Source organism: Apodemus sylvaticus, chromosome 5 (genome assembly GCF_947179515.1).
Source record: "Apodemus sylvaticus chromosome 5, mApoSyl1.1, whole genome shotgun sequence".
Taxonomy (NCBI): Eukaryota; Metazoa; Chordata; class Mammalia; order Rodentia; family Muridae; genus Apodemus; species Apodemus sylvaticus.
Window position 1 is genome coordinate 24,928,155 of NC_067476.1, and position 144,179 is coordinate 25,072,333.

General features: G+C 39.5%; 2 long non-coding RNA genes and 1 pseudogene across 18 annotated transcripts; all 3 read left to right on the top strand.

Annotated features, from left to right (window-relative positions):
• The first annotated feature begins 5,006 nt into the window (after positions 1-5,006).
• Positions 5,007-30,975, top strand: LOC127685339 (uncharacterized). 3 transcript variants are annotated; one of them, XR_007977824.1, is made up of 6 exons: positions 5,007-6,042; positions 15,896-15,995; positions 20,002-20,057; positions 23,708-23,860; positions 24,079-24,328; positions 26,574-30,975. It is a non-coding gene; the product is annotated as an uncharacterized LOC127685339 (long non-coding RNA). The 3 variants fall into 3 exon arrangements; XR_007977823.1 differs by lacking the exon at positions 24,079-24,328 and having other exon boundaries at positions 5,013-6,042; XR_007977825.1 differs by lacking the exons at positions 5,007-6,042; positions 24,079-24,328 and adding an exon at positions 6,891-7,131.
• Positions 11,451-11,550, top strand: LOC127686482 (uncharacterized; annotated as a pseudogene).
• Positions 30,976-49,348: 18,373 nt separating the features above from the next.
• LOC127685340 (uncharacterized) lies at positions 49,349-103,966 on the top strand. Of its 15 annotated transcripts, none has more exons than XR_007977828.1 (11): positions 49,349-49,908; positions 54,641-54,911; positions 90,573-90,722; positions 90,832-90,968; positions 92,486-92,765; positions 93,513-93,628; positions 93,750-93,886; positions 95,750-95,852; positions 96,652-96,775; positions 101,270-101,545; positions 101,816-103,966. It is a non-coding gene; the product is annotated as an uncharacterized LOC127685340 (long non-coding RNA). The 15 variants fall into 15 exon arrangements; XR_007977833.1 differs by lacking the exon at positions 95,750-95,852 and having other exon boundaries at positions 49,351-49,908; positions 101,270-101,328; positions 101,440-101,545; XR_007977836.1 differs by lacking the exon at positions 95,750-95,852 and having other exon boundaries at positions 90,810-90,968.
• Positions 103,967-144,179: the final 40,213 nt, after the last annotated feature.

The following is a 144,179-nucleotide window of genomic DNA, read 5'->3' on the forward strand; positions in this document are numbered from 1 at the left end:
TGCTATCTCATCAATGCCCTCACATGATAAAGCCATCCAGAGGATGGCAAAAGTAATGATTTATTAGATTGCTGGCATTCTTGCTATTATGTAAATGTCTGTCTGCTACAAGGTAGCCAGAGCGAAACCAGCTTCCAAGCCTCTGTGGCAGTATTCAAAACTGAAACCACTTTGAAGGCGAGGAGGAATTCGTCTGGTTCTCAGCACCACAAACATCTGGAAAAGGAAGCCTTTCAGAGGCAAGCTTGGCAGAATGTCTCCAGCTGCTCTCCATCTAGCACCGGGCTTTGAGGCTGTGCCCCGCAACTCACCATACCTAGTGACCAGCCCTGTATTTTGTCCTAACAGCAAGAACTCTCGGAGAAGAGCATTTCAGTGTTTGTTGTCATTTGGAATAATACGAAAGGCTAAGTACTAGAGAGTAAAATGTGTAAATCATAATGGGTCAAGGCTCTGTCTAGGTCCAAGGTTCTGCTAGAGCAGCACAGACAATGTGAGACCTCGAAGGTGTCTCTCAGCAGATGAGTCTTCCAAGGTTTTCCCTGTGACTGGTGTGAGTTTGCCTGGGTAGATAATCTATCTCCTTTTATTGTTTTGTGTTATATTTATCATCACCTGTAGTCACTGCATGCCGAACGGTTTTCCATGAAGTGATTTATTCTAATAATTAAAAGAAGACAATGTTCTTTTGGTGAATGGCTGTTTTGTCTGAGTTATTAAATATGATTTGCTTTTTTTGTACCATCGCTGCATAAAAGATTTATCTTTAATTAGTCTGAGGTGTATTGTAACTTACCTTTGTCTCTAAGTAAAAGATCTTTCTTCTTCAAAAATAAGTGAATTCTGAGTTGATAAGTCAAAAGGGGGAAAAAACCTGCTATAAGAGTAAAATTGCTAAAAATTTTCCATTACGAAGTCCCTCCTATTTTGCTATAACTGAGTATTTTAAGTATTGACCATCTATTAAAAAATACTTATTTGCATTATGTTCAATGTAAATGAGGTGGTTCACTTTTTCCATCTCTTTCTCTGTGTTTATTTTTAATCCCGTTCTAAGGCACGGACTAAGTCCAAATGAAATTAGAGCATTGTTCTAACCTGACCCGACTAAAATTCTTCAAAGAGCTGAGCATGAGTTACAGATTGCCCTCTTCTATTTGTAATTAAATAACAACATCAAAGGATTCTAGACGTTTATACTGAGTATTACCTAACAGCTAATGATGAAATCAATATTGTTCAGCAGTGTCCTCAGATATTTTAATATTTGATATTAAAAGTTATCTATACCAAAGTAGAGTAATTACAAACTGCCATTTTTTCCCTCTTATTTTTTCTGCGGTGGAAGGGGTTTTCAGTTTTGGTGGAAAATGTGCTCGATAACATATTAGCATATAGTGCTTCTGCTGTACGTACACATTTCTTCTGTACGTACCACTTCTTGGTGGTAGCTGCTGCTGCTAACAGGAGGTTCTGCTTCATTGAGAAGCACTTTCAAGAAAATCTAGGAAGTGCAGATAAATAAACTGGTAAAAAGTTGAGATCACATACTATTGTTAGCGTTTTACTGCAGATCCTTCTAAGCATTTCATCCATGTAAAATAATGTAAATCCCACTAATTTCTAAGTCTTCGCTTTCAACTAAGAATATCTACTGAATAGATTTCAGTGCCCCCAGATATCCCTCCGCAAGTCTTTCCTCTTGGCTGCACTGTGATTTACTTAATCAATTCCTCTATTGTGGAGCATAAGGTTGTTTCCAAGCTCTTCAAGAATATAAATAGGGTTGGCATGAATGCTCCATGTAACCAAACATATGTTCACATTCTTGACTACTTTCTTAGAACACATTTCTAGAAAAGGCATTGCTGAGTGAAAAATGTATATGAACTGTAAAATTTAAGTTACAGCACCTAGCCACTCTTACCACTTTCCTTAGAAAGAGTCTGCTATTTGAAAGTTAACTTGGTTGTAGCTTCTTAGTTTGCCTCACCGCTATTCCTCTGTGTCTTCCCAACACACTGACTTATGTGGGCTTCTAAGTTGGCCATCAGTAGTTCTCCAATAATTGGCTAGACTCTACGGTGCTGACTACTTCAGATTTATCAATTTGGCATAATTCTTTTCCTTCTTTGCTATTGCCTGCTTATGTTGGGATCTGTCAGATGCTTTACTATTTTTCTGCAAAACGTCTCTAAGAAATTGAAGACAACGACTCTACTAGAGTATATCAACACCTAATCCAACGTCAGGATCCATTAACCATGGGCTACAGCAAGAGGCGAGACTTGTGTTGCGATTAGCCAGGAAAAGATGCGAAAGGGCTTTGCAACACAGGATGGACCCTGTTCACCCATCACACGCGTATGTTTGCTCTCTACCGTTTCTGGCAAAGTTGCCCATGCTTGCCCAAGTGGCTATTAAGTGACATCCAGGGAAAATGCCATTCTTTTGCCTCTTCAGATGGTTTTCTTCCTCTACAAATTTTCCTGAGGTTTGGTTGATATACATCATTTACATTTTTAGATTTCAAATTACGTGAAAAAGTCACTGATATAGCTTGACACTTTGAGTAACATCCCCGAATGCCTTTCTAAAGCCCATAGAAGTTCTGTGAAGCAGGTAGGTGCAGAGACCATTAACTAATGCATCAGTGTGCAACCAACCAGCTCTCCCCGCCCCCAACTTTTACTATGAAAAAGAGTTCCTAGTCACAAAAGGGAACTTAGTTCTCGGCAACCTTAGCGTAAAATGCTTCTTCAGCTTTTCTTAGCTCGACTGTCTCAAAATGCAAGTGCAAGTCAAAATTAGCTCCTTAGATTAACTCTGTGTGTGTGTGTGTGTGTGTGTGTGAGAGAGAGAGAGAGAGAGAGAGAGAGAGAGAGACTTCACTTACACCTCTAAAAACTAAACTGGTTCACTTCTTTGTGAAAAAACAAATTTCTTAAAGTTAGGGTTCCATTTTCCATGATTATCCCTGAAATGCCTAATCTTTAATAAGCATTTTGGTGAATGACTAAACATGTCCTTCGTTTTCACAAAAGCAAGCTGTCACCATTGCTAGCAGCATGCTGCGGTGGAGTCACTTAGGTGGGCTTGGGTCCAAATGCCTGGCTGCTTCTTCTTCTTCTTCTTCCTGCAGGACTGGCTACTGGCTGCTGGGCCTCTTTCTAAATCTTTCTGATCTTTGGTGTTCATGGTTATAAAATGATAATACAACTAAAATTTCTCCTTAGAGAAGAGGTTGTTCTTGAGATCAAAGGAAATGCAATAATAAGCTATTCGGTAAACTGGTCAGAGCCTTCAAATAAAATTATTGTAATGCTATTATTACTATTTTGGAGGCATGTGTTACTGTTTTTACTCTTGTTGTGAGTCTGTCTCTCTGTGTTGTGGTTGGAAGGAGAACCTAGCTACGGCTGGCGCCATTGTAGGAAGTACTTGACGTTCCTTAACCTTAGTATCTTAGAGTTCTTTGTAGAATTAATAATCACAGTCACACATATATTTTTACTGTGTTGACTCTTTCCTTTTTCTGTCTTGAAATCAGAGTCTGGAGCATGTGTCTGTCTGCCTACTGAGCTGTAACCTCAGTCTTCCTTTCTTAGCTGAGAAGCAAAATAACTGTAAACGGAGCCCCTGGGCATGTGCCGAGGACCCTAACCGACAGGGGTCAGCATGGTGGACAGCCCCTGGGCATGCACTCCTCCCTTCCTCCTTAACCTTTACCCTCTTGGTTTTTTCCTTGGCGTTTTTACACGTCTTTTTCTTTCTTTTCTTTTCTTTTTTCTTTCTTTCTTTTTCTTCTGCCAGGATCTTACTGTGTAGCTCCATCTGGCGAGCAGGGTCCTACCTTCCAATATTATCACTTAGTTCATCATGTTATGGGCCCAAAGTACAGCGGACTTGGATTCGGTTCTGCTATTTAACAATGAGAGGGTTGTCAGGGCTGTGGCTTGGTCAGGTAGAATACTTACCTAGCATGCCAAAGCCCTGTGTTGAACTCCAACACTGCATAAAAATTAAGACGAGTGGCTGCATCACACCCATGATCCTGGCATTTTGGAGGAGGAGGGGGAGGCACGAAGATCAGAATTTCAAGGTCGTTCTTATCTACATGGGGAGTTCAAGACCACCCTGGACTACCTGAGACCCTGTCTTCATAAAAGAAATGAAGAAATGAATAAATAAATAAATAAATAAATAAACAAACAAACAATAAGCTCGTGACCAGGCATGGTGGCTTATGGTTCATGGGTACTATCCTAGTAGTCGGAAGGCTGAGTCAGGAGAATTGCTATGAGCTGGCTGGGCTACCTAGTGAGTTGGAGGCTGCACTGGGCTCCTGGATTACAGAATAAAACTTTTTCCCTCAGAAGGAAAAAAAAATTCAACCAAAATAATTTGTTTTTCATTTCCTTGTCTAATGAGTTGTCTATAGAGTTCTTTATGTGGCAGTCACAACATCATCTATGCTCTGTCAGCGGTGACCCTGAAGTTTTTTTTTTCCCAAAGAGAGGGGGTCAGTCTGCTTGAATTTTGACCATGAATATTGACAATTTCAGATTTTCAGGGGCTCAGGATGAGGGTCTTCAAGAGAGGACTGATAACCCTCAGAGAAAGCAGCGGGGCATGGGGGGGGGGTCCCACCTCACTCGCAAGGCTGCAGGGATCTCCTCTAAACTCTTCAGATGCTTTGCTGACCTATCAGGTCTTGGAGTTGATACCTAAGATGTAGTGAATCTAGACTTCTGCGTTTAGCAGTGAATGTCTCAGCAGGCCAGCAATGGAGGTGACAGGGGTAACTGAAGTCTACTTTGGCCTTACTGATACAGCATCAAGAAGGAAACTACTGTTTTGTGACTTCTTTCTCAGAAGTGAACGCGATGAGGAAGAAGAAGGTAGGATAACTTCCTCCTAAATTCGGAACAGTAAGCATGGCCATCCCCTCCGGTCTTGTGACACATTCTCTGTCACAGTTGAGTGTTCTGTAGTTCTCAGAGTCTCGTCACTACAAGAGATATATTTTAATGGGTCTATGACCTCTGAATGATTTCTTCTAATTAATTCTAACTCGATTGAGAAGAACGATTGACAAGTTACTTTCCCAAGGGCCTGGGATCCCTAGATCTAATGCTCCAGATGAAAAAGGACACAGATCTCCAGGAACTGAGTGCTTCCTATTCCAGGCCTGAAACAGGACCCGCGTTTCAATCCCTGGCGCCAAGTAATCTCTTCTTTTGAGATGCTTTGTGTGGTCAGGAACAGCCAGATCCTTTCCTTGAGAAACCCTTGCTAAAACCACATGGCCTGAAGAACTAAGGAGAACTTAGCTATTCATAGCATGGGGACCTGAAGAAAGCATTCAGTTCATGGGTCATCGCTGGACAGGACGGTGGCTTTGGGAACCACAGTCTCCCCAAGTCCGTGGAAGAAAAGGCGCATCCCTGTGCTGCCGAGAGAGAAAGCTGCAGTTCACTGCAGAGAGCGTTTTCTCTTCTTCACTTCAGTTACACCGCTACCCAGTGTTTCCCTGGCTCCTCCAATGTCCAACAAGAGGCCCAAACCTTAGATATAAACACTGGGCAAGTAGTTGGGGACTAAAAATAAGTTTCAGATTCAAAACTCTTGTGCTTCTATGATGGCAACTCTTTCTCTGAGTGCGTGGGCGTCGCTGCCGTCCTGGTCGTAGGTTGTTGCCTTTCGTCTCCTGGCAGAGGAGTTTTCTAGGGTATTTTTCAAACTTTCCAGCTTAGCAAAGCACCCAGCTAAAATTAAAAGGAGAACTAGGCGTCGGTCGGAGGCAGTGTTGCTCTTGGTGGGGGCAGGGGGGGAAGAGAAGGGAGATTGCTGACACAGCGAAAATAAGACAAAACGTTTGAAACTTTAGGCCTGTACTTCTCAAATGCCTCTTTTAGAAATCGCTTAAGTCGTTATTAACATCCACCACCCACCTTCCCTTTTCGGTCCTGACACAGGGTAATAATAGATAATGTTGACTTATGTTCCCCGCTGGTCAGAAATACTATACTTCTGTGAAAGGTAACATTTTCAAGCTATGACAAAATGTATTTTACTTGGACAGAGCATTAGTTATTGGACTAATGTCAGAATGTGGGCTGTGGGGTAAAACTTTTAACATTTTAGTTGTGGGAGAAAGTTTGCTGGGAGAGTGCGGCATGAGCACGGACCTGTTTTTCTTTCACCAGTTCTGAAGGTACTGGCTTAGAGTCAAGCACTTACGTCCTCAGGAATGTAAAGGAAACATTCCCAGTATGTATGAAGAACAGCTGTCCACGGACACAGCAATTTTTAAAAGTGATTATACCCAGCCCTACTGTAGTATGGAGCATGGAATCAAAACTATTTTTTCACTGTGTACCCAAGAATTCTGTTTATGGGCCAGTTCTGCGCGAGACATATGCTGTGGATCTGTTGTTCTCCACGTGATGTTCTCTAAAATATGTTTTAAAAAGAAAGATGGGAGAAGGGGGGAGGGGAGGGAGGCGGGGAGGGGGGAGGGGAGACGGACTTCTGATGAACTGTGGTCTGTGGAAACTACTACTTTTGAAAGTAATTTAGAAGAAGAGTTAGGAAATGCCCCAGCTGGCTTCCAACCTCTGAAGTCTGAGCGGCCCTATGCAAAACTGGAAAATTGATTTTGTTTTGAAGGCTCACGCAGACTGAAGTGTTGTGGAAGTTGGACAGAGTTTTTATTGAATCTGGTCCTTTGTGTTTTACGACAGTCTGAATGGGTGTTAAGATTTCACGAATAAATCTCCTGCCGTTTCCGAAATCTCTGATTATAAACAGGAGCTCCGTCAATGTGTGCTCTGCACAAATGTCTCTCAGAATGTTAACAAACATGATGCGCGGATGGGCGGGTTGGCCCATGGGAAAGCAGTCTGCCTTGCTTGGTAGGGCGTTCTGGTTCGCTTTTCCTTTTGTTTCTCACTGTTGTGGTTACTGAGAAGTGGGGCTGTTACAGTTGGATTCTGCAATGGTCTCCGTCTGCCCATGGCTTTGAACACCTGGCCCCTAGCTACTAGCGCTTATTGAGAAGGTTGAAGAACCTCTGAGACCTGAAGCCTGGTTTGCAGGGGTATATCATGAAGGATTGGCTCCTAAAAGGTATTTCCTGCCAGGTTCTTCCCTGCTTCCGTTTCCTGTCCTCTATCACATGAGGAGTCTGCTGTAAGGTTCCACCCAGGTTCCTTCACCGTGATAAATGGATGGAATATTTAAATAAGTCTTTCCTCTCATAGCTTATTCTCTTTAGGATTATGGTCACCATGATATAAAAGAAAAATGTGGAAAACAAGTACAGATGATCTGGTGGTGGCGAAAGCAAAGTCTTTGGAGTAGGGAAGACTCATTGGAGACTGATTGTAGAAGAAGTACGAACAGCTTTCCATTGAAAGTTTGCCTAAGTTTCTACAACGAAGTCATCAGATTGGCTCCCAGGAAACATTCTAGCCATTTTCTTCAGGCTTCGGGTGAATTGCAGGAGGAGCACAGATAGCAAAGATGGGAACATAGTTTTTATATGTTGTTTTCCTATAGTTTGCATGCATTTGTGATGTTTTAGGATACTTTAAACTCAAATGCTAAGTTGATAGTAATCTAAAATTAGCTTCCAACTGAATAGTGTACTTTAAAGTCAGCAAGCCAAAGAAGGGAAATGTCTCTCCATTTTTACGATAAAAATTAGGTCATGTGTAAACGAGGTATTTTTGATGGAAAGTCATGGTAGAATTTCAAGAGTCTTATGCTACACAATTCATGGTGATAAAACCTTGTATATTGAGTATTTGGAAGTTTTGTAACGTATACCTTCCTTACAGTTATTATTCTGAATTGAACATTGGTTTCTCAGTTTGAAGCATGAGCCTAAATTTCAGTGACTTACATCTTATCCTTCACGTATTTAAAGCTGTGGTGGCAAAAATTAATTATGTGATTAAAATGCCGGCAGCTTCCAGTTCTTTGCCCGCTTTCACAGAATTGCTTGTAGAAGGTGGTTTTCTGCCATATAGAGCCTACCTAGGCACAACTCCCCCATACATGGCTTTTCCTGCAGTCTGGTTAGCGAATATGGCAGTGATTTTGGTTGAATTTACATTCATGATGAAATTGATGTCCTAATGGGGGAAGTTTCATGGGAAATTCTAATGTGCTTTTTATTGGCATTATAAGTTGGGCCAGTTACTTGATGTGCTTCTTGTTGAGGCCAAGTTTAGCCCTCAGTTTCTTCCTCAAGGTTTTCGCTGAAGTGGTAATTGCCAAGTAGAAGAATACCAATAATGTTCTGCAAAATTTTGTTCTAAATTGCTATCATATAATTCCCAATGAAGTTAATTATGTCTCAGTAAGACTTGGTGATACAATATCTTAAAGGCTCTGGAACTCTGTGATTTGCCTTCCAAGACACTAGGCCAACAGTGCTTTTAAAGAGGGGAATAGAATCTCCTGAAGGTACGATAAGGCTCTGCCAGCAGCTATGTATGTAATGGGGCTTGAATAGTAGCATTTAACATCTCTGAAGTAAAGAAGTTTGATCTTTTTGTAGTTTCTGTCTTTGAGAGAGACTGATTTATATAAGCCTAAATCTGAGTTGGTGTGTTAAGAGTACATTGGTATGAGTTACCTCCCATCTCCTTCTCTGAGCACCCGTTGACTGCAATAACATGTAATTTTTATTTCCATTAATTGTAGAGCATTTGCTTAAGTCACCACTGCTTAGCTATTATTTCGTGGAGCTAAACTATTATCTTCCTTAAATACACATGTTTATATTTTACATAATATAATTTCTATCATAAGAATTCATTATAACTTTCAAAATACTTTGGCTCACATTTAGTATATGTCTTAGTTTAGACTTAAAAAAAATGGATTTAAAGGTCCCATGACCTATTGTATAACAATATAGTATGTGTCACTAAATAGGCGTCTATTAGAATTTGGTCACTGTACAACTAAAGTTTCAGGGAAGAGTCAGGCTCTTGCTATAGCCTGGTGTGAGTAGAACATTCTATAATTAGTATCATCGGCTGCAATGTCTGAGGATAAGACTATCTCTGCTCTTAAAAGTCAGTATGTGGGTCTTTCCAGACTTCATGATATTCTGGCAATACCTGAAAACCCTGGTGGCCTAGTATTATTATGTTGTATTCCTCTTCAATTAAACATTAAAAAAAATGGTAAGCTCTAAAATTAGCATTGACGAGTGACAAAGTTTTGGTTTACCTAGCATACTCTTCTGCCTTCAGTTTATGCTTTCAATGAAAAGAAAATGAGTTCAATTCTTTCCTTAGCTTTTGGATGTGCCTTTAATGAGCACATGGTGGGTCTGTTTGATCTTCTAGCAGGAGAGAACTATTGATTGAGTTTTGGCTTTCAGAGAGAATTTGTAGGAATAGGTGATGCTTAATTAATTCACAAAAACTTAATTTATGTAGGTCATACTAGAGTTGGAGGAGTGCCATAGCAAGGTCTATGGAAGAAAATAAAACTTTGTGAGTTATATGTATTTTCGGCAGGTAAAGTTCTCTGTACAAATAAGCCCATGGTATGGTAGTATGGTGCTTAGAATAAGGTTTCGTGAAATTAGGCCTTATTATGATATCTTGAAGAGTGTGCACACTATCTGAAATAAATGAGTAAACATTAAGGATTTTTGAGTAAAAGACCAGTAAATGCATATTTTAGAACAGCAGTTGGACTCAGCAGTTAAAAACAATGAATTCATGAAATATTTAGGCAAATGGTTGGAACTGGAAAATATCATCCTAAGTGAGGTAAGTCATTCACGAAAGAACACACATGGAATGCAGTCACTGATAAGTGGATATTAGCCCAGAAGCTCTGAATACCCAAGACACAACTCACATATCAAATCATTCCCAAGAAGAAGGAAGAAGAGGGCCCTAGTCCTGTAAAGGCTTGTAGGGGATTGCCAGGACAGAGAAGTGGGAGGGGGTTGATTGGGGAACAGGTAGAGGGAAGAGGGCTTATGAGACTTATGGGGAGGAGGGAACTGGGAAAGGGAAAATCATTTGGAATGTAAACAAAGAATATAGAAAAAAAGAACAGCAGTTGGGCATTCTTAGGAAGAGGCTTGGAGACAGCATTGAAAATAAAGGTAATAATAGAAGCCAGGCAGTGTGGTACATGCCTTTAATACCAATACTCTGGAGGCAGAGTCAGGCAAGTCTCTGCGAGTTCAAGGCTAGTCTGGTCTACAGAGAGAGTTCCAGGACAGCCAGGGCTATAGAGAGAAACTCTGTCTCAAAACAACAACAACAACAACAACAACAACACCCCAACAGACAAACAAACCCCAAGCTAAAAAACAAAAGAAAACCAAGAAACCAGCAATAAACAAAACAGAAAAGAAAGAAAGAAAGAAAGAAAGAAAGAAAGAAAGAAAGAAAGAAAGAAAAGTATAGGTAACAGGTTAGTCAAGAAGCTACTACAACATTCTCAGCAGGTCAGAAAGTGATTAAGAAGATGATGACAAGCTTGAATACCAGGACATATTAAAATTTAAATATGGAGTGAAGTGTTGACTTGAAGAATGACATTGGTATTATTGGTTTTTGTGTGTATTCATGTGGTTTATATTTTATATTTATCTATTTTTTTGTAAAAGTATTTCATTCATTGAAATTTGAAAATTAGGTGAAGAAACATACCCAACATAGAAGGACATCCTCATCTACCCAGATTAGACGTGATGATTTTCTGAGATAGCAAGAAGAAAGCTTTGTTGAAGTAGCCTAAAAGAAATACATATTCTGGAGCTAGAAAACTGTAGCTAAAGGGGAATTGTTGTTTCCTTCCTCTCTTCCTTTTTTTTTTTCATTTTTCTTTATTTCCTGTGTGTGAAATATTAAAGGATTTGTACATTATTTCTGTCATTTGTCTTATTCATTCATATCTGACCAATTTGCTCAACATTTCCAAACAGCTACTTATATATATATATATATATATATATATATATATATATATATATATGTGTGTGTGTGTGTGTGTGTGTGTGTGTGTGTGTGTGTGAGTCATGTTGAATCTCTGCTGATTTCAGAATTGTCTTTTTCTACTGTCAACATCACGTTTACACTGAACTAAGCTTGTCTTTTCATTTATGTGGCAATGATTCACCATGGTCCATGTCTTCTACTCTCAGGTAATTACAGAAGACCTCTTAGGTTGCTTGCCTTCTCTGGCCTAGACGTAAAGACCATGTGGAGGTAGAAGTTAGGAGGTTTGTAGGTGACCTAGGTGCTTTCTTTATATTCTAGTATCGTATAGTTTGTATAATCTCTACATTCTGACTCTAACCATTTTATTGACATCAGAAATAAGAGCTAGAGTGCAGGGTGATAGTCCTATTCTTGGATGAGTCCAGAACTGCATACAGTGGTTAAGAATATATGTGCTCATGCTTGCTTCAGCAGCACATATACTAAAATTGGAACAAAAGAGAGATTAGCATGACCCCTGCGCAAGGATGACATGCAAATTTGTGAAGCATTCCATATTTTTTTCAATATAGTACTTGAAATTCTAGCTAGAGCAATTAGACAACATAAGGAGGTCAAAGGGATACAAATTGGAAAAGAAGAAGTCAAACTATCACTATTTGCAGATGATATGATAGTCTACTTAAGTGACCCAAAGAACTCCACCAGAGAACTCCTACAGCTGATAAACAACTTCAGCAAAGTGGTTGGTTATAAAATCAACTCAAGCAAACCAGTAGCCTTCCTATACTCAAAGGATAAGCAGGCTGAGAAAGAAGTTAGGGAAATGACACCCTTCATAATAGCCACAAACAGCAAAAAGTATCTTGGTGTGACTCTAACCAAACAAGTGAAAGATCTGTATGACAAGAACTTTAGGTCTCTGAAGAAGGAAATTGAAGAAGACCTCAGAAAATGGAAAATCTTCCATGCTCGTGGATTGGCAGGATTAATATAGTTAAAATGGCCATCTTGCCAAAAGCAATATACAGATTCAATGCAATCCCCATCAAAATCCCAACTCAGTTCTTCATAGAGTTAGAAAAAGCAATTCTCAAATTCATCTGGAATAACAAAAAACCCAGGATAGTTAAAACTATTCTCAACAACAAAAGAAATTCTGGGGGAATCAGTATCCCTGACTTCAAGCAATATTACAGAGCAATAGTGTTAAAAACTACATGGTATTGGTACAGTGACAGGCAAGTGGACCAATGGAATAGGATTGAAGACCCAGAAATGAACCCACACACCTATGGTCACTTGATCTTCAACAAAGGAGCGGAAAACATCCAATGGAAAAAAGATAGCCTTTTCAACAAATGGTGCTGGTTCAACTGGAGGTCAGCATGCAGAAGAATGTGAATTGATCCATTCTTATTTCCTTGTACTAAGCTCAACTCCAAGTGGATCAAGGACCTCCACATAAAACCAGACAAACTGAAACTAATAGAAAAGAAACTGGGGAAGACTCTTGAGAACATGGGCATGGGGAAAAGTTCCTGAACAGAACACCAATAGCGTATGCTCTAAGAGCAAGAACTGACAAATGAGACCTCATAAAATTACAAAGCTTCTGTAAGGCAAAGGATGCCATCAAAAGGACAAATATAGGCAACCAACAAACTGGGAAAAGATCTTTACCAACCCTACATCTGACAGAGGGCTAATATCCAATATATACAAAGAACTCAAGAAGTTAGACCGCAGGGAACCAAACAACCCTATTATAAATGGGGTACAGAGCTAAACAAAGAATTTTCACCTGAAGAACTTCCGAATGGCTGAGAAGTACATTAAGAAATGTTCAACATCATTAGTCATTAGGGAAATGCAAATCAAAACAACCCTGAGATTTCACCTCACACCAGTCAGAATGGCTAAGATTAAAAACTCAGGAGACAGCAGGTGTTGGTGAGGATGTGGAGAAAGAGGAACACTCCTCCACTGCTGGTGGGATTGCAAGATGGTACAACCACTCTGGAAATCAGTCTGGCAGTTCCTCAGAAAACTGGGCATGATACTTCCAGAGGAGCCAGCCATACCTCTCCTGGGCATATACCCAGAGGATTCCCCAGCATGCAATAAGGACACATGCTCCACTATGTTCATAGCAGCCTTATTTATATTAGCCAGAACCTGGAAAGAACCCAGATGTCCCTCAATGGAGGAATGGATACAGAAAATGTGGTATATTTATACAGTGGAATACTACTCAGCAATTAAAAACAATGAGTTCATGCAATTCTTAGGCAAATGGTTGGAACTGGAAAATATCATCCTGAGTGAGGTAACCCAATCACAAAAGAATACACATGGAATGCAATCACTGACAAATGGATATTAATTAGCCCAGAACCTCTGAATACTCAAGACACAATTAGCATAGCAAATGATTCCCATGAAGAAGGAAGGAGAGGGCCTGACCCTGGAAAGGCTTGATCCAGCTTTGTAGGTGAGTACCAGGACAGAGAAAAGGGAGGGGGGTGATTGGAGAATGGGTGGAGAGAAAAAGGCTTATGGGACATATGGGGATGGGGGAACAAAGGGGAAAGCATTTGGAATGTAAACAAAGAATATAGAAAAAAAAGAATATATGTGCTTCTTGCCATCAGTCCAGGTCAGCGACCCCGTTCTAAAAGGTAGCAGCTGTGGGTGGAAAAACCCTGCAATAGCATTTATTTCTACATAGATAGGGATGATCATAATACTCACCTTATCATTTGTAGAGGTAAAATGTAATCGAACATGAAGCCGTGTTCAAATAAATCTCTGACCTAGCATGCAATGAAATTAGCTGGTTTTAGGTTTTTGGATGGATTTCAGGAAATTTGTGAACACCTAGTCGAACATACTATCTTGTGAGAATTCTAAGAACATAGGGAAGGAAGGATATATTACTCTTTCTCTGGGAGACACTATAATCATGTGCAATTTAACAATGAGGATGTATTCCGAGAAGCTCATTAGGCCACGTCCTCGTTTGACTATCACAGAGAAAACTCCTTCATAGATCTAGAGGTTACCCATTTAGCCTGGCCTCCCCTTTTAATCTAAATGGTCTCCTATTTTTGGCCTCATCTCCTTAGTTTTTTTATCAATTTTTTTTATGATTTAAAAAAGTGTGTGTCAGTGTCCACTGCTATTAGACACTTTGGATCCTCTGGACTTGGAGTTGCAGACAGTTGCGAACCACCCAATGCAGCTGCTGGGGAAAAGGCTCATGTCCTTTGCAAGAGTGGCCTGTGCTCAGCTGCTGAGCCATGCACCTGCTCCTGCCCCTCATTTCTTGATGTTTTCAGATATATTTCATTTCCATAATGATTAGTGTAGGAAGCAATCTCAATTCCAAAGATCTTTGTGAAAGGTGGTACTAACTTTCTATGGTATATGGACTGCTGATAGTTGTGACAAACACCAACTTATAAAAAAGAGTGAGGGAAATGACTTCAATGTCAGAAATAGCAAATTTTGCTCACTTTTTTTCCAGAGGTTTCAGGCCGTAGCTAGATGGCTCCATTGTTTGTGGGCTGTGATGACAAAACCCCCAAGGCGGAAGGGGTTTAGCTCCCAGTTCATGGCAGCTAAGCTGTTGATGACTTGTGATAAACAAAGGTTAGGTTGTTCCTAATGTAACAGAGGGTGCAATGTTATAGCACATTTTAATGTTTTCTAAGTAAAAGGACTATATCCCCAAATAGAGAAAAAGAAGTGAACACAGATCCCAGTTGCATAAACTTTTCCTTTGGATATATATTATACATCATACATAGCAAAAATGCTCTTTGTAGTGTCACCAGAAACAGATCCGACATGCATTATGCTATGGTGTAATAATGGCTATGACCGCTGAGTGATAGATCATTCTTAGTTTCCCTATAGTATTTTGGAGCCACTGATATGATGTCTGTTGCATACCAAAAGATCACTTTTGGTAAATTATTCTATACCACTGAAATCTCAAAGAGCTAGATCAGCTAAGGACAGAATGCAACGGTTGTGAAGACTGTCCCAGACATCTTAAATAGTTGCTTTAAAACATAGATAAGATGTTTTAGCACAGTTTTATGACTGTAGCAAAATTAATGCAAGTGCAGAGAGTTCCCATGAACCTTGTCCCTTCTGTACACTCACAGATTTCCTTATTATCCACTTCCCAAGACAGAGTGATTCATTTGCCGTAATGTATGTATCTACATTGGCGCCTTATTGTACCCCTATTTTCACACTTTATTTTAGGGTTCCTTCTGGCTGAGGGAGTGCACCCCATGGCCCGTGGCAAATACATCATGACCTGTAACTCACTATAGCGTGTTATCTAGTCTTTCCCCCAACCACTCTCATCCCTTAACTCCTAGTCTCTTCATTACCTTCAGTATTGACACTTGCCTTTCCAGAACTCCCAGTGCTGGGAATTCTACAGTCGCTAGCTTCTCCATATGGCTTCTTTCAGTTAGCAATATGCACTTAAATTTCTTTCATGGCTTTTCACGGCTTTATAGCTTACGCATTTTTAATGATGAACACGATTCCTCTGTGTAGATGTATTCACTTATCTTACTTTTAAACTTTGCCGTTAAGACTGCATTTGTGTGAGCTTTCTTGTGCACATGCTCTTCCGACTCTGGGTAAACCCCAGAGTCATGTCCTAGGACAGACTTTCTAAAGTCTTCAGTACAAGCGTCCTTTCCTCTGAGAACACCCCCACGGACAGGTCCATTTCTTACCATTCTTGTTCTTTCCCCTCCCCTCCCACGCAGGTCTTAGGGTCCCACCACCATCTTTAGCCATCCCAGGTCTGAACTAGTGGGTGTCTAAGTCTCCTAAGACTCTACATTGAGTATTTTTTTATCCCTTCTTCTCCACAGTCACTTTCAGCCCTGGGCCCTAGTCTGTGTGGGTGCTGATCATTGTGAGGAAACAGAAATAAACCTGTCCTACTGAGCTGCTGGCTGCCATTCCTCCAAGGTATGATATTTACATTTTAATGGGAGCAGTGCTCCACACTAGGCTGGGCAGTTTGGAGTGGAGCTTTCAAGCCACCTGGCTGATTAGTTATTTGGGGTCTGGCGGCTTTATGAACTGCCGAAATGCTAGTCTGTGATTGACTGTTTCCTCTCTCTTGAATAAAAGCCACACCTGTGAGTTTTCAGTCACCTAGAAGGAGGAGAACTCGGGAAAGCCTCACAAAAGCCATAAATTTACCTCAGTTATTCTTTTAGCAAAATGGGAATGTCCCAGCCTCGGCTCCCTGACAACCAAATGTAGATGGAAGCCTTTGTTTTCTGTCTTGTCTAAGGCACCTGGAAGACAGAGTGTGAAGAGCGGTGAATTTAAGTTTAAGATTTCAAATATATACTATGTCTATATTAATAGCAAAATCAGATTTTTTTTTCAGGAAATCCTTTTGGGGAAGTCTAAACTTTCATTTATTTGACCTAAGTAATATTTATTTGGCTCCTTAACATTATTCTGTAACATGCACCTCAGCACAAACGAAACGCTTTCTTCTTTAAGAAGCGCTTCATAGGAGTGACCTCATCTTGGTAACGTTACGTTTTGTGTGGCATGTGAAAAGAAAATCCTGGAAACACATGTTTATTTTTTTCCAGTTCCTGACCACTGTGTTTGGAAAAAGTGCCAAGGGTGACTTAAAACTTGCAAATGCAGTAACTTGCTTTGAAATTTGGGCCCATAACATCTTTTCACTGTTATTTGTAGAAAAGGAATTGTTATGTTAACTTTGATTTCTGAGCACTCTGCTGTTGAGAAATCAGTTGCATGCAGATTAACAGTGATTCCAATGAATGGGTACACTAAATAGATCTGACAGTCCTTAATACACAAATACTGAACGGGGGGGACATTATCAATTTTCCAAGAAGTACTCTTTATGCATTTTTACAGGCACGCCAGAGCAGACTTAAAGGAAGGACCCTGAAACCTTGGCAGCCTTTCTCTGTGTCTGCAGAGTCCACATCAAGGAGGGTGGTGAATAGCACAGGGTATGGGAAAGAGGAAAGCATTCGCATTGTTTTCTTTTAAAGATGAAAAGAGAGTCCCAGGGAAAAGACCCACATTCTTTGAAATATGTGCGTGCTGTTTAATCTGTTTAAACAAATGACTGCTGCAGATTTATTATTCTGTAGAACTAGACAAAATAAGTTGTTATCTACTATCTGCCATATTTTTAAAAAGGTAACTGCTTGTTTTATTGAAGGCAAATTTTATTTCTGTTTTCCCTAAGTTGCTACTTATAGGTAGACTGGGACAGATGTTAGTTTTGAATTTTCAAAATTAAGAAAGGATGTAACATATACACACACAAACACACAAACACACACACACACACACACTTGCACTTGAGCTCTGAGTATACATACATCTGGGTTTGTTTTTCAAAATACAGTAGTCAGTCATTAAACTTTTCTTTCTCAGCTCTGCATTTTATCTCAAAGACACTTGTCTGTTAAGCATTAACCTATTAAATATTTTTGTGTATTTGGTGGACAGACATCACTGTTCAATATTTTTGACTGGCACAATAATATGAAAATATTTGTAAAATTCTCTGTGATCCAGCAGTAGCAGTCAGTATGCTAATGTTCTGAAGCTTGAGGTGGTGGCTGACTTAACAGTTGTTGTCTATGCAAGCAGAATTAGCTTATAAATAAACAAACAAACAAACAAACAAACCCACAATAGTTTAGTAGTTTAACAGTAGCACCTACAACTGATACTATTGGTTTCTTCCTAGAGCAGATGAAAGAAGACAAATTCAGGATGTAAATAGTGATAAGTGATGTCTCTCTCTCTCTCTCTCTCTCTCTCTCTCTCCCTCCCTCCCCTCCCCCTCTTCCCCAGTCTGCCATCCCCAAAGATCCTGCTGCTTTTAGCAATTAAAAAGCAAATAAGCAAACAGATTTGTAATTTTAAGTCTTTAACTTCATCCTCTGTTAGGAGATAGGAATTACTGGACTTCATGACATCTTCATGTCATTGGTACCTAATGATGAGAAGGCACAGGGGTTTGACTGTTTAGTTGCTGTTTCTGACACCCATTGGAGCACATTCTGTGGTACAGTTGATATGACAAAGTTTAATTTACATATGTTCAAACAACAACTTTTCAACCTCCTCCTCCCCTCCCCTTCCTTCTCCCCCTCCCCCCTCCTCCCCCTCTTCCTCCTCCCCCTTCCTCCCCCCTTCTCCTCCCCTTCTTCCCCCCTCCTCCCCCTTCTCCTCCCCCTTCTCCTTCTCCCCCCTCCTCCCCCTTTCTTTTCCCTCTCCTCCTCCTCCCCCATCCTCCCCCTTCTCTTCTCCCCCTCCTCCTTTCCCCTCCTCCCTCCCTCCTTCCCCCTCCTTCCCCCTCTTCCTTCCCCCTCCTCCCCCTTCCTCCTTCCCCCCTCCTCCTTCTTTACTATGTAGCCTTGGCTGGGCTAGAACTCACTATTAAGACCAACATGGCCTCAAACTCACAGAGATTTATCGACCCCTGCTTCCCCACTTTCTGGCTTTTTATTGTTTTTTCTTCTCCTTCCTTCCTTCCCTCCTTTCTTTTTATCTTCCTTTTCTTCCTGTCTGTTTTTTAACTTATAAAAATTATTTATTTATTGCTTTGTATTTTATGTTCATTGGTGTTTTGCCTGTATGCATGTCTGCATGAGGGTCTTGGATCTGCTGGGACTAGAATTACAGAGGCACCATGAAGGTTCTGGGAATTGAACCGGGGTAACTCTGGAAGGGCAGACAGTGCTCTTAACTGGTGAGCCATCTCTCCATCCTGGCTTGTTTAAAGATGGAAACATTAAAATGACAGTGGGTCTGTTAAGGACATTAGGACAATGCTAATTCTGGTTCAGTACTTTATTTAGTAGACCAAAAGTTCAGATCCCTAAGATCTGAACTTCCAGGGGCTGTGCTGCTGACACGTGTACAGCACATTGCTCAGGGAGGCACTTGTGTGCCCTGCCTCCCTTTCTCAGGTTTTCCCTCTGGACATATGTTTTGTTCTGCATGTTTTTTCTTTCCTTTGGTAAGGTCCATCCTTTCCTAGACTTTTCAGCCTGTGCTAAGGCGATGAGCTGACTTAAGAAATCAAGAACAGGTGAGAAGCAGTATTTCTTTGGAGTGAGCAGAAGACATACTTTCCAAGTACTTTAACAGGAAGACAGGAACACCATCACCTGGCTTCTTCTGACCATATTTCCTCTCCCTCCATTGGGTCAGCAGGGAAGAGAAAGGAGTTCAAACTACCAATTCATCCCTCAAGATTCTGCTTCCTTGCCTTTGAGTAGTTTGCACTCTAGAGGAGGGAGACGGATGATGAACATATAAATAAAATACGTGGCATATCAAGTTGGTGGCTCAGTGCTTTTTGAGGTGGATAAGGGTGAATGTCACTACATGGAGCAGATAAAGGTTATGACCAGTTGACTTGATTAGCCTGGTAAAGGGTGGGTGCTGAAAAGATGTTCATTCCTTTTCTGTCTCTGCAGCATACCTTCAAGGTCTGGTCTCTACAGGTTCTGTTTCTCTTCTGTTTGGATGGCCCCTGATCATTGTGTCTCTTTGGTTGTAGCTCAGAAGTTCAGTGACATTTAGAAATGTTCCACTGGGGTCTTACCAGGTGTGGTCTTTACTTTGCTGTATGACATACAAACTCTCCATCCTCAGTAACACATGACAATCACCTTGAAGAAATTCACTCTGCCTGGAGAAAATTGAGCAGAAAATTAAATAAAGGATTATAATATATTTTATTTTAATTTATTAAATAAATTAATAAATATACTGCTGAAGAAGAAGTCAGGAAGGGCTTCTAGTTTCTTCACAGATCAATGTTCCCTGGGGCTCCTTAGGTTCTTCAAGGTGGCAGAATGAGTTCTGGAGGTTTGGGGACAATTGTTTTTTGATGTGGATTGCACAGTACCTGGCAAGTACTCAAACACTGCTATTTTATTTTCTTTTTTAGCAAATAAGAGAACTAATGAAATCTTAATCTGACATCGTGTCCTGAACAAAAGCCACGTAAGCATCCTTTCTCATTGTGGAGAATTCACGGCACTGCAGGCAAGTAGGATTGTGGTTTAAGTGAGTGGTATGCTGCTATGTTCCTCACTATCAGTGTGGCTCTATTAGTATGTATACCTTGGTCTTAAGGGGAGACTCTATTCCAGTGTTCTGTAATTGTGCAGTAAATTAGACTTGTCGCACTTAGATGGGGTTTTCACAGAGTCATCAGCGAGTCACCAAAGAACTTATTCTGAAATCCACTGTAATAGCTATTTGTTTTAGGATTGACTCTTTGCTATTTGAATATGTCTATCCTTTTGTTTTCATTATAAATGTATTACACACATTTCTGGGTCAAGATTAAAATCATGTCCAACTAACTGAGCTGATTTGGCCCTGTGACACACGCTATTCTAATGTGACTGTGCTCCCAGACTCTTGCCCAGGGATCTAAAATGGCCAGCTGAAAGTCTCTTGACTTTGTGATTTCTTCATCTGCCAACTGGGCAGCATGGTTCAGTCCTACAGAGAAGGCTGTGGCCATCAATTAGGTATTTGTTTAAAAGGCTGTGATAGCTTGAAAGAATGACCTTTTATAAAAACAGGGTGCATTGTATTTATCCTTTGCAGTATTTTTTTGATTCTAATTATAACTAACTTTTTTCTAACTCAAAGAAGGAGAACGGAAGAAGGAAAATCTGAGCACAGAACATGGTTCTTATCTCCATCACAAAAAGATTTCGCAGAGGTGTGGGAGAATGCCACACTACTGCCTAGACTGATCCTGGGTGGGTCTAGTATTAACTTACTGTGTAAACATGAGATAGTAGGTTCCTTCAGAACCTCTTTAACAACAGGGGAAAATGAAGAGTTGGTATATTCTATGTATGTAAACTTAAAACATAAGCACTGTCACGACAAGGAGGCTCTTTGTAGACTTTGTACTTTAATTTTATCCTGTGTAAGGAGATGGAGATTTTGGGTTATGTGTCACTCTCCAAACTGTAACTATTGTTCCAATCCCATTACACTGATTAGCACTTTACATCTGGCATGATTGCACGATGCTAAAATCACCACTTCCAAAACCATTAATATAATTAAAATAAATAATTAAAATAAAATTAAAATAAATACTGAGATTTTGACATCCCTTTTAGTATGGCGAGGAAATAAAATTTATTAGATGTAAGCTCCCTTCCATCGGTGGAATTAGGGTCCTTGTATCTCTTAGTGTTCTGGGGTTTAGAAATGGACAGTGGCCAACTTAAATGTAAATGAACAGAAACACATACCTAAGGTTATTGGAAAGGCATAAGGTAACAACAAGGATGAGACAAATAGGTAGATTCAGAAAGTTACAGAGCAGCAGAACTCAGGGTGATCCACCCAACAGAGTCAAAGCCGGCTACTTATAATCTCAGGGTAGACAGAGCATCTAGCGCCTGCATCTTGTCATCTCGAGAGAAGCTTCCAATTTCAGAGCCAGAGGATCTGACCAGGCTGTCCCGAGAGGTAGGCCTCAACCTACGTCCAATGAAGTAGCATGGATAGGGAAATGAGTGGAATATTTTGACAGATAGAGTGCTAAGATCACCCAAGATGCCTATGGACGAAAACAATTGCTTATCCAAGATTAAAACAAACCAACAAACAAACCTAAAAAAAGCCAACAAGAAGAAAGCAAAACACAGGGAAAAAAGAGCCCAGTTGCCAAAAGAGGGGCCAGAACAGATGCAGGTGTGTCCTGAAAGAGCTTTGTGTCTACAGCTTTCCCCCTGGAAAGGGACAGAGAATCAGGCTGGCTGTTGGCAGGCAGGTCTAGTGGATACTTTTTGCTACTTTGGTTATCCCGTTGTATTTAGATTTTCATACCTCATTCAAATCAGCGAGAAATACCACAATCGTAACAATGGCAATAATGGTTTTGTTCAGTTTGTTTACACAGATCCCTTGATTCATTGATTCTCTTTGTCATATGGCCATGAACTTTCCAAAGGGAAACCAGAGATTTACATGTTAGGACATACATTACCTGTCGGATGGAACTGTGGCTCCCTAGGAGCCTGATCAGAAGGTGGACTGGAAATCCAACTCCTCCGTGTCTCTTCCTTTTCTTACCAGACTCTCACCTTATCCTTTCCAACTGTATCGGCCAGAAGGGCCTCCTCCTAAATGTCTGAGCAAGAATGAGATTGGAGAAGAATTAGGCTGGAGACAGTGGGCTAGCTCTTTCACAATTAGCTTCCTTGTTTGGCTTACTGGAGCATCATCCTGGTCATAGGTTTAAAATATAGGGAACATAGCTACTTAGACATAGGCTCTTGATTTTGAAAACAAGCATTGTGGACAAATCTGTGCTAAATAAATATGAACACTCACTGTGGGAAAGAATAAATGTAAATATGTATAGCTAGCTTAACTTAGTTGGAGGGTTTTTTTTTTTTTTAATGTATGACATTATAAAAACTGAAAACCTGATTGCACTCGGCCAAACTTGACATACATTGAATCCTGTCAAGTTGTTGAGCTAAGGGAACCAGAAGAGAGTTGGTATGTGATCTACACAGGCCATACAGCCCTTCTAGGAATGGTGTCTTCTGTCTGAGTTTAAACTTCTGTAAGCATGAAAATCAGGAAGACCTTTTATGTTAGGAGTAATTTCTGCATCTTCAAATTATCTAAATTTCTAAGATTCTTTCTGGGGAACTTTTGGGAAATTATAAAAAAAACTATTTATAATAATATTCACATATATAGTTTTACTTTTCTAGAATTTGGAATTGGTAAGTCTGAAAGGAAAAGAACAGAATTTTTTTGTGTATAGACAGTATAGGTGTTTGTTGAACTCACAATAAAAGTATAAAACTAATGAATACCAAAAATTCGACAGACTTTATATGCCCGACTGTGGATTCTGTTCATTGTTTTGCCTGCAGATTTTGATGTTATGATTTTCTATTGCATTCATATTTGAAAGGCTTATATTCTCCTCCATTTAAAAAAAAAAATCTTAAAGCCAGCTTCCAGGGAGTTCCCACTTAGTGAACCAACTCAGTTCAGCAAGAACTTCAGAAGTGAGGACAGCTACATCTTTCTGTCATTGATGCGGTCATGTTTTGAGCTACGTCAATAGTCATAAGTATTTCAGTGGGCAAATGACGTAACTCATCATAGACGCTGTGTGCCTGGGAGGCCAATACTTTACAAGGGCGCTCAGGGGGCAAACATAATTTCTTAGCCAAAGAATGTTATCTTTTAACAAAATGGTAGGTTAAAGAGCAGCCCCCCCCCCCACATACATACATGCATGCACACACACTGCACGCACGTGGACACACACATGTATGTATGTATGTATGTATGTATGTATGTATGTATGTATGTATATATTTAAAGAATGTTCAATGCACAACTTCTAACCAGGTAGGTTACTTTAAACAGACTAGTGAAATGCTTTAATGATTCCTGGGCTGGTTCTCCATAACACTTGGCCCTGAAGATAATAGCCTACTGAGCATCTCAAAGTGGTGCTTCTATTCTTCTGAGTTAGCAGATAACTCATTTTGATGTGACATGAGTTCTTCCTAGAAAATTGTATATTTTGTTTTTTTTCCATGTCAAATACAGTTTCTGAAACTATCCTTTTATCTTTCATATTTTAGACTTTTCCCAAGGAAATCCTTTTGATCTAGAAGTTTTTTCCAGGTAATATGAAACGACGCATCCTAGGCGACCCGCCCACGCGTGTTTAGCTAAGCTTGCTTAGCTTCCTTGGCTCGGTGGTTCTATAATCTTCACACTTGGTTGCCTGTGAGGTGAGTGTGGATAAAACCAGATTGGGCCGGTCAATCAGTAAACTCAGTGTTCCACCTGGATTCCAGGAAGAGCTGACACGGCTGGCCCCAAGTTTTCATTCAGAGGTGGAGTATACAAAGGTGCCAGATTTTTCCTCACAGCCCTCCGTGTGTGAATCTAAGTCTCCTTCTTCATTCATTAGCAGACTAATTCTAATCTTCTGGTTTCTCATTTCCAGTCAGTATTTACATCATGGAAATCAGATATTTTTACCAGCTGTAATTGAAGATTGAAATACTTCAGGGACAGGCAATGGACACACTACCAATAGTTAGAAGATAGTCTCCAGGGCTGCGATGTAGCCTAGCATGTGTAAGATCCTAGGTTTGATTCTCAGCATCATACATGTGCATAGCTACCTGCACATGACTGACCATTAGAAGTGCTGCCCACGGCTTCTTAAACTGTGAGTCACCATCCTATATCAGGTGAGTGACTGAATTTGGGGTTCAGGAAATTTTAGAAACAGTGTAAGATTTCTGAAGGTATCAACTTAATACTAATTTAAAATTGTGTGCATAATCATCTATGGTGTTACCAGAAACATTACCCCATTCTGTGTGACTGGACTTTAGGCTTCATTCTTGGACACTTCCTCCTCCTGTGTACACAACAGCTTACCAAGGACTGCATCCTGAAACACCAGGCTTATATTTTAAACTACTATGTATTATCATTTGTAACACCTTTACTATATACACAAAGCTTTCTGCTTTCGTAAAAGAAAATGATTTAATTATCTTTAATATTTTCCTGTGTATCTTCAGATTGTATTATTAGACTGATGTAAAAGATGACTGCTTGAGTGACTGACAAGTAAAAAAAAAATTATTAAAATGAACTTCAGTTTGGGCTTAGGACAAAAATTTCACAATTTCTGAAATGGCCCTAAAAAGATCGCTGTCATTTTTATATATTTCTGAGAAGTGCCATCCTTAGCATCATTATGTGTAAAATTAAATTATCAAACTTTGAAAATTCTGAAGATGTTGTACGCCCTGCATTATCAAATATTTAGCCAAGATTTAGTTATTTATGCAAATTAAAGTAAACACATCTATCTCATAAATATGCAAAATCTTTCATATTTAATTTTATTATATTTCAAAATAAAATTCTTTATGATTGGTTACAAGTAAATTCTCACTTTGTGTACCTTTTATATATACTGATGTACCTCAGAGTTTTGTGGACAAATGCTATAACAATGGACAGAGAATCTCTTGGCTATATTATCTCACTCAAATGATCCTTTGACAAGAAGTAATTCATGGCTTGTTCATGCTGGATCCTGCTCAACTGTTTTTAGTGGAACATTGTGTTTAAAAGCACTGAAGATAGAAAATTCTGGATCAAACCTTCCAGCCATGAACTATGAAATAGTTATGTCACCAGTTTCCTTATCTGTAACATATTATAATGATGACTACTTCATAAAGACATTACAGTGTTTAGTATATTTCGCTTGGTGAAAATGAGAGTCCATTTTCTGGTATTTTTCTTGTGAAAACACTAAATTTGTTTTGTTTGTTGATAAATGTATTTACCCACTTAAAAATTACTTCTTACAAAAATCCTTAGACTGCGTTTTTGATATCAGTTAAGAACATGACAGACACTGGTGACTGTTTTAAAATATTAGGGATCATTCATAAAATAATGCATACATTCTAGTCAGAAATGATTATCAGAACACATTTGCAAATTTCATTCAGACTTTTAATAAATAGGCTATGCATTTATTCTAAATGTATGACTTACAATGGATATCCAGTTTTTAGTCTCTAAAACCAAAAAAATTCAGATGACAAAGTAATTTTCTATTTTTCAGAAGAGAAAGAATGTAAGTGACTTATTATTTTATTTTTGGATATTTAGCTTCTTTGTAATATTTTTTATTATGAAAAACATCATTGCCACAAACATTTTTCTGCAAGTGTATTTAAAAGTATAATTAATATTGTATTCAATATATGAATATTTTAAAAGGAATTTAACCTAAGTGCTTTTCTGAAAACTTGTAACAATTTATCTGCACTTCAGTATTTTCTAATAGATTTGTCATCTTCAAACCACAACTTTTAAAAGTTTTGACATATTCTGAAGGGGATAGTTGGAGACCCTGCTTTTCTTGCCCAGTTCTCAGGCTGAGTAAAGCCTGAAAAGAGGAAGGAGTTCTTGAACCCCAGACTGATGGGAAGCTCAGCTCATAAGGCTGTGTTACATATGTGCATATGTTGTGCCCTGGCTGGGATTTCACCAGTAATAGCAAAATTTACTCAGTAGTCCATTAAATAATACATTTTGTTCAATCACACACACACACACACACACACACACACACACACACACACACACACAGTTTTGACCAGTTAACAACAAAATACAAATGGACAAATTCTATGGCACATCTTGAATCTAATAAATATTTTACTTCTGAATAAATTTTAAGTGTTATCAGAACAAGGAGGAGACTAAGAAAAGAATGATACACTAGACTTTTAAAAGTATAGAAAGTCCAAAATGGATAATAGAATAGGAGAGTCCTTCAGGTTTCTGTCCCCATTCTAAATGTGAGAGACCACCTGGAAGACGAAATGGATCATATCATTTGCACATCTACACTCTGTCTCCTTTACAATGAATTGTATTTTCTTTGTTCAATATTCACAGATACCTTTTCAGCAAGTATATGATCACTGGACACAGTGGACATTTGACCTATGGAGCATATTATGCATGCACTTTGACTTCAGGATTCAGCCATTGGTTCTACAAATATTTTTATTCACGTCCCAAATGGCTGTTGGGCCTCATCCTGGACACATCACTGAGAAAAAGAAGTTACATATTGGTGGAGGAAGATAGCAAAGCAGAAGATGAACTCATTTCCTCATATATTTGGAAGTAATCAATGATACAGAACGTATAGTAAAAAATTAGAGTTAGGATATGACTTGTACACTTGTTTTCAGAAACATAAATTTGAAGGATATAAAAATTTTTGTGTATGTCCAGGGCAAATGTTTTCTAGGGTGTCTACTTCTGGGAGTTCAGGCATATCTGTCTAACTGGTGTATTGCAAAAAGACTGTGACTTAGATTTAAAAACTCTGAGAAAGATAGGACTGAAGATATAGCTCAGTAGTAGATTTCTTTTTTGCCTAACAGAAACAAGACCATGACTTCTATTCCTAACAACAAACAAAACAGAATAAACTAAGCTGCTCGAGATCTGAGATCTTTTACAAGAAACAACAACCTGTCACAGGCCACATGAGACTCTAAAGGGGGGGTATACAGGTTGGACTTTGTTTAAATCTGGTTCTATTCAGCAACATTTAATTACCATAAGGTATATCACAGTGGAGAAGACTCACACTTTGCTCATAAAACTCAGGACAAATGGACAGTGTCCTTTAGGGTAGACAGAAAAGTCATAGTGGCCACTCAATCCCAAGAGTCCAGGAAGCTCAGCTCTTAGCACCTGGCATTTTCTACTTGCCACAAGCTTCAAACTACTAAGAATGTCTTCTGGCTGGCCATCTTGCTTTATCGTACTCGTGACTTGTGTGCATGAATTATGAATTTCCAATGTGTGTCAGCTATAATCACTGTAGCTGAACAGTTGTAAAGAGTATCTCCTCATTCATTTTTTTCTTCACTCTGTCTCATTCTCTGCAGGACTGAGGATGTTTGGTCTTTGATGAAAAGTTCTTGCCTTTTTGGGTAGCCAGTGTGCTGGGACAGAGTCTGATGGGCAGAAGGGATTCCTGAAAGGTTTTTGGCTATGATGCCAAATCATAAACTATAAATCCACTAAGTCCTGTTTTCCTATTGGATAGGCAGTGAAGTGGTATTATTTGCATCTGCAATGTAAAGGGAATTGACACATGTTGCTTCTTTAATGAATGTCTTCTCTCAGCCTCTGCTGTTGCCCCCTTCAACATCTTACGTCAGCATGATAAACAAAACAAAGCAAAACAAAACACAACAACAACATTTAAAAAAGAGTAGGATAATCTTGGATCTTTAGAGAGTGGTTTCTCACAACACTCTGTGTGTACATTTTTAAGCCAGTTTATTTGTTATTCTGTCTAAAAAGGGATATGTAATCAAGGCTGAGTAAAGAGAGTAAAAGTTTCCTCTAAACAAAGCATCAGTGGACAAAGGCTTATTCTATCACCTGCTAGGGTTTCTGAAACTGTAGTTAGTGGAGAGGATATTAAAGCCACATTTCTGCTTTCAACTTTACACAAATTATAAGTGGGACCTTAAGTCACTTAATGGCTTCGATGTTAACATTAGTATCTTAAGTACGAAGAATACATTTTGTTTTGTACGTAGCTTTATGGTGATTATTAACATTAAAATGTATCATGTTTGTCTGCAGGTGCTATGGTGATTATTAACATTAAAATGTATCACATTTACATGCAGGTGCTTTGGCAGCCAAGTCAGGAAAATTGAACTATTATTGTGGTAGGACTTAACCATCGTGGGTCCTTCTGTTAATAGTAACATCGAGGGACAAGTTGACGGTTTTCACAATATTACCTTTAGAAACACAGGGGACATAGTATCTGAACCATAATAATCAAAATTTATAGAAAAATGAACAGTGTCCTAGAATATTTTAGTAGATGCTAAGTAGCAGCTGTGCGGGAGTCTGCTTGTTCTTCCTACAGTGCTTCTCTTAGCTGTACAGTCCCCAGAGAGAAGCAAGAGAGATGATGAGGTGGGTAGCTCACATTTCCCGGAATGTTCTTTGCATGTTCTTCGTCTCAACGTATGAATCCCTCAGGTTCTGATTCTAATCAGAGTACTGCTGTCTTTCTTTCTTTTTAAAGCTTAATAGAAACCAGCAAAAATACTACATAGTTCATAGAAAAAGGCCTTGATTCTTCATATGCAACTGACCCTCAAAGCAACTTTCAATGTTTTTTATTCTACATTTGAAGATAAAAAGTGAATCTACAGAAACTATTTGTATTTGAGCATGCAGCACGGAAATGGCAGATATAGTTACTGTTTTGTTCTTTGTTAACTTGCTCACCGTTGACTAATATAAGTGATCATTTTGAAACTAGCTATAGATGGTACAAAGATATTTCTAGGTCCGCAACTGAAGGCACATGGACACCATAGCTGTATAGCTATGAATACCATATCTATCTGAGTTGAAGACAAGTGGAGGTTGCTAAAGTCTGTTCACTGAACAACTGGTTAAAGACACATCATTGTTTGATTATGACAGTACACTTGGAATTTCTCTGAGCAATTAAATGGTGCTGTGTACAAGTGCTAGGTATGAGGGCCAGTATAACTCAGGTGCCAGTTCTTTTTCAATATACCAAGACCCAGAGAGAGGGTCTTAGATCTGAGGCACATCATGGGAGTAACACAAGACATAAAAGGAAGCTGAATGATGTATTAAAACATGTCCTGTTTCCTAGACAAATTTAGCTCAAAGTCCTTGAGTCCACATGCGATGCTGACTAGCCCAGCTTAGGCACGTCCAGTGATGTTTTGGACATTTGCCTAAGTATTCCCGAGGTCCTCAACTTTTCTAGGTGTCATTATCATGGTAGATGTGACTCGTCTGGAGTTCTTAGGGTTACAGCGCATCAGATTCATCTATAGAGTTTCAAAGCACAGGTTCCTTGGTCTTCTCCAGAGTTTCTGTTCAGGCTAGGGCTAACAAACAACACGCTCCAGGTGATACACATAGTAGAGGTGCAATAGGTGCACGATATCTTGTGGCCTTCCGGAGCCAGCTTATCTCCACGTATCCATTTTATGAGTAACCCAGTCTAACTGGGTATGCCAATAATCGTGAATGAACTGCCCAGTCTCCTCTCTTACCCCATACAACAATTAATGAATTAGTAGTATAGGAGAACTTATTTTAATATCAGAGTTTGTAGTGGTCAAGCTAGAGTCTAAGTCAAGATTTGCCAACCACAATGCTCTTTGCAAAATGATGTTGCTTTTCATGGAGAAAGAAGAAAAAATAGAAATGGTGTTCACAAAATTCTGAGTGATTACCAGTTGTAATACATGTATTTCTTACTGTATTAATACCGTTGAGCTACCTCTTGAGTTTAGATTCTAACATTGGGGCCCAAGGGCGAATTCTAGTCAGTGAAAATTACCTTAGACATTGCTGTATCACTCATATGTATCCCTAAGGACATGCCCATGCCAGGAGAGCCACTTAGAGACAAAGACAAGCTGAAGCAATGTGAGACTTGTTTCTACTCTTAGTCAGGGAAACACGCTCATGGAGGGGCACATCTGGAAGGCTGTCATTATTACTGTTTGCTGTGTATAGATGGTCTAGTGTAAATCTAGTTTCAGTTAACATCAGTTAACATTTACCCTGTATACTTAATATGATAGGGCCATTATTTGTTTAGTTTTTAGTTCTCAGACTAACTGTCAGAGAGAGGTATTTCCTCCACCACCCTTGGGGTTCACAGAAAGACCATGTTGTAGAACTTAGAGCACAGGACTACTAAACTGGAGAATTGCTTCCCTGATCCCAGTCGACTTGCGTGCCTGTCATGATGTGCATGGCTTGCAATCTCTGCACTGGCTAAATAGTGCCTTGATGCTGGTGAGGTCACCAGCTTCCTTAACCTCCAGTCTGTCCTCCCACCCCAGCCTCACGCCCACTCTCATGTCCATCTCCCATTTTCCCTCTTTCCTTCAAGGCTCCCTACCGCCCACTTTTCCCCCCTGAGCTCCTGCTTGAGCTCATCAGCATCTAGGGATCATCTAGAGAATTTGCATAATTAAGTCTGTAAGTAAGAAACAAACTCTTACTGTGGAGAGCATTTAGGACCACGTGACTGTTTTAGTGTAAACACGATAAACACATCTTTGTTAAAGTAAAAATTAGTTCTTTGGCTTTTAAAGTTGTCAGAGCAACTGTTAAAAGTTTTAAAGCTTGAAGGCTGAGGCTATGATTCAGGGATTGGTCCCTAGCTGTGGAGAGGAGGGAGCTGGATAAAAAGAGTATTTGTAAATATCCATTTAAAGAAAGGCTCAAGATGACTGCTTAGTTCACAGCATATATAATTGATATTTTTATTTGTATAATCCCCCTTTCAAATTTTTTTGCAACTGTCTCTCATGCCCCACCCTGATTCTAATGACTGGGGTCGTGCTTGCCCTTGAACTGGGTGATGGCATCTGCTTGCTTGGACGATTCAAGACTGAAGTTTGGCTGTGGACTCCCTTTAAATGTTAATTCTTCTCTGGAAAGTGTCCCGAGCTTTGAAGACAACCATTATCACCCAGCTGTTTCTCCTGGTGGAAATGAGCAGCCTGCGATGTTCCCCAGCTACTGGGCAGGAACAGGGGAGGACTCCAGAGAGCCTCTGATGAGGAATAACACCAGAAGCCACGCTGCATCCGCACACTCTCCTGTGTGGGAAGCTAAAAGAGGGCAGGGGTGAGAATTAATTAAATAATTAATTAATTAATATGTCCCTCTCAACTAATAAATTTGGTTGCAAAAAAAAAATGAAAATGAAGACATTGTTTTAGACCGTATAGGCAAAGGAATATTCTAGCAATAAATAACACCCAAAGTATCAATGGCTAACCCACATTATATTTTGAGTTCTATAAACTTGCTGGTCAGGGCCTGTCTGTGGGGACGCACCATTCCCTGTCTTTTCTTGCTTATTACACTCCTCAGGGCTTGGGATTTAGAGTTTGTCCACCAATCAGAAGGGAGAGACGATTATGAATTGGCTTTTAAATGGTTCCTTCTCAGAAGGACTGTTTATCCCAAACCCTTTTTTCAGTCCCACTCAACTTCAGAAAACTAGGAGTGTCTAAGAAAGCCAGAAAACCAGGGTAGCATTCAAAATATTTATGACAGGCACCATAGCGAAATGAGTATTTTGCTCCAAGTCCTTGCCTGGGACACATAGGTATGGCTAAAGATAGGTGGTTAAGCAGTGGGATAATATATTTTAAAGATGACTTCTAATATTTTTACCCATAAACTTGCATGATAAACTTTCAAGAATTTTCTCATTACCATGTTGGCACAGAGACCACTCAAGGAAAACAGACTAATCCCCTTATAGCCCAGAGTAAATAAATACTTTTTTTTATGAGATGTTTTATAAGGTAGTCAAGGACTTTGCATTACAGGCCCAGATTTGGATCCTACTAGGTATAAAATAGTCAAGTGCAAATTTATATGTTTCTAATTTTGTTTTGTTCAAGGCTTAGTGTAGAAATTAAAAAAATGAAATCAGAGTTCAGGCAACAAGGATAAATCAGAAAGGGTATGTGGGGAGCTGGACATGTGTTACAAAGGGTAAACTATAAATTGTCAAAAGACAGGAGCAGGTCTTTCATTTAACATATCTCTGTGCATTATCCTGGCAGCAAGGCTGATACCACTCTTTCCTTCTATGTCTGTGTACGGTCTTGCCGCTACATCTTCAAGGTAGCAGAAAGTAGTGTAATTGTGGGGATAATTAAAAACACCCAAAGTACAAGTCTAAAACTTGTACTTTTATGACTGCTATGCAGGCTATCAAAATGACAGGGTGTCTGGAGGGGGACCCTTGCACGCACCCAGATTAAATGAGTCCATTAGTTGATTGTTTCTGGTATGAAGATAAGTAGAGAAAAGTATAATAATGCTGGCGTTTAAGTGGACCTAATTAGGCTTGAAGTTTAACACTCCATTAAGATGAATGGGAAAGGGTCACCCCTGTTCAGGCTGTGGCATTGTCTTAGTGTGTCTGGATATTGCCTCTGAAGACAACAGTCTGTCAGCATACGTTCTCACAGTCACCCCTGGAAAGCAGACTGGAAATTTAATTCTTTTAAAATTAAATCTCAGGTTCTGGAGGCCTCAGTGAAATCCACAGGGAGACCTTAAATCCTCAAGTTCTGCAGCTGTATTAGTCATAAACAACAACAATAGTAATGATAATTCTTTCCCACGTCTGCAGAAACTTGCAGTGTTTCTCCCCGAATATGATCTGGTGAAACGGACAACCTCCAGTTTACCCCTGAAGGACCTTGGCTGTAGAAAGGGTGAGTGACTTGGCTCGAACCACAGCGCATGTCATTGCACAGCCAGAAATAACATTGCAGGGCTACGTAGCTCTGTGGTCATAGTTTGTCATCTTTCACAAAAGGCAATAAGGCATAATGAATTCATGTGAGCCTTGGAAAAGCCTGAGAATTGAAGCGCAGCAGAGCATGAGGGTCAGGTTTTTGGGGAATTGATGGTGTGAATCCTGCTCCCAGCCATGTGGAAATTTGGCTCAGTCGTGTGCGAGTAGGAGAAAAACTTTGGCCATAGGGTTAAGGTAGGGTACATGGGCATAGCCTTGAATGTGGAACTCTGGGACCAGTTTTCTATTTGTCACCTAAACAGTTTGTCTTATGACTTTTGGTGAGTGGCTTCAGAAACTGTTACCCGGAGACTGAAAAAATAAACGTGTCTTGAGAAGAATGTCGGGGTGATGACCCTTGGACAGTCAAAGTCTGTGCGCCACATCCTTGCTTGTGGTATGATTCCAAGTTTGGTACTTCACAATACTGCTGTGCTGTAGACTTGGGATATAGTCCTGGATAAATGCTTCTATCTTGCTGATAAGTATTCAGCAGCTCAGTTTCAGAATCAGTAGGCAGATAGATATGCTCTGCCTATCAAAGTTCTGCATTTTCTGGCTTTGCAAGATTGGAGGAGCTGTGTCTTGCTGTAGAATTGGGGCCACGTAGACCCAGTGCACGTCGAAATCAGCCCTAATTGGCTATACTTGTGGAAATGCAAATTGTGGACCTGTTTATACAGATCTGATTCTAATTTTGAAAATGCTATTTTTTTTAATAGAAAATAAACTGTGTGTGTGTGATCATTCATCTTAGGAATTTGGATTGTATTTAAAAATAAGCCAGTCTGCCAGATATGGTGGTTCACGCCTTTAATTGCAGTACTCAGGAAGCAGAGGCAGGAGGATCTCTGAGTTCGAGGCCAGTCCTGTTAGTTCCAGGACAGCCAGGGCTGCACAGAGAAACCCTGTTTCAAAACAGAGAAAGCAGTTCTGGATCTGGATAGTAGCACACTCTCAGGACCCAGAGACTGGCAGAGCACTGAGGTAGGGGCTAGCCTGATCTACAGAGCAAGTTCCACCCAGCTATAGATACATAAAGAAACCTTGTCTCTGAAAAACAAAGGGTCAAACAACAAACAGTCTCAGAACAGCTTTCTGCCTCACGCTGGGATTCTTACTTTTGATCCCTCCTGTATGATATGTGTGTGTGGGGGGTATCCTGGCCATTTCTAATCAGAGGTACTCGAAGACGACGGGGCATCTTCCTCAGCAGGCATTTTCTTGCGTGGTTACTTCTTTCTATTCTGTCTTGCAGGGTTCTCTTCCAGTTCCTCTTAAATGTGGACGTTGAATAAACAGTATCTATTTTGCTTTGCTCTTTGACAGCATCCAGATACTTTAAGCAAATGCTCATGTTAATCCTTTGGTTTTCTTGTTGTCGTACACACCAGGGCATAAGGAAGTCTTCAGAAATATCATAGCTTCGACGCTTTTCCTTAAGTTTTAGAATTACATGACTTTAACTAGACTTTACACAGGTCCAATATTATTGCCTCATGACTCTCTGATAATTCCTATTATTTAAACATAAATATTTGTATCATAAATGTATCCTTTCTTAAAGCGTATTTTATCTTTTAAATTATTTTAGTTTTTGGAGAATATAAATTTAATTTGGGCTTATTCTAGTTAATTTTGAAAACTATTTATAGTTTGTTTTACTCTTGAATTGATCCTTCAATACCAGTTTCCATAATACACTGATAAAACAAAAATATGGAAATATTAAAGGGAAATAAAATGAAGAAAAATAAGAGATTAAGCTTTGTAAAGCTTACTATATGAAATACATTAATGAGGTATCTATACCATTATCATCATATGCGTATATGATAGCTATATATACATACATACCTCACCTTATTTTTTATTTGCACTAATGTATAACTTTCTGTGTTAGTCTGGCATCTATCTGTAAACAAATATTGAATAAACATTTATAAAAATAAGATGTTTGGAAAAGACCATTGCTACACAATTTATTTACAACTTTCCAACTTTTGCTGGAATGTTCTTGTCCCATTCCCCATCCAAGCTTAGTGGTGCACATCCTTAATCCTAGCACTTGGGAGGCAGAGGCAGGCAGATCTTTGTGAGTTCGAGGCCAGCCTGGAGTACATAGTACATTGTCCCAGGACAGGTAGCGCTATATAATGAGATCCTGTCTCAAAAGAACAGCAAAAAAATGAGAACCAAAACCAACACCAAACATAAAAAAGAAAGTACTTGTCCCCGAACAACTATAAAGGGACATTTAACACCTAATTAGTTGTGTTACAGAGCACTTACTATATCTGCTTGTGAATTCCACCATGCGGTGGTGTTCTTGTTTGCCTTTTTAGTAGTCTGTTTCTTGGAACACATACTTGTGATTTCAAGCTTCATCTTCAACCATCTTGAAGAAATCAGATAAACCAAGGGTTCCCCAAATCTGAAGAAGGGAATGAAAAATGAGCCGAGAAGAAAAAACTGTGTTCTGAGTGTAATAGGCACGGCAGCTACTCAAATGGCTGCAACATCAGTTCCAGTGTCCCGAGTCCTAGCTTTCCTTCCTCCCTCATCCTCCAGGCCATCAAAGGTTATGGCAAGAAAGCAGCACCGGTGCCTCTCACGCCCATCACAAACTGTGGACCGAAGGAAGGCTCCCAAAGAGAGGGAATAATGCGCTCTGTGCTACTTTGGGAAAAAAATCCATAATATCTTCTTTATTCCATAATGTGTTTGAAAGACATTTGCTTCCTATAAACAATGAAGGGCAAGAAGAAAACCCATAAGAAATTAAACAAAAACAAAACCACGATAAGTCGTCCGGTGGGCCTCGGGTGGGCCCCGGGAACGTGGAGTGCTTCACTGTGCTTGCCCTGCAATGCTTCCCCAGTCTAGGCTCATCTCTGCAGCCGCCCTCAGAAATGTAAGAGCTCACATTCACAAGGCTGCCCTGCGCTTGTAACATTCACAGGCTCTCCCCCCTCCCACCCCCAAATTTGAGCAGAAGTACTCCTCCTTTCTAAAGAGCAGCATCTGGCCTCTTCGGGCTCATTTGCATGCCAATACTGGATTGCTCTCCCAGCGCACAGCTATTTAATAGTGGTGCTGGTGTCCGAGCTCTGGGAACAAACCAAATGGTTTGGGTGTGCTTTTGTGTGCACTGCAGGTCGTTGCTACAGTGTGTTTATTAAGAATAGTACACATTCATTATAACAAGATTGCTCTTTTGCTTAGGGGCCATCATGGCACATTCTGTAAATGAATTAACAGTAGCATGCATTTGTGTATTATGGGCCCAGAAGATGCATTTGTTTATTAAATAAATCTGTAACACGGAAAGTATAGTTGAAGGAAATCTAAGAAATAATGATTGCAAGAGTGCGCATGTATAGTAGCTGTGAGTGTGTGTATGTGTGTGTGTGTGAGTGTGTGTGAGTGTGTGTGTGTGTGTGTGTGTGTGTGTTTGAAACATTAACATCTTGGCGAGTTTACCTCCTTTGTTTCTTTTCAAATCACAAGAGATCAGGGGGCCAAACTGTGGACTCACAGGCTGCAAAAACTGATGCAAAAAATAGAAAAGGAATTTAAATTACAGAAGTGTAAAACATTTCCAGAAGTGGGATTGAAAATTATTACCTGCCTTTAGAATGATTTCATATCAGATCCTTTTGTTGTTCTTAAAATGCCCTTTCCCCCAAAATTATTATAACCAGTTTTGTTTTTTGGCTAAAATATAGCTAATAATGCATAAATAACTTTTCTCATTGAACTTTATTTTCTTTTGATACACAAACTGGGCTTTTGGAATAGAAATTCAGTGAATATTGATCCTCTCTTATTCTAATATTTTGGCCCAGGTGTGACTAACATAAGTACATTTATTAATATGAATTAGTCTGTTGGATTTTATTGCGATTAATAATGACTTTTCGAAAGCCTGATGGCATTTCACAGTAGCACTTAGGATTCGGAATATGTTTCTAGATGTGGCTACTCTTCATTTGCCTCAGTCTATACTTGCTGTTTTTAATGTGCAATGGGACATGTTGACTACTTAAAAAGTAACAGAAAAGAGCAAGATCTTTAAAAATATTAAATGCTAGAAGACTCTAAGCCTCAACAAGGCCCCAAGGAGACCCATTAGGAACAGCCAAGGAAATCAGGGGGGAAAACAGGGCCATATTCCCAAAATTTGAAAATTCTTATCTTATTAAAAATAAATTTTTTAAAACAATATACACTGAGTTAGTACTTAACTTTTAAAAAAATCTTTCTAAAAGATTCAGTGTAGTGACTGGATCATGCCAAAATATATTAAAAAAAGGAAACTCTGGTTGAATGAGTAGATTAGGATCTCATAGCAAAGGATCTGTAACACTATTTAGAAATACCCACCTAATTAGCACACAGGCAGCACAGCGAAGTGGGTTTTGTAGAGAACGTGGCAGGGTTTAAAGCTATCCCACTTGGAGAGAACGCACTGAGCTGCTTGAAGCAGGCCAGCTCCCTTTCCCCATGGCGTTGTGGACACCCAGTGTTCTGTCCTTACAGAAGGTATATTCAGCCCTGTGGATTATTGAAATGAAAAAAAAAAGGAAAGAAAAGGAAAGGAAAAAAAAAAGAAAACCCAACTATTTTAACAATTGATTTAATAATTATGAAAGGGAGAAGAAATTACTTGAAACCCAGTTTCTTTCCTTTCATCCTTTTTTTAAAGCTCTATTTTTTTCCGGGGCATTTTATTTATTCTGGTGCTTTTAGAGACGCCAGCCAATCAGAACGCCTGCGCGGGCCTGGGCCCAGGCTCAGTGCTGAGCTCCAAATGCGATTCGAGCCCTGACAGGGGGATTATAGGAAACAGATGACTTACGCTTCTAATTTGTGGCCTTAAATTGCAAACAGAATTTCAGGAGTCGAGCAAAGTAATAAATGGCAATAGAAAAAGCCACACACAGCCAAATCAGTATGTGGTGGTTGTAGGTTAAACTAAATGGGAAGAGACAGGTTATGATGGTTCAGTGTATTACAGAGAAGAAAGTCTTAAATTACTAGTGCTGAGAGGTATTGCTCCACGGCAGACAGTATTGCATTGTGTAGTCTACAGATATCACAAGCAGAACAATAAAAACGCAGCTTTACCCTAGAACCTGTTGCTGGAGGAATCCTGGGCTTCTCCTCTCAGAAATGGAAGCCGTGTTTTATGCTTGTTTTGACCTCTGTTGTATACTTGGCCCCTTAACATCTGTTTTCTACCGTTGCTGTTTTTCACACCAAATTAAATGTCGAGGAGTCAGATAGAATAAGTTCAAAATGTGTCCAAATTATTTTTGTTGACTTCCAGCAAATGTCTCAGTAACTCTTTCCACACGGAATGACACCATTTAAATGCCAGCATTGGAAATTATTTTCCTTTCAACACTTTATGAGCCAGAAGAAAGGAATTTTGAGGTGTACTTAAACTCAGAAAATACTACGTTGGCCTTTTTGGTAACTTGTACGCCTGTTTCAGACTTGCTTGAAGGCAATTTCTCATGTAAAATTATGTGCATTTGTTGGATAAAAGTTCCAGGAACATTGCTTAATAATAGCTTATAAAGAGCCGTTATTCAGAGCTGTTTTGAGCTATGATACCAGGCAGTATGAGAAAGAGTTCACCGTGTAACGTGTGTCAAATAATTGGTACTGTTTACTTTAATAGTCTGTGAATTTATATGTTTATATAAACACAATATAGGATGATGACTTCGTTGCCAGAGCCTAATCATGAATCAATGATGTGAAAATAAGAGAAAGGCACTGAGTTTTCAATTTCTCATCATATATATATATATATATATATATATATATATATATATATATGTACACACATATATGTACATACATGTTCATTTTTCTTTAAGAATGCCATCTTCTTTTATGTTTAATATATCCATCAGGGACTGACAACTACTCCATGGAAAAGATTTGTAAAAATAATTTCTCCATTCCCTGTCATATATAGTGCCACTCTATAAAAAGTAGCGTTCAAATGAATGATTAGAAAAGGGCAGACTGTAGCCCACAAGGAAGTGCTAGCTATGGGGATTGATAGCTTAAAAATGTTTTCCTTAGATGAGCTTCATTGCATCTAAATTTCAACTTGAACCTTTTGTGTGCTAAAGAAAAGTCTACTCGTTAATGTATGCTGGGGAAGGGGAACTATAAGACTTGATAAGATGTGATACTAATCAAGTTTGTTGTTAACACTGAAGATGATTGGCAAATAGATTTTGATTAATCACCTGCAGAGATTATGCCTCAAAGGCCAGTTATAGTCTGTGCTATGGCAGTGTCAAATAGCTAAAGGGATAGCTATTTCTTTGTATATACTGTTGGTTGTATTTTTAAATAACCTGGCAGAAAAAGAAAATGAATCTTAGCTGGGCTGTTTGATTCTAAGAGAGATACCTCTTTTTTTTTTCCTTCTAAAAATGCCCAATTATTATTTGTATTGCAGTGAGGTGACTAGGTCTTTGTGGGGCCTGAAGCATTTCAAGGAGCAATGGCTTTTGTATTTGTACCCCATCAACGCCGATCACCTAATTAAATCTGATATCTCTGAAGCAAATGATTTGTAATAGTTTTTTGGAGTATTCTCAATTAGTTTTGATGCCTTTTGCAAGGCAACTGTGGGGATATTCTAAAAAAATGGGGCAGAAACAAGAGATGTTACGTTGAGTCTTGTGAGTGGTGGGGAGAGGTGACCGGGAGGGTGACCCAGTAAGACCAACCCATAAAGCGAGGTGTAGTTCCAAAGGAAAAGGCTCACAGATGAGTCATTCATTAGCTGGGGCCATCAAGCAGGCCTACACCGGGGAAAGGCTTTCTGTCAAATATGGGCCTGAATGTCTGTCAGGCCCCAGATTCCACACCTTGATCAGCCTAAGCCTCTGACAGACACAGACACCGTTTTCATTAACAAACAGCAACAATCTCTTTTCTTTCCTTCACTCTAACATTTCTCAAGGGTTGGATGCCTCTCTTCTGCTGCTCTTCGGAGAGTAAAGGGAGCTTGTTAAGTTCGCTTAGATATTTTGACTGTGGATGCTCTTTGGCCACCTGCCTGTGGCAACAGAGTCAAAGCGTAACTTGGTTTAATTGCTGTGTGGCAGGCAGAAGAGTGTTCTGTCTTTATGTTCAAGCTACTGAACAAAAAGGAAGTGTCATTTGGAAAATCCTGTGAATTATTCTCAAAGTTCAGGAAAAATTTATTGCATGTCATACCTGTTAGGACTTTTATTCCTTACCTGTAAAATGATAGGAATTTAGCTAAGTCAATTACGAGATGTTAAATTGTATGTTTTTTTTTTTTTTTGTGGTGAGATCGAGTAACGATAAAACAAGATTAATCTTAAAAGTGAAAGCAGAACTGAGGCCTTAGTAATTCAAAAAGTAACTTAGAAAGCATTAAAAATGTTAATTAACCATTGAGTCACAGTTTATATATTATATGAAGTACAAATGACAATTTTGATAGACGTCTGTGTAACAGAGACATGCATAATTTACATCCATTAGTAACACCCATTTTGCATGTGGAAATTAAGATTATAAAATCTTATAAAACTTTAAAAGTGTACAGCCATCCAAACCGTGCTTATTATAAAATGTACTTTTGAAACCATGATGCTGTGTGTATTCTGTGAAATGTGATTTTTGCTCTCCTCCCATCAGGCAATATAAAATTTGGGGCACATGGCAATGAGTGATAGAAAACCACAGACTTCCCTCTAGCTACTTTCATGTGAGATGCATGTATGTACAACTTCATGGATGAGTCTTAGAGAGGGTGTGCCTTCTACACATTACATCAGACCGGTTTGCACAGGGCTGCCAAGCACTGGCATTCTGTAGTCTGAGAAAAATGATCTTTCCAGTTAAGTACACTCTCCCTATGCCTCACAAACTGAACAAACTGCATGCTGCTGGCAGGTAATGACTTGTAATTAGCATGGTAGGCAGGTAATGACTGGAAATCACCTGCCAATTGTTTCTGAGGTTTGCTCTCTTTCAAGACTCTGGATGAGTGGAAAGTCATGGGGGGCTGTAAGGAGGTAGAAGGAGGATAGGGGAGTGACACCACCCAGGGGCCTCTTTCTGCTTTGAGCATCTCCCTGTTTGTTTCCTATTTTACCCCCAGGCTTTCTTTGAGCCACTCCAAAGAGGCACGGAGAATTGGCAGGTTCCTTTACCTGCCTGCTGCTCCTACGGGGAGAGATGGTGCCTGTTGAGAAAGTCTAAGCTGTTCTGGAAGCAAACCAACCCTCTCAGACTCAGCCTGTGTGCTAGAAAATTGGGATCGAGAGACTACGGCGGCGGTTCAGTTTGTTTGAAAAAGAACCACGAATTACTGAAAGCTAGATTTCACTTCCCTGTTACGACCCACTTCTTTTTCTTTTCGTGAGTTTTTCCCAACTTCATGGAGAGCTGTTGATGTTGAAGCAAGAAAAATTGGGCAAGGATCTTGGACAAAATAGAGGCTAGACCAGTTGTCTAAGAATTCTGTAAAAACATGCGCGCGCTTGTGCGCGGGCACACACACACACACACACAAGCACATGTACACACACACACACACACTCTCTCTCTCACATATGGATGCACACACATTCTCTCTCTCTCACACACACACACAGAAGCGCATGTACACACACTTTCTCACACACACATGCACATATACATTCTCTCTCTCTCTCTCCACACACGCACACACACACACACACACACACACACACACACACACTCTTTATAAATCGAGTTAGTAACTTAGTTGAGTACATAATGGGGTAGGCAGGGAAGAGGGGCAAACTGGATAATATGTGGCCTCTAAAACTGAGGGACATATATCCTCCTCCAGCCAATTGCCATGCCACATATAGATACAGAACAGCCAGACTGCTTGCATTTTTAATAGGAGACTCTGGATCTGAAATGTTGCAATACACCCATATCCTGGAACAAAATGCTTAAAAGTGAAAACATTCTACAAGAGAACAAATCAGCGGCCTGACTGTAGTGTGTAGGCTACTTGGCCATATCTGTTTCCAAGTATATTATCCCCTCTTATCTGTTACCTTTATGCTTTTTTCTAATCCCAGTAGAATATTAAAGGGGAAAACCAGAAGCAGACTTACATGTGGAGTGGATGTTGCTTGTTTTACAAAAGTTCCTCATGACTACTATGTCCCAATGCTTAAGAAATGGGTCTTTTAGGGAGTTTCCCCCCAGTCAGGTCGGCTTGGTTATGAGTTTTCTCTAAATGCTGAGGATTCATTTCGGCAACACTGCAGGCTCTTTCTAAGGTCTTTCAGAAGTCTTTTAAGACTGAGCTGTGAATAGACATTGTGAAGTGAACATGCTAAGTCAGTCTTCTATCAGGCCGGCAGTGCACAGGTTCCCAGAAGTCCATGCTAGGAACTGTCTGGTACTGCTGCACCCTCCACAGAGACACTCCATCCTATAGAAACTCTTGATAAGAGCTGGGTCACACACTCTACTAAACCTTCAAACATACCTATGACACTGGAAAAAATGTTTTCATTACTGGAATCAATATTCAAACACATTTTCTATTTAGTAGACATGAGTTTAAGCCCCTTAATGCCATTCCTGAATATTTAAAGAGAAATTAGAAGTTGTCTTTTCATTTTCATTTTGAATATCACCAAATACAGTGTTTTTGTATACAGTATACTAGCACAATTAAATGATGAGTTTTTTTTCCAAGCAAGGTCAATCTCAAAAATGTTACTGTAGATTTTTAAGGTAAAACATTAAAGAAGAATTTGCTATGTTTTAGGGCTTAGCCCTGTCTAGAATTATGAAAGTGATTTCACTTAAGCCAGGTTATTTTTCTTCTATACATGTATAAGAACATGTATACACATCTAGCAATGAAGATTAGTAACTATTAGTCATACTTACATAGAGTGTATTGGTTTGCATGGGCGTGACAGCAGCAAGAAGATATAGTTGTTTTGAATGTGCCATGGATTGCAGAAAAGCATGAGCCCCAGAGAGAGGAACAAATTCAGAGGAGCCCTCAGCAATCCTAAAATCATTGTGCTAACAATTTCATTTTTTTCTATGTAGCTACTGCAATCTTAGCAGATTTCTATGCATATCAGTCACAAAATTATCTGCTTATATATTAGTGGCTGATTTTGTTTTTCCCTCCAGAGCAAGAAGATAACTTCAGTATTAGAACTTTATTGACAGCTGAGAAAATTGGTCAGTATAAAGGTAAGGCTGCAGCTGGGTGTGATGTTCTTTAATTCAGCCGTCAGGAGACAGAAGCAGGAGGAGCCAACCTGGTCTACAGAACAAATTTCAGGGCTGTCTCAAAAACAAAACAAAAGCAAAACAAAACAAAAATAAAGAAAACAAAACAGTTAGACAAAAAACAGGTAAAGTTGTAACTGACCAAATTTTTCTTCCCAAATGTGTTTTGCTACGGGTTGGAGAGCAGTTTGCATGCAACTCTGTCCCCTTTCTAGTTGTCACCAATTTTGTGTAAGTGCCCTTTTCAAAGAAAGGCAATAAATTCAGTCTCATAGTTAGTTACTAGCTTCTAGTTCTTAGAGTTTTTTTTCCTTTTCTTTTTCTCAAATGCATGGTAATTAAGATCAAGTTCTATGGGAAGTCTTGAAATTTTTCTTCTTGTGGTAAGATGCACTCAGTATTTAAACTCTTGGAAGATCCAGTTTGACATATTGTCAAATCAAACTGTAGGCACAGAGATGGAGAACTGTCCTAGGTAAATGGTTGAAGGACTTGTGAAGTCACGGTGTGTATTCTAGAGCTGTGTCAATTTTCTGACATCCACGACTGTCCCTGCAGTTATTGACAGTTATGTCTTCTTAGAGTCCGACAGCCACTGTTGCTGAAGTCTGACTCCTTTTTCTCACCTGTCTGCTCTTATATGAGCTAATACTAACACTGAATAGAATCCCATGTGGCAGATTTGAGTTTTCCGTAAGGTGGGGCTCAGAGAGAATTCAAACAGAAGCACGCATTATCAGCAACTGAATGTAAAAACTGCAATTTTTATGCAGCTCACCAAGCAGGGCCTGCCACACGGCAGTGATTAGCAACCAGGTCTGTGCGATGTTAAGAGATGGCCCTGGTGAGGTCACGTTAGTCTGTTAAGTAACCAGAATTTTCTATTGGGATTTGTAACCAGGAACTGAAATTATATCATGATTTAAAAATCCTTAAAACATCATTTATCCCCAGGTTTATGAGTCCTTGTAAGGATTCACGGATTTTCTCCAATTAAATTATTATTTTCGTCAAAGGCGAGCTTGGCGGGATTAGGGTCGGAGGAAGAGGAGCAGGCATAAATTGTCTTCATTTCTGAGAAGTGTGGGCCTGGCAATCACTTAAGACAATATCGTTGATAGAGCTGTCAGGGCAGCCTATTTCCAAGAGAGTGTTTTTATAGAATATCATTGTGCCACTTTGTTCAGATGGATGTCTTTAGTAGTATTTGATTAATGTAATGCAATAAAAGAGATGCTCCCCAAAGTGTCTGTACATGTCTTGTTAAGTATGCTTGATTCATTATATGTGGCTCCCCCTTCTTTCCTCTTTCCTCAGTTCATTTTTTATCATTTCAATAATATATCTATAAATATGAGGAAGTTGGCACTTTCAAAGTATTTGACATATATAGCCATTAATTCATAACTCTAAAAAATTGTATCTTTCAACTTGTCATTTTAGAGCTTGCAGAGTTTATTACTGTAAGTAACCTGTGTTAGAAATTAGATTTTGAACTTTACAGAAAAGATAAATAAGCTCATGAAACTCAGAAGTTATGGAGAAATACCTAGACACAGTTCTATGCTAGAACTGCAGGAAAAGATCTCTTGTTAATGGCTGTAATCTCTTGTATACAAGACATTGTGGTTGATGCTGGTTACTAGTTTCAACCTATTTTGTTTTCTCTCTAGGTACCAAATGTAGAGAAGCCTTATTCTCAACAGAGCTACCCTTATACAGTTTAGACACATTGTTGCAGTATATCGTGAAGGAGTAAATTTCACTGTTTGTACATCAATGATGTAGATAATTTTACCCAAAGTTATTCTGAAGGCAAAATAAAAGTAGTGTTGGCTTCGGTACACTTTTTGCTTACTGCTATTTTAGCAACAGTAAACTGTCTATGGGATATGTGGAAAGGCTAAGGCAAGGGTAGCATGGGCCGGATCCATTAGGAGTAGAATGGAACTTAAAACTCAGTATTCTGGAACTGGAATCTTTGATTTCTCTCTTCACTCACTGGTGGTACTGTGTATACTTTCCTGCGTGGGTGATGGGATGGCCTCTTCACGCCCATGTTCCTTTGGTTCAGTTCGGCCAGTCATCTGGGGAGTAAGTCTGAGTGCTGAGGAAGTGAACTCTGGCTCATGAATGATTCGGGGGATTTGGGTGCCAAGCTAGACATCAAAGGTGAATAAGCTTGTGGCAGGGTTTGAGGGCGAGGCCTGAGGACTTGGTTTGGGTTGGAGCCTCACTGTGTTCTGCCTGACTCATCTGGACTCAGCAGCGCAGCCACGAACCATCTGCACACGCCCAGGACCAGCTTCATTCGGGGGCCTTAACCCCTCGGCCCTTGCAGCTCTTACTGTCAAAGACACAGGGCTGATTTGTGCCTTTTCCCTGGGAGATCATGGAGGAGAATTAAAGAACAGATGGCCCCAATACTCAGCTTCCCTCTTCCTGGGAAGATGGTTACAAAACGTCTGTTTTTTTACGGACACCGGATGGTTCTCTCCTTTCTCCTGTCCTACAGGAAATGGGTGGGTTTTGGGGGTCGGCTAAGCCCTATAGCTCTCAGTAATTCACTTACCAACTCTAAGATTGTGGGCACCCCACTTATTATTCTTGGACCCGATACGTGGTAGAAAGCTATAAAACGTAGAGAACGAGATGGGAGCAGTTTTAAGCAGTTACGGCAGGTCAACACAGGAACCTTAGCACTATCTTCAGCAGTCACTTCGCCAGTTCCTCCTGCTTATAGATGGCAGACGCCATAGTCCCAATTAAGAATGATAATTTTATTAACTTTTATATCTACTTAGTGTCAAGTAGGAGGGAAAGAGGTCCTCCAATGTGTGCTAACAAGTTTTTTCCAAACAAGACTTTTAAAAGCTATGAGTAAAATCTCAAGGACTGTCAGGCTGGATCTAAAGGAAGTCTGGAAGAAGAGACTGTCAAACAAGGTAGGGACAGAGCACACCCATCGTTGTCAGGATAGGAGAAATCCTGAGAACATGGTGTTTTCTTCTTTTTACACTGAACCACCTGCTCCGGTTGTCCCCCAGACCTTTCTAGTATCTTGAGTTTTGCTCCTGCCATGACCTGAGATTTTTCATTGAAATGCTGTCTTGCTGGGTAGGTCTAGAGGAGGTAGCATTAAGGGATAGGACTGTGGTGCTTAGGTATGTATGGTACTGAGGACACATGGAAGAGACTGAAAGATAAAACCATAGCTCTGAGGACATGCTGGTTTTTGGAGAGGAAAATGTAACGGGATGTAATCTTAGGGGATGCAGGTCTATCCCTTCGGCTCAGGATGTTTGGCAAGTTGGGGTGCCTAACCTATCTGATAAATAAGGGACCTGACCCCAGTGGCCTCTGGGGCCTCATTTAGGTTTGCATGCCCTGGGCTTGGCTTTTCTAAGTAAACAGTAAATAAACCCACGGTTGCGAAGCAGAAGAGTGCCCTTGCTCGTCACTGCAAATGTCCACAATGTCAAAATGCAGGGTGGCAAAAAGCGAAGTTGAAAAATGAGGAAGGGGTGTGCCAGGGCGTAATCTAAGCCATTCTGAAGGGTGTGCACTTTTTAGTCTGCTCAAGTTCAGAGCTGGAAAACATGTTCTCTGCGAGCTTACTTCAGCACCGGCTCAGCAACATTTGGTTTGATACACGAGACGCACGCACAGCTTGCGTGGCTCAAGTTATCTCAGTTTCCTGATAGAGAACAACCTTGGAGGGTTGTTTTTCTAGTGCAGGTTCGAGAAAGAAAGAATCCCTGACCAAAGGGCCAAGAGTCTACAGAGGAGGAGGAAGAGACAGACCAGTGAATTTAAGTTTTGTAGTTATCTTAGTAATAGTAATAGATTCTATTAAATTCATTATTGAAGCTTATAAATGTAGTGAATTATATATAATCAATCTCTCACGTCTCACCATCAAAAGTGAACTATGAATACGTGGACCACTTCTGCCTCATCCTTACATTCAATCAATCTGGTGTGACTATGATCCCTGTGGAGGTAAAAATAAATACCCCCCCACAACTCTGTCTGCGAATGCTTCCAAGTGCATCTCTGAAATTAAGAACGATTTAAAGTGGAAGAGAAGGAGCAACAGGCCTAACCCTTCCTCCAGATCCCTTCAAGCCGTACAGCAGAAGGTCAAGGCTTAGCTTTCTTGACTTAACACACGTATCTCACACAATTTGTTTCAATCTCGATCCTAATAAGGCCCACAGATAACTTGGCGACTGTGTGTCTCAAATCTCCTTTAATCTCTAAGTTTCCTTCTATATTTCTTTCCTTAACAGCTATTTGGTGAAGAAAGTGGGTCATTTTTTTTCCTGTGAATTTTCTGATTCTAATGATGAAATTTCTGTGCTGTCTTCCAGTTGCTTTTATTTCTTGTAAATTGATACCTAAAGGCATGGTTTGATTCAAGTCAAAAGATTTTCTTTATGATATATAATAATCATTATATTAACAATATATAATTTTATGCTTTATAAATGCAAAATGTACCTCTATCAGGAGGCAAACAATGGCAAATTGTCTCTCTTTTTGTGATATTTGTAGCTGTTTTTAATCATTGTCCAGATCTCTTAATTCATTAGAGTTTGTAATATATTAATTCTATTAATATAATCCCTTTTTAACCTAGTAGCTGGAATATTTCTATTATGAGAAACTTCTAGTGTTTGAGTACCCAGAGGGAATTTATGCTCATTACTATTTGTATAAGAAACTGCAGAAAAGTACTGGCTTTAACTATTTATTTACTAGCTTTCAACCAGTAAATTGTGTGTGCCTTTTAAAATGATACCACTTTGAACTTCTGGGTTTAGAAATATGTGAAATATCATATGAACTCACAGAGACAGCCTGCACAGGGCCTGCACAAGTCTGTACCCAATGGGTTCTCTGAGCTGAAAAGAGAGGTAGACAGAAGTCCTCATCCCTAACCCAGAAACTATCTATTTCTAACAGAGCCATTTGCAAATGGAATCAGTTTTTTATCCTAGGAGTCTCACTAGGTCTTAAAGGTAGGCCCCATGCCTAGCAGTAGACGGCTAACACACACACACACAAACTCAATGACACGTTTGGAGGTTCTTTTTCTCATAACCTTAAGTCAGGGATTTTTGTTAGGTTGGTTTTACCTTACAGGTCCTTTGTGTGTATATTATGACTTCTGGTTTTGTGTTTTTTTGGATTCTTGTGTGTGTGAATATGTGTGTTTCTGGCTCTATATGCATTTCTTGTACCTTTTCTTTGGTCTTTTTCTTGTTTATCCTATTCTGATGTTTTTAAAAACCTTACTTGGTTTTATTATTATTCCATAGATGCCTGTTCACTTTCTAATGAGAGACAGAAAGGGTGTGGATCCAGGTGGGAGAAGAAGCCATAATCAGAATATATTGCATGAAAAAAATCTATTTTTAATAACAAAAGACATGTGGCATGTGAAGGTTCCAGTCAGAGTGATGTATAAGTTTGAGTCTAGACTCTGTCCTGTTACACAGAGCATGTCTTCCTTCTCTCCCAAGACTAAATCTCTGCCCCTTTTGGCTCTTTTGCAGGCATGTGTTCTGACTCTTTCTGGCTAGGGCAGATTAATCTCCACGTATTCAGTTTTCTTATGTATAAACCAGAATCTGTCTCACTGAGGCTCTGGCATCACATGAGGATTAAATGAGATGATAGGTGCTGGAACACTTGATTGTAGACATCTGACTTTTCTGCTATCCTCACTTTGAATCTGAGGATGCACAGATGATGCACACAACTACCCAGGCTTAACCAACTAACTCCTGTACATTAGTTGCTTTGCTAATACCTTCTATCTTGAAATTATTTCCTAAAACAAAAATGAGAAGGTTGTTTTTTGCTTCTCCTGATGACGATGCTAACTCTGATGCTAAATTAGCAACTTTTACAGAGGTCTAGTATGTTCTGGAAGGTAGAAGAGGAAGTCTCCAGTCACAGTGTGCTGGAGGGGAAACAAGGAAATAATCCAAAATGACAAAAATAGGTGCAAAGGATTCTGTGAAAATTTCAGTGGGGTAAGAGGACCACCTAAAAGCCCGGGATGGGCCGACCCTCCCGAGAAGGAAGGCTACCCATGGGAGAGATCTAAGAGTTCTCGGGGAATCCTGAAGTTAGGGTCACTCTCGCCCCAGAAAAGGAAGCTGTTGTTTGGGGATGGTGACTAAAAGTCCTCACAATACACACGGAACTAAAAATATCTCTCTCCTTGGCACTGGGTCCTAACACGATCCGCAGAGCCTGGCTTCAGCGTCCATACACCACACAGGGTCCTACTGCGAGGGCTGGCCTCGGGCTCCAGCCCAGTCCTTTTTGTCTCCCCCCTGATCATTCCCACTTGTTTTATACCAGGACAGGAGTCATGTCTCTAGCGTGTCTTTCTTGGCTTTTCCACCAACCATTCTATGGAAATTAGGCCTTCGGCTAAGTTCTACTGTTACTGTCTGTACGACTTTAGCAGGGTTGACTCTACTGGCTCTGACAGGCTCCCTCCACTGAATTCTGATCACCGCCATGGTAAGGATTCTCTTATTCATCTCTGGCATACAGTCATACAGTCTAGTACATACTTACTGATTAAGAAAGTATAAATGGGTGATTAAAATCTTACCCGGTCATTTATAAGTTTAAATTTGGACACGCCATTTAGTAACCTAGACGTGGCCGGTGATGTGGGTGTGATAATACTCAAGTTAGCCTGTCTGACTTTTGCTAGAAGCAGGAGCCCAACAGTGCTGAAGTGACCTGGTGCAGCAAGCCAACTGGGAGGGTAAATAGATGCCTGTCAGACAGGCCTGGCTGAGTTGGAGAGAAGCCAGGGGAGGGGACTTCATAGTTTGTACTGTTATGTTCTTATAGCTCCTGTGCGGAAAAAATGGGAGTTTTCTATTTCCCTTCACTACATTATGGGAACTGAGCAGAAGGGAGTCGCGTAGGGGCAAAGTGGGGAGGCGGGTGATAGCCGGAGAGATTTAAAAACATGTACTTGTGATTAGATTGCCGCAGTAAACCGTCATACAGGAGCAATATATTGGACAGTGGCACAGAGAACTTGCCCATGTGTCAAGGTTCTTCCAACAGTTATCTGCGTAAGCCATTGTTCTGACATAAACAACTGTCTACCTGGTGTTCGAGTTTCTCAACAGATAAGACACACTTGTGCTCAGGAAGGAACTTGTGCAGGCAGATAGCCCAGCCAGCGTCGCTTGTTAATATGGGAAGAAAGGCATGCCGCAGAAAAACAGGAAAACCCACTCTGGTGTCTGCACCTGAGCTGGGGGGCGGGGGGTGTGCCAGGGCGGTGGAGGGTGCAGTTTCTTCCAGGCACACTGACAGCAAGAACCGCTGTGTTCTTGAAGCAAGGAATGTTCTAGATTTGATTCCTTGCTGGAACCTTTAACAGTGTGTGGTGTTTAAATAAAATAAAACCCAATATCATTTCGGACAGTGGTAGAAGTGAAAAATAACATCTTTACCCTGGGATCTGATTTATCTGTTATATTTTGTGGGTGGGGCTCAGCAGATGTCTGTGAATACTTATTCAATCAAATGTCCCCTTCCGTAGCCTGTTTCTTCCCTTGATGGACACATGAGGGGGAGAGAATTTAGCTGCTTCTTCTGTCATGCTTAAATATTCACAGTTATACAGACCAATATTTTCTAACTTCTCTCTACCTATTGGTCAAGTCTTTTTTACAAATACAAGGATTCTTAAGTGTCATTTGGACATCTGATTTATGTGGAATCTCTAGAAACTTTAAAGTACACTATTAGGACTTCTGATAATTTTTCTGAGAAGAAAAAAAAGTCTTAATTAATTTTCTATATGCTGTGTTTGGCCATACCTTTCTCTTGCAGCTGGGAGATTTCCGAAAATAAAAATTTGAAAGTTTTTATAGTTTAAAATTTTTTTTTCTATACGTGGATGCAGACGGAAATCCTGCAAACGTCGCCCCTTGCTTCTTATCACTTGCTTTTAAATTTCTCATTCTTTACTTCTCCTATTTCCTTTCATTTTTAAAGTATATTAAACAGTTTAATCAAATGAGTATTAATAATGCTAGTGAAGTCTTTTTAAGTTATTCTCTGCAGCAGTTCTTTCTTAAGGACCAGTAAGAAGCGGTCAACATAATTCAACGCAACTCGGAAAGAAGCCTCAGGGAGTGGGCAGACGAGTGGGCAGTTTCAGTGGGGCCGGCTGGGGCTAAGACTGGGGTGCCGGCTGGGGCTAAGACTGGGGTGCCGGCTGGGGCTAAGACTGGGGTGCCGGCTGGGGCTAAGACTGGGGTGCCGGCTGGGGCTAAGACTGGGGTGCCGGCTGGGGCTAAGACTGGGGTGCCGGCTGGGGCTAAGACTGGGGTGCCGGCTGGGGCTAAGACTGGGGTGCCGGCTGGGGCTAAGACTGGGGTGCCGGCTGGGGCTAAGACTGGGGTGCCCTGCTCGTACGTGACAGCTTTCAGTGCTTTGTATTATTTGAGTGTTGTTGGCTGCTTCCTTCTTTTTTTCTTTCTAATGTATATCCTTCCCCTGAGAACTTCAGATGGAATATATGAGGGAGGAGTGTTTTCAGAGAGTCTGGTGGTAGCGTTGGAAACGAGTCTAAGGTCATAACACGGCCTTGAGTCTTCTAACTGGAGGAAGCAGGTACGAGGTGGTGGCAGAAAGGAAAAGATACCGAGGTGTTTGTGACAGGAGCACAGGGATATGTGGGAACTTTACAGCGTCACCGAAGTTCTCCTCCAGAATGCCATGGCCCTGTGTAATTTGAGGCTTTATATAGCCCCTAGAAAAGAGCGATTTCTGTGATTTTTTTTTTTTTTATGAACTTGCACTTTGGAAAGGTTGACAGACTAGTAGACAAGACATAAATGAACACAGAATATACAAAGCCCCAACTGTGGCTTTGATTTAGCTAGATGGGACACCACAGTTACCAATACATGGGTGTGATTTGTTTAAAAACAATGCCAAAACATTTGCACAGATAACCAAGTACTGCATGTTGAAATAGGAAGCAAACTTTTTCCCTTATGGTTTAAGAACAGATAATTGTGTTACAAACCCAAATCCAAAATCAAATCACCCCCAAAACTAAATTTTGACTTGAAGCTGAAATGACTTCATGTTATATAGCCTAACTTATTAGAGACAGACACACCTTCAGTCTCAAAACTCCATATTGTTAAATGTCACTCTTAGCAACCCCCTCCTCAGCCTTATCCAAAATTTATTGTTAATATTATTTTATGGAATCCGAGGAACTAGTTTCTCCCTTCTCCTTTCTCCCAGTAGTTGAAGTTGAAGTGTGTGTTTGTGTGTGTGTGTGTGTGTGTGTGTGTGTGTGCATCCGGGAAGTTACTAGTTGTAACCGTGAAATGATTTGTGAAATTATAGTCAGAATTGTGTGCACTCATTAAATATTCAGGAAATGATACTTGACAGAAAAAGAGAACACAGATATTTGTTCCTACATAAATTATTTTTTATTAATATAAGTCATGTTAGAACTTGATTGTAAAATAGTGATGAAATTGTGAGTATGGTTAATTAGGAAAGATGAAATTTTACGTTACTTCTGTAGGTAGTTGCTATTGAGGATAGGTTTTGTTGGCTGCTGAACGAAGATGGCTTAAGTAATGCTGTAACGTGAGAGGCACACAGGACATCGTATCCAAAGAGGGCATAGTTTCAGCAACACTTGGAAAGGACAAATGGTCCCATATAGGCAGAGCCCACATTAGCAATATATTATTGTTCTGACACCGAGCAATGGTGTGTGCTTTACTTTGTAGAGTTTGACTAAGGAACTCTTCCCCTCTTCATCATGCACTAAGATCTCATTCTGTGAGCATTTTATAATTCGTAATTGTTCTCTTAGCTCAAGAGTCCTTAACTCCCCTAAGATCATGCTGAAGAGGAGAAAACTGTGGTCTTACACAGATCCTATCATTAACACGGCAACCTGAGTCTTGGAGAGACAGTGGAAGGCTCCATCACGGGCAGTAGGTGTCTGATTACTTCAAAATGTCATTCATTCACGGGCCATTTTAGTTTTCTCATTATTTTTAAAGTCAAGTCTTCCATTTTGAAAACAAAGACTGCACTCTGAAGTTGGAAGGGGTGGTCAGTAAGCTGTTAATATTGTGAAGTCTGGGCACCTTCTTGCTTACATATATACCCAGCCTTGCTTCTGTGTCTACCTGACTTCTTAAATATGTCATGAACAGAAGAAGATATTGCAAAGCATGAGGTAAGAGCCAAAGCTGGCGTTGGTAAGCAACTTGACGGGAAGAAAAGTCGACAGGAAGTTGGGCTAAGATAAAGAAAATGGATTCTGCATCAGTAAGAATTAGCTCAACACTTCAACTGGAAATTTCCAGGTTTCCTTGTCTTTGACTCATAGGAATAGAGAAGAGGGTAAGAAAGAAACTCAGAGAGGGGTGGGGGGGAGGTCAGAGAGTAAACTGAAGATTTCCATGGAAATAAGCTGTTTCTCTGACGACTTTTAAAAAGCCACTTTTAAGCTATTGCTTTCGGTTTACTTCAATGCAGTCACTGAAGTGGCTTAGAAAGAAATCTTTGATATGCCAGATCAACCAAAAGTTTTAAAATATCCTTTTGTGTCTCCATTTATAATGCAAATAGTAAGTTGGCATTTTGGGTTCGTTTCACCCCAGTCTCTGAAGTGGGATAACATATACAGGATGAGGAGGTGACGGCAGTCCCGAGGAGAGTACATCTTTGATAGTTCAATAATAACAAAAAAAATGTATTTAGGTCTTTTCTAAATAATTTCCACCTCCAAAGGGGAAAAAGAAAATGGAGAGGAGGATGTCTAAGAAGAATAAATTGTGTTTGCCCTCCGTGTTCACTGAGAGGCGGAAGATATTGTTCTATGAATTACCCACTACTTAACTATTCCTTAAGTCTAGCCTTTATGAGCTCATAAAAAAAAAAGACTCTGCTTATGTGTCTAGGAAAGCCCATATCTTTATATGCTGTCAGAATTGAATTCAACATACTGTTTCAATATACAGTTAAAAACCAACAGATATTTTGTTATAGAAAGCAAGCTGGGCAATCGCCTTAAACCCACGTTTACATTTCACTTTTATCAGACATAAACATGCGCTAGTTGAAGTAGTTTTAGAAAGTGGGTAACTTACACTTCTTGAGAGGGACCGGGAAGGGACTGAAACTCTACTTAAAATAGTATTGCCACTGTAAAGTTTTACATGACAATCTCCAGTCTTTTTTTCAGATATACTAAAAAAGCCAAAATCAATTAGTGTCAGAAACACGAACAAAGGCTGCCAATGAGCACAGGATCGTGGTGGGACGAGGGAGGCCGAGCCGTGGGCCCAGACTTGACATCCCCATCAGAGCTCTCCTAACGAAACTTCACACGTGTTTTGAAGCTTCAGAGTTTCTACGAGGCCAAGCAAGTGAAAATACACTTCTGACGAAGAAGACCACCTCAGTCTTCCCTTCCAGGAAGCTAACAGCCACAGGGCAAAAAGGTAGATATTTTACCATCTTCTGTTTCATGATGGAACTTTTCAAATGTAAATAATTTATAAGGGCAAGAGCGGGGGCGGGGGGGGGGCAGTCAGATCTGAGGTACAGAGAAGCTGGATGGGAAAATGGTGAGGCTCTGTCAGCGGACAGAGTTCGAGGACCCCGCCTGGCATAAACTGTTTACACGTATTCCTGTCTTCATTGTTCCTCTCAGGCGATGAGTATCTCTTCCTTCCTTCCTCCCGTGCTCTTGGCCATGATTTAGCTTCTTTGGCCTTTGCTTCTCTCAAGAATCTTCCCATTTCCCTGAGCTCCTCCCTGGCACGCCCCTCTGTCTTCTCAGGGGCTTTTTGAGGAACCATGGTTTCTGGGTGGCTTCTATGTCTCAGCCTTGCTCAGGGACCGACTTCATACATTTATTAATGATCGTATTTAGGAGCGACTCCTCCACTGTTCCCGTTCTTTTTGATCTGATTTAAATTCAGTTTCAAAACCCTGAGTGGAGACAGTTTACTTTTTCCACACAGCCGCTCTTTCTGCTGTCTCATTTAACACAGCTGGTGTATAAACCACCGAGTACTAAGAACTTAGCATATCAAGATCCATTTGCAAAAATAATTATACCAAAGAGAGGGAACGGGAAAAAATACGGCACAAAATACACACCCTTTAGTAGGTGTTGCCTAAGCCCCTTAGGGACTGGTATTTAGATTTAAGTCCAGTGGCTGCTTTGGGCTTGGTAGGACACATTTAGAAGTCAGCCAGTGCTTGACAGGGAAATGGGTAGGCAGCAGCGTACAGAAGTCCAGTGATTTTGCCTGAAGTACATTTAATATGGGGTATGATCTTGTGGTCTAGGGCTTACCGGCGGACTCTAGCTTGCTCTTGGTCAGTTTTCTCCCCTCCCTGCTTCCTTCTTCTTTTGAGAAGAGTCTTTTAATAGATCATCTCAACAAGAATTCTTATCTCTGGGTCTATTTCTGGGAAGCTCGCCAAGGTATACCTTTAAAATAATGAATGAGATAATCTTAGAATTATTTGACCACATCTTCAATATACACTAAATGGTCAATTTTGAGGTGGGCATCAACAGAAGAATGCATTAGAGTTAGGGGAAAAAACATTAAAAAATTACAGTGGCAAAAATTAAGTTGTGTGTATGTGTGTGTGTGTGTGTGTGTGTGTGTGTGAGAGATGTCTTATAAAAAGAGGAAGTAGGTTTTAAGGAGTTGCAAATATATAAAATGCTACTGGCCTGGAGAAATTCCAGTAAGTGAGATCTGCTTGTCCGTAGTACTTATCTTGGGAATTTCTTACATTGTCCAAAGTAGTTTCTGTCACACGTTCAAAGCTAATCTCAGGACAGTTCAGACAAACAAGAATAATTATAAGCTCCATTTTCTACATATAAAGACTGTTATTTTCTACCAAAAGACTGTTTTAGATGCATTAAACAACTTGCTCTCTGGGAGCAGAGACCTGGCCTAAAAGCGTCTTTCAAACCCAGGTCTCTATGAAAAATACAAGGTGAGCAAAATACAAGGTAACTAATTTCAGATACATCTATACTTTTTCCATAGGTCGGTCTTCAGATTCAATCCTGTTTAGCATTACCTTGGAAATTAATTGGAGTTAATCTCAGTCCAAGTTGTTTTTATATTACATGTACATATTCATCATGCCCTATTGTGTAAGGAAATTATTCTGGAATCTAGCAGTTGGAACTGACAAACCTTTATTGTCCCAGAGTTTGTGCGGCTAAAGACTGAATGGTGACGGAGGTGCTTCTGTTTCAGGGACTTGCAAAGTTGGAGTAGAAGTGTTATGCACAGCTGCAGTGTCCTTTGCAAGCTCAGCAGAGCGAGGGCTTGCTTCTACCTCCGCCAAGGTAGCTCAGGGCTTGGCTTCTTGGGTGTTCTTGCATGGCCGTCTGGCAGGCTCCATTTCCTCACTGGCTGTTGGCCAGTGACATCCCTCAGTTCCTTGTCATGTCGCACTCTTCTTGGGGGTAGCTCACAAGATGGCAGCTGGCATTCCTTAGAGTGAGCAAGTGACAGAAAGCAAGAGAGGAAGAGGCACAGAGAAGGCAGAGCGTTTCTATAACCAAACCTTGCGAATGACACGCCATCAAATCTTTTTTTTTTCTTTTTTGCAGTATTTTCTCAGTTAGAAATGAGTCACTAGGCCTGGCCCGTGCCCACATTCAACGGGAGTGGATTATACACGGACAGTATGGCAGGAGCCTTTTTAGAAGCTGCCTACCACAATGTGTCACTTGGCTTCCTCATCTACGAGGACCAGCGACTTGATCCAACCACTGTTTTCTCTTTAAGGAAGCGCTGGATATTTTCAATATGTTAATTTCATGGGTTTAGGCATATGCGCTGTCCTTTAGTGCTCCTCTTTCTCGCTTGCTCTCCCTGCCACCCACTCTCCAATTTCTCTTCTCCTTTTGCCTGTCCTTGCTTGCCTCCCTGCCCTCCTCTCTCAGGGGCTTCTCTCTTCTCTTTCAGCCTCCCTGGTTTGCCCCCTCCTCCTCTCTTATGCTCACTTGGTCACGGTCTTTAAAGAATCTGTATATCTGTATATCTGTTCCTACTACCAGGGCCCGTGCTGTTCCCCCATCTGCTCCTGGGGACCACGACCAACCAGTAATTTTAGATTCCTGCCTTTTAAGTTTCTAAAGAAAGTGATCCTATCCAATTATTTGGCTTGGTGTATAATTTATCAAGTTCCTTTGGGAAGATGACACCATAATGATGTGAGAGGGGGACAATTTAATAGAATATCGAGGAATCCCAATTTGGAGGGTTGGTGGAAGGTGGAGGATTTGACCCCGGCTACTTTTCCAAGCATAATCCCAGATAGGAGTTTTAACTACTATCTTTTCTTGTGAGTTCCATTAATCAATAAAAACGATATAGTACAAAGACATATCCCAGGGTGGTGAGGATAATACTATAGCCGATAGTTGATGGTGACATTGGTGTGTCCTGTGATGGTGGTTACAATGATTGTGTTGATGTTGTGGGTGAAGGTACACTGCTCCTCATTTGCTTGACACTGCTCAGTCCTTGACACAACCTTGACCTGTCTCTGGTGTGAGCATCACTGGAATGGATGTGTGCAGGCTAACGTAGATGTAAGCAGATTGGATTGGTTGGCTAGTTCAGCCACTGAAGATGTGGAGAAATACCATTTCTTTCTTAAAGCTGACATGACATTTGGAAAAACTAGTTAGTAGTAGTATTATTTCTATTTTTCAGCCATAGAAGAAATGTTCAAAGAAGGCATACTAATTTTAACTAGTAGGAAAAAAATGAGCTTATTTTAAATGTAGGGTTGATAAGTAGGAGTTATTTGCAGTCAATAGTGATTCCATAGCCTGAATTTGTCTGTCTATCTGTCTGACTCTTTGTCTGTCTATCTAGGTTTGCATCTTTTGGGGCAAATATATGATTAGAATGTTCAACTTGCCATGCCTACAAAACCAGTTGGCACCTACCTACTGATTTTTTTTTTGCAGGACTTACAGTCTGCAGACATCAAACAAGTAGCATTCGGATCCCTTGAAGAATAGTTGTTTAGTGAGTTTCCATGAATGAAGTCTTTAATGAGTACTGGCATCAAATTCTGGCCTCATTTGTTCCTTGCCATGCCCTGTTCTGCATCTGGGATGCCCCAGGCACTCTTTTTGAGGATACTTGACCTACCAGTCATATTTCAGAAACTACAGATTTGGTCTTTGCTGATTGAGTTTAGACTCTGAGGAGTTCGCATTCCTGGATTACATATAGGCTAATGACCCATCCAATGCTAAAGGCAAAAGCTTAAAGTGCACTAGTAAATTAAGCCATGGCATTTTCAGGAAGGAAAAATTTATTATGTCGTTGAACTTGATTCAATAAGCTTTACTTCTTTAGATATACTGCACTACGGGAAAAGTAAGAAATGAATTTTTAACAAGTGTTACCATTTTTCTTCCACCCTCTCAGGTAAAGGATACTCACAGAAAAAATTAAGAGACAGACATTTCATTGGGATTAAAAGGAATCCATTAAAATGAAAAATAGTGAAAACTGGCTCTGACTACCCAGCCAGGCATTCACTTTGAAGTTCTGAGAGTGTGTGGTGCAGATAGTAAACACGGGACAACTAGGCTTGCTCAATTCCATGGGACCCTTTCAGACGCTCATTACCACAAAGAAGTCAGCAGCAAGTGTTGTCGATACTTAGGGTTTAACATGAAACTTAGGGTGTGAAGAGAACAGAAATCGCAATGGAAGTTTTCTGCACCACCCAGGAATTACTGTGACATGAAGGCTACTCTCTTAACTTAAGAGATAACTGCAAAACAGGAAAGAATTGATATCTGAGATACGCATAGCTCATGGTTACTTTAGAGAACAGATCAAATGTTTATAAATCGGCCAGACATACATAGTTTAATATACATCTGTAATCAAAGCGCTCCAAAGACAGAAGCGGCAGGATAGAGTATGGGAGGTCAGTCTCAAAGGAAGAAAAACAGCAAACAAATGTTTTTGAGCATTATTTTATATAGAACTTAAGAAATGATTGAGCATTTGTCATTTTATTGAAGTCATTTAACAATCATCTCAGGTATCCTAAAATGCACTGTAGAAGCAAATTTTTTTTTAAAAGCTTTTAGTCAGAACTACAAGTATCAATTCTTATAATGGAAAACTTTTAGTATTTATATTCTAAGTAATAAGGTATAATTTTCTATTAGTAATTATTATTAGTAGTATTTAATAAAGTGTTCAAATCCTCAAAGAATAGATTCTGTTAATTGTTTTAAATGACTTATATGACTGAGTCAAATAAGAGACACTTTGGGACAGGCCTATGTTCAAGGGATTTAACTTTCTAATCTAGTTAGAATTCTTTCCCATCACAGGGGATACAACACACCTTGCTCAAAATGAACACAGACACAATACACATAAGCAGCTCATTTCATTGATTCCTGAAAGGGGATAGCTTATTAAAATTTCAGAAGTCAGTTTTTAAAACAGATATGATTTGAAATATGGTCTCTTTCCCCCTCCTTCGATCCAAAGTTCATTTTTATTTTATTGTGAGATTATTAAATCTTGGACCATTACCAAGAATAACAAAGAAAAATACTCCTGTCTGTTTTTTTATGACATGTCTAATAAAGCAAAGAAAATATACAAATTAGCTTTTCTTTGTAATCTGAGCAAATTTGAGGTAAGACAACATGGTGAGGACAGAGAAGATAAAGTGGGAAACTTGTCTGGGTTCTGTAGAGTGCTAAATTTCACAAAAGAACTCTTCCCACTCATTCCAGAAGGAACATCTTGCCTGATTTTTCCTTCAGTTGCTTCTTTATCAAAAAATAGGTTATAAATAGAGCATGTCATAGGCCAAGGTCATCACGGCTTCTGAAGAACCATGACAAGTCTACTGGGGAGTGTCGGGAAGGCTAGCTACTTCTAGTCACAAAAGTCATTCTAAGCATCCCGATGTATTAGACAGTGTAGGTTTGTTGTTACACATACCCCTGTGAACTTACTGTGTGGCAACTTTTGAGAAACCATCTAGCCTCCTAAAAACATTGCAGGAAGTATAGAACTTCTTCTCTTTCTCCTCCCCTCCTCCCTTCTTTCCTTTCTTGTCATTTTCTTAAATTTTCAAAACTTCAGTGACCATAAGAGTCACCTGGACATCTTGTTAAAATGTAGATATCAAGAGGCCCTGGGCCTTCTTGCTAATTCAAAGATATGAGTATCAAGGATCTAGATAGTGACTTACTTGATCCTTTTTTAAAAAACAGGTTCTCAATGTTATAATCGTGACTGGGCGCTCACTTTTGGAGTTCAACTTTGTGAGAACACTTGCATGATATTACTTAATATATTTCTTATCCACAAACTCCTTTGCATTCTGAAGGCTCTATGGTGTGCCATAGTAATGACTGTGAAAGGTAACGGAGAATCTAAAGTCTAAGCCAGTCACCTCCCAGTGACTTCTTTCCATTGGAAGCTGTTATGGCCAGTGTTTTCATAGTATCATTTGGGGGCGGGGCAAGCCTCCTGGCACAGCTGTGAAGGATTTTCTAGGTTAGGTTAGCCTGTGGGGTGTGCCTGTTGAAAATTACCTTGATTAGACTAATTGAGATAGGAAAAACTCATTGCGAATGGTACCATTCCCTGGGCTAAGGTCCTAGACTGTATACAAAGGACTTCTCCTCTGTATATAAAGGAGCTGAGCACAAGCCTTTGTCACTTTCTGACCCTTGACTATGAAAGCAGTTGTGATGTCTCAAGAAAGTGTGTAATTCTGGTGAGCCAGAATAAAGCCCTTCTTCCTTACATTGCTTTCATCAGGACATTTTTATCTCAGCATCAACAAAAGTAAGGCAGGGATTGTGAGAGTTACATTTTCTAGAGCAGTTACGCTTACTTTGCAAAGTAAAAATCATGTCTGTTTGTAGTAAAAATTTTTTTTATAATAAAACTCCCGCAGGGTACATCCCTGTGCTAGCTACTAAGGAGTTCACTCAGGCCCTGTAATGGTGAAGTCCCCATGAAGTAATCACTGAACAACACCTCTAGCCTGAGTGTGATTTTAAATGTGTATAATAAATTCCTGTACATTATCCACTGGCAAAAGCTATAGATGTTAGGTATTTATGATATAGTCCTATAAACACTGACTCAGAAGGCTCTGGCAAAAAGGTAGATTTGAGTCTGAGTCCAGCCTGTGGTACATTATAGTTATAGCACAGTCTGGGCTATGTTGTGAAATTCTGTCTCAAACTATACCACACCACAAAACAAAGCAAAACCAACACCCACAGACTCCCCCCATTCATTCAAAGTTTAGCCTTTTAGTTCTAGAATCTGGATTTCCTTGACTAACACTGTATAAGATACAGCAAACTAGAAGAAAACATAAGCTGCTTAGATAAATGGGGCAGTTTATAGGAAAGGAGAAGACTTAAAATTGAAGAGTCTATAATATCAGACACAATATCAGAGAAGAAATTGTAATCTTAAACCCACGGTAGTGACACATCCCTGGAGCTCTCGCATTCAGAGTCGAGGGGGTCACACATGCCAGGCCATTCTGGACTAAAGAGTGACCCTGTCTCAACCCAAATCCAAAATGCAGCAAAAATAAATAAATAAAAACTTAAAAAGCAGTATTGTAATCTGTGTTCTCTGGAGGTGCTAAATAGTTTCAAGATATCAGGGCTATATATATTTAGCACACTTCCGTGGAAAATGGCCAGCTAGCTCACCTTTAAAAGATAAGATATTTGCAACACAGTTTTAAAATATTTCCATGGACATTATGATGAAGATCTGTTGCGACTTGATTTGAAGTATACCCTTTCTTTGATTTTGCTGAACGAATTGAATATGAATACAATTTTGAGCGTTTTCAATCTAGAACAAGGATTGGACAGCCTAGTTTACATAGTGAATCCATGTTATATATAAAACATGTCATGAAAAAGAAAGACAGACAGACAGAAAGAAAGCAGCAAAGCGAACAACCATAACCCCCCCCCAAAGAATTGATTATGATTAGAAGAGAGATTTTGAAATTTTAATTCCATGGTTATCTTAGTTTTTTTTTATTTTTTTAAAATTTAAGTTAAGTCTCGTTGAAATACAAATCTTATTTCTCTCTCTGGAAACAGAGAAAAATGGAGTTAGTAAGGAATTCTAACTCCAAACCGTAGTTTCCCATCTTCATAGGTCTGTGAAGCTGACAGGATCTGGGAGTTAATATTTATTCTGCCCCCTGATACCCACAGGTAGAAAGTACCACACAGAAAGCAAGCACTGGAAACTGGGCGGAATTTCTAATCTTCACAGTTTGTTGACAGGGGCTGGCCTGGAGCTTGCTGGGAAGGTGGCTCCTTGCCAGGGACTACAGAGCACTACTTTATACCGTGACAAGTCATCCCTGACATCAGCTCTTACCTGTGGCCTCTGGGACCCAGGTTTTAATATTTTAGCAGCCAAGTTGAAAGCATATTAGCTGTGTATTGGTTGAATTCCTCTGTTTGAGCATGCACCAACTGCTGTTAGTTTCCTAAAAGTTTACACTGGTGCCTGGTGCTACTGGGCACCTGTCGGGGAGCTGGGTTTCATGCATCATGCCTTAACTGTTCATCACAACCAAAGACAGACAGCTCAGAGGAACCTCACCAGCCACAACCCACGATGTATAATGCTGTTCAGGAGGCAAAATTGTAGAAGAACTCCTGCTTCTACAAGAATTGTATTACGTATATTAGCATGGATTTATATTGATTTTTAGAAAGCTAGCATTTTTAATGTCCACAGATTATAAGAAACATCCCATCAAACATGAAGCCAGTGCATTTTACAGGTCTCTTAGAAAAGTAAGATGAATTTACTGGTGATTTCAGTAAAAAAAAATAACATTTTCTGTCTCTGTCTTTGCTTCACCTATATATACCTTTACACATTCAAGAACACACAGGTTCTCGCCTCAGACTTAGAAATCAGTTTAAAGTTTCCATGAGAGAGGCGTAATTCTGGAGGAGACAGATTAGGAAAATGAGAGGCTGATAAATAAAGAAACTCAGTAGTGTACTGATAGAGAGCCTTAAAGAGCCTAGTTCCAAATCTATCTTTGCTCACGCATAACCTCAACATTCAAGTACTGTTTTCTTGAGTTTTTATTTTTACATACACACACGGGCAAAGCATTAAAAAGCAGTTGTTAGCAGAAGCCTTCTAGAAATCAGTAGAAAAGACTGCTATGGCTTTGCAGTGGATTTAATAAATGTTGCAACCTCTCCCCGCCCCCCTTCTCTCCATCCCACCTCTGATTAGCCCCTGCCCTGCTAATGCTACTTGCATAAATGCTCTATTTTAAAGTTGCTGCTGCTTTTAATTTAGCCACAATTTCATGCCATGACTCAAACTTCTGAAGTTTTTAGTGTTTTCTTTCTTCCTGAAGAGCTTTTCCTTACCTGCCTCTCCTGCTTCTCTCCCTCCCTCCCTCTCTCTCCTTTCTTCCCCAACTTTCCTCTTTTCTCCATCTTCCTTCTTTTCTCCTTTCTCTGATGATATATGACTGTGAAGCTGTTAGTCTTTCAGGCTCATTATTTTGGTCTCCGAACGTTTCTAAAATTGTGGTGCTTGCTGTTGAAGAAGACGGGAGTGGTGCAGGTGGCTGCTATTAACTGACGTGTCATGGTTCACGGTGAACAAGCAAGGTCAACAAACTTGTTTTTCATCCTGACTGGTTTTAATTTGAAAGGGAACTTGTTACCTATTTGATAATGCTTCACTGAAGTTCACCTATTTCAGGTAGATTAATAGCTTGTTCAAAGATGAGGAACCCGGAGGCCCTGAATGTGCTCTGAGTTCAAGGTTCAAACTTCAGACAGTAAAAAGCTCCTGTTTTTCTTGTACCTATTTGCCTGGGCACGCCAGAGTGAACTTTGGATCTGGAAACACTTGAGCAATCACAGGTTTGGGACTTATAGCCATTTAAGGAGCTGTGTTATGTAACTTAAGAAAGAAAAGTGCTGTCTTGGAAATTTAAAGATTGAAAGGCCTTTTAGTTTTGGTGACCATAAGGTCTTTTGGAATATAAAAAGAAAAAAAAAAAACCAAAACAACCCAAAACATATATAAGTATGTATGTATTTCTGATTGCTCACTATAAAGAATGCAAATCTTTTAAAAAACATAATTTCAAACAAATCCAAACACTAAATGTTAGTGTGGATGGAATTGAGGAAGAGGTATGAACTGGGCTGGAGAGATGGCTCAGTGGTTAGGAGTACTGACTGCTCTTCCAGAGGTCCTGAGTTCAAATCCCAGCAACCACATGGCAGCTCACAACTGTCTGTAACTCCAAGATCTGACAACCTCACACAGACATACTTGCAGTGAAAAAACAAACAAACAAAACAAAAAACATAGCAATGCACATGAAATAAAAAAACATATAGTATATATAAAAGATCAGTAACACCTTGAATGAGTGCAAATACATTTATAATGAAGCCTGTAAGATATGGAACCAGTGGCTGTGAGTCCATTTTCCTCCTAAGAAAGTGGACTTTACTATCTTTGTTTCCTTTAAGTCCTTAATGCTAATGATAAAGATCAATGGCACCAGTGGGTTTTGTGGTAGCTAGCTCCTCTCCACATGGAGAAGGAAAAACAGCTCCCTCTCAGCACACTCCTCAGGAATCTCAATGTTGTTACTGTTTCTCCTCGGAGTTTTTATCTGAGACATTTAAAATTCAACTATTTGAAGATTAAGCCATAGTGGAAATATTAACGACAGCTTCGTACTGAAAGGAACCTGACAATCTCTTAAATTGATAGTCTTCTAGAAAGACTCTACATTTCGAGTAAGAATCTGATCCTTGGATTCCCTACCTGGTCTGAGACATAGTTTACCTGCCTAGATTGGCTATCTAGGAGCTTGTAAACAAATTCGTGAATTTGTCATGCTGATTATAGTGTTGGCAAACACAATGGCTGATCATATTATAAATGTTTATCAACACCCGCACTCACCCACCTGCTAAGAGGTGGATGCTTTAATGAAATTGTTTGAATATCAAGGCTGGTTGCTAAGATACAACGTTCTTGTTACTAGGGATGTGATGCTGGCAGATTTCTGTTATCAAGTAATGATTAGGGATGTGCTAACCTCAAGGTGCTCAGTGCAGTGGAAGGTTTGCTGAGCTACAAATTAGTAAACTGCCTGAGCAGGCGCAGGCAGAGGAAGAGTGTACCTCGTCCATACATTCCTGGCATTTGAAAAGAAGACAAGAGGCACAGATGGTGGCCATAAATGACGAGGCCTTGAAGTCTGCCATGGAAGGGTTTTCCTTCTCTCCCTGCATTTAGCCAGCTCAGGAGTTAGTTGTCATTCGTTGTAAATAATTCCTTCCTTTCTTACAAAAATTCTTTCCTTACATTTCCCATCGATGGCATGAGCTGGTATGAGTCTATTAGCATCATGCATCCCACAATTCTATGTATGAAATAAAAATAAATTGCAATACTACACAATGGAAATCTCATCTGGTAGAAGCACACTTTTTTTTTTTTTTTTTATTTGATATAATTTATTTACATTTCAAATGATTTCCCCTTTTCTAGCCCCCCCCCCCCACTCCCCGAAAGTCCCGTAAGCCCCCTTCTCTTCCCCTGTCCTCCCTCCCACCCCTTCCCAGTTCCCCGTTCTGGTTTTGCCAAATACTGTTTCACTGAGTCTTTCCAGAACCAGGGACCACTCCTGCTTTCTTCTTGTATCTCATTTGATGTGTGGATTATGTTTTGGGTATTCCAGTTTTCTAGGTTAATAACCACTTATTAGTGAGTGCATACCATGATTCACCTTTTGAGTCTGGGTTACCTCACTTAGTATGATGTTCTCTAGCTCCATCCATTTGCCTAAGAATTTCATGAATTCATTGTTTCTAATGGCTGAATAGTACTCCATTGTGTAGATATACCACATTTTTTGTATCCACTCTTCTGTTGAGGGATACCTGGGTTCTTTCCAGCATCTGGCAATTATAAATAGGGCTGCTATGAACATAGTAGAGCATGTATCCTTATTACATGGTGGGGAATCCTCTGGGTATATGCCCAGGAGTGGTATAGCAGGATCTTCTGGAAGTGAGGTGCCCAGTTTTCGGAGGAACCGCCAGACTGCTTTCCAGAGTGGTTGTACCAATTTGCAACCCCACCAGCAGTGGAGGAGTGTTCCTCTTTCTCCGCACCCTCTCCAACACCTGCTGTCTCCTGAATTTTTAATCTTAGCCATTCTGACTGGTGTAAGATGAAATCTTAGGGTTGTTTTGATTTGCATTTCCCTAATGACTAATGAAGTGGAGCATTTTTTAAGATGCTTCTCCGCCATCCGAAGTTCTTCAGGTGAGAATTCTTTGTTTAACTCTGTACCCCATTTTTTAATAGGGTTGTTCGGTTTTCTGGAGTCTAACTTCTTGAGTTCTTTATATATATTGGATATTAGCCCTCTATCTGATGTAGGATTGGTGAAGATCTTTTCCCAATTTGTTGGTTGCCGATCTGTCCTCTTGATGGTGTCCTTTGCCTTACAGAAACTCTGTAACCTTATGAGGTCCCATTTGTCAATTCTTGCTCTTAGAGCATACGCTATTGGTGTTCTGTTCAGAAACTTTCTCCCTGTACCGATGTCCTCAAGGGTCTTCCCCAGTTTCTTTTCTATTAGCTTCAGAGTGTCTGGCTTTATGTGGAGGTCCTTGATCCATTTGGATTTGAGCTTAGTACAAGGAGACAAGGATGGATCAATTCGCATTCTTCTGCATGCTGACCTCCAGTTGAACCAGCACCATTTGTTGAAAAGGCTATCTTTTTTCCATTGGATGTTTTCAGCCTCTTTGTCGAGGATCAAGTGGCCATAGGTGTGTGGGTTCATTTCTGGATCTTCAATCCTGTTCCATTGATCCTCCTGCCTGTCACTGTACCAATACCATGCAGTTTTTAACACTATTGCTCTGTAGTATTGCTTGAGGTCAGGGATACTGATTCCCCCAGATTTTCTTTTGTTGCTGAGAATAGTTTTAGCTATCCTGGGTTTTTTGTTGTTCCAGATGAATTTGATAATTGCTCTTTCTAACTCTGTGAAGAATTGAGTTGGGATTTTGATGGGTATTGCATTGAATCTGTATAGTGCTTTAGGCAAAATGGCCATTTTAACTATATTGATTCTACCGATCCATGAGCATGGGAGGTTTTCCCATTTTTTGAGGTCTTCTTCCATTTCCTTCTTCAGAGTCTTGAAGTTCTTGCCATACAGATCTTTCGCATGTTTGGTAAGAGTCACCCCAAGATACTTTATACTGTTTGTGGCTATTGTGAAGGGGGTCATTTCCCTAATTTCTTTCTCAGCCTGCTTATCCTTTGAGTATAGGAAGGCCACTGATTTGCTTGAGTTGATTTTGTAACCTGCCACTTTGCTGAAGTTGTTTATCAGCTGTAGGAGCTCTCTAGTGGAGTTCTTTGGGTCACTTAGGTAGACGATCATGTCGTCTGCAAATAATGATAGTTTGACTTCCTCCTTTCCAATTTGTATCCCTTTGACCTCCTTATGTTGTCGAATTGCCCGAGCTAGTACCTCAAGTACAATATTGAAAAGATAAGGAGAAAGGGGGCAGCCTTGTCTGGTCCCTGATTTCAGTGGGATTGCTTCAAGTTTCTCTCCGTTTAGTTTGATGCTGGCTACCGGTTTGCTGTATATTGCTTTTACTATGTTTAGGTATGGGCCTTGAATTCCTGTTCTCTCCAAGACTTTAAGCATGAAAGGATGCTGAATTTTGTCAAATGCTTTTTCAGCATCCAATGAAATGACCATGTGGTTTTGTTCTTTGAGTTTGTTTATGTAGTGGATTGTATTGATGGATTTCCGTATATTGAACCAACCCTGCATTCCCGGGATAAAGCCTACTTGATCATGGTGGATGATCGTTTTGATGTGTTCTTGGATTCGGTTGGCAAGAATTTTGTTGAGTATTTTTGCATCGATGTTCATAAGGGAAATTGGTCTGAAGTTCTCTTTCTTTGTTGGATCTTTGTGTGGCTTTGGTATCAGCGTAATTGTGGTTTCGTAGAAGGAATTGGGTAGTGTTCCTTCTGTTTCTATTTTGTGGAATAGTTTGAAGAGTATTGGTGTTAACTCTTCTTTGAAGGTCTGGTAGAATTCTGCACTGAAACCATCTGGTCCTGTGAGAAGCACACTTTTAAGGTGATGCCAGGTATAAGAAGAGGTCAACTTACCAACGTAATGTTATTTGTCAATTATAAATGTGAATTTATCATTGTGAGCATGATGAATCCCATGAATAATGATAGTTTTTATTTCGATATTGAGGCTCAATTTGCCACATTTAATGTTACATCAACTATCAGTACGTGTCAAAATGATTCTCTTTGCTTTCGCCTGACCAAAGGGGCAGTTCAAAGCCAGGTTGTGTACATTGGTCATATTGTTTATCTTAGAAGCAGTGTCAGAATAAAGAGCGTCATCTTTCCTGCAGCCTTTGAATAGAACACGGACTGAGTTTGCGCGCCTTTAGAACAGTTCCTGCCATTTTCCAGCACTCTCTCACTGCGAGAAATTTCTCAAGCCTGGGAAACTGCACTTCCGGTGTCACAAACAATCTTTGCTGATTATTTTTTAAGACCTTTCCATTACTAACCTTAAAGATCTGATGGATACCACATTGGTTCCTGAAAGTTCCTTGAATAAAAAAAAAAATAAAATTGTGGATATATTTCAGTAAAGGAAGTATTGAAATAGGTTTTCTGAGACCTTCCCTTCGATCTGAGATCATGAGAGAAGAATCTGATTACACCCCTCACAACTGCATGCCCATCCTCTGGCGTATCCAACACAAAGGCACACTCTGTGTGAATGAGTGACGACATCATGCCATCATCGGGGGAATTAGCAGATCCTCGGCGTGGGGGGGGGGGTGCCAGTACAGCTTCTTTCTTTCTAAAGAGAGTAATAGAAAATGTAACTTTAATGTTTCACGTAACAGATTTTAAAATATAGATTTGGATTTATGGACTAGGGATCCAAAAACTAAAAAGATTAAGTGATAAAAGATTAAGTGTTATAAAAGTAGGAGACATGCACCTCGAACCCAAGTCTTTTGTAAACACGGTATGTTTTCCAGGCGCCTCCGGGCAGGAGGAAGACAGGCTAACTGATGGGAAAGTGCATGGGACAAACATGTGCCTACTTTGTGAGTTGTACAAGTAGGTGTGGGATTATGACGTCATGTTCTAAGGAGCAAATGTAAGTTCCAGGGGACAGAGTTAGCCTGAACACAGTCAGAAGACACTAAGCCCTTTGAAAGGATAAGTATTTGTCTGGAAGACATGGCTCTTTCCAGAAAGATCCAGGTTCAGGATCTTAAGCACGTGCTGGCTACCCAAGTTTGGCTAAATGCTTTAACTTGTACAAGCCTCTCTTATTTTTGTATTTTCTTATGGATTACATTAGGCCAGGCAACCAATGTACCTAGCACACACAAACTCTTCTAGAAATTTCTGAGATGCACTCATGGGCTCTTCTTCCCTGAGGAACTGAGTTGTATTTCATTCTTTCACTCTGAGAAGTTTTTGAAGCTAACATTTTGCATCTTTAATAATATACTTGCTTTTTGTGTGTGTGTCCGAAATTGCATTAAAGAAAATGGATGTCTGTTTCTCGATGAACTAAATGGAGACATTGCTAAGCCTCCCATCGCTCTCATGAACAGACATTTGTGTTTTAGACAGACTTAAAGCCAGCACCTGAGTGACTTTTCTGTGCTCCAGCTGGTTGTGTTACTGTGGGAGTGGTCAGAGCGGGGGACAAACTGTAGGAAGAACTTTCTCTTCTGCTGTCTCCCAGGTTCTTATGAGGCTGTCAAAAGTGGTATTGAAATCGAGGTAGTTGAAGTTAAGGTATTAACTAGCATCCTATTCTGAAGAGAAAGGGGTAAATAGGCACCTGAAAGGCCAGAAAAGCCCATGCTGTTGTTGGGCTTGCAAGGCTGTGTGCACATTTTTTAGGAACTGTTGTTAGTTTTAGCAGTAGATCTCTCTCCTCTCTCCCTTTTCTTGCTGTTTCTTCCTGGGCACTAGGGCTCCTTGGGGGGGGGGCAGTATTTATATTTAAATTAAAATACCAAATATTTGCCTACTGGCTTGGAAGCCAAGTTATCTAAGCCAAAAATGGTCAGTGTTGTCTAAGTTTTAAGGATATATTTTAAGATGCTTTTTATTTACTAGGAAGAAATGACAAGACTGACATAGAAAACATCACAAGATCCGTGCCACTTAGAGAATGTGTTCTATGTACTATTGTTCATATTTAGAGATGGTCCTAAATATAGATGTACCCCTCTACCTACATATAATTCAGATCATGTCAAACACAAACCCCTCTCAGTGTGGGGTAGTGTGGGCATTTGTTATCTACAGCAGCTGTTGCCTTTTTGAGGGGAAAAAATCCCACTCCTGTTTAAATTTATGTTGCATTGAGCAAGTTGTGTTGCTGATGATTAAATGTAGCTCAGCTGCGTCACGTGGCATGTCCTGCAATAACCTGACTTAATGCAGTCCACATGTTGTCCGAATGACACACATGAGAACATTCCACTTCTCCACGGAACTCTGTGAGCAGGTGATTTCTCGAAATGGCAGGCTCTCACATACTTATATTTTAAACCTCTACTTGCTTAGCTAAAAATATCTTCAAAAGCTCACCAAAAACACTTCCTTTGGTTATTTTTTGCAAATTGTTGGGTGACTGACAAAGAGCAGGCAGGGATGCCCACAAGAACCTTTTGAGTTATTTACATAATTTGATATGATTCTGCTTCCTTTGGAAAAAAATCTCCATGGTGGGAAGTCACAAGAATAAATTTACTTAATATAAGCAGAGTTCCAGGGAGATGGCCCAACCACATGCTTATCAGTACTTTCAACTTGAAAAAATATTAAAGAGTCACTATGTCCAGAAAACAACTCTCATTGGAATGCACGTTGCTTTCTGCCAATATCCTTATCCCTCTCCTGTCACCAGTGGTCTTGAGGTCATCTTGAAGTGTTTAGCTTTCTGGGATCAAATTCTATTAGGGCATTTTTTCCTTGAGTGACTAAAGGAACACATTACCAACCCATTTTGAGGTCACTTTCTCCTTTTCTGATAAGTGAACTGGCCTAGTGGGAATTGAACACATAATCCCAGCTTCTTACACATCTTCTTCACATTAAGTGAGGTGGTGAGCCAGGTGGATGGCTGGGGAAAGAGATCCTTGGAACCCTGGTAGCCAACTGAGGAGTGGAAGTTGGACACACTCAGGATATATCTGGTGTCTCACATGCTAGCTCAGTGACTCACTGTCTTCTTATTAAACCTTTTTGGCTCCTGCCCTTCTCTACAAAATGACAGAATACTGTCCACAAGAAAACTGGCTGTATTTTGTGAAGCAGCCTGTATGTAATATGCTTGATGTCACTCACACAGGTCAGTTGCCACTAACTTTGTGAAAAAAAAAAAAGTCAAATTAACAGTTCCTCCTTGCTCAAACAGAAAAAAAAGTCAATACAATACCCTCAATTCTCTTTTGCTTCTTTACTCCTGTGAATGTTTGAGGCCCTTGTATACCATTATCAACTCTATGGCCTAATGGAGTAGAACTGGTGAATTATACTCATGGAGAATGCTTATAGGAGAAGACCATTTGCCACAGTCAGGGCAAGAAATGCGAACAAAATGCATTTACCCAACACATGAGCTTTCATTGTATAACGGCAATACCTAAGACCCCCGGCATTCAATGTTGATTCCAACACTAAATGCAGAATGCCAGGCAAAAAGAGCCTTCCAAAGAAGGTAATGATGGTTCAGCAGAACATTAATTTAGAAACTGAATGGTTTGTGGGAAAGAGCCTTTGCAATAGAATGTGTGGCTATGTATGTATTAGATGGAGCAAGGGAGATAGCACAGGAAAACCTTAAACCCTGCTGCTCTGTTTGATCTAAAGTAAACCATGTCTGAGAAAACAGTTCCATTAGAATTTTCACTCTGTACTTTTTTTTTCTAAATTCTTTGTTTACATTCCAAACGCTTTCCCCTTTCCCAGTTCCCCCCACCCCATATGTCCCATAAGCCTTCTCTACACCCATTCTCCAATCACCTCCCTCCATTTTCTCTGTCCTGGTACTCCCCTACAATGCTGGATCGGGCCTTTCCAGGATCAGGGCCCTCTCCTTACTTCTTCATGGGAGTCATTTGATATGCTACTTGTGCCTTGGGTATTCATAGCTTCTGGGCTAGTTAATATCCACTTCTCAGTGGTTGCATTCCATGTGTATTCTTTTGTGATTGGGTTACCTCACTTAGGATGATATTTTCCAGTTCCAATCATTTGCCTACAAGTTTCATGAATTCATCACTCTGTACTCTTAAAGATATATCCAACTTTACAATTATAGCTTCGTATTTCAAACAGTATTTCAACGAGTAGCAATGAGATGGAGCATTTCCCAGCCTTCCCTGGAACAATGTGCTTAATGATTTTCTCAACCATTATTTTCTCTCACATATATCATACATTTTATTCACTTTCCATAGTTTTTCATCTTTTGCTTCTGACTTTTACAGATTTACAAGGAGATACATATAAGAGGTTCCTGCTTTTCCCCATCTTTAAATTTTCTTTAAGAATTTTACTTTTAAATCTTTAGTATGGTCTAGGAAAAAAATAATGCACTTTCATCACACATGACAAAATGGAAACCAAGTAGCTAGTTTGGTTGTTGATTCAAAGTAGATTCTATAACTTCATATTCATATGAGTGCATGGGTAAATAAAACCTTGACTTAAAGGAAAGAAGTGTGTAAGATAAGAAGAGAAAAACTAAAGAGTGCTTTATCTCATGGATATTGTTATAATCCTCACAGTATTTGTGTGTGTGCTATGTTTTATTTTGAGGATTTCTTGAAGTGTGCAGCCTTACATTAATATATATATATCTATTTCTTAGATTAATAACTAACTTTAAAAAGCCCAGATTTGTAACTACCTCCCATTTGTATCAGAGTTGAATCTATATCCCATCTCTGATTTATGTCACCAACTTAATAAAAGCTAAGTGGGTTTGTGATAGAAGGAAAGAAGAGCAGTTGGAGAGATGGATGGACATTCTCCCAAGCTTTGCATGTGGACAACTGGACAACTTTCTTTACTCCCAGAACGTCACACACAGTGAGCCATCTACTCTGAGTGTCAGAGTGGGGCACAGTGTGGTTCTTAACACATCACATTTACAGAAACACCTATGTTAAATATATCTGCAGTGGATGCAGATTTTGCTTCAGAAAATGAGCTTCATATAAAAAGGGTTTTCTATTAGTGTCTATAGTTTTCATACTGTGTCCTCTGGACTTTATCAATGAAGAGGAAGTCAGAGAGGGAGAAAACTATGACTAGCTAGCTGCAAAGGATATATTTTTTTCAGAACCACAGCTTAAAGCAAATAAAGACAAGCATTCTGTTTACATGACATCGAGTTGGGACCTGCTCCCTCATAGCTGCAGAAGGTGGGGTGCACTTTAGTTATAGTCCTTGGCATAGAATATCAACCAAGCCTCTTGATTTCCAGTTGGACACCATTTTCAGCACGTGAGATGACCTCCTAATTTATTAAACCTGGTCAAATAGTTACATTTGGAGCAACAGTGAACTTAAGGCTGTGACCACCGAAGGGGAGGACTGAAGACTTCAAGGAGAGCTACAACACAGGAATTTCTAATGCCATCAGATTTGAAACCTAATTATACAACACACAAGGAAGATCACCGCCCCCTCTTAGCATGCTCACAGAAACCAAATTGAGCAATGCTCCCTGAGAGAAGGAAGTGAGACTTCGTGGAGAAAATGACCCTTGGAGGGTGAATAATGTTTGCATAGTTAGAGAGGAAGAAGTACATCCAATTAAGGGGGAAAAAACCTGATGTGAAAGTGTGTATCCTGTACATCGGGACTGTTGCAATGAGACTCACTGCAGGCCGGACACTAACCAGGGGCTTTTGGGAAGGAAAATAAGTGTTGGGAGGTAGAAATAAGTACGATTCAGCTGTGTGGTATATTGGGGGGCGGGGGGGGGGAAAGCATAGGTTTTTGGGCTAGATCCACCTGGGTTCAGCTGTCACCTATTATGTAAAACTGGCAACTCTGCATAGGCTACTAGAGTGTTACAGTTTTTATTTATATAAGAGAGACGATACTCACAGTGCTGATTCCAGAGAGATAAGATGTTTAAAGAGCTCCCCACATAGCAGGTATACAGTAAGCTAACTTTGATAGTTTCTTCTCCTATTTCTTTCTCTGTGGCATAACCCATTAGTTTAAGAAATATATGCAAAAATACCCATATAGAGTATATATCAAGGAATACATGTGAAATAGTCTAAAAATTCTATATCGTGTGTGTACCAAGATGATTATGATGTCTGCTGGGACGATGTTGGAAACAGGGCAGAGCTGTCCAACAATTGGGGTGTGTTTTGTAGCAGCTCAAATGAGTGTAAATACTGGGACTCCATAGCTAGAGAAGAGACCTCTGATAAGCCAATATGCTGTGCAAAGAGTTAGACTAAATGACGATACTGGTAGTGGAAACAGTATTGTATTGAACTTTGCTTTAGCCTAGAATCTTGTGTATGATACAAGGGTTTAGCCAAGATCTGTCTGCAGAACATGGCAGAAGTTGCTGTATAAAGTATCCAGAAGGTGAAACTTTACAATTCCAAGTATGTTATGGATTGTTTTCTGTTCTTTCTTTCTTTCTTTCTTTCTTTCTTTCTTTCTTTCTTTCTTTCTTTCTTTCTTTCTTTCTTTCTTTCCTTCCTTCCTTCCTCCCTTCCTTCCTTCCTTCCTTCCTTCTCTTCCTTTCCTTCTCCTCCTCTTCCTCCTCCTCCTCCTCCTTCTTCTTCTTCCTCCTCCTTCTTCTTCTTCTTCTTCTTCTTCTTCTTCTTCTTCTTCTTCTTCTTCTTCTTCTTCTTCTTCTTCTTCTTCTTCTTCTTCTTCTTTTCTTCTTCTTTCTTCCTTCTCCTTCTCTTCCTTCTTCCTCCCTCCCTCCTTCCTTCCCACCCTGCCCCATCTCTCTGTTGGTTTTTTGAGACAAGGTTTCTCTGTGACCTGGCTGTCCTGGAACTCTTTCTGTAGACCAGTCTGGCCTCAAAATCATAGCGATCTACCTGCTTCTGCCTCCTGAGTACTAGTATTATTGTTTTAAATTGGGTTTTGAGAGCACTTAGACGCCTTCTTTGGTTGATGTATAATTTTTGTTTTTGGCTAGTTGTAAAAGCAATATGCATTGTAAAATAATATATATTTTTTTTTTTTTAGAAATGGTCTTACTCTATATCCCTGGCTAACCTTGAACTTGCCATTATAGACCAGATTGTCCTTGTACTCACAGAATACCATTGCTTCTGCCTATGAATTAAAGGCATGGGCCACTGTGAAGGCTTCTGAATTTCATCTGAGAAATTTAGATTGAAAACTTAAACTCCATTGAAATATTCAGAGAAAGTTAGAACAATTCTATAATTCTTTTATTACTAAAGTGTACTTGACTGTCTACAATTACTGCATTTTTTAGCAAATATCATATTTCATATTCTTCATTTATGTAATGGAATTGATGGTTCTTTCCCAGTACTATTTTTTATTGGTTATTTCACTTATTTACGTTTTAAATCATGTTCTCCTTCCCAGTTTTCCCTCTGCAGATCCCTCATCCCATACTCCCTCCCCCTGCATCTATGAGGGTGCTTCTCCACCCAGCTAATCCTACCTCACAGCATCCTCCTACACTGGGGCATTGAACCCCAGGGACCAAAGGCCTCCTCTCCCATTGATGTCCAACAAAGCCATCCTCTACTACATATGCAGCTGGAGCCCTGGGTCCCTCCATGTGTACTCTTTGGTTGGTGGTTTAGTCCCTGGGAGCTCTGGAGGGGTTGGTTGGTTGATGTTGTTGTTCTTTGTGTGGGGTTACAGTCCCCAATTCTATAACTCTACAAACTAATGTTGACTCTTTCTCTCATCAAATTACAATCACTCTGTATTTCCTTGATGATGCTAACTCTTTGGGGATAGTAATTATAAGCATATATTGTTCACATACTAAGTGGGAACTAGCTTAATGATTTTGGATGATATCTATAGCTTGTAGATATGTAGGTTCCTAACAGGTCTTGACAACCCAAGAGGTCCTAAGTAATTCTCGTCATTCTCATTTTATGGGTATGATTCTGAGTTTTTATAAAACAGAGACTATTATGTAATCCTTTTACCTTCTATGTAGAATACAGGAAATCATGGAAATTAGGATCATGAAATAAGTTATTAATGTAATGCTGCCAGAGTGACTTTGTATATCAAGAGCTAACATTTAGCAGAGGTGCCAATATCACCTTTAAAATGAGAATTGGGAATTGTAAGACAAGAAAACAGAAACTAGCAATGACAATTGCAGTTCAGGATGCCAAGGCACCAAAATCTCTTTGTTCCTTTAGTTGGAGTTCTTCGTCTCTTTATAATCTATATGGAAAGTGAGACATAACCATGGGGTGGACTTTTTGGCTCTCTTCTGTATGTATACATTCAGTCATTTCCAAAAAGTCTAAAGAGATGTTGCGTTTGGTAACCTGTGTTACCAAACGCAACAGTTTGGCACTGCTTAGTAACCTTTGTGATGGAGGTTGCTGCTTTGTAACCGGCATGACTGGTGTTGCTGGTCGGTAACCTGTGTGACAGGCATTGCTGGTTGGTAGCCTATGTGATGGGCATTGCTGCTTTCTAACCTGTGTTACGGGCGTTGCTGTGGTAGGAGTTTCCCCTGATGGAAAGCAATGAGACCACATTTGTTCCTTTTTCACTTTCCATTTGGAAGTTACAGATGCAGGTGGCATCTCGCGCTCCTGACGCCTTGCTTTTTTATTTTTATTTTTTTCTGGTTCTATATAGTGAACACGAGCTCTCAAATCGGAATGTCAACTTCTTAAGGAGTTTTCAATTGATTTAGGAATTAGGGAATACGGCAAATAAATGATTTGTCTCCCCAGAGCCTATCTTCTGTTGATGAAGGAGCTCGACTGATAAGAAAACTATGAAGAAACATAAACATTAACAGAATTAATATTAAAATATTATTATTTATTTTGAGATGGGGTCTCAGGGTTTGATCTAACTCCTGGGTGTAAAATGATCCTCTTAACTCTAGTTGCTGCCTAGTTAGGATTCTCTAAGTACATACTACTTTAACCAGATATTATTTTAAGATTACACACAGTCCTGGGCTCAGAACACAAATAATATCTTGATTTTTTTTTTTTGCTTAGATTTGATTTACCTTTCCTCGCTTACCTATGCTTCCCACATTTTTCTTTTTCTCAAAATTCTATAATTTTTCTTTGCTTTCTAATATGATTCTGTATCAACTGTAAAGTTGTTAGCTCCTAAACTGTGCCTTTTGTATTTGTATTTGATTTGTCTTCGCCACCCCATAACTGCAATTCAGGAAAAGAAAAAAAAAAAAAAGAAAAGAAGAGAAAGCATCTCAGTCCCAACAAAGTAAAGGTCAATTTTGAAGGAAAAACTTTCTACGTGTCTCTGGCAAAGAACAAGGCTTCTTATCCTTGTGTCTCCTGCTGTCCTGCTCAGCTGAGGGTGGCCCCTTGTCAGCACTCGTTATACTGAAGGCCACCTAGCCTCCTAACTGTGTCCAGGCTTCACAAAAGAGGAAGAATGCATTTCCTTCTACAAAGGACATGCTCATTCATGGTTGCATGCTCTCCTACGTGTAGAAACAAGCTTGCAGTCCTCCCTGGCCTGCATGGCCTGGAACAGTAGGAAGGAGCTCAGCCATGATTTCTTGATGCTAGGCAAAGGCCATGATCACAGGAGCAGGAGCAGTGGGAAGCCACGCTTTGTTTGGCAGCAGTAGAGAGGTCTGGAGATGGACACAGTCACCATGTAACTAGTTCCGATCCAGCCACCTCTGCCAGTCTAATTCCTCCTTTGAATCATGGAATCACTGTTAAAAATAAACCAGGCTTTGATGGTTAAAATCCTGGTTTTAAATCCTCCTCCTATGTGTTGTTTATGGCTGATATATTTCTTGGGAAATTGTTTTGTTATTTAAACTATTTCTTATCCTTAAAGTGAGGATAAGACCAATACTATATATAGTCATTCTTTATTACTGGCCCCTTTCTCTGCTCTGAGAACAATGTGACCTCTAAGGGGACAGAGTTTTTTGTCTGTTTACTTCTATGGTCTCAGAACATCCTTAGTACGTCAAGGTAAGTAGATATCTTTTGTAAGCATCACACAAAACTACAGATTTGAAATCCATCACACACACAGAGTGGTCTGTATATAGGGCTTAATAGATGTTATCAGTTATTTTTATAATTCTGTAAAGAGATTAGCAGGTAAGATGAGAGGATGAAGAGAAGGATTGGTTAGTAAAATGTTGGCTCCACAAACCAGAGGATCTGAGTTCAGATCACTAGCACCCCGTGTGAATCAAAATCCCCTAAAGGCTGGCTGACTGTGTCTGTAACCCTGGTGTGGGGAAGCAGAGATAAAAGGTTTCCTAGGGCATGCTTGGCAGCTACTGTTGGGAATCTCCATCTCCAGGGTCAGTGAGAGGCTATTTCATAAAATCAGGAGGATAGACAGTGATAGAAGAACATACCAGATATTGAGCTTTTGTCTCCACATGCACATATACATGCAAGTTCTCACACACATGAGCATTCATAAACATATACCCCACACAATAACATGTACACAGAGAAATAATTTTAGACTTCCAGGTGATATGGATGCTAAAAGTAAAACAAAACATGGTATAAGAAATGAGCTAATAAGCTGAGGTGGATTTGAAAGGCCAATTTGATTTCACATTCAGTATATTCCTTTCTATCCTACAAAACTTGCAAAAGTTATAAGACTGTGAAATTCAGATTTGTAACCATCTGACAGAGAATTGTTACTAATTTGAGGGTACAGATTGGAGGAGAGATGCATCTCTTGGGGCTTCTCCAACAGCTTGGAATAATCTCTAGTTTAATAATTGTTCTCACAGTCATCATCCATCCATCCATCCATCCATCCATCCATCCATCCATCCATCCATGTATCCATGTATCCAACCATCCATCCATCCATCCATCCATGTATCCATCCATCCATCCATCCATCCATCCATCCATCCATCATTTTATCTATCAATACACCTTCCCATCCAGTTTAGTAATATTAATTAAACATATACTTTGTATGAGGTGAAACTTACCTTCCCATTTTCTTTGTTTTTTAGCAGGATAACAGTTTTTACTACTTTAAGCAATGGTAACTCTAAAGACCCACAGTTCAGATCATGACAGAGCCAAAGTCTTACAACAGATGTTGCTACATTCCTCCTTGCAGCATGGATGTTAGATAAACTGAACGGGAACATCAACAAATGTTCCAGCAAAGGTGGGGCAGTGATGACAACCTCCCATTAATCTCATCCCTTAGGCAATGGTTCTGTCCCGATTAGCCAGACCACTACATTTTTCTAAAAACAGAACAATAACAACAAAAGCAGCAACAAAACCAACAAACATGTCTTTAACTGAAAAGGAATTACATCCCTTTGCCCCATTCCTTTCCTCAAGTTGATAGTCGTTTTTGTTGTTATTGTTACAACATACATGTATGTGTATGCACAGATATTTAAGTACAACCTTGTTATCGTTACATATGTATGTGTGTGTGAGCATGCACAGACTTATAATGTGTACCTTGTTGGTACATATGTATGTATGTATTTGTATGCACAGACATATAAGTTTAACCATGTTATTGTTATGCCCAGCCTTGATTTGCATCCTAGCCCAACCTACACAGCTGTGAGAGCCATGCATATGTATCTATAGACATATAAAGACAACCTTGTTATTGTTACATATTTGCATATTGTATGTACAGACATACAAATACAACCCTGTTATATATATATATGTGTGTGTGTGTGTGTGTGTGTGTGTGTGTATGTGTGTGTGTGTGTGTGTGTGTGTGTATGCAGATATCTAAGTGCAACCTTCTGAGAATATTTGTTTGGGTGTACATGGTTTCAGGGCAGAACACTCTGCATTTGCTAATGCCCCTCCCATAATTCAACATTTGCATATTTGTCTTTGTCTAGGGAAGGGACCCTATGAAAATTTCCCCCTTCTAAGTTAATGTGTCCATTGTTATTCTCATTGTTCTGCTCTTATTTATACAGCCATTATTAATGCATTTTTGATACTAAGTATAGTTAATTGTTAGATGAACAGTTTAAAACAAAGAATTTTAGGATGTGTTTCCCCTTTATTCTGAAGATTTTTCAGATGATCGGGGCAAATAAAAAATATGCTGTATTTATTTATGATACATCTCTGTTGGGGAACAATAATCCTTTTGCTTCTTAATCTAAATTGAGCTGCAGTGTACCAATAAAACAAGTCACAACATAGAAAGTAAATTTTCTCTGTATAAATAATTAACTCTTTAAGATTTATTGGCCTTTCTCTATTTGCCCCTTTCTCTGAGTGGTGTAATCCAAATAAAATGTTACATTTATTCTTGTCTGATAAAATATTCATAAAAGAAACCACTACCTTTGGATTTGGATTAGGAAGCTGGAGAAAACATGATTATGAATGTTGACCCTTGTCCAAGAGTTACCTAAAGCCCATTAGCTGAAACCAAACGTCTGCAGGGAATCTGTTTTCATTTGCCTGTATTTTCTTTTGCTCCTTGGCTCTTGTTAAAACTTGCATTACCTTTAAAGGACTGCGTGATGAGTCTGAAACAGGCAAGAGCCCGTGATTAATCCATGCTACATCTCCTGTACATGATGATAAGTTAGCCAGGACTTGGCTAGAAAATCAGCACGGGCGATCCTTGTGGCTTCGGACATATTAAGAGTGATCCGAGAAAGAAGATTCAGTTCCTGGTGAGCAGATCTGACTGTCCTGGAAGAATTGAGATGTTGGTCTTTCGTGTTTGGGATCCTTTGCTGTGTGGAGATCTAAGTGTAGCAACAATTAAAAGAAAAATTCCGTTGGTTTTGCCTGTGTTCCCATTCATCTGTCATATAAGAGGCTTAATGCACATTTGAGATTATCTAATGAGGTCCAAGACTAAAGGACATTCTGCTGTCAGCATTCTACCTAAACTTACTCTGAGAAAAGTTTTCTGAAGGCTGCAATGTCTGTGCTGGTAGACAGTAAGAATTAACCAAGTTAGGGCCCTAACTCACCACTCTATCTTTTTTTCTCTCCCACCACTGGATATCAAAGGTTTTTGTACATGCTAGGCAAGTATCCTATCATTGAGTTACAGATACAGCCCTGTTATTTTAGCCCCTAAAATATCAAGAAAATTAGTATCTCTCTCTCTCTCTCTCTCTCTCTCTCTCTCTCTCTATATATATATATATATATATATATATATATATATATATATATATATATATGTATTTTGTTCACATGTATGTCTAGTTCTTGTGGAAGCCAAAAGAGTGGGTCGGTTCTCTTGGACCTGAAGTCTCAGATGGCTGTGAGTCATCCTGTGGGTGCTGGGAATTGGATCAGGCTCCTGGAAGAATAGCCAGTGGTTCTAAACTACTAAGCCATCTTTCTAGTCCTGAAAAATTGAAAATTTTAAAAGTAAATTACTATGTAACTAATTGCTTAGTTCTTTCTGGGAATATGTTATCCTAGGGAAACAAAAAGAAGCCTGTGATTTAACTCATTTTCTAATAAAATCTTAGGTGACAATTAAGCCATTATTATTATTATTATTTGCAAGAAAGGGATTCTCAGACTTCTGTTTTCATGGGATTGTGGTGCATATCGTCTACTTTTAACATAACTTTTTTTTTAATTTTTTTTATTCGATATAATTTATTTACATTTCAAATGATTTCCCCTTTTCTAGCCCCCCCACTCCCCGAAAGTCCCGTAAGCCCCCTTCTCTTCCCCTGTCCTCCCACCCACCCCTTCCTACTTCCCCGTTCTGGTTTTGCTGAATACTGTTTCACTGAGTCTTTCCAGAACCAGGGGCCACTCCTCCTTTCTTCTTGTACCTCATTTGATGTGTGGATTATGTTTTGGGTATTCCAGTTTTCTAGGTTAATATCCACTTATTACTGAGTGCATACCATGATTCACCTTTTGAGTCTGGGTTACCTCACTGAGTATGATATTCTCTAGCTCCATCCATTTGCCTAAGAATTTCATGAATTCGTTTTTTCTAATGGCTGAATAGTACTCCATTGTGTAGATATACCGCATTTTTTGCATCCACTCTTCTGTTGAGGGATACCTGGGTTCTTTCCAACATCTGGCAATTATAAATAGGGCTGCTATGAACATAGTAGAACATGTATCCTTATTACATGGTGGGGAGTCTTCTGGGTATATGCCCAGGAGTGGTATAGCAGGATCTTCTGGAAGTGAGGTGCCCAGTTTTCGGAGGAACCGCCAGACTGATTTCCAGAGTGGTTGTACCAATTTGCAACCCCACCAGCAGTGGAGGAGTGTTCCTCTTTCTCCACACCCTCTCCAACACCTGCTGTCTCCTGAATTTTTAATCTTAGCCATTCTGACTGGTGTAAGATGAAATCTTAGGGTTGTTTTGATTTGCATTTCCCTAATGACTAATGAAGTTGAGCATTTTTTAAGATGCTTCTCTGCCATCCGAAGTTCTTCAGGTGAGAATTCTTTGTTTAACTCTGTACCCCATTTTTTAATAGGGTTGTTTGGTTTTCTGGAGTCTAACTTCTTGAGTTCTTTATATATATTGGATATTAGCCCTTTTTTTGTTTTTTAAAGAACTGCATGTTTGAGGCCTTTAAAGAATTAAAGTAAAGGTGAGAACAAATGGAGATACCTTATCTGTCTGTCTGATGTTTATCTGTCTGTCTAAACAGGACAATCCACAAAACTTAAAAATCTTGGAACTAGTGAATTGATCAATATTAGTTCTACAGCTAGATTGGCCATGTGAGGAGGACTGTTGATGAGTCTCTGTCCCACCAGCCTCATGAAGAGGGATTGAAAGTTTGTGTATCGCTTAGAAACTGGCCCGAATGAGACTTGGACAACAAGCCCAAGGAGGATGTGAGCCAACAGGAACTCACAGGGCCTTTGCAACTGAAGCGTCAGCATTTGGCTGGCTTGCTGTGGGGTAGACACATTTTAGTGTCAGCATCAGGGCTTTGAGTAATTCTCATTTTTCTGACCTGGCAGAGTCTGAGTATTTCGGATAATTTTTCCTTCCTACAATGAATCGTGGTTGAGTTTTATGGGTTGGGGTTGCTTCACTCTACTTAAGAAATGATGACACCAGTCAGACCTTGTAAGTTCCAGAAATAATAAAAAGCTCTCCATTTATATATACGTGCTGTTTCTAAATAATATGTTTGTGGGGGTGATTCTCTGAAACTTGAAAGTCAGGAAAAATAAAATTGCAAAGATTAACTTTTTATTGCTTAGATTTTCACTTATTTACATGTTTGGGAGCATACTGATGATATAGTTTTAAAATCTGGTATAATTTGTTAATAAACATTTCTTGATAAATTTGGTGAGCCAGCTTTCAGAAGTATGATATGTAATGGCTGTGAATATCTGGTTTTGTTATTTCATCTGGCTGGGTATTGAGATTGTCTGCAGTGTTTCCCTTTGGCTGTCTGGATAAGTGGGAGCACATCACCTGAGTTTGCTTTTTTGCAGTGGTTTCCCAGAAGTAGAACTAACATTCCACTTCTCTTAAAAGTTTAAGTATTTTTCAGACCTGAAGCATGAATTAAAGATTTTTGTGAGAGGGGGGATTAAAGTAGGAGATTGGTTTTAAGACAAACAAAACAAAACAAAATTCACAACCCAGATTAAATGGCCGGAATACCCAACCCTTGGTGTGGAGAAGGAAAAAAAGAAAGAAAGAAAAGATCTCTTCTCTTAGAACTCCCAGGGATCCCAAGGAATAAAGGATGATCTCTACATCAGAGCCAACCAATAGTTCCTTCTCAGACACTATTAGTGTTCTGAGCCCGTGGTTCTGCAATAAGGCTGTAACTATTAAATTTACAGGATGCAGGCCTCCTCACAATAGACAGTTATCCAGAAATGTGGGCCAGGATTAACCCTACCGTAACGATCACATTACATTAAACTTATATACATGGGAAATTTGGTTTCCACCTGCTGAGGTTTTGTGTGCTTTGCAGAAAGTGCAAACTGAAGTTTTATAGTACTGTCGGGGACAGTTAGCTCTGAGTTCAGGTGATAAGGGAAATTCTGTTACAGGAGTAATTGAGGAAATGCATGTGAAATGTCAGGTTTCTTGTAATTTATGTCTTCTTTTGTTGTGCAATTTTAACCTGCAGTTTTTGTACCTAGCCCGTCAGTGGTCGAGGCTGCTGAGTAGGCATCCCTTTACCTTTCTCTGCTCAGATGCATTCTGATCACACCCCCATCTCTGTGGGCAGTAGCCACGGCTTTCAATTAAATTACTCTACTGTCATCAATCTGATTTTGGACTGAATTTCACATGTTTAAAATACTTAAGCACTATTTACCGATCCCCAATGAGAAGTAATGAAATAACTCTCACAGCAGAAGGAACGCTGATATCCAGCCACAGACGGCTGAATTAAACAGAATTGCAGCTCTGCGAGATGATACAGGTAAACGTAGCTCAAAACAATCACTTCATTCAACAAGGAGGGAGGGAGAGAAAGTGAGAGAGAGAGAGAGAGAGAGACAGAGAAACAGAGAGACAGAGACAGAGACAGAGAGATACAGAGAGACACAAAGACAGAGAGACAGAGACAGAAAGACAGATATATATATTTTCATTCAAGCATCTTTAGAGACTTTTTAAATTTCAGAACAAAATTTGTAAATTATAGAATCTGAACACTCCCTTGTACTTGTTTAAAATCAGCCCCCTCCTTGTGTGTGTGTGTGTGTGTGTGTGTGTGTGTGTAGATGCACACACACATTTTCATATGTGCTTACGGAGGACATATTTCAACATCAGCTGTCTTCTTTGATTGCTCTTCGTCTTGTTTTTAAGACAGAGTCTCTCCCTGAGCCTGGCACTTGTCAGTTCAGGTGGATAAATGGGTTGGGCAGGAAGGTTCAGGGACCTAGGAATCTCCTCGCTACCATCTTCTTAGCTTTGGGCTTACAGATGTGTGCCACCGCACCCCATTTTCTCCATGGGTGGTAGGGATCTGAACTCAGATCCTTATGTGTGTGTGGCAAACACTTTAGCAACAGAGTCATCTCCACAGTCACAAAATCTCTTTTGAATTGCCTTATATGGCAAAGAATAGAGAGTCACTCCCATCAGCTGTCCACCATATTCCATGGTGCCTGTTACGAACACTCACCCTAGGTTCTCCAGTGAGGTTGTGACTGTGGCAGTCTCCTTCTCTTAGGGCCAATTGTCCCAGTCTTCTATGCTTCTGCTACAAGCAGATATTTGAAGCTTTCTTATTGGATGAATCTGCATATGAATATTTGCAATTTAAAAGGCTGTAATTCAATCCAAATAAACAATATTTCCATAAAGTTTTCTTTTTTCTTTTTTCATTTGCTTGTGTTCAAAGATGAAACGGTAAAATACAGTTCAAGTTTTTAGGAAGATGCAAGTACAATTTGTAAGTTAAATGATAATGTCCTATGTTTAGGAATTGAGAAAAAAACCAATGACCAACATCATTAATAAATATTTATTGAACCTTTGCCCTTTAAGTTACAAAAGGTAACAGCAGGGCCCTTAAAGAGTGGCAGCTTTTCTCAAGTCGTGCAAAGGTTGTGTCTTGCCTGAGAGCTGCACCAGAGACATCATATGTTTTTCAAAGTTTCTGAGGACAAAATCACAGAGCATGGGGGCATCAGGCAGCCCCTGACTTTTTCTTTTCTATAAGTGACATACCTTTTCCTGCAGCCCAATGTCTAGAAGTCATCACAGAGCTCCTAACAGACTGCAAAAGGGAATGGGTCTCATGAAATGCCAGAGAAGGGCATGCATAGCTGGGAATTAGTGACTGCTAGGAAGCCCAAAGATGCAAAATGAAGCAAAAGAATAAATTAAAAAATTAAATAATAAAAGTGAGACATGAGTATATTATGACTTCAAATAGTGTAAGATAATATCCAATGATTAATAAAATCACTTACCTAACTCAGATATTATGTGTGTGACCAGTTTTTAAGATTGGTCATGTCATTGTGGGATTTCCAGTTTTACATTATATTTGCATGTAAATATACAGTGTGTACACAAATATAATCATGCTATAGATGATGCTGAAACACGTTTATGCCATAGCTTTGCCTAGGAAATGTCTTCATTTGAATAAGTCTGTTCTGAGAGGCATTCTCTGTTAGCACTGTTCCTTTTTTAAAAATTTCTTCTACTTCTAGTACTTTGATTTTAAAAGATGGAATTGTACATTGAGTGTGTTTATCCTAATACTGATAATCCCAAATTTGGTGACACAAAGATGCTGCTGCCTGATATTAGTCAAGCATTAATTATTGGCCACACACTGTGTTAATTACTTTATAGTCAATGTCTCTTTTTAATTCTCACAAGTTGAGAATGTATGAAACAGGTCCTAAATTACTCCCACTTGACAGAGGAAGAAACTGGGGTATTGTGTGTTTAAGAAACATGAGTGAGATCTCAGAGTAAGGAAGTGGTAGAACCTATTAGAAGGGTGTATTTTGGCTACAGGGTATGGGAGGTTAAATTTTGATGTACACTTACAAATTCATCTAAAACATTTTAGTATCACATTATACGAGGAATGCCTCTTTCCTTGAGCTTTCTCAACCCTAAGTTGGTATAAACTTTGTTGTCCTGACATGTGAAAATTCTCATATGTAGGTTTATAACTTGATATGTGAATAGAAGCAAGTTGATATTAGATCTATTTGGAAAATTATATTTATTTTGCTATTATCTCTTGCATCATACTGCCTGAGAGCAAGGGCTCATCAAGATGATTAATTTGCCTTCTGCTTAATTGTGTATTTTCTTCACTTTTGAATCACAGTTCCTTTCTAATCATCCTCAACCAGCAGGTTGCTTCTTTCTTTGAGATTTAGGGCAGGCATTGAGAAGGTACATTATTCTGAATTCTGAAAGGCATTGATTATTATAAGAATAGGTTTACAGAGTTTTAGATTTTGTTATGCTATATGGTTACATGGCAAAATATCTACATATTCTTTAGTTCTAGTGTGTGTGTGTGTGTGTGTGTATGTGTGTGTGTGTTCACACATATAATTATGCCAACCTGTACTTCATATGGTGTAAAAATCTTGATGATCTGGTAATGGCAAAGCCCACTGGAACCTAGTCTAAAGATAGTATTGAACTTAAAAATTTTCTGTTGAGCACTCACTGTACACTAATTCATGTGCCAATAGCATTTGTTGGTTGTAAGGAGAGAAAGAATATAAATTATCATAGAATCAAAGGTTGACTCAGTTAGGAGCTAGTTACAGTTGTATAGTAAAAACCTGTCATCCCTTATAAATATCCCCTGCCCCTTCCCAGAATTAATATTTTTGTTAATGTCTGGATGATGAAGAACCATTGCAAATGCTTTCGTAAAGGATGCCTCTCTACCCCTTTGAAGAGTCAGCTGTCTCTGAGGCAGACATTGCAGAGAGATGATGGCTCAGGTTCTGATATCAGCAGTACAAGAGGCAGACCTCAGAAATGTTCAGGAGAGAAAGTCAATAGTGTTTCATGGTGCCTTTGATTTGTGTGGTGAACAGGTAGGGACTTGTAAGGACCTGTAAGGACTTGTAAGGACCTGGGTGGGAGGGTGTGGGGAGGGTGTGGGGAGGGACAATTTGAATGTAATGTGAATAAAAAAATAAATTATGGAAGGAAAAAGAAGAAGGAGGAGGAAGAGGAGGAGGAGGAGAAGAAAGGAAAGTGTTAAAATGAAAAACCCTGTTGCATATTCTAATGTTATTCTCAGTTTCTCAGTCCTGGGGCCAATGGACTAGGACTGCATAGGATGAGAAGATCCTTGAGTTACTTTGGGAATGACTTGAATTCTTGGTGCTTTGAGATGCCACAAAATTGGGAGACTCATGCTGTACATGGCTGGGCCCTTACTGCCTAGTGGTATTCTGAATTTTTCTGAGCACTTAAAGTTGTTTTGAATAATTTAACAATTATATATATATATGTGTGTGTGTGTGTGTGTGTGTGTGTGTGTGTGAGTTCAAAGTGATTTTACCTTTGTTAATAGCGTTTGAATGTTTTATTTTTGTGTTTTCAAAATTCTCCCACAATATTTCATACTTTGTTGATATTATTAATAGAATTTTCCCTGTGTTATCATATTCTCTAAAGAGGTTATTTTTCATTGAAGGAAAATTTGGTTTTTAAATTGGTATAGCCGGTTTCTTATGTTCTCTTTAAATATTTTGTTAAAGATTTATTTTTCCCAATTTAAACAATGTGTTTCTTTATACCCGAGTGTAAAGCCACAGGTATCACATCCTTTGAAGCTGAAGTTACAGGTGCTTATGAGGCACCCAACATGGGTACTGGGAACCAAACTCAGGTTCTCTGCAAGAGCAGTCAACACGCTTAAGCACGGCGGATTTAATTTTGGGAATGGTGCCTAGTATGTGTGCCTGGAGCCAAGAGATGGGGAATTAATGGGAGAGGTAATGGAAAGAGCACTTTGGAGGATGCAGATAATCTCTTACCTTTGTGGGTCATAGAAAGAATTTCACCTTCTTGTCTGGGTGCTTTCAAAAACTTACATTGACAGAATGATATTGCTGATAACTGAAGTGAGTCACCCTGCCTCCTCTGCTGTGAAAGTGGGCAAGAACCTGTTTTGACTCATTTCCAAAACTTAAATGAACACAGTGTTGACCTCAGCCAAGATGTTGGCTGAGGATGTAATGAAAAGTGGTTGAATTTGGAGATATTTGGAAAGTAGGTTCGATAGGATTTCTCAATTGACTTTAGATATTAAGTAGGAGGGAGAAAGAGACATTAACAATGCCCCATGGATTTTGGCATGAGTCACAAAAGATGGAAGGTCTTTTTAACTGAGATGGGGTAAAAAAAAAAGGGTGATTTTCTTGATTTTAGAGGGATGATTAACAGGTACCAACTCAACGGTACCAACCAAGCAGTAGAATTTTAAGGCCAAGAGGATGAATCTTCCAGGGCTACCACACCAGTTCCTTTCTCATTTCTAACTTTTAAGATACAACCAAGACAACCCTTAATGAACCAGGTTCTGAAGATATCAAACTAGGTAAGAGAAAAAAAGAAGATGGCCCAGATTCTGTATAAGATATTTAACTTTCTTTAATATAATATAATAAATATAATATAATATAATATAGTATAGTATAGTATAATATAATATAATATAATATAATATAATATAATATAATATAATAATATAATACTACATGCTACTTGTTGAATTGAAAAAAATTGTGTTATTAGTCACAGACAAACTCTTTAAAAAACTACTATATATCTGTAATTTAATAGATTGATTTAACAAATATCAAGTACCCCATCTTAGTCCATTTCTATACCAGAAGCAGCGGTGACAGGGAAGTATAAGATTCAGTGTTTGCCCTAATGTAACTCACAGTCTGCAGGGCCAATAGGCATAGCCAAGAATGAGAGGGCTTTCTCAAGAGAGTGGTTCCAAGCTATGAGGAGAAGTAGGATGATGAATTGTCAGGTGAGTGGGGCCGTGTCTGTTTTATTGGAACCCTCTTCCCTCTCCTCTCCCCCTTTATGAATCAGGAGTTTAAGCATTAACAGATTGCAGGCTATTGTATCATAAGACTCTTCATTGCCTGAGTTGAATTTCCTTCAGGACTTGCAAAATCTTGGGTCATGGGATTCCAACCTAAGATTTAAAAAAAGTCCGCAGTTTCTGTTCCTTCTTTGTAATTCTCCTTCTTCTCTGAGCATCATGACAGGAGCACGGCGTTTCCAGAGAGCACCTACCTAAACTGACGGTGGCTTTCAATGTTTCTGGAACCTTCTGTTCTAGAAGTGGCAACATGAGCACCCTTAAGCAGTGAGCAGCATCCGGAAGAGTTAAGGACACCTATGCAGGTTTTGTTTGTTTTTAACTTTCTATTTTCAGAGGGTTCTAAGAACATCAATGTTCCTTCTTGGGACAATGTGTGCTTGTTCCCATAGGCATCCCCTTTTCTTGTCTTAGTGTTGACTGGAGCTTCATCAAGGACCACTACACTTGACTATTGGTAGCTGTGGAGCAGTTACAATCGTCTCAGGATTTGTAGTAAGATATTGCTTGAAAGAATCAATTCATCTTGCCACCTATAAAGTGATGTGCAGGTAACGATTGCTTTGGATTCAAGCTGGACACCTTGTGTCTACTAAGTCTAAGGTTGTCACATCTTTGAATGATCTTCTTTAAAGAGTTTTCTGATTTCTGAAACAGTGGAAAATAGAGAAAAATAGGACAATGTGAGGAAGATAACATAATGAAGTGAGGCGTATTGATGTGTTTGTTTGATAGTTACATATTGGAGGCCCAGGACAGATGAGCATCAGATCACATGGTTGGGCAGTGAGGTGTGAGTGTTCAGGTTTGTATGTGGGGGCAGGTTAAGAGGAGAAACTTTACCCCACTGATTCTGTGTTTGGGGAAGTGTGACTTTGCTTCAGTGTTCCGCCACCCGTGTGGAGCCCACACCCCTGCAGCTACCAAGAATTCTAGAAGTGGTGGCTTAGTGTTCTTCCCATCTAGAGCTCTCCTCCCACCACCTCCCCATCTGGACCTAACCTATGACTTCTGCTATCTGCCACCAAGTCTACCTACAGTCAGCTAATCACCTAATGTTTGTGAATATGTCTAGGGAAATAATTTTACATTGATGGCAACAGATATCTTAAAATACAGAAGAGAAAAATAGTAAAAAAAAAAGAAGAAATCATTCACCTTGAAATACATAATGAAATTATTATTTTAATAATATTTTAATAGGGAGGTGTGGGTATATTATGAAGTAAATCAAGCTACGCTTGTCCCTGTGATAATTTCACAATAAATTAACTGAAAAATCTTTAACTTTCTATTTCCAGTGTAAAAGTTTAAAAGTTTTATTATGTTGGGAAGAATGCATTTAACTCAGTTCAATAAACAACCATTTAGGTTTACCATGGACTACATACTGTGCTGGGTACCCATAGCATAGTAGGGATATATCCCTTCCAGGTGAAAATGGACATGTTGGAACATAATAACATGTCAGAAAAGTTCCACTCCTCCGTTATGCATCAGGTATTTGGGTGGAGGTATTTTTAAGCCTATTTCATCTGCAGGCTGTCTGAGGCTTCTATTTTTTTTTCCAGTGCTTACCAGATGAGAAAGCTGGAGTTCTTAGGGTTTCCGTCACCCACTCAAGGTGACAGTGTGTGGTTAAAACAACACCTTGTATTTGGATTATCAGACTCCACAGTTTGCAGTGTTATTGTGAACACTGCTTTCCACTATGAAAATATTTAGAGAAATGTGAAATGGGTTGATGTACAAGCATGTCTATTCAGGCAGCATTAAGAAAGCAGTTCCTGCACCGTATCATTATTAACTTGCAAATTGTCCTTCAACTAGGAAGAGAATAAATTAATTGGAGTTCCTCATTGTCTCGAAAAATCAAGGTAGGAAGGTAAAATTATGTTGTCTAATTTTTCCAAAAATTTCTGACGGAACATTGGCTTGTCTAGGCTGACCCTGGTGCTGAAAACATTTTACATTCCCTTCTTTGACCTTTTCTTTGCATTGATGCATTTGTCATTTATTACAGACATAAATTTTGTCATTTAATAATCCACCTTGTTTTTATTTTTAGGAAGACTCCCGCCACTTGTCAGCAGGACTTGGCTCTCAGTGAAGAGATGATGTTTATGAAAATCTAACTGTTCTGTTAAAGAGAGTGATTTCTACATTTGGCATTTGAAAGGAAGCCTGGAGGCTGGAGTGACAATGCCACCATGTTTCCTGAGCACAGAGGACAGCTTTGCAAAGACACTGTCTGGAAGTGGACCACACGGGCTTTTTAGGATTGAATTCTGAGTAGAGATGTTTTAATGAATGGTATCTTGGTTATGTAGGCCGACTTACTGCAGCAGGTGGGCAAAGAGTTCTGATGAGTTCAGAGTGTGTGTGTGTGTGTGTGTGTGTGCTCAGGCGTACATACATGAGAGAGAGACACACAGAGAGAGACAGAGAGACAGAGAGACAGAGAGAAAGAGAGACAGACAGACCCACTTTACCTCTCCTACTCTTTGAGGTACATGGAAAAGAAGGTGACACCTTCCAAAAGGTAAGAATTCATTTTAAAGAAAGACAGAGGGAGGGAGGCAGAGTGAGAGGGAGAGAGAATCATCAAATGAGGAAGTGATTCCTCTAATTATCAGAAACAGGAGAGGCGAAATAATGGCTGAAGTTCACCTCCCCATGGGGGAATGAATCATCAAAATAACCGGTGGAAAACAGGCTTGTGCAACCTTGAGCAGTGTGTGTCACCGGCTGGTGGAATTTTTAGAAAGGCAGCAGTTTGGGCTCATCACTGCGGTTCCTGATTGCACACACCTGTTTGGGGCATGGATTTTGCAACCCCCCAAAAAGGGGAAACTGAACTCACTGCTCCTCCTGAGCTGTGCAAAATAGCAGAAAACCACAGCTGCTCGAGCAGTTAACAGATATCAGTAAAATACCCATGTTACATAATTAAGGATAACGTTCTTGAAGCATATGGGCTGAAGGTATTATACTCTCATTAAAACTTTAGGTAGCAAACAATTTAGCACATTCTCATCTACTTGTAGAGTTGAATTCTATAATAAATGTTTGTAATTAGGCATGCTGTTAAACAGGTTATTAAATAATACATGAAGACAATGGCTCATGAAATATAGACAGCTCTGAGGTTTGTGTACAAGTGACATAGAAGCATGGCGTGAGCCTTGGGAGAGTCCTTCCCACTGACTTGGTGAGTACGCACTTTGGATAGCTTGGGTAAGATGGGAAGAAGGTCATGTGGTTGCCTAGCTTGGTTGTCATCTTACAGAAATGCCAACTGAGGACTTCAGATTTTTGTCTTTTCTGTTTAGATATATTATATGTAGCCATCTTCTGGGACCTGCCAGCCTTGGAGAAGAAGAAGAACAGGATACTACAAGCCTCAAACACTGTCTTAGAGCCGATAGAGATCAGATTGCTGGGGAACAATAAAGATGGATAAAGCTCAGTAAGGCCTACACCAATGTTTCAAGATGCACAGGGTGGACACAGGGTGCTGTTATTTATGATGAAGAGTAAGGATGTGAAGCATCTCTTGTGAATAGTTAGGCAGGTGTTTGCTCTCTGGGGAAGTGATAGGAAACTCATCCCTGACTTGAGGTTACTTGGAGGAAAGAAGTTCTTTTGGTTTTGTTTCTTTGCTTGGGGTACAAGCCAGTGCCTTATCTAGGGAAAAAGAATGCAGATGCTCCTTGGATGTCCCCAAGGGAAGAATGATCACTCTATTAGGAAGTTAAGGTCATCTAGAGATCTTGTTTCCTATTGAACATGGATATGGAATCTGGTAACAGAATAAACATGACATTTGGAATGTTCCTAGAGCATACTGGGGGCAACTGGCAAGGCTGACATAGCTTTTACAGATTTGTCTGTTTAGTGAGTGGACAGAATGCCAGTCTGGCAGTTTGCATTGGCCATAAATCACTACCAGACATTTTATTTAAAATCTGGCACTGGCTTGGGAGAGGTGAGGGATTGTCAATTTGTTTTTATTTTGAGGCCAGGCACAATCATAACACAAACAGGCCACCTGGAAACTTTAGCACATATGTAAAAGTGTGGCCCTGGTCTGCGGCTGTCGCGTGCTTGGCAAGAGCAGAGAGAGGTAAATGAGTGTATAAGCACTCCTGACCAGGAAGACCCTGGCAGACCTGCGTAGCCCGAGGCAGCCCTGCTGGAAACCACGCTGGTTCTGAAAGTGTGATATAGGAAGGCTATCATCAGCATAATAGACGAGATAAAATTTGGTTTCCTCTTTTATTCGGAGGTTTTCACAGAGTACATTAGGAACACACAATCAATGCATTCCATCCAGAAAAGAAAAAAGAAAAAAAAAAAGAGAAAAAAGAGAGAAATCACTCTAACAATACAGTTAAGAATTGAGCTGGTTTGGTCCTGACTTCCTTTGCCATGCTCTACCTCATGTCTTTTCTTGTTCTCTTCCTCTTGCTTTCTGTTTTTATTCTGTCTTGGATTTCCCTTTTTAAATGATAAATTGTGATCAACCCCTCACAGTTTTAAGTGAAAAAAAAAAACTTCAGCGTCGACACTGGAAGTGATCATCAGTGTACAGTTACTGCCTAGCAAGCATGAAGTTCTAGCTTCAATCACACTGCTCATGTACATGTGTGCACATGTGGGAGAAAGTGTACACATGTATGTACATGCACATGCATGCACACAGAAGGAAAGGCTTGGACTCTTTTTTTTATTATTGGATATATTCTTTATTTACATTTCAAGTGTTATTCCCTTTCCCAGTTTTCCCCCCATCTCGGACAGCCCCTATCCCATCCTCCCTCCCCCTACTTCTATGAGGGTGTTCCTCGACCCACCCCACTCCCACCTCTCTGCTCTCAATGCCTCTACACTGGGGCATCAATCAAGCCTTCATAGGACCAAGGACGTCTCCTCGCATCGATGCCATCCTTGCTACATATTCATTTGTACCCCTTTGTTGATGACCTAGTCCCTGGGAGCTCTGGGGTGTCTGGTTGGTTGATATTGTTGTTCTTCCTATGGTGTTGCAAATCCCTATAGCTTCTTTAGTCCTTTCTCTAACTCCTCCATTGGGGTCTTCGTGCTCAGCCCAATGGTTGCCTGCTAGCATCTGACTCTGTATTTGTCAGGCTCTGGCAGAACCTCTCAGGACACAGTCATATCAGGCTCCTTTCAGCAAAGCTTGGACTCTTAACAGCTACTGCAGTGGCAGTGGTTAGGACTACTTTTTCACGCCCAGCAGTTGCGTGATTTTCTGAATATTCTGTAACGCTGAACAGTATCACCGAGGCACTTTTCTTTTTTTTTTTAGCTTTTCCATTTTGAACATATGAGTTATCCCCACCTCCACAGGAAAATCATATTTCAAGAACACTGACTTACCAAGACACCAGTCTTCTTGTCTTCATTTGCATGTAATATTTACAAACCTTAATTATTTTTTACCTTGTTTCTGTGCAAACTCTTAGGATCACTTAGCTATAGCTTTGTGAATGGCTTCATTTGTTCATTTATTAAAAATATATAATTTACTCATAAAGCCACAAATATTTAAGTGGCCCAACTTGGCTTTCAAAGAGCTTTTCACCTATTTTCCTTCATTTTATATGTATAGTTTGCATAATACCTAAAAGTAGGATATATATAGACCCTGGTATCTTCTTGATTAAAAATCATGTGAAGTGATGTAATGGTCAAATGCAAACAAAGGAACCATTTTAATGGTGTACTGAAGACACTCGGCAGTTCTCCTGACATTCAAGATATTTGTACCTAAAGATACCTGGTATTAAATACTCAGAAAAACTGTCTACGTTAGATATATGACTTCAAGAATTTTTCTTTGTTTCAGTAAATATAGTATTAGACTGTTTACAAAACGTTCTCAAAAGTTGTCTTATGAATGTAATCGGGAGTCTGTTGCTACAATGTCCCATGACCTAGCCACTGTCAGTTGAGGACATTCATAAAAGGATACAAAGAAAAGCAGAAAATGAGAACCAGCCTCAGAGAAGCCACTTAAAATCCCCACAGCTCTTGTTAGTTTGAGCATCTCAAATGGCTGCTTTGAACGTCAGCTCAGCAAATCTGTGCTCTGAAGGATGAAGTTGAGGTGTGTAGGGACTGAAGGGGACCCCTGTGCTTCAGATTCCTGGAGCTCTGAGAGGTACAGGCAGTTATTGGGCATTTGTATTTCTATCTGACTGCCCACAGGTTAACAGTGGCGTACAGACTTCCATCCTGGCACCTGTCTCCAACATTGCTTTGGATTCAATATACACAGGAATTTGGATTTCAGTTTTCTGATCTGGGTGTCTTCTATCTAGTTTAAGAGCTGGTATGTATGCTTTTACAGGGCTCTCAGGTTTATGATGTTAAGCTTTAAGTATTTTATTTATGTTTTCCCTCTCTGATGTGATGGTTGTTACAGAGCACAAACTGTGTGTGCTAATTAATTAAATTTGGAGATCCAAAATTTTAAAAGTCCATCTATTTTTTCCTTCTAAGGTTTTGAAGTAGGTAGCATAGTTTGTTTAAGAAAAACAAATGAGATATAAGATGTATCATATATACATATCTAGATATATGTATATAAAGATAAATTAATGGAGAATCATAAATATAAAGGCATCTTATTTTTCAAGGAAAATGTCACTATTATTCATTAGGTTCTTTAGGCACAGAAGGTCACATTCATGCATGTCCTACTGGCTAACTCAAACAAAAATAGTCTCTGAGGCAGAGACCTGCAGCACTGGTGCCAACTTCCAGGACATACCCAAGAATTTCTTTATTTAGAACCTCCCATGTGTTATTTTTTAATCTCTGGAATCTCAGGGATTTTCCCATCCCTCTACATGCTTGATACATTCCTGGGCATGGCAACCTCTGTTGGACTCCTTTAACGTTTCTGTTTTATTTTTAAAATGTGACCAGTGACTGTTTCTATGACAAAGGGTGAGATTCCCAATGAGCATCACCACACATCTAAAGCACTGCAGGCTACCGAAGTCAACCCAGTGAGCCGCCAAGGCATCCCTGAAGGCACCTTTGATAGTAACGATTAAAAAACAACAAAACAAAACCAACCAACCAACCAACTAACCAAACAACCAAACAAAAACAAACAAACAAAAAAAAAACCCGAGAGCTGTATGAGATGGGGGATGGGGTGGGGAAAATTCTGTGTCAACATTGCTAAGTGCTTGGTATTATTCTCCACCATCCTGAAACCATAGTTCATCTCTGCCCAAGAAAGCATATATATTTAATCTTTTTTACTTCAAGTTTTAGTAGATACAGTAGGCTTGAAGTTTGGTAATCCGCTTGCTTTCCATGAAAGTAATGGCAATTTAGTTCTTGAACCAGGCTGTGATAATCTCTAAGGCAGTGTATATGAGAAATTATTAATATATACTTGAAAATTTTATCCTATTTTCTTATTGTGTTTGTGATGTAAACACATCACAGTCTTTACAATAATGCACAATGCACAACTCAGAGAACTCCTTTTTACTCATGAATATCTGAGTCTGAGTTTCACACAAACTGTACTTTTGTTTGACTCCAAAATGTGGGTGCCAAATGAATCTACTGCACTAGGCTTATGAACACTACTGCAACTGTGCAGCCACTATTTCTCCACTGGGAGAATTGTTTCAGCAGATAAACCATCTGGCTTGAAACACAGCCTTCTTTGAAAATATTCCCCATTATGTTAGCTCTGAAACAATGTGTACAACTATGTTCCAGTGGAGGACATGGTTAACAGAAATTCAATGTCAAACAATCTCTTCTCTGTAATCCCTGGTAAATGTTAAAAAGAGGTAATCAAAATGCAAGATTTTAATTCTTTAAAGAATTATTGTGAGTGTGTCTGTCGTAAGATGAAGAAAATTTGGGAAATATTTAATAAAATTATAAAACGATGGTGTTTAATATAGTGACCCTTTCTTTAAGGATTGGCCATGTTACTTTTGTTATGAGTGTCATCCAAATATCTCAGTAATGGTTTGTGTTTTTTAATTTCCTTTTGGCTAGATATTTTCAAACATGAGTTGGTTGTATATAGTTGGAATATTCTTGGAAACTGGTACTTATAACTAAAGATTCTGATGTGAAATTGGGTGACTCTGGGTGCTTTAGAAACCAGACACTCTCGGAATATAGAAATGAGAGTTAGAAATTGTATTGTGTTAATAGGAAGTATTGATGACTAATATAAATTTGATAGAATAGTTTAAACCAATACAGGGTTACTATTACATAAACAAATTAGTTTGGATAAAAAAGTGAGAAATGGTTTAAATGCATTGGCAGCGTTTAGAATGATACTCCAAGGGACGCTTGAATGAAGTTATAAGAAAGATAGTCAAAACAAGTGAACTTTTCTGAGTCTGTGAGACAAAAACATATTTGTGTGGGGAGGAATGGGGCATTTGGGCCCTCAGGGGCATCAGCACATTATTGAAAAGAAGTGAACCAGGGGACAAGTCCTGGGAACCACCACTGTGCACAGAATAGGGAAGGCTGCAGACAGCAAAGCTACTCAATTTCTTGATGAGAAAGACTGCTGGGCAAATGGAATTCCTCTGCGGAACAAAGAAAATGGTGTGTTAACAGCAGAGCACCACCACTTCCTCCACCTTCTCCTCCTCCATCAACACTACCACTACCTCCTCTACCACTGCTACCACCACCACCACTTCTACTATCACCATCTACCACCACTACCATCAACACCATCAACTCCACCACCACCACCACCACCACCACCACCACCACCACCACCACCTCCACCTCCTCCATCACCACCTCTACCTCCTACTTCACCTCTACCACCACCACCTCCACCTCTACCACCACCACCACCACAACCATCCCCACCTCCACCACCACCAACACCACCAACTCCACCACCACAACCAATTCCACCATCATCACCATTATCACCTTTACAGTCTTCTTGTTTTAGTTGTTGTTGTTCTTGTTCTTGTTCTTGTTTTTCTTGTTCTCGGTCTTGTTGTTTTTGTTGTTGTTGTTGTTGTTCTTCTTCTTCTTCCTTCTTCTTCTTCTTCCTCCTCCTCTTTTCAAAACTTCCTGCAATGTCCAAGACTTTTAGTGCTTTGCTAAATGTTTACAAAGTGCTGCTTAATCTTTTTCCTTGCTTACTTGCTCTTTCTTACCTCTCCATTCACTCTCTTGATTAGCAAATTTATACCACCCAACATGTCTCTCAACTTTACATTTTCAGGAAATTGTGCTGTTTACTTTTTTTCTAGTTTCCCTCTAAATAAGAGAATTGGGGCTCATAAAATTAAAACCCTCCTCCCATTTTATAATTTTATTATTTTGGATAGGAAGTACTGGCATGAATCAATGGCTTTATTTCACATGTTGTCATTTCCAAGTAGTGGTGATTCCTAAGTGATGGCTTCCAATAAAGGCTTGCTTAATCACATTCATGAAGCAAAGAACCCAGGAGGATCTTGCAGATGACTGACCGGCATGGCATTGTAAACACAGACACTGAGCAGAGCAGGGGACAAGAATTTGTTTAGGGCTAGGATTGCCTCTGGAAGAGCAAACATTTAGTCCTCATGGTATAATTAAGCACAGCATTGTTAGTGAGTCGAATATAAATTAATTTGGGCTTAAATTTTTTCTGACTGTCATCTTAGGAAAAAGTCTTGTAAAATTGCTCCTTAGAATCTGTTGATCTGTTCTGACTTATGGAAGATAGGATGGCCAGGAACATAGTCTGCTTTTGCCATTGTTTCTTTATAGCCTTGATGCCATCTGGGAAGCATGCTATCTGCTCCTAGAAGCTCTGGGGTCATCCCAGTGCATTCCAGGGCCATTAGCTGGAGTAGATTCTCTATTACATTATACCATGTCTATGTTTATGATGAAGAAGTGAACTCTTGAGTATGGTTTTAGCAGGAAAAGAACAATCAGCAAATTAATGTACTAGACTTCTATGTAGCCTTTAATAAAGGTTAATTATCACTCCAGTGCTATACAGTCTGCTGCTGTGAAGTGAGTTCTTAACTCATGGCTTAGATTTGTACTCCCTAATTTTATTTTTTCATGAAACTCATGCTATGTTATCAGTATAGATCCTGGTATTGCTCAATACTAACAGGCTATTTGATTTATTAACTTTCCAATCCTCCTGGAATTCCATAGCTATTTGTGGTGTGGGCTCTCTCTCTCTCTCTCTCTCTCTCTCTCTCTCTCTCTGTGTGTGTGTGTGTGCTGAAATGTTCAAAATTTTGACTTAATCTTTAAATGCTGGAATTTTACCACAAAATTCTGGTGCAAATACATGGCAAATCCTTAATTTTTATAAGAAAATCCAACTGATCTACAGTTTCAAAGATAAAGGAATGTGTCTTTTTCTCAGGGTGATCAGAATTTGATCAAGGAAATATTTGGTACAGTGTACATAAGGTTATGATGATGATGATGTGTGTATGTGTGTGTGTGTGTGTGTGTGTGTGTGTGTGCACCGAGTGCCAGAGTACACATGGAGGTCAGAGGATGTCTTTGGGCAGTGTATTCTCTTCATTCACTATGTAGTGGGTGCAGGGGGATGTGTGGAATTGAATTTAGGTCCTACAGCTGTCACAGGAACATTGCTAACAACTGAGCAATCTCTCTGGCTCCTGAAAGTAATTTAAGTGAGAAAATTTTAGAGTTGAAAAGATACATGCCCAGCGTCCTGAGTTCCAAGGAAGAGACTAAAGAAAGTAAGGAATTCTCCCCATAGAGGCAGATAAAAGCACAGTGGTGAATAATTTTACTCTTTGCTGCCTTTTGTACTTCTCAGGTAAACTCCATTTCCATCTTGACCCTCATGAACTGGATGAAGAAAAGTCAGTGCAGCAGGTAGCACCTCCTCCCACCCCTGCCAACCAACCCCGGCTGTAGTTGAAAGAACATGAAACCTAGTGACTCAATCCAGAGGTTATGATCTGGTGGCCATCACTATTTTTCCAGGTATATTGAGCCATAGTTGAAGTTTGCCAAACAAAAACAAAAACAAGCAAGGACTGAAACAGAAAGAGTTCCACTAACTGCGTTGAGGTGTTGGTGCAGAGGGCAGGTAAGGTCGATTAATAACCGGCCACTCCTAACAAGGTTTGGGCTCTTACTGTCAGAGGGTAATAATTAATGATCAAGTGTTAATGGAGATACTGGGCTGTTGATGTCATTAATTCAGCTCAGTGGAGCCAGTTCTGCCCGGGACCTGCCACAGCTGTCACCGCATTGGCTTAATTATTCTAGTGCCTTCGGGCTTTTTGCTTTCATTTTTTTCCCTTTACCCCTTTTCCCTTACTAACTATAGGACATTGTGCTTTCCCTGACACAAAAGTATGAAGAGCGGCCAGCTCCCTGGGCAGTGCCAAGCCTCGAGAACGTGGACACCCAAAGGCAACAAAGGAGACCAGAACTTTTTGCTTGGATGAAAAGATAGGAAGTCCCGAGGAAAAGACATGTTTAAAGAGCCTGATTGTGCAGATGTAATTTTGGGGGCTCTTTAAGGATTTGTATGGTGACCGTGAACTCTGAGCCGTGTAAAATGTCAAAGTGCTCACCCTCTCCCACAGGAGAATAATTCCAACAAAGGAAATATACAAAGAGTGGCTTCAGAGTGTTGGTGAAACATGAGGCCGTACCACTGCCCCTCCTTGAAGGGACAAGGAAGTCAGCTCAGCTTGGCCAGTGGGAGTGAAGTAAAGCATCAAGGGAAATGTCCCTACATCCCCGTTGTCGGCGCTCCTTCTTAGGAGAGCAGGGATCTGACTTCTCTGCTTTTAAAGCCTTCTTGCATTGAGTTGCTTCTATCTCAGGCTGCTTTGAAAAAAATTTTTTTCTGCTTTCAAAATACTATTTTGATCTTTCTCCTCTGCCTGACCCAGTGATAGCCACAGTTTTTAACTTTCCTCTTTGGAACTGGATGGGACAGTGTATTTATTTATTTTATTTTGCAAGATGCCCAGCTTTCAAAATCATGTAATTCAACAAAACCCGATCTCCTTTCTTTAGATGTGTATTTCTACATCTGGTAGGTCAAGCTAAACCAGTGTCTCCTGACAGGATGTTGCTTGACTCCTGTCCAGGCTGAAGTACTTAAAAAATGCCAGGCACTACAACAATTTTAAATCTCTCTCTACACTGCACATGGCTATTTAAAATAATTGAAGCTCTTCAAATTTTTATATGCGTTCAAATTTGGAAGTCATTGGTTCTGAGCATGTGCAGGACACAATGATTTAAGGTTATTAGAGTCTCCTCAATTTATGCTGAGTGTTTCAGCTTGAGTCTGACAGGGGAACCTGAACTGGGGCATTTACAAGTGATTTAACATTGTCATTACACTCAGATGTTGTGCAGGTGATCAGAATTATGGACACTTGTTTACTTTTTGAGAAAAGCACTGTAAAAATGACAGATTTTTTTCCAGTTCAAACGATATTATTAGCCCACCAGAAAACACTTAAATTAACCACTTAACGTGCACCATAACCCAATTTTACTTTCACTGTCATAGTTTCCACCAATGACCTGATTAGAACTACAACTGTAAAGCCATATGAGCATTTGGCTTGGTAAAGAGCTGTTCCCTTCGAGAGCACGCAAGGAGAAATAAGACTTCAGTAAAACACCTGATGCACTCTGATGATGTCCCAGAGTCTGTAGTAGTTTACCCTTGGAGAGGAAGTAGGTTTTACTCTGAATACAGAGATTTTTGAATGATTGCATTTCACACACAGTTTAAGGTTTAATTTCAATGTCTTAAATACGTACTTTTATTAATTATGTTTTCACATGAAAAAGTTGTACTATACTATCTTTAGTTGAAATACATCTTAATTTTTAATGTCTTCTTTGATCTGGAGGGCTCTAAAACAAATGCAAGGGTAGATAGTTTGGACGTACACCAGCTGGAATTCTCAGATGATTTACTTGGTCACTTGATGGCCCTTTAATATTCCTTGGGGGTCTTTTACCAAAAGACATTCTCTGAACAGGAACACTGAAATTCTACTGACTATCTTGATGCCAAGTCTCTGACATGGAAGGTGGATTTATGGCTTAATAGCTAATATTATATAACAACAAAAAATCTAGTCATTAAGAAGTCTGCTAAATCTACTATGTTCATAGCAGCCCTATTTATAATTGCCAGATGCTGGAAAGAACCCAGGTATCCCTCAACAGAAGAATGGATGCAAAAAATGTGGTATATCTACACAATGGAGTACTATTCAGCCATTAGAAACAATGAATTCATGAAATTCTTAGGCAAATGGATGGAGCTAGAGAACATCATACTAAGTGAGGTAACCCAGACTCAAAAGGTGAATCATGGTATGCACTCACTAATAAGTGGATATTAACCTAGAAAACTGGAATACCCAAAACATAATCCACACATCAAATGAGGTACAAGAAGAAAGGAGGAGTGGCCCCTGGTTCTGGAAAGACTCAGTGAAGCAGTATTCAGCAAAACCAGAACGGGGAAGAGGGAAGGGGTGGGTGGGAGGACAGGGGAAGAGAAGGGGGCTTACGGGACTTTCGGGGAGTGGGGGGCTAGAAAAGGGGAAATCATTTGAAATGTAAATAAATTATATCGAATAAAAAAAATTGAACAATTTTTATCTCACCTTAGCAAGAATTTTAATGTACTTTAAGGCAATTCTTCCTACAGTCATTTTTTCCTGTTTCTATCTGCCTGTCCATTGTTGACTTTCAGACACATCTTCGATAATAATAATTAAAATCAGCATTTGTTTTGTATGTACATATAAAAAAAAAGAAGTCTGCTAAAATTCTGAATGTTTTATTTGTGCCTCTGAGAAACACATGGATATTGTTTTGTCTGATTTAGATGACAGACACAGGGGTGAAATTCCAGTCTATCTCTCTGTCAGTTCCTGTCCTCAGAAAATGTTTTCATTTTGATAACAAATAGGATAAGTCTATCACAGATTTGATATTTTTAAAATCCCTAACCTGGATTTGGAGTTTGAAACATTCTAGCCCATGAAAACCATCTGATTTTAGGAACTAGTTATTTTTTCCTGAATCTATATTTTTATTAGAGCAGAAATTTAACAGGATTAGAAATAGAAAATGCTAATTATAGAAAGCATGTTGTATTTGGGATTTCTGTAGCCCTAGGGATTTAGGGCCCCAAGCTATGAAAACTCCCACATTTGGTACAGAATTCAACCTTTGCACTAAAATTTATTATTAGTTTGAAACTTGGAACAAAAAAGTTTTATATTCATGTATTTTCTTTCTCCTCTATTTCTTTAACTCTTTTGGGTAGAATTTTGACAGGAGCAATAAAGCCAAAAGAGTTTGTTTAATTGTTTGTGCCTTTGCTAAGTTAAGGATAGATATATCAGTGTACAGTGTTGTGCTATTAAATAATAGAATCACCTGTACCTAGGTCACGGATAGAATGAGCACCATCTATGAAACCCACAAGAATGCCTACCAATAACCTCATCTAAACAGCTAGGTCTGTTTGGAAGCCCTTGAGAACTAGAAAAGCTATTTGGAAAGACCAAGAGACTGTTTGAATTTAAAATTCTTGATTTTTTCAACAGTTCTGGCTAATTAAACCAATATAAGCATACATTAGATGTGTTTAAAATGCATCACTTAAAGAATGTCATTACACTATATTTTATTAGTAGCACTGTGGACAACTATATCTGAAATGTCAAGGACATTAATAACCGTACCGTATGTTATCGCTATGGGCATTAGCTCCCATACCTTACCCATCATATCATATAATGTGCATCTCTTGACTTTGGGGGATAAATAAGAAGAATTCTCAGTCTAACACTCACTGTTTTCAAATGACTTCAGTTTTAGAGAGAGATTAATTTAGTAAATCTCATTTTATCATATAAGAAATAAATCGCAGAGTGACAAAGGATAAGTAAGAAATATTAATACACAAACACTTGAAGGAAGATATAAAATATGTGGTTTGCTCTGTGGATATAAATGACTTTCTTCAAAAAAACTTTAAAGGGAATGATGAACAGATTTCACTTCATAAAAATGAAAGGATAATTATTTTCCTGTATATGAAAATGCCAACATTGGGGTGAAGAGATACAGTACTCATTAAGTGTTTGCTGGGCCAGTCTGAGGATCGGAGTTTGGATCTTAGAACTCACAAAAAATTTGAATTGGGACAATGGCCCTCCTTAATTCCAGTCTTAGAAGGGGGTTGAGGACCCCAGAGCAAGCTAGATAGTAAGACTAAGGCTGTTATCCTCAACTTTGGCTTTGATTGGGAGATCCTGCCTCAGTGAATACAAGGTAGAACTGTAAAGAAATGATTCCCAGACATCATATTCTCAGGAAGCCATGGATTTTTATATCCTACACATAAACACGCATGTACAATGGAAGGAGGTCAAATCCTGGCTGGGAGACTGTAGTAGGATTCTGTCTTAAATAAAACATAAGAACAAGAATATCATTTGAGATGTAAATGAATGGAATGATTAATTAAGCAAATAAGAAAGGGAGTAATAGTGATAAAATTCTCACCTAGCATGCATGAGACCCTGGATTAAATCCCCAGTCTTGCAAAAACAAAACAAAAGAAACTAGAATGTAAACAAATAGGAGACTAGGGAAGAGACAACCTGCTCAACCAGACAGCATGAACTCCAGGTATGTCACCTTTCTGTAGACCTCCCAGACTCTCTTGGTGCCACCAAACCCTATTCCCTATCTACCCAACCTTCCATGTAGCTCTGTCTTTGTGCCCAACTTGTGTGGAAACCCCCTGCTTAATCACAGGCCACACCAAACAGAAGACCACAGAGGAAACAGAGAACAAGGAACAAAACACCCATCCAGCAAAGATAAACTCAGAAATAGGCACCTGGATCTATAATCAGTCCAAACCTAAATGCCTAGATGCTAGTGCAAGAACACAACATCAGCCAAGGTAATATGTCATGACCAGGGCCCAGCTATTCTACTACATACAATAAGTTCTGAATATTCTGACACAGCTCAGAAAAAGACCTTAAAACCAACTTTATACTGATGATAAAGTTCCTTAAAGAGGAAATGACTAAATCCCTTAAAGAAAGCCAAAAGAGCCAAGAAAAAGTCAAAGGAAACAAAACTGCTCAAGACCTCAAAATGGAAATAGAAGCAATAAACACACATACACACACACACACACACACACACACACACACACACACACACACAATAAAGGCATTCTGGAACTGGAAAATCTAGGTAAGCAAACCTGGACTGCAGATACACGCTTCACCAATAGAACACAAGAGATGGAAGAGGAATCTCAGTTGAAGCTATAATAGAAGATATAGATACAGTGGGCAAAGAAAAAGAAAGCTGATAAACACTTTGAGCAAAAGTGTCTGGTTACAAGATTAACTCAAAATATCTGTAGCCCTTCTACATAAAAATGACAAATGGATGAAAAAGAAATGAGGTAAATAACACCCTTCGCAATAGCTACAAACAACATAAAACATCTTGGGATAACTCTAATCAAGGAAATGAAAGACTTAAATGATAATAAATACAAGACTTTGCAACATGGAACTGAAGAAGATATAAGAAGATGGAAAGATATCCCATGCTCATGGATTGATTGATAGAATCAACATAGTAAAATTGTTACAGTGTCAAAAGCAACCTAGAAATTCACTGATGATCCATACATAAATCTATACACCTATTAATGCCTGACTTTTGGTAAAGAAGCTACAGACAATGGAAAAAAGAAAGCATGTTTGACAAATGGTGCTGATCTAACTGGATGTCTGCATTTAGAAGAATGCAAAATAAGTCTACATTTTTCACCCTGCAGAAAACTCAAGTCCTAGTGCATCAAAGACTTCAACCATAAAAACATATATACTGAACTTGCTAGAAAAGAAAGTAGGAAATAGTCTTGAACACATTGGCACAAGAGACAACTTCTAAAACAGAACACCAATAGTGAAGGCACTGAGATTGACAATTAGGAAATAGGACCTCATGAAACAAAAAAGCTTCTGTGAGGTGAAGGACACCATTAATAAGACAAAAATGACAGCCTACAGAATGGGAAATGATTTTTTTATCATCTCTAGTCTGATAGAAAGCTAATATCAAGTGTGTGTGTGTGTGTGTGTGTGTATGTATCAAGAAATTCAGAAGGACATTTTTGCAGGCAAATGGATAAAACCAGAAAATATCATCCTGAGTGTGGAAATCTAGGCTTAAAAGGACATGTACTGTGTATACTCACTATACTCACATATAAGTGGATATCAGCCCAAAGTACAGGATAGGATACTCATGCTGTACTTCACAGACCCAAGGAAGCTAAACCAGATGCTATGCCCAAGTGAGGATGCTTGACTCTTACTTAGAATGGTGAATAGCATAGTTACAGGAGGCAAATTAAGGAAGGGAACTGGGTGGGAGATGGGACAGGGAGGGAAATAAAGGGGGTCAGACTCAGATGAGGAAGGTAGGAGAGAGGGCCAGGTGACCAGGAAAATGAATGGAAATCAGTGCTAACCAGGGTGGGGCATGGGGGACATCACTAGGAAGTCCCAGAGACCTTGGATTTGGGAGGCCCCCAGGACTCTATGGATGTGATTTTAGTTGAGACAACTTGCAGTGGGTATATGGAACCTTAAGTGGCCACTTCCTGTACCCAGGAAGGAACGCCCCTAGAGGATAAGGACACCAATCTACCCATAAAACTTTCAACTCAAAAATTGTCCAGTCTACAAGAAATGCAGTGACAAAGATGGATCCAGACTGAGGGAATGATGAACCAATAACCATTTCAATTTGAGAACCATCCTATGTGAAAATACCAATCCCTGACAGTATTAATGACACTGTTATGCTTGGAGACAGGAACCAATTATAACTGTGCTCTGAGAGGTTCCATTTAGTAACTGACAGAAAATCAACAAGATAGATAAATGCTTAGCCAAACTAACAAGTGTACAGAGACAGTTTCCAAATCAACAAAATCAGAAAAGAAAAGGGAGACATAACAACAGAACCTGAGGAAACCCCAAAAAAGAGATAAACAAGAGAGTTTATGAATCAAACCAGAACCGCATTACTTAAATGTTGAAAATTAATACCCAGTTTTTAAAAATTCATTGGTCCCAGAAATAAATGAAGAGATATACCATGTTCATAGACCGAAGGGAATGTTCTAAGATGGCTTTTCTCTCCAGGTTTGTATACTGACATGAAAAGCACACAAACATTATTAGGATTTTGTGTGGATTTCAACAATGTGATTGCAGAATTAACATTGAAAAATCAACAGCTGCAGAGAAGGCTCTAGAATAAGCAGTTTCAACAAAGTAAAGTGAGTAACCCACACTCCCCATTTTAAGTGTAGTCATAGTTCTGCAGAAATGAGCAACGATGCTTTTGTTAACAGGTCAGACTCAGACCAAGAGAGCATGATTAGAATTTCAGAGATAGATTCTATACCATCAGTCACTGGCAGGTGATGGAGAAGCATGGTATTTTTAATATATTCTACCAGAAGACTCCATAAAGTACTGGAAACTGATGTTGACTCAATAGTTACTTCATTAAAAGAAACGAAGTAGAAATGCATTTTAGATTTAAAAGTAGAACTCTGGACTAGAGCATTATAGAATAAACAATGGCTAAAAGCACTTTGTGATATGGGCAAGGGAAATATTTCTTAGATAAGACAAAAAAGCAGATACGACCAAAGGAAAAACCCATAATTTAGAACTTATTAAAAATTAAAAATCTCTGCTATTTGATAATAATGTGAGGAAAAGGAAAAGTGGAAAATATATCTCCATAATACATTTGGTAAACGGGTTGTATTCAGAACTGTGTACAAGAACTACTATAACGCAATAAAAAATTAAAATCAACCAAATAAAAACCAGGCAATTAGATTAGAGTAGCTATCAAAGCCAAGGCATAGATGACAAACATATGGATGGATGTATAGCCCCACCAGTCCACAGGTATGTATAAATGAAGCACAGTGAGGTAGTGTAAAGGAGAAAAGATTTTCATTATGACCACCCATCATTGTTGCTATTTTGTTGTTGGTGCCCTTATTTTAAATTTTTTATTTTGTGATCATGATATAATTACATTATTTCCCCCTTCTTTTTTTCTCCCTTCATCCCTCCTATGTACTACTTTAAAAAATCATGGCTTATTTTTATTAATTTTTGTTTCATACATATATGTATTTTTACATATAAGTACAATCTGGCCACTTTGTAGACTTTTTTATTTAATTAATTTATTTTTACTCATTCACTTTACATCCCTCTCTTTGACCCCCTTCTGGTCACCCCTCCTACAATCCGTCCCCCATTACCTTTCCCCCTTACCGTCTCCTCTGAGCCTCTCTGGGACCCCCTGGGTATCCTCCCATTCTGGTACCTCAAGTCTCTGCAGGGCTAGGTGCTTTTTCTCCCACTGAAGCCAGACAAGGCATCCCAACTAGAAGCAAGTATTCTACATACAGGCAACAGCTTTAGGGATATCCCACACTCCAGTTGGGCTACATAACCCACATGAAGACCAAGCTGCACATCTGCTACAAATGTGCAGGGAGGCCTAGTTCTGGACCTTGTATGTTCTTTGGTTGGTGGTACAGACTCTGAGAGCCCCAAAGGTCCAGGTTAGCTGACTTTGTTGGTCTTCCTGAGGAGTCCCCTGTCCCCTTAGGGGGAGCAATCCTTCCTATTCTTCCCTAAGAGTCCCCAAGTTCCATCCATTCTTTGGCTGTGGGTGTCTGCATCTGAGTCAACTGCTGGGTGGAGTCTCTCAGAGCACAGTCATGCTAGACTCCTGTCTGCATGCATAACAAGTGTCATTAATAGTGTCACTTAACTGGTGCTTGCTCATGAATGCAGCTCAGGTTGGACTGGTTATTGGTTAGTTGTTTTCTCAGTCTCTGCTCCATCCCCAATCTGCATTTCTTGTAGACAGAATACATTTTGGGTTGAAAGTTTTGTGGGCAGATTGGTGTCCTTATTGCTTCACTAGGATTTCTCTCTGGCCACAGGAGGCAGCCTCCCCATGTCCCATGTCCCCTATGTTGTGAGTCACATAAGGACACTCCATTGATTCTTGGGAACCTCCCCTATCCGTGGTCTCTGTCTCTTTCTGGAGATGTCTCCTACTTTCTCCCATCCCCTGTCAGTTGTCAATTGCAGATTTCCATTCATTCTTATAGCCATCTCCCAAACCCACCCCCACCGGACTCAGAACCAACCCCCTTCCCACCCCAATGCTCTGTCCCACCCAGTTCTCTCCCTTTATCTGCCTTCCACGACCATTCCATTCCTGCTTCCAAGTAAGACTCAAGCATCCTTTCTTGTGCACTCCTTTCTGTTCAGGTTCCTTGGATCAATGGACTGTAGGATGGGCATCATGTATTTTACAGCTAATATCCACTTATAAGTGAGTACATACTGTGCATGTCCTTTTGGGACTGGGTTACCTTACGCAGGATGATAATCTCAAAAGCCATCAATTTGCCTACAAAATTAATGATGTCTTTGTATACTATTACTTTGTATGCTATTACTTGTATGTATCCTTTTAGGGTTGACCATTTAGTATTGGATAACCAATTAGTGTGTGCTTCCCTGGTGAAGACTATTCTTTCCACTCTCAGCATTCTTTAGTTGCTTGTACAGTTCTTTGTATAGGGTTGAAGCTACCTGGGCCTCCACACTTGTGGGACTATTGTTGTCCTTGTTCAGCTCTAGCTTAGGTATCTGTGTTGGTGATTCTGTATGAAAGTAGCTTCTGACATAAATGGGAGACACAGTCTCACAGAAAACATCCTTCTTCATGAGGGGCAAGTTGAGTATTTTCCACTTAAAAAATTGAGAAGATATTGAATTGGTTTCTGAAACATAAGTAAGCCTACACACACAAACACACACTCACACACACACATACACACACACACACTCACACACACGCACACACACACGCTCACACACATACACACACATATATACACATACTCACACACAGACACACTCACACACACACACTCACACACACACACACACACACACGCACACGCACACACACACACACACACACTCACACACACTCACCTTTAAGTAAAAGCAAGTATCTGTAGTTTGAGGTGTTGAAGGATTGATGTACAATTAAAATGGAGATAAGTGCTTTACAACAGAAAAGATATGCTTGATTTTGGCTCTCCTATTAGGCTATATTCTATATGTAAAGATTCATGGTTACACAGATATAGAAAAAGCCATATTAGAAAAGTTAACCCAAGTGCATCAATTATTTTTATAAGAAGTGCTAGCTAGAACAATAACAACAAAAAGAGATCAAGGGGATACAAATTGGCAAAGAAGAAATAAAGGTATCACTATTTGCAGATGACATGACAGTATACATAAGCAACCCCAAAAATTCTACCAGAGAACTTCTTCAGCTGACAAACAACATCAGTAAAGTGGCTGGATATAAAATTAACTCAAATAAATCAGTAGCCTTCCTTTATACAAATGATAAAAATTCTGAGAGATATTAGGGAAACAAATCCCTTCACAGTAGCCACAAATAATATAAAATATCTTGGGGTAACTCTAACCAAACAAGTGAAAGACTTGTATGACAATAATTTCAAGACTCTCAAGAAAGAAATAGAAGAGGATCTCAGGAAATAGAGATCTCCCATGCTCATGGATTGGCAGAATTAACATAGTAAAAATGGCCATCCTACTAAAAGCAGTCTATAGATTCAATGCAATCCCCACCAAAATCACAACACAATTCTTCCAAGACTTGAAAAGAACAATTCACAAATTCACCAAAAACCCAGAATAGTGAAAACAATTTTTAACAATAAAAGAACTTCAGGGGAATCACCAATTAAGCAAAAAACCCAAAATAGTGAAAACAATTCTTAACAATAAAAGAACTTCAGGGGAATCACCATTCCTGACTTCAAGTTTTACTACAGAGCAATAGTAATAAAAGCTGCATGGTATTGGTATAGAGAAAGATGAGTTGATCAGTGGAATAGAATTAAGTTCCAAAAATAATACCACACACTAATCAAGCAAAAACTAAACAATCCAATCAAAAAATGGAGTATAGAACTAAACTGAGATTTTGCAACTGAGGAATTTCGAATGACCGAGAAGCACCTAAAGAAAATGTCAAAGTCCTAGGTGATTAGAGAAATGCAAATCAAAATGACCCTGAGATTCCACCTTACACCAATCAGAATGGCTAAGATCAAAACCTCAGGTGACAGCACATGTTGGAGAGGATGTGGAGAAAGGGGAACACTACTCCATTGCTGGTGGGATTTCAAACTGGTACAACCACTCTGGAAATAAATCTGGAGGTTCCTCAGAAAATTGGAACTAGATCTACCTGAAGACCCAGCAATACCACTCTTGGGAATATATCCAAAAGATTCTCTACCATGCCACCCGTACACGTGTTCTACTGTGTTCATTGTGGCCCTATGTGTCATAGCCAGAAGCTGGAAACAACCTAGATGTCACATGACAGAAGAATGGATATATAAAATGTGGTTCATTTACACAATGAAATACTACTCAGCTATTAAGAATGAGGATATTCTGAGTTTTGCAGGCAAGTGGATGGAACTAGAAAAATATCATCCTGTGTGAGGCAACTCAGACCCAAAAGGACATACATGGTATGTACTCACTAAGAAGCTACAGAACTCAAAAAGGTCAACAAACTGAAGTACCCTAGTGAGGATGCCTCAGTCCTACTTTGGGAGGGAGAAGAAAGCAATCACAGTGTGGAGGGAGGTAGGGAACAGGGAGGGAAAGTGGAAGGAGTGGGGGAGTGGGGAGCTTGATCTGGTATTGGGGGAGGGGAAGGGACTGAAGCCCTGAGTGTCGGCAGAAAGAAGGGAAACAGGCAACTTCGGAAGATAGGAGGTTGGGGGAGCCTCCAGAATGAACCAGAGACCTGGAAGGTGAGAGATTCTCAGGACACAAAGGGAGGGACATTAGATAAAATGCCCAATAGAAGGGAGAGGGAACTTATAGAGCCACCTCCAACAGGAAGACAGGGCATCAAATGAGGGAGTGGAGGATCATACCACAGTCACAACTCTCACTCATAATTGTTTCTGTCTGAAAGAATTACAGGGATGGAAATGGGGAGAAGCCTGAGGAAAAGAAGGTTCAGTGACAGGCCCAAAGTGGGATCTAGCTCAAGGGGAGGTCCCAGGCCTGACACTATTACTGAGGCTATGGAGTGCTCACAAAAAGGGGCCTAGCATGACCGCACTCCAGAAGACATAACAAGCAGCTGAAAAAGTCAGATGCAGATATTTGCATCCAACCAATGGACAGAAGCAGCTGACCCCTGTGGTTGAACTAGGGAAGGCTGAAAGAAGCTGAGGAGAAGGGCCACCCTGTAGGAGGACCAGCAATCTCAATCTAGACCCATGAGATCCCTCAAACAGTAGGCAACCAACCAGACAGCATCCACCAGCTGATATGAGGCCCCCAACACATATACAGCAGAAGACTGCGGGGTCTGGGTTCATTCAGAAATGATGTACCTAACCCTCAAGAGACTGGAGGCCCCAGTGAGTTTAGAGGTCATGTGGGGTGGGGGATAAAGACATCCATGTAGTGACAGGGGGTGGAGAGGAGGTATGGAATGTTGAACAGTCAGAGGGTGGACTGGTGGGGGGGCAATAAAAATGGATTGTAAAAAAGTAAATAAATTCATTAAAAAATGTGTATAAGTACCAGGCAAAAAAACTTGGGCAAATAACTAATTATAAGAATTTTCCTTGTTCTCTAGGAAGTTTTGCTTCTGCTTTCATGCCATATAGATATATGTATATATATTCACAGTTTTGTCTATCTGTAAAATGTAACCATGCATGAGATATAACATGATACCTATCTTTCTGAGATAGGCTTGAGACATGCATTATTTGTTATCTTGAGTTAAATGTATTTTTCTGCAAATAACCAAACATGGCTAAGCATTCTCATCGCGTAGGAACACTACATGTTCTTTAGCCATCCTCCTGTTTTGGGTTCTCGGATGGGCTCCATCTTGACCGTCAGCAGCACTGAAATAAACAGTGTTTACAAGTACCTCGTCATTCTTCTTTGGGTGAATACCCAGGAGCTTGGTCATGTGGCAGCTGATCTATTTTTAATTTTTAAAGAACCTCCACAATGATTTTACACAGTAGCCAAACCCCTTCACATGCCTATGTTCACATCTCCACCAGCATTACTGTTTTATTTTCTTCATGACTGCCATTCTGACTGGAATGAGATGAAATTTCAGTGAAGCCTTTTTAAAAAGTAACATTCTATTAATTCTTAGATACAATTTATTTTATGCAATGTATTTTGATTCTATGCATTCTATATTTCCTCTTATTTTACTTTCTTCAACCCCAGTTTCCAACCCACCCAACTTTGAGCTTTCTTCTTTTCTCCTCCCACCAAGTCAAGTTTGTGTTTCCTAACTATTCCTGTGAGTGGGGACCTCCCTGGGGCGGGACTGATTTACCAGGAGACAAGGCATTAGAGGAAGTTAACTCCCCCTCTCCTTGTGGCTCCCAAAGGCCAATAGCTCCTCAGACATTTAAGGGTGGAGGAGACTCCAAGATCAATATTTTCACTGCACCTATCCAAGGCTAGTGATGTCCAACATTTTTTCATGTATTTGTCATTTGTATTTCATTTCTGATAACTAACTGTTTGTTCATTTCTTTGGCCTATTCAGTCACTCATTTGACTTCTTATTAATCTTTTCGAGTTGATTTTTGTTTTGTTTTGTTTTGTTTTGTTTTGTTTTGCATATTCTAGATGTTAATACCCTGGCTCACCATGGAGATGCCTGGCAACTTGACATTAGAAGAAACCAGAGAATATCTAATGGTACATATTTTGTTGCATCTTGGAATTCACACTTCAAAATGATTTCAAAATATTCACCTAAAATCTAATAAATATCTTTGACAAAATAATAATAATCTGCTAGGCAAATATTAATACCTGATTTTCATTTTTAAAGTAGTTCCTTATTGTCTAAAATAATACAGTTACAGTCAGATTTATAAAGTGTTTCAAAGTCCTTGATGAGCATTTTGAATAATCTGCATTTAAAAAGCCCACAAATAAGCATTTGCACGTCTTTAGAACCTTCACCATCTAGCATGCCGTCTCCTTTACACTTCCATGAGGAATTTCTTCCATTAAAAAAAAACTGTTATAAAAGGAAATTAACAACTTTTAAATAATACTCTTGGAGAAAAACCTCCAAAGTCAGGAAACTCAAAGTGAAGGCTAACACTTAATTCCTCACTTTTTCTGCTTATTCCTATGTGTGGGAGGGATCTCAGATCAGTATGGTACGAGCCATATGTGCTGTAATAGCAAGATACAATGGAACAACTTACACATGGGGCGTCAGCTTCCCCTCCCCCTCCCCAAATTCGGCCCTCCTGGTTTCCTGCAAACACATAGGGAGAACTTGTAAGGTGAATACCTATTGTAGTCTTTGGTGTATCATAATCCCTGCTGATCTGGCCATAGTAGCAGATGAATTAATATCTCCTAAAAAAATAAGCTTCATTCATCCGGGGAACTGATTGCATTACCTGGTTAAACATGTTCAGCTGAATTATTAATTTTCTGTCTTGTTAAGTAGTGGATTCATGGCTGGAAGTGAAAATACATGCAATGTAAAAATATGCTGGAAAACAGTTGTAAAACCATCATTAGGTCTCGGTGTTGCATGACTTCTTGTGAGACAGAGTGACACATTTCCTAGAACAGGATCAGCTGTCATTTTCACAGGTTTATCCACATAGTTTATATTATTCATTATATATTCTAAAGATTTAGGTGACAGAAGGTTCATATAAGATAATTTATATAGCACAAATGCTGTGTGGATCAGGAGAAATTCAGTTTAATGCCTTGGAATGTAGTGTTGTAGTGGACTGCAGGTCAGAACTGAAGAAATCTTTTCTGACACTTAAAATTTGACAGCCATTTGAGTCTATTTAATATCAGGGAAACGTGGCTTCAACTTGTTAACATTACTTTTGCCTTACTAAATTGAATGCATGCTATAGAAAAAGATAGGTCTGTTAAGGTGAGTGCTCAACAAAAGAGCAGTTATTTACGGTAAGTTCTGGTTGTCACGATGCTTTGAGTTATGGCTTTCTACCTCATGTCTACATAACCAATATTTGAAAACTTACTAGGTATATGTAAAACAGTTATAGTACACTTCATTGTTTTCTTCTTAGATGGATTATTATTAAAGCTTGGGTGGCATTACTTTCTATAACAGGAAAAAGAATGTCTTGATGCAAAAAAATGTTTTAAAAATATATTTTTATTTAACTTGAGCAGAATCTTAGGATTTTTAAAGAGAGTGTTATACTAAAGAAATTCAAGCGTCTTTCTTCCTTTTCAATCTCTGCATTCTTTTTCCTTTTCTGCCTTTCTATCTCTCTCTTCTTCCCTCCTCATCCGCTTCCTCCCTGTTGACACAGGGTAGCCCAGGTTGGCTATGAATTCATTTTGTAGTTTACAACGGCCTCTGATGTGTACTTCTCCAACCTCAGATTTCTAAGTGCCGTGGTGACATGTCTGTACATGCCTGGCTTGGGCTCATGACATTTCAAATTCATCCTTTTTAGTAAGAAAGAAAGAAGTTTCACTTAGCTCATGATAAACAACAATGCACTTAAATTATCGGAAATATTTGTTAGTCAGCTCATTATGAAAGGTCAACAGTGTCCCTCAAGCACACTAAATGTACAGAGTTTGTCATTATCAGATTAACAAAAGAATAAGAATTATTCTTCTACCTCATAGATAAAAACAATAAAAATATGCTTGGGAGGGTCTTCAAATTTTAATGACAGTAGTCGCACAAATCACCTTCATTGTCGTGGGTTTCACTGTCCTCATAAAAAGTGGACAGGAATATTACCCTTAGGTTGTGATGAATACTTTACAGACATTTTGTCTTAGATCTTTTCCAAAGCTTGCTGTCAGACAGTAGTCAATTATCACTACTGTCAATGTCCTTATTTAAATCATCAACATCATTAATCTTACTCTAATGATAGGTCCTCTGGTAGCTGAGGTAGTTGTCTTTTGTGTGATCAGTGTCTTTTAGATAGCACAGATCTTTACTTATAAGAGTTCTAGAGTATGCCATTTATTATCATTGGGATAATCATTGATTATTTCAATATCAATTTAGCACCTACAAAATGCTGAAATAAAGATTAACATGGCAAATGAAAGAGACCCTCACTGACATCAGGGAGCATGTTACTTGCATACCTAATTCTGACGATGGCACTGATAATGTTCATATTGTAAAATGTATCACAAATCAGGGTACAGGTTATTTTATTTTATTTTATTTTATTTTATTTTATTTTCTATATTCTTTGTTTACATTCCAAATGATTTCCCCTTTCCCAGTTCCCCCCTCCCCATATGTCCCATAAGCCTTCTTCTCTCCACCCATTCTCCAATCACCTCCTTCCTTTTTCTTGGTCCTGGTACTCCCCTACAATGCTGGATCAGGGCCCTTTCCTTACTTCTTCATGGGAGTCATTTGTTATGCTAATTGTGTCTTTGGTATTCAGAGCTTCTGGATTAATTAATATCCATTTATCAGTGATTGCATTCCATGTGTATTCTTTTGTGACTGGGTTACCTCACTTAGGATGATATTTTCCAGATCCAACCATTTTCCCTAAAAATTTCATGAATTCATTGTTTTTAATTGCTGAGTAGTATTCCATTGTGTATATATATACCACATTTTCTGTATCCATTCCTTCACTGAGAGACATCTGGGTTCTTTCCAGCTTCTGGCTATTATAAATAAGGCTGCTATGAACATAGTGGAGCATATGTCTTTATTGCATGCCAGGGAATCCTTTGGGTATATACCCAGGAGAGGTATAGCAGGGTCCTCTGGAAGTGTCATGTCCAGTTTTCTGAGGTACTGCCAGACTGATTTCCATAGTGGTTGTACCATCTTGCAATCTTTTGTCGGATCATGTTATGGGGACTGTGTCCTAGTTAGAGAACTTACCAATATCTCTGTTGAAGAGACAGCCGACCTGAGAGTTGTGGAAAGATGTGACCGGTACAAGAGGGAGTATGTTGAACAGAGCAGTCATTGTGTGAGGCAGGTGGAACTACAGAGCAGAGAAATGAGAGGAGAAGAGAAGCTGTCAGCACATCCAAGAAAGGGAGCATGCAAAAACTATGTTTGCCGAAAGTGCAAAGGTGAGACTATCCAAGAACTCCTGACTGTCGCTGCTAGGTTTCTAGATTCCACAGCTGGATCAAGGTTTTGCTATGCTATCAGTTTTGCTATACTATGCACTGGAAGAAAACCATGCTTAGAACAGAAAACTATGATCATATCAGTTTTAAATATATTAAGTATACAATTACACAGACACTCATATGAACAAGTCACCATAGTTGGGAACCTGATATTGAAAGTCTGGACTCAAAAATTTGTTATGCATCTTAATAAAAAATTTGCAAATATCTTTGTATATTTGCTGTTCCCACAACAGAATACCCAGCACTGGTTTATTTATAAGGATTAGAAACATTTGCCAGAAAAGGGGAAATCATTTGAAATATAAATAAAGAATATATCGAATAAAAAAAGAAACATTTGCCCATGGTTCGGCATATTGGAAAGTGCAAGATTATTTACTGGCTTCTGTTCAGTACCCTCTTGCCACACCATAATGTGGCAGAGGCTATCACAGAGCTTGCTAAAGAGAGATTGCCTTTGCACAAAGACATTCTGATGGCATCCACCGCTGAATTACCTTCCAGTTACCCATCTCAAATATTAGTAACAGAGGACTTTGGGGATTAAGTTTCCTGCTTAGGAAATTAAAGGGCATATTCAGATCAGAGGATCGCCGAGGAAATTTCCAGACAGGCCCTATGCCCAATAGTAGATGGATAGCACAAAACAAACTCAATGAAAACTTCATGGAATTCTTTTTTTTTAATTATTATTTTAATTTATTTATATTTCAAGTGTTACCTCATATACAGTTCCCCCCTCTCCCAGAAACCCTTTCTCCTATCCACCTCCCCTTGCTTTTATGAGGGTGTTCTTCCACCCACCCACCCACTCCTACCTCCCTGCCCTTGATTCCCCTACACTGGGGCATTTATCAGACCTTCACAGGACCCAGGACCTCTCCTCCCATTGATGCCTGACAAGGCTGTCCTCTGCTACATGTGCAACCCAGAGCCATGTGTACTCTTTGGTTGGTAGCTTAGTCCCTGGGAGCTCTGGGGGGTCTGGTTGGTTGATATTGTTTCTCTTCTTATGGGGCTGCAAACCCCTTCAACTTCTTCTGTCCTTTCTCTAACTCATCCCTTGGGGACCCTACACTCAGTACGATGGTTGAGTGTGACCATCCTACTCTGTATTGTAATACGGTAACTGTAAAAGTTAAACATGAATTTGAGACTCCTAAGAGCTTGTGACAATAAGGAAGAGTGAGACACTACCCCACTGTGTCAGCTGTGTCATCTAGGATCCAGATGTTCTTAGGTGTTCCTGCCACAATGCCTGTGCTCTGTGACCATGGACTCAAATCCTGTAAAAAATTTGCCACCACCAGAGAAACTTCCTTCCAGCAAAAGATAGAAACTAATTCAGAAATTGACAATTGGACAATAATCTGGGAGTGAGGGAATCTTGGAATACTCAGTTCTTAATGGGATTTCTCCAGCACATATCTTTCCATTCAGGAGTCCTATATAAGAGAAGGCAGAAAGATTGTAGAGTCAGAGCAGAGGGATGATACCAAAACCCAACAACAACAACAACCCCCAAAACACCCCCCAAAACCCAAACTGAAACAAAACAACAGATACCCCCCCCCAAAAAAACCCACCCAGTGTCTTCCCAGCATATCAGGACTGACTAATGCATGTGTATATTTACAGAGACTGTGGTAACATGCACAGGGTCTGCACAATAATCCAGACGGGATCCCAGCACTGAGAGAAGGAAGTGTCCACCACCCATTCCTAATAAAGAAGGTATCCTCAGTTGACAACCATTTGCAAAGGAAAAAAAAAGTCAGTGTTCTTCACTAAAGTCAGCCTGTGTACACAAACCACACTAAAGGGGACCCATTCCCGGTGGCGGATAGCCAACACTACTCAATGATAGTTTTGGAACTTTTTTCTCATGTTGTATTGTTTTGACATTTTCTACATTAATGAACTTTTCCTTGTATATTATGGAGTTTTGTTTGTGCGTGCATGTGTGTGTGTGTGTTTGCACGCGCACGCGCATGTAAATGTTTTTCCATGATTTTTCTTTAGTTTTTGTATGTTTCTATTAAGGAAGAGAAAGAAGGCTTGGGATTGGGTAATGTAGAGATAGGGGAAGAGATGTAAAAAGAAGAAGGAAGAGAAACTGTGATCAGAATATATTGTATCAAAAATATGTTCCAAATAAAAGTAGTGAAAAATAGGAAAGAAAGAAAAACTACTAAAGTAAACGGAAAAAAAAAACAAAAATCCCCCAAAAACCCAACCCCCCCAAAAAATGCCAAAAAAAAAAAAAAAAAAAAAAACCCAAACCAGGAGACCTATGTCTTTACTGAAGTACATGGGGAGAACAGAGCAAGCTTGCTCAAAGCATGGCCAGAGTACACAACCAGGGGACTGGGAAATCACAGCTTATAAAGGCAAAGGAATCAGTGCTTTAGGAAGACAGCAGTAAAAAGTTGTCTATGATGTTAAAGGACAAGTCAGACGAGGGCGGCAAATGTGTCTGCTAAATTTGGTGTCCATTTGTCATGGTAAGTTCATGGAAGCTGCTTTCAGCTAGTGTGTGTGTGTGTGTGTGTGTGTGTGTGTGTGTGTGAGGGTCTATAGAGAATAGATACAGAGGGCAAATAAGCTTGGGTTGATGATTGTGAGGGAGGGGAAAAGAAGAGGATTCTGTACAACTCTAGAGAACAATGGAATTTAGGTATATAAGACTGTTTCTTTAAAACACTAAGACCTTGGTTACTCTTTGCTGCCTTTGTTTTGTATGTGTGTTTTGAGAAAGATTCCCTTCACAAGGACCACAGTTATACTTGGACAGAATGTTGTTTTCATTTTTCATAGCTCTGATAATAGAAATGTCTCTAGAACTGCCCCTGTACTCATGGGGTGCACCTAGAATTGTCTCTGCACTAATATGCAACTTGGCTCATGATTTGACCATCTATAGTCTGATGCAATTACCTATGCATTTGCAAGTCCATCTAGTCATGCAATAGGGATGTATCTATCCTATATGTCCTGGTACTCACAATTTTATCACAGAAGTCTAGGCATAAACAATAACTTGGAGTTAGTCAAATTACCAATTTTCAATGAATATGCCCTTTTTAAAAATGCACACTACAGAGGGTTTTTTTTGTGTGTTTTGATGTACTTTAAATAGAATGTTCTGCAAAAGCCTTGCAAATAAAAATAAATACAAACAATAATTTTAAAAATACTTTAAGTGCATTGATACTTCTTTAAAATTTCAAAATATTTCTTTTAAAATTTAAGGTTTTAGAAAATTAAGGTTTTTGTGTCATGATCAGAAAGCATTTTACCCCCAAACTGAGTTATTCTTCTTCAAGAAAAGGTTTATTTAAAAGTCAAATGATGAAATAAAAAGCTCTATTATATAAAGAATTTGAGATCTGGCTTGGAAGTAGACTGTTTCTAGTTTCTGGTTTTGTCAGACCTATCAAATTAATAAAGTATAAGACTAACAATTTACTGTTGTTCAAACTTTGTGCTGTTCACAGCACACAGAATGGCAGAGATTAAGCTTCTCGTAAAAGGAGAACCCACTTTTGGATGGCTTTGCCAGACTCCTTTGCTTCCTGCCAGCACCGAGATATGATGTTGCAATCTCTAACGCTGTTAAATCAGCAGGGATATCTGTAGCTAATGGTTATGCCTTTCCATTTTGCAGTTTGACTAAATAAATGGGATGCACTGTCAGTGCTAATGGCTTTGGAAAAGGAAGGCAAGCTCCTGGTCCCATCCTGAAGTATTATGTTATGTTAGCTCTCACCATATGAAACAAATATCTTGGTTTCTGCTTCAAACCATGTTCCTGCATGCTTGCAAAATTCCAGGGAGAGACCAAAATGTCCCACATATTGTGGCAAATATCCCATAATGTCCTGCAAATTGCAACAGAGTTGGTGGGGACAGTAGGAGGAAATGATCTTCCTGCCCAGGGATTGCTCATGTGGGAAGGATAATCCACAGGTTCCCACAAGAATGGAGAAATACATCTGGTCCATCTTGAAGCACATTATGGAATGGCTGTTTTGTATCTCAATTTTACACATTGGAGAAGTATTTGGGACGGATGAATTTCTAATGGATGACTCTAAAGTATGAGTTTATATATTACACCTTTTTGTTATTAAGAAAGTTGCTTCCCCAAAGCCTGCCTGCAACACACATATGGTCATTCTACAAAATGTAGGTTCTTAAGGCGGCCTGAATGAGCATCCCAAATGAAAGCCTCAGCTTTTACAAAGGGCGTTCCCCCAGATTTAATTAAAACATGTGGAGAAGCCATTTGCTTATATTTTGTTCTCAGGCAATCGGGAGGCAAGCACGTTTGTGGATTTTCTGCAGTCAGCTTCTCGATTTTTCCATTTACGTCTGTCAAGTCAGGTGGAGTGCAGCTCTCTAGCACTCATTTTCTTACCAGGTTTCTATAAAACCTCTGCCGTTCTTGAATTCAGGGAGTATCCTTCATCCTCCTTCAGTTTCATTTTGAGCAAGGGTAACTACTCTCCACAGAACACTTTAACCCTCCCAGGCTGAGCTTGACATAATTACTGCACTGGAGCTAAAATGCAGAATCTGATTGCCAATGTCAACTGAAACAAAGGCTTTCATGGAAAACAAACCCTGCTAAGTATACTCAAGGTTCAGCATCAATCCCACTCATGAGCAATTAAAATGTCAATTTATGATACATTTGTCTTTTACTGGTATATCTGGAAATCCTATAGACTATTGTCTTCAGATGTAGATGCCTAAAGGAGAATAAACTCCAAGGACAAGTTACAGAGCTTAAAACTTTAAATTAGACTTCAGTACCACAAATAATATTTTGAGTGTCTACTCCAATGTAGAATCATTTGACTTAAACTAATTAGGTTTGTAATATTAACATCTCCTTAACCGTTTATATTTGGAACACTGTTTTGGTCAATATTATTCTTCAATTTTTTAAATTACTTTTATTTTTTCACAGCCAAGCTGTTGCCAACCTCCCAGTCACTCCTCCCAAAGTTCTTCATCCCATTCTCTACCTCCTGCCATATCCTCTCCCCCTCTCTTCTTTTCTTTCTCCCTGCTCCCCTCCATACCATTCCCCCCCATACACTCCATCCTGCCAGGCCTCCCCACTCTCTGGGGCCTCAAGTCTTCTTAGGGTTAGGCAAGTCTTCTACCACTGAGGCCAGACCAGGCACTCCTTTGCTGTATATGTATTGGGGGCTTCAGATCACCTCATGTATACTGCCTGGTTGGTGGCTCAGTGTCTGAGAGATCTCAGGGGTCCAGATTAGTTGAGACTGCTGGTCTTCCTATGGGGGTCACCTTCCTCCTCAGTTTCTTCCAGTCTTTTCCTAATTCAACCACAGGGGTCCATGATTTCAGTCCAATGGTTGGGTGTAAGTATCTGCATCTGTCTCAGTTAGCTGCTTGTTGGGCCTCTCAGAGGACAGCCTGTCTTGGAGTCTCCCCCTAGAGCTGGATCCCAATTTGGGTCTGTCACTGGACCTCCTTTCTCTCAGTCTCTTCTTCAACTTTGTCCCTGAAATTCTTTTGGACAGCAACAATTCCGGCTCAGAAGTTTTGACTGTGAGATGCCAACCCCATTCTTCCACTTGCTGTCTTGTCTTTGTATAGGAGGTGGACTGTTTTCTCTTTCCCCACTGACTGTTGAGTACTTCATCTAAGATAGCTCCCTTTGAGTCCTGAGAGCCTCTCACCTCCCATGTCTCTGGTACTTTCTAGAGGATTCCCCCGCAACCCTGAGGTTGCATATTTCCACTCATTCTGCTGGCCCCTAAGGCTTCTCTCCTGTCTTACCTCCCCTGCATACCTGATCAATCCCCTTTTCCCTTCTCCCTTCCCTCCCAGGCATATCCCTACCTCCCTCTGCCTCCTGTGATTATTTTCTCCACTCTCTCACGTGGAGTTGAAATACTCTCACTTGGGCTCTTCTGTTTGTTAATATTCTGGAGTTCTGAGGATTGTATCCTAGGTATTCTATACTTTTTTGGCTAATATTAACTCACTAGTGAGTATGTATCATGCATGTCTTTTTCAGTCTGAATTACCTCACTCAGTATAATATTTTCTATCTCCATCTATTTGCTTGCAAAAACTCATGATGTTCTCGATCTTAATAGCTGAATAATATTCCATTGTGTAAATGAACCATTTTTCTGTATTAATTTCTTTGTTTGTGGGACATCTGCATTGTTTCCAACTTCTAGCTATTACAGATAATGCTGCTATGAACATAGTGGAGCACATGCCCCTGTGGTATGGTGGGGCATCTTTTGGGTATATGCCCAAGAGTGGTATAGTTGAGTCTTCAGGTAGACATATTTCCAATTTTCTGAGGAACCTCCAGATTGATTTCCAAGATGGTTCTACCAGTTTGCATTCTCACCAGCAATGAAAGAGTGTTCCTCTTTCTCCACATCCTTGCCAACATGTGTTGTCACCTGAGGTTTTGATTGTAGCCATTCTGATTGGTGTACTGTGGAATCTCAGGGTCATTTTGATTTGGATATCCTTGACTACTAAGGACTTTGTACATTTCTTTTAACTCTTCTCTGCCATTTGAGATTCATCTGTTGTGAATTTTCTGTTTATCTCTTTACCACATTTTTGATTGGGTTGTTAGGTTTTTTTTTTTTTTTTTTTTTTTTTTTTTTTTTTTTGAGGTTAGCTTCTTGATATATATATGTCTAAGTGTATACTAACCTCTCTATCAGATTTGGCATTAGTGAAGTTTTATTCCCAATCTGTAGTTTGCTAATTTGTCCCATTGACTGTGTATTTTGCCTTGCAGAAACTTTTCAGTTTCATGAGGTCCCATTTATCAATTCTTGATCTTAGAGCCTAAGCCACTGATGTTCTGTTTAGGAAATTTGCCCCGTGCCAATGAGTTTCAGGCTCTTTCCCACTTTCTCTTCTACTACATTCAGTGTATCTGGTTTTATTGTGAGGTCTTTGATCTTGGACTGAGCTTTGTACAAGATGACAAATATGTTTCTATTTTCATTTTTCTACATACAGACTGCCAATTAGACCAGAACCATTAGTTGAAGATGCTTTATTTTGTCTCATTGTAAGTTTATGGTTTCTTTGTCAAAGATCTCATGCCCATAAGTGTGTGGGTTTATGTCTGGGTCTTCAATTCTCTTCCACTGATGGACTTGTCTGTCTCTGAACCAATACCATGCAGTTTTTTATCACTATTGTTCTGTAGTACAGCTTGAGGTCAAAGATGGTGATTCCTCCAGAATTTCTTTTATTGTTAAGAACTGTTTTTGCTATCCCGTGTTTTTGGCTTTTCCAGAGAAATTTGAGAATTGCTCTTTCCAGGTCTTTGAAGAATTGTGTTAGAATTTTGATGGGGATTGTGTTGAATCTGTAAATTACTTTTGGTGGGATGACCATTTTTACTATGTTAATCTTTCTAATCCATGTGAATGGAAGATCTTTCCATCTTCTGAGGTCTTCTCCACTTTCTTCCTTGAGAGACTTGAAGCACTTATCAAATAGACCTCTCACTGTTTGGTTAGGGTTACACAAAGATATTTTATATTATTTGTAACTATTTTGAAGGGTGTTGTTTCCCTATTTTCATTATCAGCCCATTTGTCATTTGTATAAAGGAAGGCTATGGATTTGTTTCAATTAATATTATATCCAGTCCCTTTGCTGAAGCTGTTTATTAGATGTAGAAGTTCTCTGGTAGAATTTCTGTAGTCACTTATGGATATGACATCTTGATTTCTTTGTCAGTTTGTATCCCCTTGATCTCCTTTTGTTGTCTTTTTGCTCTAGCTAGAACTTTGAGTACTACATAGAATAGATACAGGGAGAGTGGGCATCTTTGTCTTGTCCCTAATTGTAGTGGTGTTGCTTCAAGTATCTCTACATTTAAATTGATATTGGCTGTTAGTTTGCCGTATATTGCTTTTATTATGTTTAGATATAGGCCTTGAATTCCTAACCTCTCCAAAACTTTTAACATAAAGGTATGTTGTATTTCTTCAAATGCTTTTCAACTTCTAATGAGAGCCTTAGTCTGTGGTGATCTGATAGGATGCATGGAATTATTTCAGTCTTCTTGTATTGTTTGAAGCTTGTTTTGTATCCAATTATATGGTCAGTTTTGGAGAAGGTACCATTCAGTGCTGAGAAGAAGGTATATTCTTTTGTTTTAGGGTGACATGTTCTGTATATATCTATTAAACCCATTGGGTTCATATCTTTTATTAGTTTCACTGTGTCTCTGTTTAGTTTCTGTTTCAATGACCTGTCTATTGATGAGAGTGAGGTGTTGAAGTCTTATGCTATTATTGTGTAGGGCTCAATGTTTTATCATATCCTGGAATGGCAATCCCTACTTGTTTCTTGCCACCATTTGCTTGGAAGCCCTTTTCCCAGCCTTTTACTCTGAGATAGTGTCTGTCTTTGTCATTGAGGTGTGTTTCTTGTATGCAGCAAAATGCTGGATCCTGTTTGCATATCCAGTCTCTTGGCTTATGTCTTTTTATTGGGGGAATTGTGTCCATTGGTATTGAGAGATATTAAAGACAGATGATAGTTCATGTTTTGTTGTTGCTGTCTTGTAAGTGGCATTATGTGTATGTGCACTTGGTTTTGTTGGAAGATGATTAATTTCTTGTTTTTTTTTTTTTTTTTTTTTTGGTGTAAATTCCCTCCTTGTGTTGGGCTTTCCTTGTAGAAGGCTAGATTTCTCTGTAGGGCTGGATGGGTAAGATAGAAATTGTTTAAATTTGGTTTTGTCGTGGAATATCTTGGTTTTTCCATCTATGGTGTTTGAGAATTTTGCTGAGCATAATAGCCTGTGCTGGCATTTGTGTTCTCTTATGGTCTGCAAGACCTCTTTGATCAGGCTCTTTTGGCTTTTAGGGTCTCTGTGGAGAAGTCTGGTATAATTCTGATAGGTCTGCCTTTATATGTTACTTGGCATTTCCCACTTAGAGCTTTAAACATTCTTTCTTCGTTCTGTGCTCTGTACATTTAGTGTTTTGATTATTATTTGACAAAAGACTTTCTCTTCTGGTCCAATTTATTTGGTGTTCTGTAGACTTCTTGTACATTTATGCACATCTTCCTTTAGGTTGGGGAAGTTTTCTTCTGTGATTTTTTTGAAGATCTTTTCTGGTTCTTTGATTTGGAAATCATTGCTTTCTTTTATTCCTATTATTCTTAGGCTTGGCCTTTTCATTGTGTCCTGGATTTCCTGGATGCTTTGGTTTAGGAATTTTTTATACTTTGTATTTTCTTTGACTGTTGTGGCAATATCTTCTAAGTATCTTCTACACCTGAGATCTCTTTTCTATCACTTGCATTCTGTTGTTGATGCTCCTGACCTCTTTCCTATATTTGCCATTTTCCAGGTTGCCTTTGTTTTGATTTTCATATTGTTTCAACTTCCAATTTTAGGTTTCAGACAGATTTGTTAAATTTTTTCACCTATTTAATTGTGTTTTCCTGTATTTCTTTAAGGGATTTGTTTCCTCTTTAAGTGTTGCTACTTTGGTTACCTGCCTTTTCCTGTATTTCTGTCAGTTATTTATATCCTCCTTAAAGGACTCTATTATCTTAATGAGATAGGTTTTTAGGTCAGCATCATGTTTTTCAGGTGTGTGGTAGTATCCAGAGCTTGCTGTGGTAGGAGAATTGGTTTTTGATGGTGCCAAAGTATATTGTCTTCTGTTGCTTATGTTCCTGTGCTTGCCTCTTGCCATCTGGTTATCACTGGTGTTAACTGGTCTGGGTGTCTCTGTCTTGAGCCTACCTCCTATGCCCCTGGGTTGCTGGAAGTCTCCTGGGAGACCTTTGGCCCTGGCTACAGCATATTTCTTGGCAAGCCTTCTGACTGTGTGTTCTTCACAGGGGCATACTCACAAATGATCTGTTTCTGGGTGCAGCAGAACTCCTGCCAAGTTTTCAGATTGTGGTATCTTCAGAGGGGCAGACATATTGATGATTTTCTCTTATAGAAAGCACAGGCTGGAAGGGAGTTAGGGATCAAGTATATGGGAGGGTCCCTTACTGTTTTTTCTGGGTGCAGCAGAGGCAGACACATTGATGATCTGCCCCAGTGGAAGATGTAAACTGGGAGGGAACATATATATATATATATATATATATATATATATATATATATATATGGTTTAGTTCTAACCCTTAAAGATAGGAATATTACATCATTTTGTGCTTCTTGTGTCCAAGGAAATTCTTAGAGTTTTTACTTAAGCTGACATTTTTTCATTGCACCATACCTATAAAATAGGTTTGGATACCTTCCTGTTTTGTTTGCATAGCCTGCTCATTGACATCCTTAAGTACCAGGGTCTTTCATTGGTCTGCAGCTCAAAGAGCAGGTTATACTTGCTGGATAATAGGCCTTAAGGTTCTGCCTGTCTTCACATCCGTACCACTGGGATTATGAGGACACACTACCTTGATCCACTCTTTGTATATGGCTTTGGATAGTTGACTGTAGGTCCTCACACTTGCCTGGGAAGCATGTCAGCAATTGAGCCATCTCCCTTTTCCCTAACCATCTTTGAAATATGAGACTCATGTATGTGAAGTCACTTGCCTAAGATTACAGAGCCATGGCAATAAAAAAGAGTAAATAAGAGAAACTGGACAGAGAAGTATAATGTCTGTTAAGAAGGAAATAAGCCACACCCAAAGGGGGCCTTGCCAAGTTCTCATAACAGGGCATTATTTTATATATGAGCATTGTCTAAAGATTAAGCAAAGGGGGAAAACAAGATTAAACCAGATATATCTATGTTGTTGACTTTAAGTTGGAGGATTTAATGAGTTGTTAGTCACCTGATCACTAAGGAGAAGACTTAATGGTTGTCTAGAGTCAAATAGGAATACATATCATAGAAGTCACTGAGTACTGCAATGGGGAACACATTCAGGTATTCATATAATATACTCAGCTGTCCATTCCACATCACAAGAGTTCTTCAGTTGAGCAGTCAGAAAAGCTTTTATGAGAAAACCCAGCATCATCTCTATGACCTGTTTCTGGAGGTGACCAGTGACAGTAGGAGATCCTGTGCTGACACTGACCCATGGGATTTTGCTGGAATTAAGAATCATGGAGTGTCATATTGTGCCTCTCCTTAATCAGCAGGCACAAAATGAGTGTGGTTAACATGGTCTTTTTCAAGGATGAAGTAGTGGAAAGTGTTTGGCTGACAGGGTATATGACAGCAGTCATTGATGGAAGACTATGATTGGTGGTAGATGTGTTCTCTCTGAGGTGTTTCTTACATGTGGAATGTGTCTATGTCTGGTAGTTAGTCATTTGGCTTGAGTTACCAATGTGAGCATAGTTGATTGAACTAATCCAGCTCATAGACAGCAAGATGAGAATATTCCCCAGACGAGTAAACTGCGGTGCTGACAATGCTGTTATTACTAAACTTCTTCTGTGTGCTTCTTTCTGAGCTGGGAGAAGTGCTATCATGAAAAATGTCATATATTTGCTGAAGTCTTGTATCTCATGGTGTTAATCCTATGGCTGAAAGGCATGTTTGCAGGAGTAAAGGACTGGGACTGAATACGAGGTTGACTTCACTCTCTCTAGTCTATCTTCTGAATCCATTGAACACATTTGTATGTATGGACTTGGGCCTTATATCTTTGGATGTTTTAATCTTAATAAAATAAATGCTTTCCCTAGGAACCTAGTTATGTTCCTTAAGTTCCCCATTTTTACTACACAAAACATATTTGTGGCTACTAGACTATTAGAGAAGATTGGTCCTGGTTACCCAGGATCAAGTAGATACCTGTTTTATAAAGGGGACAGAACCTCATATCTCTCAGTCAGATTACTAATTGGGATGTGTCATGAACCCCCATGTCTAATCATAATGGTTGAGGGGAAATTATGAATGTTCAATAAAGTCAGTAGTCTTAAGAAAATAATCTTGTGGGAATAAAGACTAAAGTCTTCAACAGGAAAATTCTGCAGCAGCTCAGGAGCTGGTAGAAGATAAAGAAAAATCTCAGCATGATAGAACCTGGTGTACCAACTTTGTTACAAGGCTTAGCAGAAACTCTATTTTGTTAGTTCTTTCTTTGTCCCACTTTATCTCATTCTTTTGAAATATTGTATAGATTTCAGGTTTTTGTTGTGCATATGGCTGAATTAATATGATTCTGTGCTAAGGTAGCAACAGATGGGGCTCTGTGTTGCCTATGCTAGTGACATGTGTTTTTGATCTGGACAAAGGACAAGCACAGACGATGAAGGGCAAACAATAGGACTTTACAAGCTCTTCTGTTTCTCCTCCTGCATTTGTCTGTTACCCTTTTTTACCCTTTTTGGTGCCCTGGCAGGCAAAACTCAATAGTTTGCATTAATCAGGCACTCTTGCCCTTTGCCTTCTGTTTGAGTTCAGTCAATATAAGGCCAAGGGGAGAAAGGTCAAGGACATCTTTATTTCTGTGGTGCCTTCTTGTTCGGCTGGTGATTGGCAATGGATATATTCATTTTTATTAAGTTATGGAGAGAGAAAAACTTTCAAATTGACAGCTATTTTGAAAAATACTTCAGTTTCAAGTCTTTGGACTTTTATGATTCCAATAATATTTCTATGTCTTTTGTGAGTTTCTATTGATTCTATATATTTACAAACAATCCCCAGAAAGCTCTCTGTACTTACTCCTTGTAATACAACTGGCCTCATAAATCAACTTAGTGCTACTTCATCTTTTGAGAAGTTATCTGATAAAGGGAGTATAACACAGAATTCTTTCAAGTGGCTGTGGTATCCTGAATAATGGTCATCAAATATGGTCCACTCCTTAATTACTATAAACTGTGGATATATCACTTAACACAACAAAGCAAGTGTGATTAAGGATCTTGATAAAGGGAGAGTGTTTTGTAACATCTAGGTAGATCAACGCATAGCAATATATTTTTAAAGGTTGAGTTTGAGTATTCGGTTACAATTAAGAATGAGAATCTTAGAATTATCATTGAGACAGTTCTCTGCAAGATATATTATCTGTCTGTACTTTTAAAAGGTAAGAAAATGCTGAGCCAGGTCATGGAGAATAGTGTGGCTAGGCAGGATAAGAAATCTTCTATGTTGCTTTAATGTCAATTTGTCTTTCTCTAAAAGACTTGTGAGATTCATTAATTGGAAATTAATTCCCAGCAGAAATTATTTAGTTAAACCAAGGGCCAACCTTGGTCATGATGCTCATTTCACGTTTCACTCTTTTTTTTTACTTTAAATTGAAAATACATTTTCTCATACTATTATATTATTGTTATGGTTCTCTTCAACCACTACTCCCAGTTTCCCCTCCCCTTTCTTTTAGTGTTGAACATACCCTTTCTTTCTGTTATTAGAAAACAGACATCTAAGGAATAAAAATAAAATAAAACAAAATAAAAATGAACAAATTAGAATTGAACAACAACAACAACAACAACAACAACAACAAACCAAAGAAAAAACAGCCAATTAAAAAGTACAAGAAACACATATAGATGCAGAGACACAAGTTCACATACGGATGAATCCCATGCAAGCACAAACCCAGAAGCCATAATATATATAAAAAGTACTTTTAAGGTTAAACAAAGGAAAAGCCCTAACTAAACATTCTAAGGCAAGGAATCTTCAAGGACGCAGTGGTGCCTATTTTCTTGTTTGTGCAATCTCTTCTGCAATGTTACCTGAGCCCTGAGGAGAAAGATTTGTTAAGAGTCATTCCATTCAGGGTTGAGTGTTTCCAAAATCTTAATTTCTGGTATTTTCTGGCTTTGTATTTGTTTCCTTTTGCTGCAGAAGAAAGAAACTTTGATTATAGCTGAGCCAGGCACTGATCTATGAGTGTAGCAGAATGTCTTAAGGTATCGTCTTACTGTTTCCTATAGCAGAACAATACTGTTTATTTTCTTCATAGGTGGCTGTCCTTTCTAATCTCAGGTTCTTGGCTACCCAAGCACTCTTGGGTATAGGTTCTATCTCCTTGACTGGACCTTAAATCTAAACAGATATTGGTTATTTCCACAAGTATGTGACACAATTGCACCTGTGTATCTTGCAGGTAGGTTACCTATTGCCTGTGTCCTGATGACTCTCAGCCCAACCCTACCTGCTCTGGGGGTTCGGGGCAAGTTGGCACAGAGTCAATGAAACAGACTCTGGGAGCAGGAGAGAATTCTGCAGTAAGCTCATTTGAGCACTGCTGCAAGCTCCTTTAATACTGTCTACCCACTCCCTCTTTGGTTCCAAAAAATGATCTATTAAACAGCAGTTCTTGATTGACTGGCATTATTTGCACCAGTAGTTCTTGCTGTTATAGGCAGTCCTCAATTAGGTCCTCCTGCAGGAGATGCTTCTGTAGCTGCATGGCCGCCAGCATTTGCACAGAGGCAGCCTTGCTATTATTGCTACATATTCACTCTTTTGTTTTTAGATTTTGACAGTTTAGTAGGAGCTGGGTCCCATTGCCTCGACATTGTTGACCCCACCTTGGAGGGTTTTCAGTATGCTGGACTGTGCCTGTCTTAGGTTGTCCTGTCTTCCAGGATCTTACCTGTCATTGACTACTAGCCCTCAAAAAGATATCACTCAAGAGGCATGTCAGACAAGGGGGAGACAAGGACCATCCTATATGATTGTCTCATGGAGCTCTGCCATCCATGCTCTGATCACTTCCTTAGTGGGGGGGTGCAGTCAGGATTTACCAGAGCCATCAGCACCTGAAGGGTTACCTTATTTATGGAACACTTCCTGGAGATATGCTGTGTAAGAGACTTAAACAAAATAATTATTAGTATGGCAATTTTTTTCATCATAGCATTAATGGCTATCCACAAGGGGTCAAACATCCTCTTAATATTGTCCTATTAATGAGATTACCTCTATTATGAGAGCAAGGTGGCATAAATAAAGACAATTAAAGGGGCTACATAAATTCCAATTATTCATAATGGGGTCATATTGGAATCTAATGGGATCCCTGTTAACATATGGAGTAATATTGGAAGCATCATGTGAGGTAAGCCTCCATACACCAAGTGTGACGTTAGATGACAATATTGGGTAGTTCCTGGCAAATTTTGCACCTCTCCATCACACAGCCCCCCATCTGCTTTGATATGTTTGAGGAGGCATACATGACAAAATGTGACCACAGCTTTTGCTACACGTGTATTCATCAGAGTTTGGAGGACAACAATAGATGTCCCAAGTGTAATTATGTTGTTCCCAATTTTTACTATCTCTATCCTAATTTCCAGGTGAATGAGCTCATTCTCAAACAGAAGTAAAGATTTGAGGAAAAGAAGTTCAAATTGGACCACTCAGTGAGTAACACTAATGAGTATTGTTGGCAAATTTTTCAAAATGTGCTGGTGTCACAGGCAGTACTCAATTATGTCCTCCGGCAAGAGATTCATCTGCAGCTGCATGGCCCCCAGTGTTTACATAGAGGCAGCCCTGCCATTCCTGTTAGAGTTACCATTATAGATCCTAGGGTTTGTAGGTATCTTTGGGTTTACCTTTCTCTTTTTACAGTGTTCAGAGTACCTTCCAGTACCATGAATGGTGATTCTGAGAGTTAAAGACTATATATGGGTATCAGCTCATGAGTGAGCCATCCCAAGGGTATGAAAGGAGAAGAGCTGACCCTTTCAACGCTGGGTGATCTATCCAGGAAAGTCATGGTGGTGTGGATGTGGGAGATCTGGCTAGCTGACCATTTCCTTCCACTGTTTATTTGCATTTTCATATATTTCTTTAATGGATTTATTCAATTCTTTTAGGTCTTCTAACATATTCATAAACAGCATTTTGATTTCACTGTCTTGTGTTTCAACTACATTGAATTTCCCATAGTTTATTGTAGTAGTGTTGTTGGGCTCTAGTGGAGACATTTTGTCCTACCTGTTATTGTGTTTTATAATGATAGCTAAGCATCTGGATTTGAGATGATTTGGGATTCTAGGTGCTCATATATGGCTCTGTCTTTGTTGAGTGGGTATTCTATTTCCTTGTTTCTGTGTCCCTCTCCTGTTCTTTGAAGTGTGTGGTAGATGTGAATTGATTGGTAGGGAATGTATCTGAGTTTCTGGCAGATGAGGGCACTGGGGGTTCCTGGCAAAACACGATTCTAGATATTGGGAGCTGACATGGAGGAATCGAGATAGGGTAGAAGGGGAGTGAGAAAGTACAAAAGAGGGAGAAAAGTAGGGTGTTCCACCATAATCTGCTTATTTCAATGGTAATTGAGATAAGCGGAGGCCAAGTAGGTGGTTATGGAGCTGAGGATTGCATTTGAAGGTGAGGATGGGCATGAAAGTCTGAAGATAGCTCATTTGCTCCTCTGGCCAGCCTGACCAGCAAGTTCCCAGGGGATGCCTTGTGGAATTTGGTGGTTGAAAGATCAGAGTGGAGAGCACTTCTCACTCTTTGGAGGTTGCTTTTATTATTTATTTATGTATTTTAAAAAAACATTGTAAACAATACACTTAACTTTCCACAAAGCAAATAGATCTCAGGTCTTTCTCTTGGTCAGTCTTGGGTAAACAACCTTACATTTCCTTTCAGAGAAGGTGTTTAGGCTTTCAAGAAGTCTATGGTCTAGTAAAATTTGAAATTTAGTATAGGAAGGAAAAACTGTAAGTCAGTGAATACACATTGATTTATGCTTCCATTCTGTTTCTATTCTGCTTCTATTCTGTTTCTTATTGGTTCAGCCCAGCTAACTGGATTATAATTCCATTTCTGTTCAAGAATCAGATCATTGTCCAAGTTGATAGGAAGGGTATTTTGCTGTTTACATGTATTTCCATGAGACTGTTTGCAGCTGAAAGCATTAGGCAAGGAATGACACCCATAGCTCTCTATATGTGTGTTAATAGCTGTGCGTATAATCTTACTTTTTTGTAACTATAGATGATATACTGAAAAATTCACTTCATCACTGTTTCTTGTCTGGTACTGGGTACTGCTGGCATTGGCATAGCTTGTCCATTTCCCTTTAAGAACAGCAGCATAGAATAGAACAATGAGCAAGAAAGATATGTTTTAAATTTGAAAATTAAATTATTTTCATCACATTACCATATCATGAATAATGCTTATTTTAGTTTTTGTTTGGTTAGTTCTTGACAAGGTTTCCTGAAAGTTAGACTGCTTAAACTCTCTAATATAGCTAAAGATCATTTTTCTCTCTTGATCTTGTTGCCTCTATGACCACATCTACGGTGTGTGTGTGTGTGTGTGTGTGTGTGTGTGTGTTCTGGTGATTGAACCCAGGGCTTTATGCACACTTAGTGTTTTAGTTTTAGTATTAGTTTCATTATATTTCTGTGGTATGATACTTGGACCTAAAGCAACTTGGGGAGGAACATTTGTCTTATATTTCCATGCCTCAATCTATTACTTAGGGAGATCAGGGTAAGAACTCAAGAAGAAACAAAAACAAAAGCCACAGAGGAATTCCTAGCTCTCTCTAGCTTATGCTTAGCCTCCTTTCTTATTCATATCAGGACCATGTGCTTAGGGGTGGTACTGCCCACAAAGATTTAACCTAACATCAATCAGCCATCATGAAAATGCTTCACAGACATGTCCACAGGTCAATATGAGCTAGATGAATCCACTTGGAGTTGAGCTTAGTACAAGGAGACAAGGATGGATCAATTCACATTCTTCTGCATGCTGACCTCCAGTTGAACCAGCACCATTGTTGAAAAGTCTATCTTTTTTCCATTGGATGTTTTCAGCCCCTTTGTCGAGGATCAAGTGGCCATAGGTGTGTGGGTTCATTTCTGGATCTTTTTTTTTTTTAATTTTTTTTATTCGATATAATTTATTTACATTTCAAATGATTTCCCCTTTTCTAGCCCCCCTCTCCCCGAAAGTCCCGTAAGCCCCCTTCTCTTCCCCTGTTCTCCCTCCCACCTCTTCCCAGTTCCCCGTTCTGGTTTTGCCAAATACTGTTTCACTGAGTCTTTCCAGAACCAGGGACCGCTCCTCCTTTTTTCTTGTATCTCATTTGATGTGTGGATTATGTTTTGAGTATTCCAGTTTTCTAGGTTAATAACCACTTATTAGTGAGTGCATACCATGATTCACCTTTTGAGTCTGGGTTACCTCACTTAGTATGATGTTCTCTAGCTCCATCCATTTGCCTAAGAATTTCATGAATTCATTGTTTCTAATGGCTGAATAGTACTCCATTGTGTAGATATACCACATTTTTTGCATCCACTCTTCTGTTGAGGGATACCTGGGTTCTTTCCAGCATCTGGCAATTATAAATAGGGCTGCTATGAACATAGTAGAGCATGTATCCTTATTACATGGTGGGGAATCCTCTGGGTATATGCTCAGGAGGTGTATAGCAGGATCTTCTGGAAGTGAGGTGCCCAGTTTTCGGAGGAACCGCCAGACTGATTTCCAGAGTGGTTGTACCAATTTGCAACCCCACCAGCAGTGGAGGAGTGTTCCTCTTTCTCCACACCCTCTCCAACACCTGCTGTCTCCTGACTTTTTAATCTTAGCCATTCTGACTGGTGTAAGATGAAATCTTAGTGTTGTTTTGATTTGCATTTCCCTAATGACTAATGAAGTTGAGCATTTTTTAAGATGCTTCTCTGCCATCCGAAGTTCTTCAGGTGAGAATTCTTTGTTTAACTCTGTACCCCATTTTTTAATAGGGTTGTTTGGTTTTCTGGAGTCTAATTTCTTGAGTTCTTTATATATATTGGATATTAGCCCTCTATCTGATGTAGGATTGGTGAAGATCTTTTCTCAATTTGTTGGTTGCCGATCTGTCCTCTTGATGGTGTCCTTTGCCTTACAGAAACTCTGTAACCTTATGAGGTCCCATTTGTCAATTCTTGCTCTTAGAGCATACGCTATTGGTGTTCTGTTCAGAAACTTTCTCCCTGTACCGATGTCCTCAAGGGTCTTCCCTAGTTTCTTTTCTATTAGCTTCAGAGTGTCTGGCTTTATGTGGAGGTCCTTGATCCATTTGGAGTTGAGCTTAGTACAAGGAGACAAGGATGGATCAATTCCCATTCTTCTGCATGCTGACCTCCAGTTGAACCAGCACCATTTGTTGAAAAGGCTATCTTTTTTCCATTGGATGTTTTCAGCCTCTTTGTCGAGGATCAAGTGGCCATAGGTGTGTGGGTTCATTTCTGGATCTTCAATCCTGTTCCATTGATCCTCCTGCCTGTCACTGTACCAATACCATGCAGTTTTTAACACTATTGCTCTGTAGTATTGCTTGAGGTCAGGGATACTGATTCCCCCAGATTTTCTTTTGTTGCTGAGAATAGTTTTAGCTATCCTGGGTTTTTTGTTGTTCCAGATGAATTTGATAATTGCTCTTTCTAACTCTGTGAAGAATTGAGTTGGGATTTTGATGGGTATTGCATTGAATCTGTATATAGCTTTTAGCAAAATGACCATTTTAACTGTATTAATCCTGCTGATCCATGAGCATGGGAGGTTTTTCCATTTTTTGAGGTCTTCTTCTATTTCCTTCTTCAGAGTCTTGAAGTTCTTGTCATACAGATCTTTCACATGTTTGGTAAGAGTCACTCCAAGGTTCTTTATACTGTTTGTGGCTATTGTGAAGGGTGTCAGGTCCCTAATTTCTTCCTCAGCCTGCTTATCCTTTGAGAATAGAAAGGGTACTGATTTGCTTGAGTTGATTTTATAAGCAGCCACATTGCTGAAGTTGTTTATCAGCTGTAGGAGTTCTCTAGTGGAGTTTTTTGGGTCACTTAGGTAGATTATCATATCATCTGCAAATAATGATAGTTTGACTTCTTCCTTTCCAATTTGTATCCCTTTGACCTCCTTATGTTGTCGAATTGCCCGAGCTAGTACCTCAAGTACAATATTGAAAAGATAAGGAGAAAGGGGGCAGCCCTGTCTAGTCCCTGATTTTAGTGGGATTGCTTCAAGTTTCTCTCCATTTAGTTTGATGCTGGCTACCGGTTTGCTGTATATTGCTTTTACTATGTTTAGGTATGGGCCTTGAATTCCTGTTCTTTCCAAGACTTTAAGCATGAAAGGATGCTGAATTTTGTCAAATGCTTTTTCAGCATCCAATGAAATGACCATGTGGTTTTTTTCTTTGAGTTTGTTTATGTAGTGGATTGCATTGATGGATTTCCATATATTGAACCAACCCTGCATCCCTGGGATAAAGCCTACTTGATCATGGTGGATGATTGTTTTTATGTGTTCTTGAATTCGGTTGGCAAGAATTTTATTGAGTATTTTTGCATCGATGTTCATAAGGGAAATTGGTCTGAAGTTTTCTTTCTTTGTTGGATCTTTGTGTGGTTTTGGAATCAGTGTAATTGTGGCTTCCTAGAAGGCATTGGGTAGTGTTGCTTCTGTTTCTATTTTGTGGAATAGTTTGAAGAGTATTGGTGTTAGGTCTTCTTTGGAGGTCTGATAGAATTCTGCACTGAAGCCATCTGGTCCTGTGCTTTTTTTGGTTGGAAGGCTTTCTATGACCCTTTCTATTTCTTTAGGGGTTATGGGACTGTTTAGATGATCTATTTGGTCCTGATTTAATTTTGGTATTTGGTATCTGTCTAGGAAATTGTCCATTTCCTCCAGATTCTCCAGTTGTGTTGAGTATAGGCTTTTGTAGTAGGATCTGATGATTTTTTGAATTTCCTCAGTTTCTGTTGTTATATCTCCCTTTTCATTTCTAGTTTTGTTAATTTGGATAATTTCTCTCTGCCCTTTGGTCAGTCTGGCTAAGGGTCTATCTATCTTGTTGATTTTCTAAAAAAAAAAAAAAAAAAAACCAGCTCCTGGATTCGTTGATTCTTTGTATGGTTCTCTTTGTTTCCACATGACTGATTTCAGCCCTGAGTTTGATGATTTCCTGTCTTCTACTCCTCCTGGGTGAATTGGATTCTTTTTGTTCTAGGGCTTTCAGGTGTGTCATTAAGCTGCTAGTGTATGCTCTCTCCATTTTCTTTTTGTAGGCACTCAGGGTTATGAGTTTTCCTCTTAGGACTGCTTTCATTGTGTCCCAAAGATTTGGGTATGTTGTGCCTTCATTTTCATTAAATTCTAAAAAGTCTCTGATTTCTTTCTTTATTTCTTCTTTGGCCAAAGTGTCATTGATTAGATTATTGTTCAGCCTCCATGTGTATGTGGGCTTCCTGTTGTTTTTGTTGCCATTGAAGACAACTCTTACTCCATAGTGATCTGATGGAAGGCATGGGAATAGTTCGATCTTCTTATATTTGTTGAGGTCTGTCTTGTGACCAATTATATGGTCGATTTTGCTGAGAAAAAGGTATATTCTTTTGTTTTAGGGTGAAATGTTTTATAAATATCAGTCAAGTCCAATTGGTCCAAAGCTTCAATTAGTTTTATTATGTCCCTGTTTAGTTTCTGTTTTCCTGATCGGTCCATTGAGGAGAGTCGAGTGTTGAAGTCTCCCACAATTATTGTTTCAGGTGAAATGTGGTCTTTGAGCTTTAGTAAAGTTTCTTTTACAAATGAGGGTGCCCTTGCATTTGGCGCATAGATGTTCAGAATTGAAAGTTCTTCTTGGTGGATTTTTCCTTTGACCAGCAAGAAGTGTCCTTCTGTACCTCTTTTGATGAGTTTAGGTTGAAAGTCAATTTTTTCTGATATTAGAATGGCTACTCTGGCTTGTTTCCTGAGACCATTGGCTTGTAAAATTGTCTTCCAGCCTTTTACTCTAAGTTAGTTTTTGTCTTTGACATTGAGGTGTGTTTCCTGTATGCAGCAAAATGTAGGGTCCTGTTTTCTTATCTAGTCTGCTAGTCTATGTCTTTTTATTTGGGAGTTGAGTCCATTGATGTTAAGAGATATTAAGGAATAGTGATTATTACTTCCTGTCATTTTTGATGTTATTTTTATATTTGAGTGGTTATCTTCTTTGGGTTTGAGGAAAGAAGGTAACTATCTTGCTTTTTCCAGGGTGTCGTTTCCCTCCTTGTATTGGAGTTTTCCTCCTATTATTCTTTGTACAGCTGGGTTTGTAGAAAGATACTGTGTAAATTTGGTTTTGTCATGGAATATCTTGGTTTCTCCATCTATTGTGATTGAGAGTTTTGCTTGGTATAGTATTCTTTGCTGATATTTGTGTTCTCTTAGAGCCTGCATGAGATCTGCCCAGGATCTTCTAGCTTTCGTGGTCTCTGGTGAGAAGTCTGGTGTGATTCTGGTAGGTCTTCCTTTATATGTTACTTGGCCCTTTTCTCTTGCTGCCTTTAATATTCTTTCTTTTTTTTTCTTTTTCTTTTTTTTCTTTTTTCTTTTTTTTTCTTTTTTTGAGACAGGGTTTCTCTGTATAGCCCTGCCTGTCCTGGAACTCACTCTGTAGACCAGGCTCGTCTCGAACTCAGAAATCTGCCTGCCTCTGCCTCCCAGAGTGCTGGGATTACAGGTGTGCACTACTACCGCCCGGCTTTAATTTTCTTTCTTTGTTTAGTACATTTGGGGTTTTGATTATTATGTGACGAAAGGTATTTCTGCTCAGGTCCAGTCTGTTTGGAGTTCTGTATGCTTCTTGTATATTCATAGGCATCTCTCTCTCTTTAAGTTGGGAAAGTTTTCTTCCATAATTTTGTTGAACATATTTGCTGGCCCTTTCAGCTGTAAATCTTCATTCTCATCTATACCTATAATCCTTAGGTTTGGTCTTCTTATTGTGTCCTGGATTTCCTGGATGTTCTGGGATACAAGCTTTTTGCATTTTGCATTTTCTTTGACTGTTGAGTCAATGGTATCTTCGGCATCTGAGATTCTTTCTTCCATCTCTTGTATTCTGTTGTTGATATTTGCATCTATGGCCCCTGATTTCTTCTCAAGGTTTTCTATGTCCAAAATTGTCTCCCTTTGTGATTTCTTATTTGTTTCTACTTCTGATTTTAGATCCTGGATGGTTTTGCTTAGCTCCTTCACTTGATTGTGTGTGTTTTCCTGTAATTCTTTATGAGATTTTTGTGTTTCCTCTTTCATGACTTCTGCTATTTGACTCACTTTCTCCTTCATTTCTTTAAGTTTTTTTTTTTTTGTGTGTGTGTGTTTCTTCTTTATTGGCTTCTATCTCTTGAGCCTTATTCTCCTAAATTTCTTTAAGTGATTTTTGTGTTTCTATTATATGGGTTTCTAGCTTATTCATGTTCCCCTGTATTTCTTTAAGAGATTCATTTATGTCTTTTTTGCATTCTTCTAGCAGCATCATGAACAGTGATTTTAAATCCAAATCTTGTTTTTCTGGTGTGTTTGTGTAATCAGGACTTGCTGATGTTGGAGAGTTTGGTTCAGACGCTGCCATATTGCCTAGGTTTCTGTTAGTGGTGTTTGCGTTTGCCCTTTGCCATCTTGTTATTTCTGGCGTTAGTTGGTCTTGTCTCTGGCTGGTGTTTGTGCCCCCTGTGAGGTTATATGGCTATTCCTGCAACACTGGATGGCTGGGTTTCCTCTGTTACAGATTGCTAATGTGCTGCCCTCCTCTTGGGTGCCCTTGGAGCCCTAGTGTGCCTTGCCCCAGGTTGTCTGTGTGAACCAGGGGGTGCTTGTTTGCTCCTTCAGTGAGTGATGATGGTCTATGCTGCTGTGGGACTTTTTCTGAGTACTGGTCACTCTGCTGGGTAGCCGATCTCCCAACCGGGTTGGTGCACACAAGGCTAGCCTAGCTGCTGAGTCCCTGAGTCTAGGCAAAAGCCTTGCAGGCTAAGGCCTGAGCAAAGTTCCCCTTGGGCTATGACTGTTAATTGGTTCTGTCAGGTGGCCAGGATGGCGGATTGTGCGCACTCCCTGGGGAGAGTCTGCTAGGCTAACAACCTCCTGGCTGGGTTGGCACACAGATGGCCCACCGAGCAGCCCAGGGCCTGGGGTCAGTCCAAGGCCTGCCCGTCTTAGACCCCTGCTATGTTAGCCTCAGGCTATGACTCTTAGCTGACTGTGCCTGCTAGAACTCTCTGGTTTCTTGTAGTCAAAATGGCGGCACACAAACTGGGCCAGGCAAACAACCTCCTGGCCGGGTTTGCACACCGATGCCCCCCCCCCCAACAGCCCAGTGCCTGGGTGCAGGCCAACGCCGGTTGGGCTTAGACCCCCTGCAATGTTGGCCTTGCATTATATTTGTGTACCTCAATCTGTCTAATCTCTCTGGTGCCCGAGATCCAAGATGGCGGAGTTACTCTTGTAACTGACTGGCAGGAGGCAGAGTTCTGATGTGGCTTCTGTGGGGTGAAAGGCCCTGTAAATCTGCCACTGCTTGCAGCCCGGCTGGCCAGCGAAGGTCAGTGGTAGAGGGCGCAAGGCCTGCCTGGACCCTGTCACCTTGGTTCCACTGCTGATAGTCCTTCTGCTGAACCAGCTGCAGCTGCTGCCACCGCTGCAGCTGCCCGCATCATTTTTCTATTTAGGTGTACCAGTAACTGGTATCTTTTCTTCCCACAATCTTACCATTTCCAGGATATGCATTTTGTTTTATTTTAGCTTCTGCTATTTTGAACAGTAATATTTCTGTTCCAGTTTGTAACCACCATCACCACTACCATCACTACCACCACCACAACCACCACAACTACCACCACCATCACAACTACCACCACCACCACCACCTCCATCACCACCATCACCACCAACAATAACAACAACAACAACAGCAAAAACAATAGTCTCTTTTCTAGATAGAGAGTTCCCATATTTTATTGACCTTACTTCCACATCAGGTAATTGATTGACATTAGTTCTTTTACTTTAATCCCTTTTTCTCTTCCTCTCCCTATCTTTTACCTCTTGTCTGTCTGTTCCTTTCTACTCATTTCTCCCCTCTTTTCTTTCCTTCTTACTTCATTTATTCTCTCTCACTCATTCCCATCTTGCATTCTCTCTTCTTTTAAGCATTTCTCCAGAAAATGTTGTCGTATAAAATGTTTTTAAAGAAACTATATACTGGAAAAGCTTACTTTATAGTGGAAAGTGGAAACAAACAAATAAACAATAAACAACCAACCCATTAGTCTTCAGTTTTCCAGGTTTGTGGCTCTAGGTAAATTGGAGGAAGCACTCCAGCTGCAACCCTTACCAGGAGCAGGGCTTAGAATTTGAACAGAATGATGGAACTTTAGATTTGAGGACTTTAAACTGGCAGTGAATTTATCATTGGTTTGTCTTCTATGTACCCTATCCTGAATTCACATAGCTTAGACATCTCAGGGAAAAATCTTTTTAATTT